Source organism: Lepisma saccharinum, chromosome 21 (assembly GCF_977018435.1).
Source record: "Lepisma saccharinum chromosome 21, izLepSacc3.1, whole genome shotgun sequence".
NCBI classification, from domain to species: Eukaryota; Metazoa; Arthropoda; class Insecta; order Zygentoma; family Lepismatidae; genus Lepisma; species Lepisma saccharinum.
Window position 1 is genome coordinate 5,260,348 of NC_139249.1, and position 144,179 is coordinate 5,404,526.

General features: G+C 38.7%; 2 protein-coding genes across 5 annotated transcripts; one reads left to right on the forward strand and one right to left on the reverse strand.

Annotated features, from left to right (window-relative positions):
* The first annotated feature begins 2,172 nt into the window (after window positions 1-2,172).
* On the forward strand, window positions 2,173-29,574 carry mRpL43 (mitochondrial ribosomal protein L43). Of its 2 annotated transcripts, XM_083143082.1 has the most exons (5): window positions 2,173-2,496; window positions 9,579-9,685; window positions 11,420-11,622; window positions 19,242-19,379; window positions 29,193-29,574. In XM_083143082.1, exons 1-4 carry the CDS (start codon window positions 2,360-2,362, stop codon window positions 19,356-19,358), a joined length of 564 nt encoding a protein of 187 aa, XP_082999208.1. In that variant the 5' UTR covers window positions 2,173-2,359; the 3' UTR covers window positions 19,359-19,379; window positions 29,193-29,574. The 2 variants fall into 2 exon arrangements, with proteins under 2 accessions (XP_082999208.1, XP_082999207.1); XM_083143081.1 differs by lacking the exon at window positions 29,193-29,574 and having other exon boundaries at window positions 19,242-19,422.
* Window positions 23,137-119,604, reverse strand: Chi (LIM domain-binding protein 2 Chi). Of its 3 annotated transcripts, none has more exons than XM_083143079.1 (9): window positions 119,170-119,604; window positions 111,125-111,839; window positions 55,797-55,890; window positions 53,840-53,942; window positions 51,365-51,537; window positions 44,833-45,042; window positions 42,320-42,443; window positions 38,001-38,122; window positions 23,137-24,614 (listed from the first exon to the last, which is right to left on the reverse strand). In XM_083143079.1, exons 1-9 carry the CDS (start codon window positions 119,243-119,245, stop codon window positions 24,360-24,362), a joined length of 1,872 nt encoding a protein of 623 aa, XP_082999205.1. In that variant the 5' UTR covers window positions 119,246-119,604; the 3' UTR covers window positions 23,137-24,359. The 3 variants fall into 3 exon arrangements, with proteins under 3 accessions (XP_082999205.1, XP_082999206.1, XP_082999204.1); XM_083143080.1 differs by having other exon boundaries at window positions 42,311-42,443; window positions 55,797-55,872; window positions 119,170-119,603; XM_083143078.1 differs by having other exon boundaries at window positions 42,311-42,443; window positions 119,170-119,603.
* Between the last annotated feature and the right edge of the window lie 24,575 nt (window positions 119,605-144,179).

The window sequence follows — 144,179 nt, forward strand, 5'->3', positions numbered from 1 at the left end:
TCCCCGTTGTTGCCAGTGCAGATTCGCCGGCATACGAAGTAAGAAATGAGCGCTTGTTTTCATCTGTTGTGAAACTATAGTTAAGAACGGTATTTGTTAAAGTTCTACTAAGAAGGAGTGGACTTCTAGAATCCGTCGGATGATCAACTGCAGAGCAGATTATTAAAATATGACGTGTCTTTGTGGCCGCCAGTTGTATAGCGCATACAAGTATCTCATATACACGAACGACGAACGTTTAGATATATTCAATTATTTTGTAAATGGAAAAGTGAGGAAAAAATAATTATATTGATTGATTTGGAGTTTTAAGTCCACTTTATGCACAGTAAGGCTAATCGGGACTGGACCTACAGATTCAAGTGGGATCCGAACCACTATGTGCCTCCACCGGGTATCGAACCCGGGACCTCTTGATTACAAGGGAAAGATAATTCTATAAAACTAGTGATATTATTATATTATAAAGTATGCTTAAGTTAATCTTTGCCAACAAATCTGCAAAAGTAATGACACATAACAAATGCTAGTAAATATATATGTTTTCAACGTCGCCTTTCCGCCTGAGGGATTTAGGGAAAACCTATGATATGGCATGCCACTTTCACTTGCACGAATTTACTTCAAGCAACAAGGGAGTTTTCAGACTGAAGTGACAAGCGATATCTGGATTTCACACAGAAGCATTCGATCTTAAGCAAACCATTCACCAGTCACGCTTGCGTAACTAACGTGTCGGGACAATGCAATGCACGGTATTGATAAAATGGCCCAGTCCGAGCGACAAGCGACACCTGCGATTTGTGGTTCGGAAGGTGTTGTTTATTTTTTAATGTTGGTTTCCAAAAGAGACGTATCGCTGCAGTCTGAAAGCTTCCTTTCGAACCAATTCACCACGAGAAAATCACGTGTTACTTGGACTTGGACTCGACTGTTGTTTTCTCAGTACTGTACATCGTGTCGCCTCGCTCTGCTGTACTCGTAAAAGGTAAAAAAAGGTAAAGTGTTCCCCTGTGCATAGCACCACGCCATGAAGGCGTATAGGGGGTGTGGGTGTAACGCCCCACACTTTCTTGATCCGGTCGTGAGTGGGGGTGATGTGATCAGCATCACGCCCCTGACCGCCTTTACCCCCCAGGGTTTGCCCCAGGTACCCATGTTATTCGACGGTGGGTAGGCGCCGGGGCCGCTTCCACCGTTAGAAAAGTTCCCGGATTTGAACCGGCCGGGGATCGAACCCGGGACCTTGAGCTTGGTAGTCAGACGCGTTACCGACTGAGCCACCGCGGCCACTCGTATGCAAGGTGAATTGTTTCCTTTAGAGTAAAGGGGCTGTTGCTTGTCGCTTCGGTGTGTAATCTCCGTGCCACTTAAAATAAAGTGAATCCTCAGTGATCATGAAATTTTTCGAACAGAAGCGACACGACAAGCTGCACGTGTCGCTCAGATTCCCAATGGCGTGTATTGTGCCCCCTGAAACTTGATTTCCCATGACCGGTAAATGCTTATTTATAGACTAAATGGACCTGTGTCGCTTGTCACTTCGGTACGAACCACTGCTGTCGCGTGTCGCTTCGGTTTGAAACCTCACTAAGAGGCGTGCTTTTCACCACAACACAATACGCAGATAAACGATCAACATGCTTGTAACAAAATGCAAGTCGTACAAATCCTTTCCGGGTACCAATCCTTTCTCGTTCTGCTTGTATCAACAGGTTTCATCTCTCTACGTCCTTCGCAAACCTACGAAGTGATACGTGACTAAATAAATTTGTTCCCGATTGAACTGTGCAACCATATGTTAGACAGCTGACACCCTATTTCCTTGTAAAAGAATCTCCACTTTGCCCTTTCATATCAACGTCCATAGCATCGTAAGCGTAACCGGATGTTCGAGGGGGACCAGACGAGTGCGCATGCTCCGCAGTAGCTCCGCCTTTAACACCGTCTATATTTTTTTCGTGCATCTTGTATGCTTTTAAGGAATCAGTATTTACGTATGCTGATTCAGAGGCTGTTAGTGGTTTGATTGGCGTTTTCTTTCAATTTTTGAACTTTTCACAGTAAAACAAGTACACGAACATGGTGATGGACAATTTGATTTGTAGTTGTTAACTTCGTATGCCTGACCGACCCCAGTGTGTGCATTTTACAGCGCAAAAGTAACCAGCCGATATACTTCGTTAATGGCGGCTACTTGTTAACTGTGGTAACTACATGTTCAACCTATTTCTACTATATGTTGAATGTCGAGCAAACCACCTGTGTTTCAGCTTTAACATAAAGTATACCATAGAATTGATGTGATATTAGCCACTTAAATTGTTGTACGTGTTAATAAGATTTAAGAGAATACAAAATGTCGAATACTCATCTGTTCATGGGCTCAGGATTTCCTAGAGCACCACTTGGAAATGGTTTGGGTAGATACGTTTGTCAGTTGCAACGATTAACGATAAAATTTTGCAAAAGTCAAGGGGATAGTAAAGGAGTAAGGTAAGATAATATGGGTTTTATTTTTAAAACTGTTATAATCATATTTTGTGAAACCCCTCTTGCACTGGAAGTGAATGAACCCCGAACGATAAATCTGTCCCATCTTCGATATTCACGAAATTTATGGTAGATGCAGACACTATGTTCCGTATATCGGAAACACGTTAAAATCTGATATTTTGATACTTTCCAATTGTGTATTGCGGAACATTGTTCAAGGTGCCATTATGATTTTTACACGAAAACAAACACAACTTCTCACATACAGAGTGATTTTTTTTATTCCTTTCTTTGCTTCCTTAACACACAATATGGCTACCACACCTTGACTTACGTTGTGGTTTTGCAGTGTTTCCAACCCTCTTCACCGAAAAATACCTACTATCGTGTTAGTCACCGGTGGAAATTGTACATTATGCACGGGTAGCTGACGGTTAGGCAAGCACAGTGAAAAAAAGGGGGTGGGAAACACTGACGGGCTTACGTCATCAAACGTATGCAGCATGCAGTTCACGTAGCGAAAGCAATGGCAATTGTGCGTCGGTGAGTTATTTCTCATGAAAAATACATGATTTCCCAGTCAAATACAGGTAACATTATAGTATAGGGGTGACGGATTTCTTCAAATTTACAGGAGAAAGTACTTACGGAAATCATTTTCTGTAGCATTGTGGAAGTTCGTGAATGTAGTTTTGATCCATTTTAATGCAAATACATGTTGTTTTCTGCAAAAATCTCTGTCCGACATGCTGTTTCTGCTGCCGCCATTTGCTTTCTGCACGAGAACACAATGTTCCCCGTAGTCAGTGTTTCAAACTTGCCGTGTTTTCACTAGAACATGACGTGTCGAGTATTTTTAATTTTTTTATATTTGTTTTTAATTATGCTTGCTTAACCTAACCTTACGGAAAATGTTTTTTGGGGCTAACGTGAATGGTTTTTGGGGCTAGTGTCAATGGTTTATGGGTCGAACGTCAATGGTTTGCGAGGTATTAGCATAATTTCAAATCCGGGCACGAAAGTAGGTATTTTCCGGTGAACGAGGTTGCAACACTGCATAAATCGACAATGCACATCGTACAACGTGCCCTGCACCAGTACGCTATCACCAACCATAATGTGTTACAGAATCGAAATAACAAGTAACAGTAAGTACTTGTAAATGTAAGAAATAGGCATTATCTTAGTTAGAAATGCATTATATCACCTTAAGAAATGTTCCGCATTCCAAAATAGTACGTTAGCAATGTCAAAAGTGCGAACTATATGATTTATAAGTGTCACCCCCATACTATAATAGTACAAAATAGATTTCACGATGAAAGAAAATATCTCGACGAACATTGGAAAGCTTGCAGAAACTCATTTCCATAAGTAGTTTCTTCCGTAAAAATGAAGTAATGTGTTTCCGATATGCGGAACTGTTACCAAACACTGTTTGCCCCCTTTCTTTCATGAAAATGTAACAAGTTTGCACTTTGATTTTCACGAAATTTGACAACGTTTACTATGAACAAAAACAAAACTGAAAGTAATTTGGTGGTTTAATGGTATTGAAATATACTTGTACAAATTTTCATCGGGAGTGTCATAGGTTGTAACTTACTAGTACTACTAAGTAAGTTCATAAAAATAATTAAGCCCCTGCCCTTGATAATGGTTATCTGAAAAGTACTTGCTTTGCAAGTTGTATATAAACTTCTAGATCAGAAAAACATTATGACAAGTTGAGTTACTCTGAGGTTAAGATGAGACTGACCAGATTCTCCTTTTGGTTCAGCATTTACCATTCTGTTTTCAATTCAACATCTTTTATTTATTTATTTACTTAAAAGTTTCAGATACAGTGCTAAAAAACAATTTTATACTGAAACTGTGCAACAAGAAATCAATAAAACAAGACAATTCAAGATGGCAGAGAGAAGAAATGTTACATGAACATTCTTAGCGATTGTCGGAAACTATCAATATTTACAGGGGGTCCATTCTGAAATCCTACACCCTCAATTTCGGTAGTGATTTTTTTAAATTTGTGCATAGAAATCAGTGTGTTAGACATGTTTAATGTACAGGGTGTACTTGACAAATTGAAATATCACTAGAAACATGCATCAAACCAAAAAATGTTCCATATGAAAGTATGATAGTATTGTGGGGGCAAGTCACCTATGCTACAATGAACCCACCGTGCCACTCCCAGTGGGGTAGGGCAGAGGGCAACCTTGAAATGTTAAAAGGGAACCCATATTTTTTATTACAGGTTCGAATTCAACATCCGTTTTGTCAGACACATTTTGTTCCATTCATGATAGATAGATGGCCCCGTCCTTTCGCCTCATCATCGGGGTGCTTGTTTTGGGTGACTCCCCTTGCTTCTCACCTTCAGGGTGCTAGATGCAATTATTCCATGCAATGCTCGAAATGATGTCCTCGAACTTCAATGCATTTGTTGATCCATTGTTCAAATGATTAAACACATCGCAGAAGGGTGTCTGCATCAATGTGTGTGCAAGCATTTCTTAATCGTTCGATCATGTTTGTACGGGTTGTTGGCACATCTTGATAAACACGTTCCTTCAGATATCCCCACAAAACAAAATCTGGTGACGTAAGGTCTGGTGATCAGGCAGCCCAATGCACTGGACCACCTCTACTGATCCATCGACCATTGTACATGCTGCTTAATTCCTCCTGTGCTATTATTGAATTGTGTGCTAGACAAACGTCATGTTGGAACCACATGTGCGGTCACAGTGCAAGGTTTACGTCGTCAAGCAGTCATAATTCCTCATGCAAGAACGTTCGATATTTGTGCCTGTCAAAAGTACCATCAATAACATAGGGACCAATCAGTTTGTCGTCTATGGTTCCACACCGCATGTTAACCGACCAAGGGTGTTGACGTTCAACTTCACACAACCAATGTGGTTTTTCCACACTCAAATAATGCATATTTTGATGATTAACCTGACCGTAGTTTGTGAAGGTTGACTCATCGGAGAAAGGTACGGTTGCTACGTGTCTGGAAAACGGAATTTTAAGATCATTTGAAATTTACGTGCATTTTGGAGTCTGCAAGAGAAAAAGTTGCAAAATGAAGAAGTGGTTCACTTCCATTTCTTGATTCGGTTCTTGTGATTCCACTCCCAAAAAATATTCTGTTCAGGAACTTGTTTCTTTCCTTCTTATGATTTTCAGTCTTGTTCCTTCGAATGTCTGTAATAAATTTTCACTTTTATAATTCACTAATTTTAGAAAGAATATCAAAGTAAAACATAGCATATTGTAGGTTAGTCGCGTGTTACTCACAAATCCAAAATATAAAAAAGGAAAGTTAAAAATTGTACTTAGGTATGTGAGTATATTGTTGTCCTGTAGAACGATGTTTCAGAGATTGACTATCTCCTTCTTCAGGTTCATAAAAAAACTAGGTACTTGACATAGTACTGCGTCAAAAATGTAATATAAGGATTGTGGTTGAGGGTTGGTTTGGATACATTTAAAATATTATGTTTTTTCTATTAGAAGTTCGTAAAAAGCATGTCGTTCCCTAAGAAAACTTGTACAATAGACCTATTCACAGGTAAAAAGTTAAATATCTAAAAAAACCTGCTTGGGTACGAATTGCCGAACCTGCAATTTTTTTTTTCAAGCAGGTTTTTTAGATTTTTAACTTTTTTTAACTTTTCACCTGTGAATAGGTCTATTGTACAAGTTTTCTTAGGGAACGACATGCTTTTTACGAACTTCTAATAGAAAAAACATAATATTTTAAATGTATCCAAACCAACCCTCAACCACAATCCTCATATTACATTTTTGACGCAGTACTATGTCAAGTACCTAGTTTTTTTATGAACCTGAAGAAGGAGATAGTCAATCTCTGAAACGTCGTTCTACAGGACAACAATATACTCACATACCTAAGTACAATTTTTAACTTTCCTTTTTTATATAAAGTAAAACATGCAGTCCAGATATCTGATTGATAACTAAAGTACATTGACAATATGATCATCGGAGAGGTTGGTGAAGATGAAATTATCGTCTATTATTTTATAGATCTTAGTCTTGTTGGCATTTCCTATAGAATTCCTATATGCAACAAAAATTTCTTCAGATGCTGTGTACTTATAAATGCAAGCAAAAAAGCAGCATTTTCTACAACAGTATAAATCCACGACGAAATGAAAAATTGTGTATGGTTTATGAAGATTATGTTGTTTATGAACTTTTCTGTTGTTTTTATATTGTGGAGATCTGATATGGTGAAATAATGTACCTCTGTTATCTTAGCATGAAGGCTAGATGCACGTGATTGTAGCAGATGCCAATTGTAATTTTACATTACAGGTATTTCTGTGCATTTAGAATGAAATTTGGTTTTAAAAAAATGTGAAAATGGATATTCATAATAATTAATTGAAAAATACAAGGTTCAAAAGCAAAAATCATGATGATAAGCATGTGTGGAAAATTTTCATTTTAGCACTGGATAACCTGGAAATGTCAGGGAATTTAATGATCAAAAAATCGTAGCTACCCTGAAAGTACTTTACGAAAGAACTGATGGTCGACTAGTATTTGTTCACATGCCCATTCACAAAATACCACTCGATTTCGAAAATCATCGCATGAAGTTCCTGATGCATGGACACGTGATGATGAAATTTGTGATGTTTCAATATTCTCCAAACACTATTGCGAGAAATTCCTGACTACGATGATATTACTCGCGTACTCGTCTGGGGATTATGAGCAATAGCTAGGTGCCACAAAATATGTCGGACAAAACCTACATAATTTCGGACGTCGAATTCGAATCTGCAATAAAAAATATGGGTTCCCTTTTAACATTTCAAGATTGCCCCCTGCCCCTTCTCACTGGGAGTGGCGGGGTGGGTTCATTGTAGCGTAGTTGACTTGCCCCCACAATACTATTATACTTTCATATGCAACATTTTTTTGTTTGATGCATATTTCTCGCGATATTTTGATTTGTCAAGTTACATGGGACACCCTGTATAAAAGAGAAATTACATTATGCAAAAAATAAAATTAAGAGTTTACAAATGTTCTAAGCAATTATTAATATATATTGAGTAAGATACAAAAGCATAGATGTATTATATTGTTGCATTCTTGCACAATGCTCAGTACAGCAAAATGTTCTAGTCATAATCTTACGTGAATAAGAACGTTGACCATACAATTTGTTGTACGAGGGTGAATCAAATATGAACGAGCCTTGTGTGGAAAAACAAAATTTATTGAAGGAAACAGAGACATTGCCACATCCTATTTTTCTACATAGTCTTCACCCTTAGTGATACATTTTTCCCAACGTTGTGGTAGGTTCTTGATGTCATTCTCGTAGAATGAAGCTGGGCGGGTAGCCAACCAGTTGCGCACAAAGGTTTCCACCTGATCGTTGGTCGCAAATCGCTCGCCACCAAGTGCTTCTTTGAGGGGTCCGAACAGGTGAAAATCACATGGTGAAAGGTCTGGGCTGTACGGTGGATGCGGAAGCGGTTCCCAGTGCATTTACACCAGTTTCTGCCACGTAACACCTGCTGTATGGGGTCTGGCATTGTTGTGGAGGAACAAGACATGGCGGATGGGACAGACTCGTCGTTTGCATCGATACTGCACCTTAACTTGATCCAGGAGGCCGCAGTAGTAGGGTGCGTTGATGGTCCAATGTTCGTGTAAGAAATCCACCAGTAGGATCCCCCTCCAGTCCCAAAACACCATGGCCAACACCTTCCCCGCAGACAACCGAACTTTGGCCTTCACGCCCTTTCCTCCTCCACTCCATGCTGGCACGCTTGGATGCTGGGGTGTATTGATGCACCCATGTCTCATCACAGGTAACGATGCGATGCAAAAACGCTTCCCCTTCCACGTCAAAATGAGTGTGAAGCTGGCAAGCAATGCGAACTCGGTCATCTTTTTTAGCAACATTCAGCAGCTTGGGAACCCACCATTGAGCTATGATTTTGCGGAAGCCCAAGTGCTTTGTGATGATTGATTGGACACCATAGCTCACACCAAGCTCTGCCGCAATTTGCTTCACAGTGACTCGACGATCCTGTTCGACAAGCTCACGAACACGAGCCATGTTGTCATTCGTCACACTGGTGCGAGGACGACGGGGGTGCACTTCATTTGCAACACGTTCACGGCCTTGCTGGAATTCCTTACACCACACCTTCACTCTTGCCCATGAGACGGTACTATTCCCAAACTGGGCCTGCAGTCTCCGGTAAATTTCGGCCGGTTTGACATTTTCCTGGGTGAGGAACTTGATGATTATGTGTTGCGCAACAGACACTGGCACACTCTGCTCACTCGTCGTGAGAGCTACTCAACGAAGCATGTGACATGCCGACTGTTCTGGTTCCTGACTCACGACAGCCCCACCTACCAGCCGCATATGCCCAATCACACCCTGCTACCCATTCCGATGCTTAGCCAATCAAGGCTCGTTCATATTTGATTCACCCTCGTATTTATTAGATTATGACAATGTTAAAATGAAATTACCTTCTTATGTGTTCAATGTCTGCTCTCCCAAGTTGAAAGAGAGAGATGATGAAGGTTGGCAATTTTTTTTTAACATTTTTTTGTTTTAAACAGTGTTTTAATCAAGAACCAAAAAACCTGTTTAAACAAATAAAATGTTTTAAAACATAATGCCAAGAAGACCTATTTTCTAAAAATAATGGTTAACAAGGAATCTGTTAATCATACAAGGAAGGACTGTTTTCCTAGTTATTGAGTAAATGCTTGACTTAACTTCTTAAAATACCTATTTATGCTAAACAGCCAGGTGTTTTAAACATAGCCCACGGGTATTCATCACGATATGTTTCTTTGTTAATTGCTTATATTTTCAGCTGTTGACCAGATTTCTGTGCACAGTAAACAAAATAACACGGATTGAATTAAAAGACAAAATTACAAAACATGCAAATAACCACAGACTATCAAACATCAAGTACCTATCAAAATGTTTTTTTAAACAAGTTAAAAAACAAAGCTGTGTGTTTTAAGAATTTAATGTGAATTTTATCTTGCAGAGATTTCATAGAACATGAGTTGCTTGATTTTGCCAACAAGAATCCTGGAGTGGTTGTCTATGTAAAACCAAGACGTCATAGAGCTCCTGTTTTTACAGCTGAATATTGTAAGTTTTATACATTTTGCTTGTAGAACATTGGAATTGTATCACTTACCGTAATCTGTCTAATGTGAAACGTAATATAATTCAGATGGTATTTCCTTTATGTCGAACCACGTGACGTGGATGATAACGTACTTGGTCCAAGTTCAGATTGTTTAATTTCAAATTGATCACGGTACATGTTGATTTTTAACATGGTTCGATTTCTATGCATCCATTAACATGTACTTCATCTGTGCATTGATTATTTGGTACAAGTGTTCTGGGGAATTTGTTTGCAAGCATGGATATATATTGCTGCTCCTATTGTGTCACGTGACATGGTTCTTAGCATTAAAGATGACATCTGTAAATGCTTTCGTTATTGGGTTTGATGGTTCAGGTCACTTAGCATTGAAATATCATCCCTAAATGCTTACAACAACTGATCACATGGTTTCTAGATTAATGTACAATGCCCCTTCGAAATATGGCAGTAGTCCATGTCGAAGACAACACTAAACCAGGGTTGGTCCATCCCATTTTTCCCCCGCATGGGTTTTTCAGAAGAAAAAAAGCTACCAAAAAATCCAGTCAAGAAGTGTGTCGGTTATGAAAATATTGTACATTATTGTTTTTAAACACTTGTGGTTAAATAAATTTCATCAGTTTGGGAAAACCTGTAGAAAAAAAAACCACACTGTGTCCTGCATGTGCAGTGCGCACATGAAAACATTGACTCTTGATCTCTGTGTGTAGAATAGTTTTTGTTGTCTTTCACTGTGGTAAGGTTATAGTTTGTAATGGCTCGGAACACTGACAGTCATGTTTAATCAATTTCTGTAGGAAAATGACGTCACTGACAACTCTTCTGTTAAATAAAGTTCCCAAACCAAAATGTTTACACAACGTTTTGTAGTCCTTTTTGTGATAAACAATATTCACCCGGAGACAGCCATTTCACAAACTGCATTTGAATGCTCTCCACTTCGTCTTGCCATGTTTTATACTGGGGATTCCACGTGGGACTGCAATATTAGAGTAATTGGCGAACAAGGACAATGTATATTTTTACAACTGTGGGCACAGGAAAAAATAAACAAAGTTTCTTCTAATGAAACCAACTAGTCTTGATAATGGGTGTTGAAAGACAGGTCAGATGTGAAGTGAACACCTGAGGTGAGTGACACTTCTCGTATGCCTCCCCTTCGAGCTGCCAATTTTATACTCGTATATAATGGTTGTTTTTTTGTTGCTGGATGTCTACATTGTACTTATCCACATTTATGATCATTCCAGTCTGTTTGCACCAGTTTGCAAAATGATTTAAACCTTTCTGCAGCGTGTAACAGTCATACATTGAGCAGATTGAATAATACAGTTTTATATCGTCTGCATCCATTAGGATATTGGTAGAGGCACATGTTTTTGGTAAATATAAAAATAAAATTTCGGTACGAAACTGTCAATTTCGGGTTCAAAAGTGGTAAATAAAATAAAATATCGGTGTTATAGCAGTGAAAAATTGAATGAAAAGTGGTATATAAAAAGACATTTTGATTTAAAAATTGTGAATATAATCCTAATTTTGATTTAAAAACTACACAAAATTAACATTTCACTTCTAGTAACACATTTATGTAGTTATCAGAGTATTAAGTTCATTTCTGTGTAAATAGGTCCATTTTTGCTTCTCCAATATTAACAGCAGAATTAATTAATTACCATTATGTTTCAGAGAGTATTTTATGTTTTCAGTGAATGGCGAGAGGCACGTACTTGGATTGAAAAACTACTCTCAACAGGAGGTTGCAAAGTGGGCAAACTATCTGCGAACACAGTCGGGTACACAGATCGTCCGACTTCGAAAGTTGTGGCACACAGCCCACCCATCGATTCAAGGAGTGTGGACACCATTCACGCACCAAGACCCTGAATTGAATGTCACGAAGTTTCCAAATGTAAGTATCTCTGGAAAAAATGTTGTATACAGGGTGTTTCATATGTCCTGGGATTTCCAAAGTAAGTAGTTCAGGGGCCCAACTCACCCACGGGAATGTGAGCATGTCGGTGAAGAGTAAATGTCGAAGTTTTAACCTACTTGACAATCCTGTAAACTGGCTCCTGCCCCACACATACTTGGTCCACAGTCTCAGGCGATGGCCTTGGCCTACCTGTTTATTCTTCAACACAAACAACCAGTTTCCTCGAATTTTCTACACCATTCTCTTACAGTTTTGTTCACTGGTGGTTCTGCATGATACTTGGTTCAAAAACCATGTTGCACTGTAACAGGTGACTCGGTTTTAGGAAACTGAAGGACACAAAAAGCTTTCCATTCACCTGAAACTGGCATGTTCGCACACTACTGCCTCCTAGTAGAGAAACTGGTAGCTAAGTACCAGTCGTGAAAAAAAACTTGTACATTTGCTACTGCAAGACCAAACTCAAAATCAGGGGGATTTATGAAAACACATTGTATAAATGAATATCATTGTAGCATACTTATCTGTTGAGCTTCTTTTTATTATTATTGGTCTGAAGGTTTGTAGCCATTTTTTAGTATTAATATTGTGCATATTTATTTGTATCAGTTTCTCTTGTTACATCAAAATTATACAAGTTTATATGCACTTATTTTACACTTTATAATTTAGTACTTTTTTTTTTTGTTGGCACATGTTAAAAGTTTTCCTTCACATCTTCTGGCACAGGCATAGATGCTAGAAAATGGACTTTGTTTCTTATCAAACCTCTGTACATTATTCCTCTCTGATCGTCCAATAGAGGACACTATTGTTTCATATAGTGCTCCATTTATAAGTAAAGTTCCCCATGCTGAGGCATATGTGGGGGGTAGGGCTCCACACGTTCTTCTATCTCTGCCATTATGGAGGTGATGTGAGCATCACCCCCCTTTGGCTATCTCTACCCCCTTTCCCTCAGGGTTGCCTATTTAGTGTTCCATTTATAAGTTTCATTTTTGATTGAAGTTTTCAGTCATTCCATTCCTTTTTAATTTTATTTCTCATCCTTGGTAGTCAATCTGTATAGGGCAGAGCAAGTTTTTTTTTTCTCTAAGCATATTGCCTGCTTCACTCGATTATGCAAGAAGTCCCAGATTTGCTACTCGGTGGAGGCATATAATGATTCAGGTCCCACTTTAAACTGTAGGCCCAGTCCCAATTAGCCTTACTATGCATAAAGTGGACTTCATACAAACCTTAAATTAGATTATATCTCTTATTGAGATCCATGTGTGCTTTTATGTAAAAATGGCCATATCCTTTTCTCTCGATTGTAACTTCAGTGCTTGTTTCAATACTAAATACATAGATTCTGTTACATGATGAACCACTGATCTATATCATGCTTTTGTAATACTTGGAGCATCTATTATGATTATAATTTTTTGTGCGTATAATTCCATGTTGTATTGTAGTGCCCTCTGTAAATGGCATGTGTGTCTGCTGAAAATATTGAGGAATCTTTGGTAGTTTAAACTGCTTAGTAAATTCCAGGGAAGGGAAATAAAATTCACAACCCACTCCCAATTGATTTTTAACGCAGTCTGTGTAGACAACATGATTTGGCCATTTGAATTTGCAGTTACAATGCTCACCATGTTTCTCAATAGTATTTCCAATTGATAAATGGTGTATTTCGTAAAAGTGATTGGTAGGGACATGACATTTTAGTTCCCCCCCCCCCATAAATTTTAATGTTACTTTGTGTTGCAATTCGGTATTGTTTTTTGTTGTTTAGGGCAAAATTCGGTGTTATTTTTATATGCATTTTACTGTTCCTTCTATGCTGAAGATTTTCACATTGCTTTAGTTCTGGAAAATTGATACAAAGTTGAGAGAGTAAGGTTTGAACCTGCGACCTCTCGTTCTGGATAGATAATGAAGCCAGCATCTTACCAAGGTTACCAATGAGAAAGTCTTTAAAACACCATGTGGAAGCAACTGCACACTTTCACCACAAATTGTGGACAAGATGCATTTATTGTATGACAGTCAACATAGTGTAATGTCATATTTGGGTATTTTGAGGTATTGAAAAATATTAATATTTGAAATGGGAGTTACATTTCTATAAATTTCAGAACCTATTTTAGGACGAAGATTTCAAAATTTCAATTATTTAACATTTCAGAACAAGTGTAATTTTATTTTTATTTTTGATGTGATTTGTATAATTATTATGCTCTGTGGCAAATGTGGCTGCCAAGATATTTGTATCCATTCTGTGAGATGTTGAAATTGCAAACGTCTTTTTTAACTTGAAATATCAAATATTAATACGATTCAAGATCATTTGTAACGTTTTTGAAAGGAATGTAAAGATATTGAGATTTATGCTTCTTTTCAGTTAAATGGCACAAACTTGAACTTTCCAACCTTACAAAATGTGCCACTTTATGTGAACAGGAGTGTACAAAAGATTTTATTGAAATTGTATATTTCTACTCATATTTTTCATAACCAATGCACAGTATAGAGAGCCTGTTGATTATGGAATTTTGGAACATGATAAAAAATTGTAATATTATTTTACAAAATAGGTGATTTAGCTTCAATAATTATATTTAAATCAGTTTTTTCTTTATTTTGTTGGCTCACATCGCATATTTTTGCGATTTCTAGTCAAAAGTTGCCGAGTTCAGGTACTACAGTGCTCAAAAAAGTTTTGCATATTCAGGGTTTGTGATCATTTTATTTTACTAGATACATGGAATCATATTCAAGAGTACAGGGGAGACATACAAACAGAAAGAAAACACTGCAGTCATGCAGAAGAAACAAAATCACACCACAAGCACAAGATTGAAAATGTGGGATGCGAAACACAAAAGAAAGGCAGTGCAATACCGTGTACCTACAGTTCACAGGCATGCTTGGGATCAACAGATGGGAGTTCAGTACCGTGTACAGCCACCTCGAGCCCGAAGGCATGCTTGAACACGACGGGGCATGCTAAGGATAAGAGCATTCATCTTCTCCTGCTGAGGAAGACTGTCCCACTCTTGAATGGCAGCCTCCCACAATTGCACCTTGTTCACAGGAGGATTTTCACAGATGACAATTGCTCGCTTCAGGTGTCCCCATGCATGTTCCACACAGTTCATGTCTGGAGAATACGCAGGCCACACCATGCGTCGAATACCGTGCATATCAAGGAACTCGTGAACCACTCTGGCTCGATGTGGTCGAGCGTTATCATCCACCAGCGTGAAGCCATCCCCCACAGTTCTAGAGAAAACTGCTACCACGGGTTCGAGAATAGCGTTTCTGTACATCAGACCAGTTAGGTGACCCTGGAGAGGAATTAGGGGCGTACGTCGACCAAACATGATTCCACCCCAAAACATGATGGAGCCCCCCTGCTGCTGGTGACATTCCTGGATGAAGGGCTCGTTCAATCTCTCATCTGATCATCTCCAAAGCCTTATGTTTTGCTTAACGGGTGCAAACTGATGGTGACCTCATCTGTAAAGAGCGTGTGCTCCCACTGTTCCTGACTCCATTCGCTGTGCATTGTTGCCCACCTTACACGGTCTCTCTTGTGGTGTGGTTTCAGAGGAACCCTGGGTATGGGTCTTCTTGACGTCAATCCTTCCTCGTGAAGTCGATTCCGCACTGTCTGATTGGAAACATGCGCTCGTGAAGCCCTCCGCAGATCCTGGCACAAACTGGTAGCAGTTGCAGTGGGTCTACGACGTGCCGAATTCACCACGTACCGATCTTCCCTGCTTGTTGTTTTGCGTGACCGCCCTGTCCTTGGTCGGTCAGCAACTTATTGTGTCTCCCTGAACTTTTTCCACACTCGAGAGATATCACTCTGGCTCACTCCAACAGCGACGTCCACTTAGCGATATCCCTCTTGCAGCAGCATTAGAATTCGAATGCAGTCCGTAGCAGAAATGGTTGCACGAGGCATGTTGCCCTTCGTTTTCCACCCACTCTCTGTGCAGTTTCCAACTCACAAGTGCGGATAAGACAAGGACAATGCTTCCCATCGGGCTGCTTTCAAATCTGCTCAGGAATCATGTGGCAACTACTGTCCTCTATCTGCTGAATATCGAACTCACTTGGTGCATTATGTCCTTTTCTGTCTTGGGCATTGCTCACATAATGAACATTGTATACCTTTTGGGAATATCGTGACTCAAATCGCATGCAATCATAATACCAGGTGGTTATAATTAAAGTGACGGTGTTCAGAGTAGTACAGCACGGGCTGTAATGAGAGTAGCAGACTGAAACTTCGTAGATATGCTAATGAAGCAATGCGCTCGCGATTTATGCAAAAAAAAAAAGTTCCAATTCTCGCCACCAGGGTAAAAATTGGTGCTGTAAGCAATCAAAACTTGGTATAATTACAGGAAAAACACTATAAATCGCAGAAAACAACACTCTTTGTAATAAAATATCGCTACAATTTCACTATTCGAATTACATGAACATTACTAAAGGAAAAAGAAACAAGCGTCACCAACAACAACCAGGGAGCTCACACAATGGTTAGGCAATGTCACCGACTTTGACGTCAGAGTTACGGAAAATTCCACGTTTTGACTGCTTACAGCGCCATTTTTTACCCTGGTGGCGAGAATTGGAACTTTTTTTTTTTTTTTTTTTTCATAATTCTCGAGCGCATTGCTTCATTAGCATATCTACGAAGTTTCAGACTGCTACTCTCATTACAGCCCGTGCTATACCACTCTGAACACCGTCACTTTAATTATAACCACCTGGTATATAAAACTATTTTTGAGCACTGTATTATATTATATATGTTCCAAACAGTTGATTAATATCTTTAACTTTCTTCGAAACACAATTGACAAAACTGATTTAATATATCACAAAATCAAATCTTTGCTTTTAACATTTTGAAACATTTGAACATCACAATTTTTATTTTAAGCTGTTAAGTGATGAGCTGGTAACATTGAACAGGGTTGGTGACGAAGGGAGAAAGGACTTAGAAGCTCTTTATTTCATAGGCAGCTTGTTTAGCCTAAAATTAAAGCTTTATGGCACTTTTTTTTATTGTAAAAGGAATATCAAAGTCATGTGGAAGGACTTCTGAAATGGATGAGTCAATGCCACCATTTTGGATTTTACACAGATAAGTATTAGTGCACAAGAATCTTAGTGAACATATTGTGTTTAATGTTCACAAACAGTACATTTTAGTGCTTTAGTAATTCATCTATTGGAAGATTGATATATTTATTACAAATAAATTTGTTTCAAGTGGATGTTCAAGTTTAAATGTATGAAAACCAGCTTCATCCAGATACTAAGAGGAATAAAGTATTTCTCACATTGAATAATGATTGTACTGAGAATGGAAACTCAAGAAATAAGACTATTAGATCTTTCTCAAGATCTTTCATACAAAATAATTATAACACAGTTTCAATACAAGCACACCAAAATTTAACTATGAATGCTCTTCTTTTGAATAACCCAAGTAACACTGCACTAATACACTCATTGAGCCTTTGGTTAGTCACGCATACATTCTAAAGTGCACATGTCATAATGTTCGACCAATCAGATGTCTTCTTTCCACTGAGTGCATAACATACGATGCAAACCGAGTATAAAATAAGAACCAAAGTTCCTTTCACACCTAACCATAGCATTCTTGGTGAGGAACCGGGTATGTTTTAAGATAGCCCAACATTTTGTTGATTTCATCTTGGACTTACGTTCAGTGTTTCAAACTACTACTGTTTTGATTTTCAGGATGAAAAATCGTATATATTGTCCGAAATTTGTAATTCCATTTATGATTTATTTCATTGTATATTCATTATATTATTGGTTTATAGTAAACTGCTTTAATGAAATGTGCAAAAGTGGAAGTCTTTCACTCCCAAAGTTAGCTGCTATCAGCTGGCGCTAAAGTGATATGTTGCCAAATTTATGAATTTTGGACGACATTTTTTCAGGGCAGTCAAATAAGTTCTGAAGTGTACCTTTAACCTTTTGCTGCTCAAGCGTCTCGATCGAGATACCCAAATGTAACCCTCACGGAACCAAGCGTCTCGATTGAGACGCTGTGTCAAGGTCGTAGTTTTTACATTATAACTTTTCTATTTTTGGCTAGAATTTCGATTTTTCTTTTTTATATTGTTCCTAACACATGTATTTAACAGAAATGTTTTTTTGCATTTTTTTGTCTTCATGAAAATGGAGGGGAAAAGGGACTTCTCTTTTGCGTCTCTTTTCAAGGTCAAATTTTTGCTGACAAATGAAGACCGGCTTTGTTGTTCTAAAGCAATGCTTTTCACTCCCTCCTGCTAAGTGCATTCGAAGGAAGCTTGTTTATCAGTATCCGATGTCAAAATGAAAGTTTTTCGTGAGGGTGCAAGCAGGGGGTGGAGGGGGAAGACTGGTTGTTGAATCTGCATTGTGAGAATGGAATTTCGAAGCGTGCTGAAGGAAACCTTTGTTTCCATTTTTAAAAAAAAGTATTTTCAATGGATTTACCCCCTTTCCCCCTCCATATATACGCCGAATGTGCATAAATTATATATCGTCTGAATCTGTGATTCATTCTGCGTACAATGGTATATCTTTTATATCTCTAGGGCATTTAGTTTCTGAGCTATAGTCATTTCAAGGTACCGCTGCATTTTGAAGCTTGAATCAGTGGCGTGCCGACCATTCCTTTTAGGGGTACCACTCAAGTTACATTGGTCATATGATAATAATGCAAATATTTTTGTGTTCCTTACATGTCAGCGATCATTTCCATGTGCATGTCGACACTGTCATGTACTTTTTTCTTGGGGGGAGGGTGGGGGAACCAAATTTTTTTCCCCCGAAATTTTGGAATTTTGAGAGTTAGCCCCCTCCCCCCCGCCACATATACACCAAATTTGCAAAAAATTCATATAGTCTTAATCTCTGGTTCATTCCGCGTACAACGGTATATCACTCATCTCTCTAGGGCAATTAGCCTCCGATCTACACTCATTTAATTGAAACTGCATTTTGCTCAAAATCTGCTCGGGCAAGAGAGGCTTACATGTGAAAAAGGCCTTGGGCGGCAAAAGGTTAACTTGTAGCAAGCACTGAAAATAAATTATTGTATTTCATGTGCAATGATATACCTTAAAATCACATTTTTCATGCCTACAAAATTACAAAACATCATCATTTTAGCCTAATAACCAATTTTTGTATAACGTTTTCTCAATTTTATCATATTTTGCACTGAAAGTGAACAATGTCTTTTTTTTTCTACTTGGATTCCATGCATGTGCTACTTATTAATATTCACTGCTAATTCACTCATTTACTTTTGGTCTTAAATGAATTATTGCAAAAACCTAGGCACAGATTTGGATGAATAGACGGGACTCAAGTGTGGCCAGCCATAAAAATAAATTGAGCTTGGCATCTCATTGTAATTCATTTCAATTATTTAAAGAATCCTGTCTATGCGTATGGAAAATTTGTTGGTCAAAGTTAGAGTTGTGTGACCGTCTGTATAAAATTATTTGCTACAGTTTGTAATGTAGTCATTGTTCCAACTTTTTTGTTTGTTTTCATAGGAGGAATTGTCACAGGTGATAACAACAGGACCTACCGCCACTGAAATGTTGTTGGAAATGTTCAAACAGCAGCAGGAAACAGAGGAAGTGCCGTTGGAGGATAGACAAGGAGAGTAACTTTCTGTACAGTCATATAGAGTAGGTAAATATTTATCAATAAAATTTGTAGTTTTTATAGTTTTTTTGTTTTAATTGCCTTCTTTCTTCAAGAATGACAAGTGGGTATTCACCCGATTAGTTTTAAGTCCATAATCAATCATCTTAGGGTTGCGGTGGTGGTAGCGTCGTAGCCTTGTAATCCTGGGTTCAATACCCAATGGAGGCACATGGTGGTTTGGATCCAACTTTTAAGCTGCAGGCACAATCCTGATTAGCCTTTCTGTGCATAAAGTGGACAAAACAAAAAAAAATAGGTAGAGTCTGTTCGTTTGGTACACATTCAGATATTCTAGTTGAGGCAATACTTTTAACCTTTAGTGGTCAGTCTCTCTCGTGCCGGTTATTCTCTTTCAAGCCAGGCTTTCCAGGCATGCACTTGTCAAATGTGCTGCAATGTTTAGTAATATTAATAAAGTTGTAGAGAGCTGAAGTTGACTTTATCTTTGTGCGCAATGACAGACATTTCAATGGAAGCGTATTTTATCCATATTCCCTCCCAATAATGAGAAGAAAAATTTTACAGAACTTGTTTGGCAAATCATAATTGCCATCACAAGAAAACCGTAGTGAATGAAATAAATATATATATGTAACACTACAATGCTTCTACAATCATGCGAAGCCATGATTAAAAACAGTTGAAATGCTTCGGGGGGGGGGGGGGGGGGGGTGTATTAAAACATGTATAATGCTCATAAAAAGCAGTGTATCAATCTTGATGGGGTAATTTGGTTGTAGCCAGGGGTAGAAATAAACAGGGTGGCCATGGAACCTGAATTTTTTAAAAATATTTCTGGTTCGCTTATGGAAATTTTTTAATAATAACAAATACAGTATGTGTTCCTTTAATGTTTGTGCATTTTCTTTATCATTAATCTCCCCTTTTCTCCCTCGAAATCAGAATAATAAACATGTCATTACAAATTTTTGTACTACTGTTAGTTGAATTATAAAATCAGCAGCGATATGGTAGTCAGCCATATATTAGAATGCATTGCATAGTTATTCATGCTGTTACCAGTTGAGGCTTCTTAGGAAGTCCACTCTTGTGCAAGAATTAATTACTTTCAATCCAATCTTGTACTAATTAATAAAGATTACATTTCATAGCTTATCTTGTTTGGATTCATGGCTTTCTTAGCCTGTATTTGGCAAAAAATTAAAAATATAAAAATGCTGGCACCTGAATAATTTTTAGTTGTAGCATTGGCCGTATTGAAAATAACAGTCTCCGAAGTTTCACCCACCTCCCTTTAATAATGAAGACAGTGAAATAAAATGTAATTGGAATAAATAAGCTGCCTCGTTCTGATAAACAGCATTCCAAAAATTTGGTTCAGGATTGACACCTTGTAGATGCAAATAAGTTGAAATTTGGAGATAATCACCGACATGTCACTCGTGTGCCCACATTTTAGAAAAAAAAAACAAAAAAAAACAACACAATTTGAGAATTTACAATTCCAAAAAATGCATTCTTTATGAGCTCCCCCCAAAATGTGGAGATGCGAGTGTGGTCATTGCAGATTGGTTTTTGATAATGCTCACCTTCAAATTTCAACATATTTGTATCAATAGGACCGACTGATGCTTCAGCTGAATTTCAAGAATACCATTTCACAGCACAAGATGGGTAATTTATTGTAATTGCAATATCTTTTTTCTCTCTACGGGCTCTTTATTATTGAAGAGAGGTGAGCGAAACTTCGGCAAATTGTTGTATGCTTGTACTACGAGACAGGATGGAAATTTTCATTACTGGCAATAGGGGCCAGGTGGAATATTCCAGAGTACCAAAATTTCGCAAAAATTTGCCTTTATGGGATTTTTCAAAATGTGGGGACGGGACCAACGTATCCTTGAAGTTGTCATGATTGGCTGCAAAATTTTGCATCTGTATGTCCGAAGCCAGATCCAGATTTCAGTAACATTGCAGAAATTTTATTGAAAGAAAAAAAAAACTATTTTGTTTTTGAGTAAGTTACCAAAGTATACACACATAAATGAACAAAAAAAGCAGAACTGAAATATCTTTATTAGATACTACATATTACATTCACTTTGGTCTTTAGTGGTGGCCAGCCACAGGGGCATGCTGATTTGTTTCTAATAAAATTTCCCCTCTGCTAAAAGCTGTCATGGCGTAAGGAAATGGGGGGGGGGGACAATTAATTTTCTCGATATGACAATTAGATCTTGCGCTACAATATTTTTGTACTTTGTGGCAAATTTGGAAAGTACACCTGGAAGATGCTTGTCTGTAGAGACTTAGTCATCGATGGTTTTACGTGGTACCATTTAGCAGGTGATTATGCCATTGCTATGGTGGGGCCTGCCTGATGGCAACGTCTTCACCTTGCTATCAAGAGCTCCTGGATTTTATACCCGGTGGAGGCACATAGTAGTTCAGATACCACTATACACTGTAGGTCCAGTCCCGATTAGCCTATATAATATTAGCATAAAGTGAACTTAGAAAACTCAAATCCAACTGATGATAATTTGTTTAGAAGTTTCACATTTTCAAGGTTTTCCTTTAGATGCTATTGGTTTGTGTTAAAATTTTATTTTGAGACGTTAAATGTTATTAGTATTTTACACACGTTTTCAATATTGAATTGTAATGTATGCATATTCTTGTTATTTTATGTTGCTCCTCTGCCTCTTTTGATTTATTTCAATGATGAGGATGATTTCATGAAATTGATGAAGGGCCATTCACTTAATTTGCTGAGTCACAGAGTTTGCACATTGTGATGCATTGACAGGTTTTCAAAGTATTAGGTTTACCAGATATAACCTCAAACATTTCAATACAGAAATGCACGTTTTCTGCATATACTAGTTTGGCAAGTAGTATCTCTTGAAATTCAATAGGGCTTCTCAATCAATTTGGGTTCTTGGTTTAGATCAACTCTACCATCTACATTGTGGGTGTTGGAACCAGGCACAGATCCACGGGGAGGGTGATAGAGGCAATCCCAACTGCTAGCTTTTTGGATATCTTATGGTGCCTAATATTTTCCAAGACTCGACTGTTCTGGCTTTTATCATTAGGTTTAAGTCTAATTTTTGCTCATGATAGGCCAAACGGAACTGCAGCTACAATTTAAATTTGTATCTGATCACAAGACCACTGCAGAGAATGGTTTTTTTTTAATGTCATATCTGAACATTTAGTTTACCATGACAATGGGAGGAATTATTATAATAACGACATACAATAATAACAATTTATTCCAGCCCTGCTTCCCAATTCATTGGGAAAAAAAACCCTTCTCTAGTTCCCTGTACATATAGCACAGTTCCATGAAGGCACATATAGAGGATGTGGGGGGGGGGGTAGTAGGGCCCCACACATTCTCGATCTCTGCCATTTTGGAGGTGATGTGATCATGTTCACATAATGTGGCACACTTTATAAGGTTGGACAGTTGAAGTATGTGCCATTTTATCTGAAAAGGAGTAGTGTACAATGTTAGGGGATAACAAACATCCATACCAGGAAGGAAAATCAGAACTACAGTCAACAGATTAAACAAAGCAGTGATGCACTGTCCTATCCATTCCAAATGCAGTAACCTGTTAATGAAGGTATTAGTCGGAACTATGAAAGTTACCTACACATCTTTCTTCCCAAACTGCAAGTACCTCTATATAATTGGACAACTTCCACAGAGTTAACACATTAGTCTCTTGAGGTAATATATATTAAACACGCAATAAAACAATGATGTCCTGAACCATGTTGATTCCTTTAATCTGCTTTTAATTCAATTCTGAAGAGATTGAGACATGTCACCTTTGTACAAATGGCCAATAATATAAAAGAATTCCTCAACTCTATTCTACTGTAGTCTGCACCAAATCAGATACATAAAGGTACCTATCTTTTTTTTACTGTTTCCTGGAATGATTTGCATGTTACAACGCACAAATCCACCAAGACAGAATGCTTACAGTGATGAATATAAGGAAAAAAAAAATAAATACTGTCACACAATTTTTTCTTTGTTTTCATCTTGTATTGTCACACCTGTAGTGGGAGAGCACACATGCATAAGCTGTACTGGTAATTCATTTCTCCTGCACCTTGGTTCACTTAAACAACACAAGAGATTGCAACTATAGAGCACAAGTTCACAATTAAAAACAAAACAATTTGGACAAACACACACATCTACATACAGAGAGTTGTAAAAATACAGTTAGAAATGAGACCTCGTGAAAAATACTGAAGTCTTGATGTATCATCAAAACCACACCAACGTTGGCCGTCGGTGGTGACTTGTGAAAAACAATGCAACAGAGATTCAGTCACCCATGTCTCTCGCTTTTTTCCCCCACTGGTAAAACATTTCCAAGTTTTAATTTTTATGGAACGCCCATGATAATCTAAAAACTTCACTATACAAAATTTGTTTTCAATCTGCCATCTGGAATAAGAAATTGGAATCAAGTGCCGTGTCATTTGGAAGAAAACTTTTTTACCTCCAACAAAGACATGAATATATTTGTGTAACATTTGTATCTTGGTTCAAAAGTTTATGGTTTTCAATGGGAAACAGACAGTGGAATCTACAGAAATGTCTAATAGAAACAGCTCCCAGGGATTAAACACTCACTAACACAACAGATACAGCATTTCTCATTATAACCCTACCCTACTCCCTCTCACTTCCAAGTATACTCTCACATGTCCGAGCTCACTTAATACCATGTAGAAATACTTATCGTTTTCATGTCTTTTTGTCTTCAGATATAGATTCACTATTTAAGTACATAATACAGGTTTTTCTTTTTTGACAAAACTCACAGAGGTCCTACACAACATCGTTACGTCACAGTCAGATCTGTGTTGTTACGTCGTTATGCCTCTTTCACAACAGCTGACACAATACTGAAGTGAGTCTACTCAAGGGTGCACCTTGAGGCTAGGAATGTTCCCATAAATCTAAACTACTGGCTCACTGCTGGAGACTTCTTTTCCGAGTCCTGACTGGAAGGGGTATTACCTTGTGTAGTGGCCACAGGACGCTCTCCACTACCTGTCCATGAATTGGCACCACTAGTCATGGGCGAATCAGAAAAACTGTTTTCCTCCATGCTGTTTTGTGCATCGTATTGTGTATTCTCCAACCTGGTTATTAGACGTTCATCTTCGTCTCCAAATTCTCCTCCCATGAGTGAAGGCTCACCAACCACCATCACATCCTGCCAAAAGAAAGACAAACCAAATTTCAAAGGTTTTCTAAGTCCCTTTATCCTACATATTCAACTTTATGGCTCTTGGAAGTCTCTTATTTCCAAATATTAAGCACCTTCATTCTGTTTTTCTTGCTAGTTAATGGAATTATTGTAGTCAGGGGTGGGTGGGTGTGTGTGTGTGTGTGTATAAAAAATTGGTGTAGGAGACAGTACTTACCACAATTGAAGAAAAGGCTGATATTTCGAGGCTATAGCCTTATGATCACATGTAGGTAGAAAGAATGGAAGTAAACAGAAGCATAGAGGCAAAGAATACTGATGCCAGCATCTGCACAGTGGTGCCAGAAACAAGTGATAGAACACGGGTTTTCTGAACACATCCTTTCACCAGTGTTTACTGCAGGGTGGATGGTGGGTGGGTTACGGTTCGGGAGGGAATGGAGAAATATTTATTGGGGGGCTATTGTGGCATGCATGCCTGATATGTAGGCGCTTTCCCATCACCTGCAGGTGGAGGCACTCTTTCTTATTCTATCCCTTATATATACAGGGTGTCATTTTAATGGCACCCACGGAAACAAACAACTTTTCTCAGTAACATTTTTCTCTGTGCGTCGTTTCAGCGCTACAGTTGTTCAAAAAAGCCCGTTTTGCCGCCTGAATGCTGGCAACCACACACAACATTTGATTGCATTTATGACGTCATATCCCATCATGAAGTGATGTGTTCCAGGTTTGCCAGGAACAGTAAAACAAAACAAGAAAACACGTTCTGTAACCTAACAGGAAATAACAAACGATACGAAAAATGGTAGAAACAAATTAGAATTCAAGTGGAAGTGGTAATATTGAATTTTGTCTCAGCTTGCATGTCAAATATTTGCAAATCCAGTTACGAAATTGGCATCTACAATTTAATCTATCCACTTCATCGTTCTGATACTAGTTGTCTGTGACACACTGAACAAATGACAAAATAGAAATGAAATAACTCAAAATTTCAAAGGTAAGCAACACATAATATAATGTATATTCAGAGCATTATGAGGCAAGAGAGAAATATGATTGAAAATACAGGGATATAAGTAGTAGTAATACAAGCTCTGCGACGACTGTGTTTATCTATGCACCGGATACACATATAATAGTTTGCAACTGTAAACAGGGCAGTATATTCTCTACTGATTCATAATTAGATTGTTACTGTGGTTGTATGTGTTTTAGCCGTAATGTAACAACGTGAACCTCGGATACTTCTGTTATCAGCACAAAAGTACCACAAGGCATCTGGACACAACCATGTAGATATCAACCTTGCAACGAGATTTGCAAATATTTGACATGTAGGCTGAGACAAAATCCAATACTGACACTTCATTTTGAATACGTTTTTTTTACCATTTCTCATATCGATGGTTCACTTCCCCCTTCCCCTGAGGCGACTGCTGATTTTCTGGCTGGTAGGCTATGATGTTCGGTCTTCTGGATGCATTTCTCGCTTCATCTTACAGGTAATAATGTGGTTGGTAGTTTGTCATTTTTCACAAAATTTGTGTGTTCCTTGCAACCCTGCCGTGCGCTGTTTCGCCGCAGGAAATGACGTCATAGATACGATTAAATGGGTTGCCGGCATCCAGGCGGCAAAACTGTGTCTTTTGAACGGCTGTAGTGTCGAATCGACGCACCAACGAGAAAAGTGTTACTAAGAAAAGTTGTTTGTTTTGATGTCCTCTATATGAATCTGTGGTCCGTGGGTGCCATTAAAATGACACCCTGTATATCGTGAGGTAAAAGCCACGATATGCCTCCTATTTTTTTGTGGTGGTGTAAAGACATTTTAGATTTTGAGCAACCATCTTCAGACTTTCCCCCTTCTCCATTCCAAGTTTCAAACTTCTATCACCAGGGGTTGCTAAACTAGAGCGAGGAAAATGGCAGCATGTAACCATACCATGTTGGTGCACCTGAAACTGTGTGTGGTGACAAAGTTTCTAACTGCAGAAAATGTGTCTCCCAATTGACATCCATCAGAGAATGAAGGCTTTTTATGGCAATGAAAGTGTAACATCAGTACTGTATGGTGTTGGGCTGTTCATGCTCACAATGAAAACCCCCCGAGGAACTCTCGTGTGTGACAAAGAACGTCTTGAGAGTTAAAGAGTTCTCAGCAGGGGTTTTCGTTGTGAGCATGAACAGCCCAACATCATACAGTCCTGACGTTACACATTCATTGGCATATATAGCCTTCATTCTCTGATGAATGTCACACAGTCACAAAAAAAAATAGGAGGCATTACTTTTCAGCGTGCCCTCGTACATTGCATGTTCAGTATGGGTACCATCTGCTTGCATACATGCTTCAATTCGAAACTCACAGTTGTGTAACATGTCTGCTATTGGGGTAGGGTTTGGGAGATGGCAGCTGTGATCCTAGTAAAACTCCAGGGGTGTTAGGTCTAACTGAGGTGGATATTCACTTATGTAACCTGACTTTTGCCTCACCCTGTATTTCGAGATTTCATACATGGGGGTTAAGCATATCTATCCTCAAGAAGATTTTTGTTTGGTGCAGGTAGTGTATCAAGTACATTTTTTTCAAGTAGCTCCCTAATGGCCCTCATGATGCTAAGTCAACACCGAAAGTTTGGATATCCCGCTGGGAACTGGAATTAGGACCAAACACGCCAAAGGCAAGAATGCTACCCTTCAGTTACACAGGAGTACTATGCTACAACATTGGTTACTGGTTGTTACAGCGTCTCCGAAAGGTCTGGCACCATCGACCAAATGAGGCCCTGTACTATAGCTAATGGTCATTATGAAAGCATACGGAATGCAGTTTTGCATCAGTGTTTAATGCACCTTACTACCCACTCCTCAAATTATTTTCTATGTATTGATATCCATTACATATGATATTTAAGAAACACAATCTGCATGTTATGACTAGTGCTTTTTGAAAAATTAGCGAGAAATAAAATAATTTGTAGCCTGGTTTTATAAAGTACTCTTCAAAATACGCAGTGTCTAAGGCAAGATCACTTACAGTCACCTGGTTACAAGTACTAACTGAAGGGGTGAATGAACCTTTGGAAATAAGAGTTCTTATAATCTTATGGTACAGAAATGTGCTTTTTAATGTAGCATATGTCTAATCAAAAATGTAATTTCAGTAACTCGTGTACTCTACTTCAAAATTTTATCATGCACGAAAGAAAAAATATTTTTAAAACACTTGCACATACAAGTATAAAATTATTCTTTGAATGTTAGTGACAATGGTTTCACATTAGCATTAGCCTTTAACTATACTTATTGTAACACTATTCTTCTGAGAGGGCACCTCTTCTCTTGTCTTCAGGTGAACAAATCTCTATTTTGCTAATGCTTGGGATCAAACCTAGGACAGACCTGTCTCCACACCAACAAAAAGAAATTTGTTCATCTGAAGACGAGAGAAGAGGTGCTCTCTCAAAATGTAGTATTAGAATAGGTATAGTTAAAAACACTAGAAAATGGATAATGTCTAGGACTGAAATGATCCCATACCAATGCTCATTTCTTATCAATTCTCACCAATCCTGATGCTTGAAAATTTTAATGAAGGAAAGTTGTTCAAAATATTGATTAACATTAGTGTGTAAGTATTGCATTCCGATTATAAATATCAAAGTATCAGTTGTGCTTCAAAATATTCAAGAATTGCACTAGAATGATGATAAAACTTCCTATGTAATCACAAAATACAATTTTTCCACATACTATTAGTGCACTATAGGGATGTGACGAAGCTGAAAATGTACCGATGCCGATATTTAACCGATTCCGAAACATAAGATTATTAAACAGAAATGGGATGTTATTTTCAGCATGACAAAAATAAATTATCTATGTACATTTCTATTGCATATAATATGTATATACATATATATTCTCAAGAGATGCGAATGTACATTTGCATCTACAAAATGTTATGTGAACCTTTAAGAAGAACATGGATTCTTAAGAGATTAAACATTAGTACACAAGCAGTTCTTTGAAATGCAAAATGAATTCCTGTTCTGCAAGATTCAACTTCAGAAACACGAGATTTGGAAGCACTTCAGGAAGTAACCTACTTCTTCTCTTATCTCAAATCTGTTCAGCAACACTGAACACTCAATCACTGAATACTGATGCAGCAGGTATGCCCAAGTATTTTCTCAGGACTTGCTTCAGGTTTGAATATTCATTTTTGAATTTCCAATACAACAGCAGATCCTGGTTCAGCAATGTACTGTTTTATTTCCGATTTATAGTTAGGTTGATCCTCTGAATGAGTTTGCAATAATTTTATTACAAAAACTCTACAATAATGACGAATCATAACCAAATTTTCAATAAATCTTACAAAACTAGAATATGAAACTTATTAGAAGCTAAAAACTCTAGTATAATCTGTACCGGTTTAAATATCGGATTTTTGCTGATTCCTATACCGATGCCGATGTGTCAATTTCGGCCGATTTTCATACATCTGTAATCGGCTTCGGCACATCCCTAGTGCACAATAAATGGAAACTTCAAATTTTGCATAATTTTCAGGATAATTAGTCTCCAAAAGTGCTGTGTGGCCTGCAGCAGGGCTCACGCCAAGTCTCGACAAGAAGAACCTACTCACCAACACCTTATACTGGGGAAACAGTAAACCAAGATCCACTGAACAATAACAACAAAGTAAAAAATGCTATGCTGTAATTCCAATGAGGCAGGCATGTTTCCTATGCAGTGCAATCCATTCAATAACAACGTTCATCAAACACTTGATAATATTCACATTGGGAAGCACAATTACCTCTGCTCGGCTCCGTTCGCTACAGGTTAAACAGAATTTCAATATTTGTTACATTATAAGTTTGACTGCTATATGCATCCCTGTACAAAACTGCAACTAGAGTAAGTAGTGAAGAAATAGTGCTTGCTGCTTATACAGGATTTTATAAAACTGGTGCTCTTACTGCCTCATTGGAATTCCAGTAATACAACTTACATCCAAGTATCAGGTTAGCTCCAAGTCTGATAGTATAGATCCACCAAGCTTTCTCAAACCTCTGAAAATATGCAAACTACAGGCTTCCCTGTAACTTTCACTAGCGACACTGCTCCCATGCCTGGGTTTCAGATGAGTTGGTGGATCAATACATGGTAACACTTTTGCTAACCTTACCTACATTGATCAAATACAATAGCACCAGAAGACACAGACACACAAAAAAAATTGAAGCTGAAGTTCAATTCTTAACCAAATGTGTGGCACAGGAATTATTTTACAGTTCATCTAAACACAATGTTATCAATAGAATGCCAAACTGTTTTCACCTTTCCGCGGGCATCCATGTTTATATTCTTAACACTGCAATGGTCGGAATGTAAGTACTTCCATTTCTTATCATAATTCTTGATGAATTAAGTGAACTTGGCAAGATGAGTAGTCTTTGTTATATTAAGATGTGGCATGATCATAAGATCAAAATGGCAACAATGAAACTCATTTTGAACAAAAATTAGAAACATTACATATTGAAAACATGAAGCTACAACCCAAAGAAAAATATGAATAAAAAATGAAATATTTTATGTTAATTTAGTTTGCAAGGAAAAATAAAAGTATTGTGTACATGCCCAGTTTGCATCATCATGAAGAGACAGTGGAGAAAATGTTTTAAATAACCTGATCTGTCAGCTACTGAGTGGCCTTGGTAATGAGTATTCAGTTTGTTCAGTTGTGATGTTGACCCATCGTCTTAGAAGGTAGTATACACATGAACCTCCAACATAGAAAAGCATTTGATTCTAGGAAGTGAAGAACTTCTCAGTGCATAAGACAGGCATTCCAGGAAAGTCAATGTCAAGTCTTGTACGAGGGTGATTCAAAAAGTAAGGTAACAAGAGCTCTCCTGGACAAACTATTCCACAGGCAAATATACTGATACACACTTTACTTTTCAACAGTCACCATGTTTGTCCAAAGGCACCAATGCCGGCATAGAAGAAATCTGCGTTAAGTCCCTGAAGTCGCATCATGATGGCTTCCTGAACTTCCATATCGCCTACCACCCAGGTCCGAAGAGATGGAAATCACTGGGTGCTAGGTTGTCTCCAGTGTCACATGATGCACCCATGTTTCTTCAGTCCTTGTAACAATACGGTGCAGGAATGGCACTCCTTCATGAAACCGCATCAAGTGCATGAGACACAATCCCATCCAAGTGGCTTTGTGGCCTTCTGCAAGTTGCCTTGGCATCCAACGTAAACACGTCTTTCGGTAGCCCAGTTGCTTATGAACGATCTTGTGCACACTGCCCACTGAGATGTTGAGTTCCTTAGCAATATCGTTAAGTCAAATGCGACTATCATCCTGAATTAGACCTTCAATACAGCACAAATGCTCATATGAGGTGGACGTGCTTGGCTGACTGGATGGTTCATCTTGCACATCTGTCCTGCTGTTATCGAACTCAGTGCACCAAACCCACACCTGTTTCTGTGACATTACATTAGCACCGTACACAACCAGTTGATGATTGATTTCTGTTGGTGAGGTGCCCTTCAGATGCAAAAACCTGATCACACTGCACTTTCATGCTTACCATGTTTCTGTGAGCACAGCCATCTTCCAACTGATATTGTGAGGGTCTGACGTAACATATGCGCCATCTAAGGTTGTGTGATAAAGCTGTGCTTTTCTGCTGCAAACCTGGTGGGACATTTGAAGAACAAGAGGGCTATGATAGCTGTGAGAGCTCTTGTTACCTTACTTTTTCAATAACCCTCGTATTTGTCCCTAATATCCACAAGGCCTCATATGTTCTGCGAGTTCCAACTTTCCATCTTATACTTTGATGAAGTCACCAGTTGTTTTGTAATTTTATTCTGGTGATTGCAACTGTATTGGTATGATCATCTGATGACATGTCATTTCAGTGTGAATTTTTCCTAAAGGTGTATAAAATTCAAATGCTTCATGTACTGAAACCAATGACTTGAATAGCATGACCGTAGATATGCTGAAAACCATTATTAAACATTGTCTCGATATTCGTTATGTCATCAAGAGTGCCCAATGTTGAAATTTAATGAATTAATTGTGAGACAAAGACTTTGCAAGTTTTTTAATGTTTGGATACCTTCCACCTAGTGATTTTACAAATTAAATCCAGAAAAAAATATTTTAACTTCCTGTTTTGAATAAAAATATATGGAACAATAAAACTTTCACCTTTTAATGCAATGTACTATACACAAATAGTACCATGTAAAGCATAATTGCAGTTTTAAAAGTATATTACATATCCAATTGTAAAAACTATCCAGAAAGTAATTTTTAAGATGTACCCCACTCAATTGAAATTAGTCCCAAATACTAACCACGTGTAAATTTGTTTACATGTAGGACACAGAAAATTAAAGGTTAAGAAGAATTTTCAGGAGATTCTAATGTTTTGTTTTATTGCTATTTTTAGGGAGCATTTACACTGAAGTGACATGTTACAGACAACACATGAACCCTGAAAATGGAACAACCAAATGCAGAGATGGAAGGTTCATTTTTCAAGACACAATAGGCAAAAAAGCTCCTTTATGGTTTCAACTTCATTATATGTTGCACATAAATGAAAAGAACCACATACTTGCACACACACACACACACAAATATATGTAATACCACGAAGACACTAACATATACTTAATAGGTAATAACCACAAACGAAACCAAATATTTTTCTGTCAACCGAAGGAATATTCTACTGCTACATTGCAAGACAAGAACTGTTTGAAATGTCTGACAATGCTCGTACTAAAGGAATTTTTATGAAGAAATGCATCAAAAACAAAAATGAGCAAACTCCAAACTTGGTTACATTTTCTTTACAAATATTTCTCTCCAGATTATGAGACTCATGCACTAAGGTGGTCATTACAAAACGTCACCCCTAACACAACAGATTATTTTATTTACCAAGTCAAATGCAAGCAAAGAACTGTTAATATCAAAAAATTCACAAGCACGAATGCCATGCAAGATTCTCTGTATCACACATAACTCAAAAAGTTGATGTTAATGCAATGATGGCAAAAGCTTAGACAAAACGTGAAGACACACCTAAAGAAGAGCAACCAACAGCTTCCTAACAGACCACAATGCATCTGCAGAGCGAGACCTCCCCACAGCACTACAAGCAAACCTTCAGCCGCAGGGGTTCCTGATCAATGAGAACACACACATTCAATGAGGTGCCTGTAAGTGAGCTAAGCATGTTCTCTTACCCTGAACACGCACTACTTACTCTAGCTGCCTCCCTGATGCAACAAGTACTGTTTCACCATGAAGTACTAAGCAGATAACTTTCTCCTCCTTTTCAATGCTGTTGCATACAATTCACATTGAGCACACGAATAATTTACTTGCCGGGGTAAAATACACTGAAGTGCCAAAAGTCATGGGATACCTACCTAATAACGAGTGGGACCCCTCAATTACAGCGAAGTGCAGCAATTCGACATGGGAAGGACGCAACAAGTTGCTGGTAGTCTGCTGGAGGGCACGAATAGTCCGTTCGATGACATCCCACATGTGCTTGATAGGGTTCATGTCCGGTGATCTAGGAGGCCAATTCATGCGTTGGAATTTGCCAGAAATGTTCCTCAAACCAGTCGCGCACCATTGCAGCCCAGTGACATGGTGCATTGTCATCCTCGAAAATCCCATTGTTGGTAGTGTACATGAAGTCCATAAAGGGTTGGAGATGGTCATCAAGCAGCTGAACATAGTGATGAGCGTTCATTTTCTAGTTCACGAGGACCAGAGGACCAAAACCATGCCAAGTAAACACGCCTGACACCATGACGGAGCCACCACCAGCTTGCACATTGCCTTGTTGACAACTTGGGTCCATGGCCTCATGGGGTCTGCGCCACACCCGGACCCTACCATCTGCACGTACCAATTGGAAACATGACTCATCTGACCACGCTACACGTTGCCAATTCCCTAAGGCCCAATGCACGTGTTCCAGAGCAAATGTGCATCGCTGTCGCCAATGAATAGCGGTTAGTAGCGGCACACGTGTCAGTCTTTGGCTGTGATATCCCATGGAGACCAAATTGCGTTGAACTGACCTCTGAGACACGTTCCTAGGATGTCCTGCATCGATTCCTGCTGTCAGATCATGCACTGTTGCTTGTCTGTTTGCCCAGACGAGTCTGCCCAAACGTCACCGGTCGCGATCATTTATCACTCGTAGGCACAAACTGCATTATCCCTGATGGGTCGTAATGCCTCCAATGCGGTACTCACGGTCCACCCTTGATACTGTGGAGTGAGAAAAGTTCAGTGTCCGGATGACTTCCGAAATAGCATGCCCCATTCGTCTAGCACCAACTATCATCCCACGCTCAAACACCAATAATTCCAGTCGGGTTGCCATCACCACGGTACATGACGTTTCACTGCACTCACAGAAGTCTACCTGACAACACTGCAACTGCTTCGCGATGTTCGACTGGTTTGCCTCAATGTTCCCTCCCGCTATCCCATGACTTTTGGATTTCAGTGTATATCCATAGTCTACCGTGCCCGGTACACTACTAAACATTGCAATATCAACCCTTAAATCTAACCGTACCAGTGGAGCCAAATGGTCTGTTGAGCCACATCAGAAATATATACAGGTGATCAGATATGTGTATATACAACCGTATTTACTCATGTATAATGCGCACTTTCTTCCACAATTTTTGCCCCCAAAACGTGTGGTGCATATTATGCACAGAATAATTTTTTTAATGTTTACGGAACCCTATTATGTTATATATCATTGGAAAGCTTGAATTCTGCAGTTTCTGAATATGGCAACAATATTCCATTCAAGATGGTGATACTTATTTGTAATGCAGTCGAAATAAGCTCATTACAAAATGAAGGAACATTCCGACTTTTATGGTACATTGCATGAAAAAAAAAAAAAACGATAAAGAGAAAAAGGAAATAATTAAAAAGTATTACTGCCCAACTAATATGACACATTTGGAGTGTGTAAATGCATTAATGGATGAAATCTTGTGCTGCTAACTGTTAGTTTGAGTATCCTGAATGTGTCTCCTATAAATGGTTTGTTAGTCATAGAAAAAGTATATATATTTTGAAGTTTTAAAGAGGAAATGAGCAAAACTACTTATAAAAGGTTAAAGGCCATGTGCCACAATTTTTCACTTTGCAATGTAATGTTCTCCTCTTGGTCCACATAGCAACAGGTGACTCATTGAATAGGAATGATGTAATTCACTGTTGATGTGCATACCAACAGCTTTACGACCTACAACTAAGAAAGACATTTCTTGAAGCTGGATTGTACTGTGCATTATATACGAGATATAATTGTTTGTCACTTTTCCCTATCAAAAACCAGGGTGCGCATTATACACACGTAAATACGGTATACACAGTGTGATCAGAAAGATCTTTACAATTTCATAATCCATGACTCTTCATTTCATTTAAGCAAAAATGGCAACAAAGGTGGAAAAATAATTGAATTCTGCAAGACAAATCCCATCGATGTAGTGTGTGGGAGGTTTTGAACACATTTCCACCCATTGTCTGTGACCATTACCACAAATCAGTTTTTTCCCTCTTTCTATTCAGGCACAACATGACGACTTTTTGATCTCGCCACCGAAGTTTCTTGGTTTGAGTCCTAGCCTGAGTATTCTACATGGGCATACTTTCATGAAATCATCCCTCATCCTCATTGGGGCGATTAGCCAAGGGTGACAGAAAAGAGATGTAAAATAAAAGATGCAAATACAAGAGCCATGATGTTGTTAAAGTGCAAAGATCTTTTAGAATAGCCCTGTATGAATGTGCATTACCTTTGCTGAGATTAGCACAAGGATATTCAGCCACTGTTTAGTGCATCAGACAAATGGACACATTCTACCTGGCAAAATACAGCTAGATGCATGCAACAGGGTATGATTGTTTTCTTACCTATTGATACAAAGATAAGATCTAATAAAACACAATACATGTAGATTTATACCAAGCCTCACATTAAATGTCAAGATTTTTTAAAAAGGTAAGGTGCCACACATTTTTGCGAGCTTATTTTGGTAGCATCTGCTCCCGTTGATAGAACGTTTACTGTGCAAACCTGTTACATTTGCGAATGCAATCTATGAAAATGTCCTATGTGCATGGAAAAGGGCAGTCAAAATAAGAAACCCCAAGAATAAGCTCTAGATGTACAGGAAAAAAATATGCATAGCATCTTACATAACTGTTACCACGACTCAGAACAGCTTCCTAGATAATATCTGCATAAGCCAAAGATCACATGGTTATTGTGCCAATGGAATACTCAGCCCGTAAAGACTTTACCCACCTGCTGGATATTTCATGACATGCTTCAATGGTTCATTCACCTTCTTAATTTAATGCATGTAACCAGTTGCCTTTATGCATGTAAATACTTCAAATGCTTTGAATATGTTTTTAAATAGAATAGAAAGGAGGCATGCTAGGTTTGTGGATAAAATATAACTTTCAATTCAGTGCTATCATTTAGAGAAAAGTTATGAATTCAGCAGCCACTTTTTACCATGCTATAAAAATGGAAATAAGGGTAAGACCAGAAGGAAAGAAGTGAGAAATACAAAGAATAGCAGTGAATTGCAGGATGGAACAACCCGTTGAGGGCCAAGGTCTGCCGAATGGCTCTTTGTTGCATGATACATGATTCCGTTGCCCTGTTTTCTAGACCAAAGTCGTTTAGTCTTTGGAATAGCTCCCCAACCGCCCTTATGATGTTAGCTAGCATTTTGGAACTTCACTGAGGATCAAACCCAGAACAGCATATACTTATAGTGAGTGCATGCTAACTATTTGGATATGCATGAACTGTTACAAATTTAGCAATTTGTCTTGAAAGAAGTTAAAAATATCTTTAACTTACTGTCTACAAAACCTGATCTCATTTACTGATGTCCTTGTAGCAAATGAAATTGATACGTATTTAACTAAGACTCCTTGGAAACAAAGTTACGAGCCAGCCCACAATAGGTGTGTTAAGTAGTTCCACATAGCAGTGAGCATGTGAACTACAGTGCAAGCGAGGAAACTGTTTGAGTTCCTGTTTCGACTGGTGTCAGTTTTATTGTGGTAAGTGCGATACTCTTCTTGTAATAAATTATCCTAATCCTGAAGAACATTGTGAAACACCCTGTATAAAATCAAGTATGTTGGACGGGGGTGTGGAAAGAGGATGCTCCGATCAGCAAATGCTGAGTGAGCCAGGGATAAACAAAACATCAAAACACAAGTCCCTGGCAGGTATGTTGACCATTACATCTCATCCCAGTCTGTACCTACAGGCAACCATCCTCTGGTCTTCCGGCTGGCTCTTGTGCCTACACTTCAGCAAGTTTTTTTTAAATTTTTTTTTAATGTAATTTACAAGGCAATGTAAAACAACATCAAAACACCCTCAATATTTTCACTATCCCTAAAGTGTCAAACAAAATTCAATGTGTGATGGTGTAAATAGCTTATGGCACATAGAGGATATACTATAGCTTTTTAGTAAGTTATAATTTGTTCAGTGTTGCATGCTGAGATGAGTCCCAACACTAGCGATGCTTGAACATTGTAACAATTGAAAGTTGTTCAGAATATCAAATTCCAATGCATTTACACCACATCAATTGACTGGTCTTGCTTGGAACGTGGAAATAGCTGTTATTTATTCACAAAATCCAATTTTTCACACAACACTAGGGCAAAATTAATGAAAATTTGAATTTTTTAATAATTTCCAAGATGATTAATACGACTGTGGCTGGCATTCCTGCAGACCCCAGGAGATACCTGGACTCCGGAACAGTATCAGCTTATACCAGTACATCGGCATCGGTTACGATTCAATTTCATTTTTATAATTTAATATCGCTTCTCTGTCACTTTTGGCTAATCACGATTAGGGTGATGAGTGATGATATTGATAGACACACTCAACAAAGAACATCCATGACCAGGTTAAGATTCAAACCCAAGACCACTGGCGTCATAGCGCACTGTGCAAACAACCCTGCCACAGAGGTCGGCTTGCATCAGTTACGAGCTCAGATCTCGTCTCAATTGTATTCTTGCATTGATATACCAGTAGTAGTGTACAAGGTAAACAGTAAGCGCTCTTTTGAGAAGTCTCCTATCCTTCACATGTTTCAAAACACCTACCTGTTATAAATTATATGGACACTGAAGTGAATGTAAACCACATCATTAAATAGGAAGACTTATCACTTGCAATACTAATTCATAAGCAGTAGTTTGAAAGTGACGGCACCATTACTTACTTGGGATGCTAGCGAGAAGTTAGGTCCAGGAGATCGCTTCTTGTTCGGGGCGGGAGGTGTGCTGTTTGCACCTGATTGTGAGCCTTTCCTTTTCCGTCGCTTGTTCTGGGGCCGGTTTGTCTCTGGACAACAAGAAAGGTATGACAATAACACAATAAACATTCCCACTTGGGTAAATTAACTTTCTCAATTACTCTGCAGTGAATTAAGGACTACTTCAAACAACATACTTTAACTTTGAAATCTTGCTGCACAATGATATGTCAACATTTTTACATTCTACTCTTCAGTCCATTTCTTTATTCATGAAACATGAAAAATTCAAAAACTCTACCCTTACACAGCTAATTTAATTGGATCTTCATGTACAGCTTTTTATTCAATTATTAGCTATCCTTGATTTGAGCAAAATTCATTAATGTAAAACTTGCATTCTAGTTCTTTAATAGCATAATGCAGGTTAAAACTCAAGCTTTACTCAGATAACCACAAGAATATTTCTTCACATAAATGTTTGAAGTATTTCAATACATGACGAAAAATAACAAGGTGTCAGTTCGATCTCAATCTTTGTGTGTGCACACCTTAATTTTTTAATATATATGTATATTCTACAATTTAAAACTTATGTCCAATCAATTCTGGATATTGCGTATTCAAGTATCACGTCTATAAACCAAAAAGTGTGCCTATTTTCTCCATTTACATTTTGTTTGAACCAGTCATTTCTTTCTTGTTGAGAACCTACTCAAGATTTACAACACATACTTTCTCCACCCCCCACGCTCCCCCTGCAATCCATACTGTAGGCTTCAAAATAAAAAAAAAAGCTTAGCAACATTAAGTGAGCAGTGGTAGCTCAGTCATTAGGGTGTCTGACTATCATGCGAGAGACCCAGGGTTAGATTCCCAGCGGAGAACCATATTTTTTTCCCACCTGTTCAAGTAGCTCTGGCACCCACCCAGCATCATATAAAGTGGGAACCTGGAGAAAAAACTGGGGGGTAAAGGCAGCCATGGGCTTGGTGCTGATCACATCACCCTCAACTTCGGCCGTGATCAAGAAACTCCACATCCCCTATACGCCTTCATTGCATGGTGCAAAGCACAGGGGAGCACTTTAGTATTTTTTTTTGTACCTTATGCTACCTCGTTAATGCTAGTAAAACTATTCCAAAAAATGTATGCATGTTTATTTAAAATATCAAAATTTCCTATCTTTCTTTAATTGCTATGTTCCTAGCTTTAAAAGGTCCGTTCATAATGCCCTTTTGAGCAAGCCGATAAGGATGTAAAACTGTGACTCATAGGGATGAAGGATTGCTGAGGAAAGTTTGGTATTCGCTAATTTTAGCAAAGGAAATGTGCCTCTTTGTTCTTTCCTTCCTCTTGAATTAGTGTATTTCCAGTTATTTTTTTAATGCGATTCATATTGTAGTGCCAGAGTGACAATAAATAATGTCTCACTGTGCTGTAAGCACTTCAATATCTCAAGAAAACAAAAAATTCTGATATTGTTTACCGCATATTTCCATCCGATGAGAAGTTCTGAAAGAGCAAATGCTATTGAAAAGACAAATTTCAGGTTGTTATTTTTCCGAATTTGTAGGAATTACACCAAAGAGCAGCCTGAAGAATGGCGCCATTCCTACAATGTTATCCGTTACACTAGCTTAGTGATGATAACAGTGTTCTTGCAAGACGTGTCAAGTTGGGATTGCAAAACGCATTTTTTTAAAAAATAAATAAATAAAATATATATATATATATATATACCCCTTCTGGACTCAACCTAGCCAACCAATAACACTTTCCCCTCTTCCCCGAAACCACCCACCTTATGCAGTAAACACTGGTGAAAGTACCTTACATTTGTTTCCTATCTTCTAACTTTTTCTGACAACATTGTACCAACGCTACAGTTAGTATTCTGTGGTCTTATACTTCGTGAATATGTGCACCGCTTTCTTCTCTGATGACAATGTGACCGAGGTCACGAAATATCAACGTATTCTTTTCCTGTGGTGTTTACTGTCTCCTTCGTCATTTGTATTTATCCACCCTTCTGGCACCTTTTCTCATACACACACACACAGAGTATATGATCTGACTACCATGCGAGAGACTCTGGTTCGATCCCTGGAAGGGGACAACCAGAATTTTTTCTAACTGTTCAAGCGGCTCCGGCACCTAGGGACATGGTGCTGATCACATCACCCCCTTGTGATTACTTACGGAGTATATGATTGTGAAATGAGGAAGACTATACTTAAAATACAGCACATTGAGAGCTTTGTTAATAAATTTGACCTGAAAAATTGAAAATGGTCATAAACCTCTATCCCCAAAATTCGGATTAAGCCTCCAAAATTCAGATAGTAAAATCTCCAAATCGAGATTTTAAACTTTTTGGAATCTGGATATTTTTTCGGCCATCCTTAGTGTGAAGGCAAGATGTGCTAGGAAAAATGTTCTCATTAAGTGTGTATGTCACCTCGAGAACAAAAATCTTGATCAGTCTTTATCATTTGTTGTTCAATACAAAATGAAAAAATCGTAAAAACAAAACAACAGAAAGTACTTCATGTTTTGTCAAGCAAGAACGTTCTTTTTATGGAATTCGATATTTGAACCACAGGATCCAAAAAATTAAAGGACAAATACCATGAAACAATTTTTCCAGCACTAACGTGATTAAATTTGTGTTTTTGCTCACTTATAATGTTTTCTATGCACTACCACATTCATGTATTCTGTGCAAGTTGTGTTGCGATGCTCTTCAATATGTGTTTTTTTCTCTTAAAAATAAGAGCATTGCATGCTTTACAGCGCTGGAAAAGACACCTGGGAGAAGTTTCATCCTGATGACATCACAGAAACCCTACCGGTGTTGTAAACATAGGGGCTGGAAAAAAGGGGAGTTATGAAGAGTAAACTAGCGGTCCACGGACCTAGGTATATTGCACTGAAAATAATTATATTCATTGATCTATTTAAATTCCTGCTGAACTTCACTTAATAGTCAAGCTTGTAGTTAGGAAATGTTCAAATTATTTATCATTGGTTTTTTTTGGGGCACTTTTGCTATTTTATGCTTTCTTTAGGGTAATAAAAACATAACGTTTTCAAAACCAGCATTTATATAATGCTAGGCTCATTCCGGAATTCCTGGGAAAGGGATGTATGTTGCTGTGGGAGGGAGGGTTGTGGATTTTCTTCTTGTGCTCTTACCCTTCTGTGTGCTGCTGACCGATGCCGACACTGCAGTCACTTGTTTTTATTGCAAATGACAGAATAATGGACAGCAGGACATGTACAGAGCTGCAAAATGAGCATTAAACATATATATATCTATATTTGTGTATATTTTACGTCGTTTTTCTCCCTCCCCAGGTTAATCCAAACGATAAGAATGTTATTTACATTTGTATTTATTTTGCATTTCCTTGTGGAAGCTGTATGCTATACGCACTATATACATTTTATTTTACACTCTCTGGCAGGGACATTTATAATAATACACCAATTTTTTTTTTTTTTTTTGGAGTATATGCCTTCTGTACTTCAACAATGTTTGCAACATTTAAAAAAACAACTACTTCTTTTTGCATCTTCTAAGGGTAGAAAGAAGTTCACATAAAATGTTATATGAGAATAATTTGGAGTATTTGATATAGTTAATACTAATGTGATGTGATGAGCTTTGTGCCTCAGTAACTAGCCTTTATTGTTTTACTGGAATTAAACAAGTATCGGCATCGGCAAATGGTGGTATCGGCTCAGCCCTAATCTTAAGCCATAAGTACCAAACGGGGACTCATCCGTCGCTACAGGTAATATAATTTTAAAGATGACTCTGAGAACATACAGGAACTCTGTAATGTTGGAAATGGACTGTTCAAACTTTATTAAAATGTGGTTATTTTTATACTCTTTTTAATTTCTTCACATTATTGAAGTTTATATGCAATTTTTGGAGTAAACTGAAGAAAGCATGTTTTGGTTTGTACCGGTACAATTTTTACTTTCCAAGATATTAAATTTTATTCAGAACAGTACATAATTTCAAAATTCACACTGAAAAGGCCTGCTAGGCTAATACTGTGTAAAACAGACTGGATGTCCAATCTACCACACACAGAAGCAAACATCTTCAATGATCCAGAATTGAAAGAACATAACCACCGACTGTGATTACTGTGCAAACAAGAGATATGTGCACGTGACTACTAATAGCACAGTACTATGAACGTCCCAGCATGCAATACAACTAGAGCCCATGCCCAAAAGAACCAGCCAAGAAAATCTACCTCTCTTACCCGGTGGGGCAACCATCCTCTGCCACTTCTGGAACAAGGTAGTCTTCAGGCAGTCTCTGGGGCTTAGAGCGTACGCCTTGTGCCTCGACATCAGCTCCTGCATTGGTTCCAATATTACACACAGCTGCAATGGGAGACTCAGGTCAAACTATTTGATGCTTCTGTGATTTGTCTTATGATTACAACTAGGTGAGCCGATGTCTCTTTGAACTAACACTTATACAGGGTGGCTACTGTAGGACTGATAAAATCCAAGTGTAATTCCTGTGTAATAAAGCACTGCCAAATTCTTTGAGTTTCAAGATCATAACTAATGGTTTTCAGGGTGAATTTTCCAAAAAATTCAAGGCGCGCACGCACGCACGCGCGCGCGCGCGCACACACACACACACACACACACACACACACACACACACACACACACACACACACACACACACACACACACACACACACACACACACACACACACACACACACACACACACACACACACACACACACACACACACACACACACACACACACACACACACACACACACACACACACACACACACACACACACACACACACACACACACACACACACACACACACACACACACACACACACACACACACACACACACACACACACACACACACACACACACACACACACACACACACACACACACACACACACACACACACACACACACACACACACACACACACACACACACACACACACACACACACACACACACAAATATATTGTAACAATATAAACGGTCTGTGTGATTCCCATGTATCCAGAAATTCTAATTCGATTTAATTAAACGGTATATTTAAAACATTTAACTTGACGCCTGTAGTTTACATTTGCCATTTCACATACTCAGACTCGAAATACATCTAGAATATTCTAATCTGCGAAAAATTGTTTATTGTGTGAGAATTTCAAACTCAAACCTACCTAATATTCTTGAATATATCTTATCTTGCAATAATCTTCCATCTGTCAGAATGCTCTACAAAGGACACTAACAAAGTCAACAGATCGAAAGAATTCTGTTTTATTTTCACACAGCATTCTTTTTCTTCCTCAATAAAAATAAAAACTAAACTGTAAAAAACTTGCCTCAGGGCATTTATAAATACGTATAAATTCAATAGGATTTGGATTAATAAAAGTTGGAATATTTCATATGTACGGAGAAAAATTCAAGCGGAATTCACACATAATTCCCAGTAGTAGCCACTCGTCAAACCAATGCTTCAAAATTGTAACAATTTAAAAAGTTTACATCGGAATATAAAAATATATATGTAATCATTAGAGCCACATATTTACAGTGTGTCTGCCAAAATAACAAATCGAAAATTCTTGACCTTTTCTTTTTTCTTAACCTTCATTTATGGGACCCCTACTTAGGTAAAGTTGGAAATCAAGCCAAAAACGCAGAAAAGTGAAGTACAATAATGTAAATCAGTCAGTCATAGCAATAGCATAAATTCTTGACCACAAGAATAATTTTTTGACTTTTTATAGACTTCTTTACCTTTTGTTGACTTTTATCACTTTCTTCACTAGTAGACAAAATAAATAAAAATAATAATAAGATTTTGGTACAAGAACTAAGCACATTTCAGGATAAAAATTGGTATAGTGGTATATAACATGGCATTTTGGTAAAAAAAAATTGCCAAAATTTGATTTGAAAACTTTACTTATTACACAAAATTTTTCCTTCCTAATAGCATGTTTATGTAGTTAACAGTGTGTGTAGTTTTCTTGCTGTATGGAGGAGTCCAGTCATTCTTTCTTATTATTTTTTTACAGCAGAAATAAATTAATTTTCTGTGCTTTTGCGTAATCACTGGATACTTCAGACTCCAGAAAGTGTCACATCTATAAATACACTCAATTTTTCAGGTTTGAGAATTATTTCGCATCATTTTGTGACAAAACGTGTTAGGAAAACACACCTCTTGAGAAATGAACATTACAGGGTGTTATTTCACATTCCGTGTTTCCGGAATTATACTTCTAATAGCACATTTATAGTATAGTTATCAGAGTATAAAGTTTATTCCTGTGTAAAGGAGTCTATTTCTGCTCTCAAATATTTACAGTAGAATTAAACAATTTTCTGTGATTTGCATAACTCGCATGATAATTCAGACCTGTGAAGGTGTCACGGTAAATAAACCCTAAATTTTGTGTTTAAGAGTTTATTTCACATCATTTCATGACAAAATATGCTAGCAAAATGCACCTCACACCTTTCAAAATCATTAAAAATTAACACTCCAATGTGTTATTTCACATTTTGTGTTTTCGCCAGAAACAAAATACGCATGCCTCTACCCATTACATTTGACCACGTGGCAACTATTGCCACCTACATCTAATTGTGGCAGCTAATTCAAATAGCAATTGAGGAGCGTTTTATGTCACCAAGTGACAAGCTACAAGTTGATTAACTCTGATGAATGCAGCATTATTTAATCAGAGCGATACTTACCCTGAGGTAGTTGAGGGTGGAATTTGTGATGCCCTGACGAGTGATGTTCTTGGCCAGTTGCTCCAGCATCGCTGGGTCCTGCTGAGAGTGCATGGCCACTACTGATCGTGGAATAAGCTCTCTATGCGTCCGCACAGCAAAATGCCACGACTTTATTCTCATCAAGTCATCAAAAGTGAATTCCAAAATAAGACGACCCTCTGTACAAACCTGGAAAATGAAGAAAACAGAAATATATTTTAATAACCAACCACTTAAAAACATGAACAGAGCAAATTTCTGAATAAAAGTATCATATTTTTCAATACTTGATTATTTAATTAGACTGATACTGCATAAAACCCACAAGGTTAATTTCACACCACTACTTTCTTTTGTGCAATGTACTTGTAGTAACCAAAAGCATAGTAAACTTTGTTTTAAGTCCATTTGATATGCAGGCAGACTAATTGGGACTGGGCTTCTATTTCAATATGAAATTATAACACCATTAAGCCTTGTTTCCATGATTATGAAAAACTAAATATGCTGACCAAGGCAGTAATTTATTTTATTAAAAACATAAACTAAACGTATCGTTTCAACCTTCTAGCAAGGTCTTCTTCAGACTCTGTATCAAGTACTTGATACAGAGTCTGAAGAAGACCTTGCTAGAAGGTTGAAACGTTACGTTTAGTTTATGTTTTTAATAAAATAAATTACTGCCTTGGTCAGCATATTTAGTTTTTCAATATGAAGAAATGTAAATGTGACCCTACAAGGAATTTAACATACACTGGATGCTCACATTTTGGAAGGAAACCGACATTCCAGTTTTACTGCAGTTGTGAAGTCGTATGTAGCAATGAAGGATGTTTTTACTTATGTCTTCTTATTTTGCCTAACATTTCTGCCACTTTTGGGCTGAATGGTGAGGAGAGATGAGACCTATGCCTAGACTGGGTCCAGAACCTTGAGTCCTGGGGTCTTGACTCTGCCACTAAACATGTATTTCTTCCTGTTAGCAGCAGCTTTTAGGTTCAACATGAATTGCAGAACTAATGGTTAACTCTTTCCTGTGAAGGCAGGTCACTAAAATTGAGAACATGACGATGTGTGAGAGCTCGACAATATATTCTGTTTCTTATTTCGGTTATTTAATTCTGCTTTTCCATCTATTGGGTGAATTGCAAATATGACAATGCGTACCATACCCTGTTCGATTAAGAAATATTGACCCTGGCAGACCTTGTCAGCTCCTGCTCAGAAATGTATTGGGTAAGACTTTCACAGGAAATGGTAAGAACACTGGCCTTTGGCAAGAGGTGACGAGAGGCCAAGCGAGGGTTTAAATAGGTGTGCATGAGAGCGACATGGGGTCTTTTAATCTGGAATCATCGGAGAAGCAGGAGCTACTGGTCTTATTTCTGAACCGAACAGGGTAAGCTAATCTACACCCATTCTGCCATTCGCATTGCTCACTTCAGTCTAAAACGAATCATGAGTCTATTTTAATGATAAGTTAGATATTTGTACCTGCCCGTTCAGGGCTGTCTCTACTATCAATAGTACTAATCGGGAGGGGCAAGTTACATCCCTATTTAAGATCCCCGCGTTCAGGTTGGATCAGGTTGGAACGCTACGAATGGGTCAAATGCAATATCTCCATTCCTAACCAGGGTTTGAATCTGAGACCTCTGGCTTTTCAGTATCTTACACTAACCATTCTGCCACGGAGACCATGGAAATATATTCAATGAAGAAAGTGATGTTATGTCTGAAAATGACAATATTGTATGTTGGATAATGTTGTTTTTAGTCAGATATAAACCACATTTTGCATATACAGCATGTTCGGCTTATATGTATAATAAAATAAAATTTTATAACGTAAAAAGTATTAGTGCTAATGAGAAACGGTTGGCACCATTGAAAAGAGCAATGTTGGAAATTTTAAATCCACTCATGCGCATGTGCAACATGGAGATACGTCGCGCACCAATGTGCATGCGCAGAAAAGTCACGCCACGCTGTGAAGAGTGAGTCACAATGTGGACGGCTCAGCAAAAGGTTTTCTGTGTGTTGTCGCTTGTGGAATGTAAATCTGTGGTGCATGTGCAGCACCTTTTTCATCGTGAGTACAACCTTCCACCGAGGCCAGCTGCTCTAAGTAACCTGTCAATTATGAAATGGGACAAACAACTTAGAGAGCCTGGAAGTCTGCTGTCAAAAGCAGGTAAGCATGCCAAGCGTAAAGTGTCAGAGGAGAAGGTACATTCGAGAGGTGTGTTCCAAAGAAATCCACACAAATCCATCAGACAAGCTAGTGTACAACTAAACATCCCACCAACAACTGTGCATACCATGCTTCACAAAAGATTGCACCTACGGGCATACAAGATGCAACTCCATCAGAAGATTTTGCTGAATGACAGAAAAGTCAAAAGTTTGATATTGACATGTTAGAAAAGATTGACACTGACAATGCATTTCTCGAATGTGTGTTTTTCAGATAAGGCAATATCTGGTAAGGTGAATAGGCACAACTGCCGCATCAGGGGGTAAGAAAATCCCTGGGTCGTCATTGAGTACAAGAAGAATTCACCTAAATGGAATGTTTGGTGTGGGGTTCTCCATAACAAAATCATTGGCCCTTTCTTTTTCTCTGAGCCCACGATCAATGGCAACACTTACCTTGATATGTTACAATTGTATGCTGTGCCTCAACTCCCTCACAGAACAATTTTCCAGCAAGATGGTGCTCCCCCCCCCCATTATGCCAGAGAAGTTCGCAATTTTTTGAAAGCAGTTTCCTGCTGGATAGATCGGAACAGGATCAACTTTCTTCTGTGGCCTCCCAGGTCCCCAGACCTCACTCCACTTGACTTTTATCTGTGGGGATTTGGTAAGGACCAAGTGTACTGTACACTGGTGTGCGATGTTGCAGAATTACGTAACAGAATTTGTGCTGCAGTGAACAATGTAACACCTACAATGCTTCAAAACACATGGCGGGAGATGGAATACCAACTAGATATTTGTCGTGCCACAAATGGGAGCCATGTTGAGGTTTATGGACAAAACTTTAAAATAAAAAAATCCCATCTGGATAATGAGTTTCATAAATAAATATCTATAAATAAAGAATTTATGGCAATTTCTTTTATTATACATATAAGCCGAACATCCTGTATAGTACCACAAAACAATTCAGCACCTTGCGTGAGTATCCATGTTTCAATTGGAAGTTAAAAAGTGATAACAAAGGCTCAGCCAACAAAGATTCCAATGATACCAATTTATGCTAACACTAAAACATGAACATTTTAGTACATATACAATTCTTTGAGTCTGAAAAATGATTGTTGTTTTTTTGTTGCTTTAAGTCCACTTTAAGCACAGAAGGCTAATCGGGACTGGACCTACAGTTCAAAGTGGGATCCGAACCACTATGTGCCTCCACCGGGTATCAAACCTGGGACCCAGTCTGAAAAATTAATATTAAATAACAACATTACCATGTAAATCTTACATGGCACTGTTTGGTTCCTTACCCCCCGGTCTGCATACGCAGTTTTAGTGTGATATTATAATGTGAAAAAATTGTGGTCAGGGAAAAATATGCACATATTCAGCAAATTGTAGGTGTCTCCCTCCTTATTACATAACAATGTTGAATTACAGGTCACGCTTAATAAAGAATGAACCAACTTCTGATTAACTATGTATGGTGGAATATATTAGTCATCAATACACACGAAAACTTTGAAAAGTGTCACTACCATCACAAAGATTCAAATTCCACTCGGGCAATACTCATACCAACTTTTTTGCCATACATCGGGCAGCATGTCCAATCTACGTTGTCAATGACAGCAGCACTGTGCTGTTGCAACTGAGAAATATTTGGCAGGAGTAGCACATATAAAGCACCCTTCACTTCAGCAATTGTTAACCCTTCATTTACCACATTGCCAATTTAAGTGTTATTGCAGAACCCATGGACTTAATACTTTCAAGTCCTAAAGTGCATCAAATGATTATTTGAAGCCCCTGATCACGGTCGTTTTATTACAATTATACAATACAATTTACTACAATTCTCATACTTGTATATTGTAGGTAAGGTAAAGTTCCCCATGCATATAGCACCGGGTAGGGCCAAACACATTATCAATCTATGCCATTTTGGAGGTGATGTAATCAGCACCATGCTCTAGCTGCTTTTACCCCTCCCCCCTTGTACCCATTGATTTGAAACTGGGCGAGTCCCAGAGCCACTTTATGCGGGGACAAGGTTAGATCACCCACCCTCGGAATTGGAACCCGGGTCTCCTGCATAGCAGTAAACACACCCTACTCACTAGACCACTCCAGCTTCCAAATTTGTATATTATAATAATATTAATAATAATACTAGAGGGCCTAATGTTACTTTAATGAGGTGCGTTATGACCAATCAACGACTGCGCATACATGCCCACACACAAATCCACAGACCCAACCTAAGTGCAAGGGCCATTAGGTTAATATCACAAGAGACTTGTGAGAGCTATTTCCAAAAGGCTTATACTTTCCCCTAATTAGCATCATGTGTAATGCTTAAAAACCATTTGCTACACCCATGGGCTGGATAGAAATGCTTTATTTATTAAAAAGTAACAATTTTCAGGTAGACAGTAGCCATCTTGAATAGAAAAAAACATGTGCTCCAAATCATATATTTGCTAAATCCCTTATTTTTTATTAAATATAAAAGATAACATAGCATTTGTGCATAGGTAAAATAATGCCTAATTTATGAAAAGTAAACTCATTTATAATTATCTGGCATAAATAAGCCAGAAAAGGTGAAAAAAAACAACCTTTGTTTACATTTTTTCAACCACCTGATAACTCTGCCATCTGGTGGAAGGAATTGGAACCTCCACAGACACGGAAAAGCCACATGTGACCTCAGCTAGCCAATGAGAGGCTTCCAAGGCTGGGACGTCACACAGGAGGCAGTCAGGTGTCCTATTATGTTTTGAGCTTAGCGGTCAAGCTCACTTGTGTCTGTTAGCTGCCCGGGACCATGTCAGGTGTTGTGTTGCTGGCCAAAACCAGTATGTTAAGGCTCGGCTGGACCTTTGGCACCCGAATGGGCGAATTTTTTAAAAAAAATTCCTCTCCATACGAAAAACCGCTGTGATATTCCAAAATATGAAAAATTACATCAGCTTAGAATTCCTTCTAGAGCATTGACGTGAATTTTTGTGTAGTTTTCTTTCACTGTTGTCTAGATATTGTCAATAGCTTAGTGATTACGTAAGTCTATAAAACTATTGATAATATCTAGTCAATAATGAAAGAAAACTACACGAAAATTCACGTCAAAGCTGTAGAAGCAATTCTAAGCTGATGTAATTTTTCATATTTTGGAATATCACAGCTGTTTTTCGTATGGAGAGGATTTTTTTTAAAAAATTCGCCCATTCGGGTGCCAAAGGTCCAGCCGAGCCTTAATGGCTGCGTGGGCCGTGAACAATGGACTTACACTGGAAATAGGCATCCAAGGCCCATATAAGTTAAATATGGACCTATCACACACGATATGGTAGCCAAGACCTCTTTTAAGGTTCTGAGTAAGGTTCGCCAATGTGCCGAAATCCATGTCCGATACCCAAAGTGGGAAATCCAGACCACATGAAGGAGTCATAGGAACATCCATGAACAATCCACGAGCATCCATGGTTATATGCAGCAATACTTCCACGAAAAGCCTGGAAAGTGCGTCCATCACAAAGTCATTATTACCTCAAGAAAGCAGGAATTACCCATTCTTTTGTCTTGTATGCCCCATAAATTGCCAGGTGTCGGGATGTGGCTTCTTGTTGTGAAAAAGTGTGTGGCCCCCAGGTATGAAACGTATTGTGTGAATTTGGCTGCTCTGTAAGTATCAAGTCTTTTGTATATTTATTTTTGTGTTTCTTTTTTATTCTTGGTTGATTTAGTATACTCCAACAAACCTTCCCTGTAGAGGTCTCGCTGAATCTCAGAGTAGAATCATAATCTTAATAGCAATATATACTTAACATTCATTACACCCCTTACAAGCTTCATTATATTATAATGAACTATGCTTTGTTTTACGACTTGTGACATGTTGTTATCAAATGAATCAATATCTTTGATAGATTTGAAAAGTCTTCTTGTAAGTGAACGAAGCGATTCGAAAAGAGACTTTACCATCTGAAATGCAGATTTCACATTGAGAGTTTTATGTTATAAACAATCTCTATTATCAATTAAAAGGTTTAAAAAAAACACTGTCACCCTAATATGCCGTGGAACATCTAGTTTCAAAATTTAATTATTTAATAACTGATACAGTGGAACTCCCATTTTACATTTTATCCCATTACACATTCAATCTTGTTGGTCCCAACATAGCAAAATTTTTCGTAATCTTATATTTTCCCTCATTTTAAGTTTTTTTAACTTGGTCCCCAGAAAAATGTAAAATTGAGGTTCCACTGTAGTTTAATTTCCTAAATGGCTTTCAAAAACTAACCTTTGTAAACATGGGCTTTCCATGATGCGTTACCATAATACATTGATCACAGTCTAAGGTTATACTTGTGTTATGGAAGGATTCTTTGGGATGTTTCAAATTATAGTAAAGCTCTGCCACTCCGCCCTCAAATATACTTCGGAAATAGCGAGGAATAAGCGTTCTTCCTATTGCTGCAATAAAACATAAGGATGATGATAACATACAAATCAAGCAATGTCATATCATTCAATTTAATCAAAAACACATGTTCTTAAAAGAGAACCAGTCAAAGAGATGAAAAATTACTACAAGTAATTTAACATTTATCACCAATAAAATCATAAGAAATATCTCCTTATATTCTTGGTTCGAGAAAGATCTGGGAAATAAAAATTAAATATATATTTATAAAATAAAAACCATTACAATATGAATTATTTTGATATTCTGTAATTGCCATAGAAACATTGGCAACTGACATGATAAACAATAATTTCAAGCAAGCGAGATAAAATGTCCACGATAAAAAGGAAAAAAAAATACTGGTCAATTTAACTATAGCCTCTTGATAAAAGTGAAACTGGGATGTCAATAAAAAAATCAATCTGGCATCCAACATACCCATAGCCAGTCAAGAGACACTTTTTTATTTAACACAAAATGTGTTTTTTTTTAAGAAGATAAGGCTATGTTTTCATTATTGATTTAATATGTTTTCATTCTGCACTAAAAAAAAAAGTTCCATTTAATGTTAAAAATGGTGAATAACTCGGTAGGAAGCAGGGGACAAAACTGCTTCAAATCGTGAAATTCAAATTTATCATTGGAAAGTGCTCATACGAGGGTCACTATTTATATTTTGAGCCTAACAATAAAAAAACAGGAATTTGGCATTGAAAACTGCTTTATTGTTTTTCGAAGTATTCTCCTTTATGGTCAATACACTTTTGCATTCGTTCGAATCATTTGTCAAAGCAGTTTTTCCAATCTTCTTGAGACACCTCCATAATATGGTTTTTGAACGCATCAACGGCGTCTTCCGCCCACGAAAATCGTTGTCCACGCAATTTATTCTTGACATTCGGGAACAAGAAGAAGTCATTGGGTGCCAAATCAGGACTGTATGGCGGATGACCCATCAATTCGATTTTTTGACTGTTCATAAAGTCGGTTGTTAGACGAGATGTGTGACAGCTGGCATTGTCTTGATGAAGAATGATCCGACGGCGTTTGTTTGTTTTCCGTATTTGACTGAAGACCTCTGGCAAACAAATTGTTGTGTACCATTCAGAGTTGACCGTTCTACGTTCCTCTAAAGGCACAGTTGCCACATGACCAGTTTTCCCGAAAAAACAGGCGACCATTTGTTTCGATGTGCTTCGAGCGCGAACAACTTTTGTTGGATTGGGTTCATCTTGAAACACCCATACAGTCGACTGCTGTTTACGTTCGGGCTCATATGCATATATCCATTATTCGTCACCTGTTACAATCTTATATACGTCTTTTGAAGCACCACGATTGTATTTATTGATCATTTGTTTGCACCAATTGACGCGAGCGTCTTTTTGAGTTTTTGTCAAATTGTGTGGGATCCAACGAGAACATACCTTTCTCACAGCTAAATGATCATGTAATATTTTATATATGCTGGTGGAACTAATGCCTACGGTTGCCTCAATCTCACAGTATGTCACATGACGATCTTGCAGTATTAGGTTTTGCACAGCACCAATGTTTTCTTGAACAACTGATTTTGGACGACCTTCGCGAATCTCGTCAGTGAGCGAATGGCGGCCACGAATAAATTCGTTATACCAGCGTTTCACAGTGGCAAAGGATGGGGCTTCATCGCCAAATGTGAAAGTAAGTTGATCGATGCACTCTTGTCTTGATAATCCACGTCGAAAATTGTAAAACATCAACGCACGAAAATGTTCACGAGTTAATTCCATTTTATTGCTGTCGCGCAATCTCCAAGGCAACATAAACAACACAAATCAAGCTATTGACAAAACATTTGAAGTACGTTATGGTCAATAATGCCAGATGATTCCGTGCAAACGTCAAATCGTGCCCAACTTCAATCAGTGTTGCCAAGGCTCAAAATATAAATAGTGGCCCTCGTATATAAACCCTCCCCAAAATCACAAATTGCATTCACAAATACAAACAATACCAACTACCCCTTTAGTTCTTACTTTGTTAATTATTTACTATGCTTTCTGACTGATAAGCATATAATTAAACTACATAAAAATTATCCTTGGAACTTTTTAATTATGAAACAAACATTTATGCATGTAGAAGCAACTAACACCTTGAGGCAAAATGCAATGAAGGGACAGAAAACGAACAAATGAATGAAGTGATTCAATCCAAATAATCATTACCATTCTACAAAGAATGGAACTTCATTACCACAAACACTACTACATACATTAATAACTCATCCTTATTCTCAATGAAAGAAAATACTAATGAAAGTCTTACTGTATCTCTTTGGCCCATCTTCGAGGCAGAAAGTAAGTGTCAATGTCGCATCATCTTCAAAAAACTCTGTGGCAAACGCATCCCACCAAAGATTATCACTTTCCTGATAAAAATTATTAAAAAAGTATATTAACAATATACCTGCATGTGCAAACAAATGTAAAAAAGACAACGTTTTACAAAATTAACACACTACAAATAAGTAAATTGTTCTTAACTGAAAGTCAAAATTGACATCATAAATTTTCATTATTACTCATTAATTGTATTAAATCTTGCTGAAATTATTTACAAAGCATAATTGTAGCATTTGGGTTAACATTTAGGAATTGTCATGCAATGTCTGAAGTTCTAAATTTGAAGCTCCTACTCAGATACAAGCAAGCTTCAACATCAAGCTTCAGGAATTATTTATAATGACGGGTGAAAAATGTTCAAATCATGTTTACAAAGCATGAAAAATTAATGCATAAATGTGGCATTGTAAAAAACACTGTTAATAATTTGTTCACCCTGTACCATTGTAATTATTTGTTGTGGAAAATAGCAGCAATAATATGATACTTTTAGAAGGGTACTATGTCAAACAGAGCATTTTATAATTTATATAATCATTTAAACTGATTCTGTCACTTTGTTTGCCAATGAACTACTACACTGTACTCAAATATGCCATACCGTCACGTGAGAACCAGATGGATGTAACTCCAATTTATCAAATTTAGAGAAGAGAGAAAATAATGTATTCTTAGGAATATATCTGACACCAAACAGAGCCCTTCAGAGGGTACATTGAACATAACCAAAAACGACTCTTTTGGAGTAAAGTTTCTCTGGTTCTCATACAGCGATATGCTCCGATTACATGTAATATTCTGAAAATTGAAAACAGGTTCAAAGAATTATTACTACGACTAATATAATCATGTTCATTGAACTAGTTCATCCACCTCTGAATGGAAATTGACATCCTTCATTTCAAATAAAAAAAATGTGTTTAATAGAAAAAATTATTGTAAAATGCACAAGCCAGATCAGAACGTCATGCCTTCATATTTACTAAATGGATCCACGAGTTTTCACAATTCAAAAAATATGATTTCAATATGAGGTTACAAAACAACTACTTCATTACTAAAATTTCCTGCCTACTTTCATATATTTCTTGAGCAAGATGTGTGTAAAAGTTATGAACAAAATAAAATAACTATGAATTTCACTATATTAAATGCAAGTAATATACATGTAGAAAAAGAAATACAGATGTGTCAGATTTTTGTGGTATAGGGTTTTCCAATAAGAACAATATGATTTTACAATGAAATAAAATCAAATAATTTCAGATACAACCAAACTTTTAATATTATTTTGAAGCATAGTTTATTATTATTACATTATGTTTTGAATAACACATCATTGAAGTGTCCACCTCGACTTCGTGCACAAGAGTGAATTCAATGACTTTGTGCAATAACTCAGGCCTAATGTCATGAATGCAGCGTTCGATGTTCAATCTTAATGAATCAAGGGTTCGTGGTCTGTTTGCATGGACTACAGATTTCAAATAACCCCACAAAAAGCAATCTAAAGGAGTTAAATCATAACTTCTTGGATGCAGAGTTGCATTTCTTGAATAGTTTATTATTGCTTTATAATTATCATTGTACTATTCAATTTTTAAAGTCTTGAAGCTTTCCTGGTGATGGATGAATAAATTCCCTCACGCTATCGACCAGGTCAATCCTACATTCAATTTTCAATTCAATGTTTGTCATTCTTTGAACACCCCTACAAAAATTTCTGGTGATGCCCACGAACAGACATAATTATTATTTCTTGAAATATAACATTTTACATTTAATTATGCTTTGGAATATCACAATTCCTTCTCCAGTTCCGCACATACATAAAGGCAGCAATGCAACAACAACCAGATTCAAAACAAGACTACTCTTACCTCTGTCCTTTGTTGTAGCCTCTTATTAAGCTCATAAATGCGATAGTCTGGCTGTCCAAAGTATGGAGTATGGCGCCTGGGAACAGGAAGAGATCTACCAAATAAATATGGAAATCACATACAAGGGTATTTGAAATTTCTAATACAAAACATTTACATACAAAAGAGAAAATTTTCACATCACTGACATACATTTAGAACAGAGAGTACAGTATACAATGTTCCTTAACACAAGAATTTCAACGTTATTTATATAAACAGTAGGCTGAATTGTGGTGACTTTAGAAACATTTTGTTTATCTACAATCTACTTTTTAGTTTTTGAATATATTCTTGAACATAAATATTGAATAAATAAAATAAACACAATAACTCAAGCTGTCCCCCTTGGCAGAGTGGTTAGCACATCGTGCTATGACGCCAGAGGTCATGGGTTCGAATCCTGGCATGGGCATGGATGTTTGTGAGTGTCCATTCATCAATTTTATCATATCATTGCTCATCCCAATCTTAGCAAATTAGCCAAAAATGGCACAAGAAGCGAAGTAAAATAAAACAAATCAATCAATCAATCACAATAACTCAAACCTGAATCTCTGATATAATTACATGAGGTGAGGTATCGGACCAGGTCTGGTTTTACCTATTTTTCTAGATGTAAATAATGAAGCATGGCTCAGTATGCTACACACCTGTTTGAGTCCTAGTCAAACTATCAATTGCTCAATATCTCTGATAAATTATATTCTTGCATTTTACTTTTGTGGGCGTGTGTTAATTTAAAATATGAGGTGCACCTTACAGATTTTTCTTTACAAAATCACAGAGAAATCAGTGGCGTATTCTCCCATGTTATCTGGTATACTGCTCATAAACCAAATTTCTTATTATATACAGAAATTGACAGAAAATTTGAAGTTGTCGGACTTCTGCTTTTGTTTTGCTTGCATGCCTTCATTGATGTTTTATTTCTATTATATCCAATTAATACATAAAAAATAAGTATAGCTTCGGTAAACCAGGGCACATTTTGAGAATACGCCACTGGGGGGAATTTGGAATCATTAGGTATAACCTTATGAAGTTCAGAATGTAACATGTAATATTTATTATGGCACATAGACTATCATGTGAAGGGCTTGGGGGAAAAACATGGTAAGTGACATTTTGGTCTTTATTGAGTTACAAAGTAAAAAGAACCTTCTTCAATTTTCACATGTAATTGAGATATTATGCAATTTACATTGAACTTATTGAACCCTTCTGAAATTGCTAAACACAACACAAAAACAAATTACCTACAGCAGTGGCGTACGCAAGGGGGGGGGGGTTACCGGGTTTAAACCCCCCCCTTGAGCTCTTGAAATATTATGGAAAATGCTGTAGAAAAAAATAAAAATGGCTAATTTATCACAGTCAAAGATCTGCGACAGTAATAATAATAATAATAATAATAATTTGGATTATTATTCCCATGCAGCATGAAGAAAAACACAACATTCCAAACACAATCTAAGCGGCCGCAAAGTTCAATTTTGCAATTTTCTTTTGCAAAAAGTCGCGCAGTGACTCTTGCGAGAATTGTGAAAATTCCTTGCTTCGTCCTTATTGCAAACGTTCTTCCCGGTACTGATTTCACATCCCCTTGTGAACTCTCAAGTGATGCTGAGTCTACATCCACATCATTAAATAATGTCGAAGAAGTCTTTTGTGAATCACCTAGAAGGGATAAATGTGTTGGAATGTCTATAAACTTACTTTACAACGAAAACATAGACTCAGTGGAATTTAGCAACATGTATTCTCGCGCTTCATCATCACCCTGGGTGAGTTCCATAGGTAAAGGTAATGTAAATTCCCCCGTGTATATAGCACCGTGCCATGAAGTCACACATAGTGGTGTGGTGGGCCCCAAAGATTCTTGATCTCGAACTATTTTGCAGGTGATGTGATCAGCACCATGCTCCGGCAGCCTTCATCCCCCAAGGTTGCTCTCAGATACCCATAGGCTGGGTGCGGAGACAAGGCTGGATAAATTCCAACCAATTCCGGGAATCGAACCCGGATATCCCACGAAGTTGTCAGACTAGACCAGCGCGGCTCCTTGAATGAGTTTCATATTTCGATTATTTCAATAAATTTAATATATTTGCTTGTTTTTATGGATTTTCTTCACACTTAAAATGTCTCACTTATCATATACAAATAACCGTTGACTAGACAATTATTTTGAAACAAAAGAATTGTAATTTTGTTCTATTTCTTTCATAAATAGCAGCTGCATTAGTAGTAATTAAACTAATTAATTAATTATAAGAATTATTAATTAATTTATTATTATTATTATTAATTAAAGTATAATAAAACAATGGTAATGTGAATTTGTAGAAAGTTTTCGAGATAACACCCCCCTTGATGAAATCCTGCGTACGCTACTGACCTACAGTATAGTTACTAATAACATTTCTGTTTATGCAACTCGACAATGACCAAAATGTCACTTATTATGTTTTACCCCCAAGCGCTTCATATATTATTCACCAATTGCTCTAGAGAAAATGTTTTTACCCTATCAAACCAGATGCTGCATTTTCTTCTTTGCACCTGGTTTGATTCAGGTGCGAAAAATATATATTATTCACCAAAGACAAGAAAGATCTTATACTACATCATGTAGTATAAGATCATTAGGAATGGAAAATTATTTTTTCTCTGACTTAAATATAGAAATGTGAGAGGGAAATACTTTAATGTGTTTAAGTATTCAGTCTGAACTATCACAAAAGGTGTTTTACCACTGTTACATAATTAAATCACTCTATAAAATATCTACTTTAAAAAGATTCAATAAATTTTTTGATGAATGTGCAAAGCGTATTAAGTGGAAAGCCATACAAACAAAGTTCTTTATTTTGCAAGAAAGATAAACAAATTCCCCTTCTAAGTCATGCTGTGATTTTAAGACAATGTTGTAGCTTGGTACATACCGAGATATTTGTGCATAAATTAAACAACTTTTTCTTTGCTAACACACTTTGCACATCCATCTGAGAATTACAACTATAAATATAAAACATACAACCACCATGCACTAGCCTCAATTTTGCATAAAAATGAAATAAACAAGAATTCAAGTTTGAGCTTGTCAAAAACTTGGGCTACCACAGAGTTTGATTTTCATGTAAACAAACAATCTTCAACTTAGAACAACACAGTAAAGACTAGACCAGACAAATGTTGGGTAAGTGGACTCACACAGGGATGTTTGGTTGAATGATCATGTAGTTTTATAATTTTTCAAATGGAACTGTACACATTGATGTGAAATGCAAGACAATATTTCTAGTGTTACATAAAGAACTGAGGGAGATAGAATACACCATGCTCATTTGTTTCAAGATAGGGTTTAAGTACTGAAAGAGCATCATCATTCAGATGCATGCACAAGCAATCCTCAAACCATTAGAAAAATCCTACAATGATGACTTCAATAAAACAAAGAGTGGAATATTGCGTTCATTGGTAGCTGTGCAGGAATCTTGTACGTAGTACATGTGATAAGGTTATATGATATAGCACTAATATAGCACATGCAACAAGGTCATACAATTCAACGTAGCAGTTGTATGAAGTTGTGGAATCTCATATTATGAACTGCACAAGTATGACCAATACATTCATGAGCAAAGCAACTTCTGAACCAACATTCAGGAAAGGGGTTATATCTCAGAAATCATGTGGTTTTTGTTTACATGAACTTCGTTCTTACAGTGAATGGAGAACAGAACACTGCACTTTAGTGATGAGTACAGTGGATTATTATAATTCTGCCTTAGAGGTCACTAAACAATTTTGTTAGACTTCACTGCTTACATATACTGCTGGTAGGGATTACCCAGACTTAACAATTAATGTACACAAATGCAATGAAGCAACACTAATCAGAACTACATGTTAATGGTTGACTGGATTTGGCATTTGAGGCAAATACATTTTTCAAAGATGTTTCAATTTAAATACCTAGTATTTCTCATGAAGGGGGTGGGAGAAAGTCTGCTGTAAAAATTCACAAATGAACTGACAACTAATTGCCTGGACTTTTTTTATCTATTTATAGAATGGAGAAATGCTGGTAATGTCTGCAACTGAACAAAATATAGAATACCAATTTTCTTTAAGTTGTCTTTGGACGATTTCTAAATCATTGTTATTTTTTATTTACAAAATCCCAAGTGCCATTCTACTTAGTTCATGGTAACAAGATCCAAAGCTTGTATGTAAATCCACTCAATGTCCCAAGTGTGTCATCACAACAAACTGACAACCTTTTCCTCTACATCACTTAAGATACAAAAACAAACACATGCCCCTCCCCCAAAAATATTTATACATTTTATTTACAGTCAGTGTGGATGTATGGCAACTGACAACTTTCTTATCCTTTAATAATTTCTGAAAAATGCCTTTGCATGAGCTGTCACATTATACATCAAATAATTATTTTGGGGACAAATCGGTGGCATGTGTCAATCTCTAGCTGGGCATGAAAACAGTAAACAGTGCGCCCCCTCACCAGGTGATGTGTCAAAGTCAGACCATGCAAAACCGGTTTGGATGACATAACCGAGACACAAAGTAAACAATTATTGTGTTCACCTGTAATAAGGAGTTCCGAACGGTGAGCAGTAGAACGGGTCATTGTGCACGTGGGTCATCATGGGACACATGGCTGGGCCGGGGGGCCCAGGGGGCGGTGGGTCGGCTCCCAGGCTGCGGCTTCGTACTGGCATAGATGCGGCGGCCTTCCAAGTTCCTACGCCACCGAGGAACGGTACGGGCTCCAGGGCACACGCCACACAACAACCTTCGTACGCACACACACGGACTACCGGCAGGCTGAGATCACTCGGCCTGCCTCATGGAATCCCTGTCACGATAGTTTATTCTGCTATAGCCGAAATATCGCCACCGACACCATTACACGTGAACCGTCCACACGCTCGCTTGTCACGGCCTACCTCGATGGCTCGGGGAAGCGAACACATCTCGGCCGTTAGCCTCTCACCAGGGTCCAAGGTCACGGAATCGAGTTTAGTACACAAAATGCCGAGCCAAGTCAATTCACGCAAGAAGGCGCTCGACCGCTGCTTACACGGGACGCGACTCGATAAATATATCTGTCTTACAATGAACAAGAACGTATCAAACTTTTTCCTGCGTTCACTTCGGAACTTGCCAGATATTGATCAGTGATCTATTAGGTGCGCCCTGCGAGAGGCTACGTACAGTCTCGTTGAGGGACGAAGAGGAGAGCGGCGGGCATCTCCAGTACGGTGAGTTGGACCGAACTAGTGCATTGCATCGAACCAACCCACTCATAAACACTGCAGCCACAACAAAAAAATATTTTAAGAGTAAAAAAAATTACGAAAATGTACTATCCTTCTTCCACTTAAAAAGAAAAGTCCCAACTTTTCAACATTCTCCTCAAGTTCGTCGCGGAAAAGAAAAATAAAAAGTGCGAATCGAGGGAGGGAAAAAAGAAAAAACGCTCTCCTCGGAATTTTTTAAATTTTTGCCAAGAAGTCGTCATCAAATACATGATCCGCCAACATATTGAGGAATGTGCGATCATGAAAACACATCACTCGCCAGCTTGTTCGTCCATGTTCCAAAATTAGTACGCAGCATTGTAATTCAAATCGATTCTGAACCGAAGGATAGCTTCCCTCCGCACGCTCACGAACGAACAACTTGCTACGAAACGGAAAGTTGACGACTACACAACGCGATGATATTGGAAAAAGGAAGTGTGTCTAGTAACAAATCGTTTCGTGATTGTCGGATGGCATGAAAACATTTTTCCCAACGTATTCAGACACTTGTCGAAGTTTTTACAACTACTGTCAGTAACATGCCCGAAGAAATATCCACTTTAAAATTTTGCATAAATTTGTTCGGATTTGCCCAAAATTACATAGGATTGTATTTAACATATAATTAGTAATAGTAACAAACTTTGAAAATTAGTACCGGTATTATGTAGCAAAAGCGCGTTTCGGTTAACTGACAAGTCAATTTTTCCTTTTTATTTGTTCCTAATTTCCTCTTCTCAGGATTTTCATTTAGGTCATTTCACGTAGCTTTTCCTGGTGAATTAATCGCGACGTTACCAATAAAAATGAATGAATATTCTGGATTCGAAACCAGAATCTGAACAAGTTTTGTTTACAATCAGTGGCGTGCCCAAGGAGGCCCGGAATTTCTAAAAATTATTTCAAATGCAGGACAAGATGGCAAAATATCGAATTCACTGCTAATAAGGAAAAATAAATCCAGGGCACTTTCCTCCTTACAATAGCATCACAGGTTATAGCCATACTTATATTATGGATGTGAAAACTGCGTTAGTAATTGCAGCAGAATTTTTTCACTTCAGTATATTATCGTGTTTTTCCAGGGCTAGCATTTCTTTCCGACAAATATCTAAAACCTCCACTGTACAAAAAATATGTCACTCAAGCAAAGTTTACAAAGAATTGTTTGCGTGTTTCTTCAGATACAATTACACAAATTGCTCACAAGCCCATAATTACATTAACTATTATAACGAAAAACAAAGCGTTCCGTTGTTTCAGCAGTTCATGGCTTTGGTTTGCGAGCAATTACAAAACAAGGTATTAACAAATTGCAGCCCGGAAGTTCAAAGCCTCAGTTTTATTTTACATCGTGAACATCTACAATGCAATAATGTACTGGAATAAACCACGGGACTGAAATAGAATTTGCAAATCGTTCAGTGTCATGGCTTTATACAACTGTAGGATTAAGCATGGTGCAGAATGATACTGTGGCGCTTTTGAACATTATTTCGCCAGTACAAATAGACAACTGCAATAAAATTCTAACTCCATTAGTTAGTAATACAGGGAACTTTTGGTATAACACGGCAGTCTATTCTTTATAAGAGATTTCTTATTCACGAAATCCCTGCACATGTGATAATTTTTTATTGTTCACGATTCGCGGCCTTGAAGACTTAAGATAAGGTATCTTACGAACTGCATATGATCTATAATATTCAGATTCATTTCTGAAAGCATAGCTGTACCAGAGAGAGGAAAAACTCTTAAACAGTGGTTCCATGAGTACAAAAAGGGTCTCCAGAAAATAAATTAAAGCTTTGAATAATTTAATACTATAAAGTGGCACAAACTGTCAGGGAAACACATTCTAAATGGGGCTATTTTATTACTGATTCTGCAAGATGTATTTTTATTTCACCTTTTTTTCTTTTTACGTAGAATGAACATAGGACAATCGATTTATGGCAAAATTTTAAATCTGCCCTTAGAATGAAATGTTTTGGATTTGACTTTTCTAACGTTGCTTTCGTCGATAGTTCATATTATACTGTGTTAAAGCTGGTTCTTCCTCTCCTTTAATTCACCGTCAGCGAACGAAAGTACACGGATGAAGCTCAACAATATTGAAAAACAAGGGAAGTTGCGGAGGCGCAAGCGAACTACTACCTCCCTCCACCGAGCGAGAGATCTCCACTGCACAAATGTTGCCAACCCCCTGAATTAACATTGCTCGGCAAACTTCCATTTAAGGAGAAAGCTCACTTCGATACCTTTGATTTACGAACGAGCATTTCCTTCGTGGCCCTGTAAGATAAGCGATGACCGCTTACATTCCATTTATTCTTTAATTCAGGGATCGCCCACAAAGGAACCGCCAGGGGTGGCGAATTACGAGGCACTTGGTACGAAAAATGTGTGTGTGTGTGTGTGGGGGGGGGGGGTGACTGTCCTGGCGGTCGGACAGGCCCCGTTTCTCGTATGCTTCTCATATCAAATCTACGTCAATAGCTAAAGCATATGCAAAACTGTTATCTGGAAGGAATGTTATGGCTGCACGCTGCCCAATCGAAGGTCCCGAGTTCGAATCTAGGCAAGATATGGACGCTCAGTGGCGGATTGCAGATATTCTCGCGTGTTGGGTTGTTTTTTTGTTATCGCCTTTAATATTCGTGTGTGTTCATGAAATGATTGATTGAGTTTAATTTACTTCGCTTTTTTTGCTACTTTTGGCTAATCGCGGCATATGTGTTCATGAAGGAGGGGAGGGTGACCGCTCTATCGTAAGATACGGTGGTGAGGATATTATCATTTATTAACCTGGCTGGTAGACCGAGAACACCTGTTTGAATTACGTCTTAAAAATAGTATATTTTTTGCATAAATATTAACATGCACCCCATTTAATCAGGGATGTCGTTAGGGGGGCATTACCCCTCCCTAAATATTCGCATGCGCAAAATTCCCCGTGACTTCGATAAACGATAAATTTACATAATATTATAAAAAAAATGTTTACAAAACTTGAATGTAGATCAGAATCGATTTCATCTCTTTTTTAGGTATTGTAGTTACAGGAATATACAAAAGTAAAAGAGATACAAATCTGCCCCCTTCCCTCGAAATACAAAAGCCTGAACTGGATAGTCAAAATATGAATGCTGTGACACAAATCGACTAAAATTTATCTCTGGTATCCATGTCTAAACATGTTCCTGTGGCATGCAAATTTTCAAAATTACTGTCGCTTGGGTTAGTTTTTAAGTCCACTTTATGCACAGGACAAATCCGGACTGGACCTACAGTTTAAAGTGGGATTCGAACCTCAATGTGTCTCCACCGGATATCGAACCCGATAACTCTTCATTGCAAGGCAACGACGTTACCAGTCCGCCATCGGTCGGCGTTCGCCACATTGCCGCCACTCCAATCGAAAAACACGGGCTACATCCCACAACTCCACAAAGTCAGTCACATTTATTTCGGATTTTGGAGGACTCTTGCATAGGGGCATGGTTAGTACAGACCCCTTCGCGTAAGCGGTCTCGAGTTCAATCACCAGTACGGACTAGGGTTGGACGATATCGGAAATTTGATATCACGATATACCGTCAAGAAAATATCGTCACAGACGATACGATACGTATCGTGATATCGGCGATATATCGTCTCCACGACATCGCCCAACAAATTCCAATATAACCCCAGCACCAGGGACCTTTGAGCAAAGCCAATATCTTATTTTTAATTACTCAAATGTGGCTATTTGTTTGCTTCATCGGGACTGGAGCTACAGTTTAAAGTGAGATCCGAACCACTATGTGCCTCCGCCAGGTGCGTGGCTATTTGTTTTAAAAAGAGTTTGATTTATTGTTGACAATTAATTGAAGTTACTGCTGCACAACATAATAAGTAGGGGAGACCGGGGTAATTAGAACAGGAAACAGCCTGTAGGAGGTCCACTGTAAATTACTCAGAAAGTTACTGATGGATTTTTTAAAAATTTCTACCATTCAAATGGACATCTTTTCATTTTTTTGAAAAAAAAATAATGACCATACCTGCATTGCAAATACTCGTCCAAAAAAAAATTGTCATGACACCATAAAATTGTTCCAATTACCCCATTTGGGGTTAATGGAACATAAGTTAGAAATTTCAACTGAATAGCTTTAGATTGCTGTTGGGGTAATACGAACATCATATATAAATGTCCCATTTACCCTGCAAATTTGAACACAATAGCTCTACTTCTTCTGGAGTTATCAATGCTTGTTTAAATAAAATCCCAAGTTAACGTCTTTTTTTCATAAAGTTCAATTTCCCAGCTGTGAAGCAAATATGTGTGAATGAAAATCAGTGTTCTATGATTTATTTGAAAGGTTACAGGCCATTCTACAATGTAGTAAAGAAAAAACTTCTAATAGTTACATGTACAATCTAGTATACCCAAGAGAAATCAAGCAAATTACGCAATGTTCTAATAACCCATTTGCAGAAATTTTTGGGGTAATAAGAACTTTGCTTATAAAAACCAGGCAAATTGCCCATAGACAACCAAACTCACATGAAATGATGTGTGCCCTTATGTTTTATTATAGGGGTGAAGAAAATTTTGCAAGGGTTCTTTCATTCACATCCAGTATATGCAGACGCAGAGAAACACCAAGCATGCGTCACATCATTTTTGCAGGTGTATAATAAAAGTCAAATAAAACTTACTTTTGTGTAGTTATTCCAATAACAAATTTTCTGCATGTAGGTTTAGTGTAGGTACATAGGTATGAAATGTTATTACACCAGTCTTTTCGTTTTAAATTATTCTACATTAACATGTTCCAATAACCCCATGTTCTAATTACCCCGGTCTCCCCTATATTGCAAAATTATGTACCAATTTAAGCTAAAAAAGAGATTACTGTTATTTTGATACCATTATGTAGGTATTAAACAAACACATACTGGTACCTACAATAAACGCGTTCCTTAATAGTAACACTTAAAGAATTTTAAAAATAAGACTATTAATTTTCGTCATCAAACCCGTACAAATATAATATCGTCATGTTTTTCATTGGCTTGAGCCGCCCCTACCCAGTATCGTGAGGACATTAGAAAATAAAAAAAAATGCACCATCGATGGTACTTGATGTTTTGACCATACATATCCAGACCCTGAACCTTAAATGACTGTTGGGGTCATTGATTTGAGTTAGGTTTAATCTTTTGGAAATTGTATCTTACGAACACACATCATTTACAGCGGGTAAATTCTTCTTTCCCTCACTTAAGACTGGTGTTTTTATTGAAAAGGAACTTTCCACTGATGTCCCTGAGAAAGACGCTCTAGAGCTTATCCAGCATCACACCAATATGTACCTTGGTTGGCCATATCAAAAGTTTTACAATAAAATGAAATTCCAGGTTCACTCACGGTGGAAATGGTTTCCGGGTTGTTGGGATACAATGGTTGAAGGGCATTAAAGAGATTTCAGTTGCATTTCAAACGCTTATCACGTATATCGACAGCTGAATCAGGACAGTTGATCATGCATTAATACAGGGTGTTCCACAAAATAATCGGACTTTTATGGTTCGTAACTCGCTACATTTTCCTTCTTTTCGAGATGTAACCGATTTGAAATAATGACGAGTTCTAGATTTGTTGAAAGATGCTTTACCATAAAGTGATACAGGGGGTGTGCGAGAATGTAATAAATGTAAAAGTAGTTTACAAAATAGTTCCAAAGAGATGCACTAACGCACTATATAGATAGAACTACTTTCAAAATAAGTGTATATGACAATACAGCATTCAAAAAGATTGAAAACTAAATCGAAATAGGAAAAAATGAACTGCTGGAAGCTTTAGGCCGGTCTGAAAAAATTGCTTCGACAAAGTGTCTTTTCAAGACAATAATTGAGCATTTATCGCATTTTTGAAGCGTGTCACTTGATTGGATGGTTTTGTTCTAAAGCTCACTTTATGCACAGGTAGGCTAATCGGGACCGGGCCTACAGTTTAAATTGGGTTCCGAACCACTACATGCCTCCATCTGGTATCGAACCCGGGACCACTTGATTACAAGGCGACGACGTTACCACTACGCCACCACGGAGGCCCGCATGTCGCTTGATACAATGATTTGCGAGAAGTCAGGATGGAGCCCCTCCCCCAACAATAATGCGGCGTGAACCTAACGTGACGAAAATCTGTTGACCAAATGTCACCCTATTTCATTTTCTTTTTATGAGCACACGTCAAGATGACGCTTATAAAAAAACAACAGAAAAAGCATTGAATTGAAAGAGTGAGCACCAAAACAACATTATTAGTGATGTGCCATTCCGTTGGCCAATTATCAACACTCAGAATGGTAATCAGTTCGAACACCTGCGTAATCTACATTTGTCTTTAATTCAGATCATAGAAATTAGATCATAGAAACTGTCTTTATAATTGAGCGGCTCGGGAGTCAAATTTGACAACCCACACTCCGTTCAAAATTGAATTAACTTCGGATTCAGTTGCAGCATAGTCTAAAGTTGCTATACGATAGTGAACAGTAGCCGCTGAAAGCCAGAAACACACGGAGACATCTGTGTAACCCATAAGCCACAATGTAATAGACGAACTTTCACTTGCGTTTTTCTCGGTGTCATACTTTTGTGGGTTATCAAGTTTTACTCCTGAGCCGCTCAATTATTAAAAGCGTATCAACGTTATATTGGGACAGTAACAGCAAATATAGGGATTTTCAATAGGATGGGTACTTGAGCTTCACACTGGACAAAATGCTCATTAAAAAAAAACGCGTTGTATATTCCATGATATTCTTGAAACTTGTCAAACCTAATGAGTATTTATTTTCTATTCTGTCCATTTAAGTTCTGCCGATCATGGGCATCGCGACGACAGGAATGAGATTGTGATTGTATATTCCTCTTATTTTACGACGCTTTTGTGGCTAATCGCGATGGTGAAGGGAACCCCATTTCAAGGCCAGGACTCCAACCTGCAGCCCTAGCGTATTCACGAGTCGTCTGCTCAACGCGATCAACCACCTTGGTGGCGGATTAGAGGATGAATAGATATAGTATAGACCTATTCTCTAACGCAGAACCATCTGGAATACACATAATATACACGTGAGAGAATGAAGAGGCATTTAGGGGACGAGACACGGTTTTTGATAGTTCGCGGGGTCCACAAAAATGCAGCGCAACACTTTCGCGGTCTAATTATCATGGAAGTTTTGTAATGAAGTTTCCATTGATTTTACATCAATAGCATATGGAAAACTTTACGTTGTGATTACGTACCAGGTATTTCTATATTTTGATGCAAGTTTTGAATATTTTAAAGCAAAACTCTGGTAAACTGATGCTTATGGAGTGGCATACGCACCCACTATAATATTAATCAATATTTTGAACTTTTAACTCTTGCAATTTTTAAGCATCGGTATCGGTAGGAATCGGTAAGAGTATTTATTATAGGTTCAATCGGCTCTGCCCTAGTTCCTAGAGTACTTAAAAAGCAACACTTAAAATAAGCGCCCAATTAAAACTTAGGGATGGTCACAAAATTCGGAATTCAAATAATGCAACGGTTAATCCGAAAAATCGGATATCAGATTTGTCACTAGTTTCAAGCCACGAGTGAAAATTGCGTGTCGCATGAAACTTAGGTTCAAAAATTAGTTCCTTCTTTCCATGTAAATGCTACTACGAATATTAAGTGAAATTTATTTCTGTCATTAGCCGTAACAAATAACAAGCTTTCTGCTCTTCTTTAACTTGAAACAAAACGATGCCAATTTGCGGGCAGGAAGGGGGTTTCGGTGGATCAGTTTGACTCCCCCCCAACACCCATGACAGATAGTGATGGGAATATAATGTGTGGGGGAACTAATATTGTTTGGATCAAGTAAAAACAATGAGAATATCAAAGCACGTTTGTATTAGAAGATGAGGCCTACCCAAATCTTTGACAGTTATCCAATTGTCTCGTGCAATCACTGGTGTACTTCCTTAAACGTGTTTTACCTTTCTTTCAACCCTATAAGCAGTGGCGTGCACAGGATTTTCGAAACGGGGGGGGGGGTACGTGTACTTTTCTTTAGTAATCAGACCTAATTTTGCAATATTTTCCTGTAATTAAAGCGAGCAACTCCTTGCGTCCACACAATCCCGACACTCACAGAAAATAGAGTAGGAAGTAGTTGAAACCGGCCCTATCTTCAGTATACACTGTGGCGTGAGCAGGGAAAGGGCCTAGAATTCATAATAAAAATAACGTCAAAGGCAGGAAAAGATGGCAAAATGATGGCTGACTGCTAAAATAAAGTATACGTAATTCCCCCCCCCCCCTTGACACGCCACTGAGTATGCAACGGTACAGATCTAACATTCCACTCCCTCCTAACGCAAACAATGCAAGAATTAAAGTTATTGCGTTTCGAGAATCGGTTGAGGGAGAGGGGCGGGGGTTACACACCTTTCCGCTTACGCGGCGAAATGGGAATGGGGAAAAAAATCTTGCTCAACCAACGCTTTCACTTCATTATGTCGACTTTTCCCAACGCTTTCTCGATATTCCGTCTGCGCCTAGTGACTGCACGCACCGGCTAGCAACACTGACGCTAGGGACAAAGCGACGTTGCCGCTTCACATGCACAACAACAGGGTTTGCGTTACGACGGCAACGCCGCTTGTTCCGAGATCGTAGAACTACGTTTGACTTCGACAGATAGGGGAATGCTAAAATAATGCACCTGTAAGGTGAAGTGCTGGTCGGCTTACCCCTCTTCCCACGGTGAAAGGTGGTTAAAAGAATGCGAGACTCGACGGTACACCTTGCAAAAGCTATGATGAAATTCTGAATTTCAATTATTTGCTTCACAGGTAATTTCTTTATAGATTATTTAAAGCCAGAAAGCCTCTTTTTACGGAGCACCGAGGACATGAATTTATAAAATAAATCGCTGAGCCATGGCTGTGAGCTTCCTTCGATACGTTCGGATTGAGTTTTGTTGCCTATAAACCCGGTTTCGATACTAACATGTGCATTTTCTCCCGCTTTACAACACATTTGAACAGGGGAAAAAAATCAGCCGCGATATTAAATTGACATCAAGAATTTCGAACACCGACCCGACCAAGAACTAACTCTATTGGGCGATATGATAACTAAACAAAACACACGGCCTCATATGCTAGATGCTTCAGATTCCGATCGGAGCAGGCATAGATGTGATCAATATCTTGACCGTATGACACCCGCCCGATCACTGACGCACAAGTCATACTTAAGTATATTTTGCAATGATGTCCATTTCGCTATGAAGATCCCCAGAACTGATGGTGAAGTGTAGCACTTTCGGCGGATATATTATTTTATCCGATTCGCCAATAAAATAGCTTAAAATGAAGATAAGACTTGAAAATAATTACTTCACACGTAAAAGACCCACCAATACAGCAGCATCAAAGTTACTGAAATTGAAGTTGTTGGTCCACAACGGTGTTCATATTAGGCCTCCTTCACACTAGGATAAACTGCGAATTCGGGATTCGATTGTTTTACCTCGCTTTTCTGCCACTTTTGGCCAATTGTGAAGATGGGGATGAATGGTGATAAACGAAGTATATGAAAGGACAATCCCAAACGAATATAGAAGAGACAACAGAAGTCTCATAGAGGATAGGCCATGGGTAAAGACCAGGGACTGCGAACCGAATTTGCACTCGAACTGAAACATGCTCCAGTTCGACTTATAGTTCGCACCCGAACCTGAACTGAAGTGTTTCGCTACATTCCGGTGCACCATAACTCTCCGTGTTCTTTCAGTTACAGTTCAGTTCCGGAATGAAACCTCATTGTGAACACTTTTGGTTCGCACCCGAACCTGAACTGAAATGTTTCGCTACATTCCGGTGCACCATAATCCTCTATGTAGTTTCAGTTCCGAAATGAATCCTCGTTGTGAACATTTCGGTTCGCACCTGAACTGAAATGTTTCGCTACACTCTCGTGCACCATAACAATCCCGTGTACTTTCAATTTAAGTTCTGTTTCGGAATAAAACAAAAATAGTGAACAATTTTGGTATTTTGGGGGGTGCCAGATCCGAAAATTTGGAAATAGATAAGATCCGAAATGCCATTAAGGCAATGTTTCTCACTTTTTGCCTGAGAGTCCCCCTTGACATAACTGAATATTTCTGTGTACCCGTTATTAGGGCCGTTATTTAAAGATTATATATAGATATATTGAAATAACTGTCATTTTGATACCTTATATGTATATACATAGTTGGGTCATTCCATGTCAAATGATTTGACTCAAATCAACACAATTTCTCAAAAAGTGAAAAATTTTACAAGGTTGAAAAAAAAATCTCAAAATAAGTTTATACCATCATCTAATAGCAGCCAGAATCTTGTTTTGGAATCATGAGATATAAGAGGTATAATGTAATTAGATTGCTTTATTTATTATGATTGTATGTACAATTTGTATCGATTTAAGTTAATTTTCTTAGTAGAAGATACGTAACTTTTTCAACTGAACCAACTGCGGTAAAAGTGGCGCGGCGGATTCATATAAACTTTTAGTTTTCATTCCACAGATAATTACAAAAAAAAAATACAATTGTCAGTACAATGTGAGATACAGTTCTTAAATGAAGAAAATGTAAAAGTTACTCAGTATTTTTCTCGATCTCAAGTTACTCAGTATTTCTCTCGATCTCAAACTTCGCAAAACACGCCCAGATCCTTAACATTTGGATCTGGAAACGGTTTAAGTTCGAGAACTGAAACTTAACTGAAAACTTTCATTCCGGGCCGAACTAGAAGTAAAGCTTCAGATCATTCCAGTTACGGTTCGGATAGATATATTCCGGTTTCATTCCAGTTTCAGTTCGAGAACTGAAAGTGAACCGCAATGTTTCATTCCGGGCCGAACTGAAACTGAAAGTAGGTTTCAACTGCAGTCCCTGGTAAAGACGTCAGAGCCTCGTTAGTGTGCAAATTGCAGTCATGTGTGTAGTGTGTACTACGTGGAAGGGTGTCTCGAGAACGGTTCGCCCTCTGCACCCCTGCATTCGAATCATAGTGCCGTGAGCTAGATCTTTGTGCTTGAATTTTTGCGTTGTCTGCGTAAAAGAGTGGGCAATGGAAAGTTTATTGGCTTCGTTTACGAACGTAAACCATTGTGAGGCAGGCACATCAATCAAGAACTAACATTGATTGATTTGGTTTACTTTACATCGCTTCTCTGCCACTTTTGGCTAATGGCGAAGATGAAGATGAGCGATCACATGATGAAATTGATGGAAAGAGACTCACAAGGAACATCCATCCCCAGGCCAGGGTTCGAACTCGGGACCCCCGGCGTCGTAGCGCGGTGTGATAACCACTCTGCCACGGAGGTCGGCGTGAAATAACACAATCTGAAGCCAGGAAACTGTGGCTCATAATTTCAAAGCAATTTTTTGTTATTAAAATACGCCTTTCTTAAAGTAGTAGTTCTGGTGATTTGAAGAGATGCAAGGCGTCGGGTCGGACCCATTTCAAAATTGATTCAACACAAACACGCCGCAATAAACGTATGTATCAAGGAAAATGAACACACTTTGTTGCACCTTTTTGATGCTTCAGCATCTTTATCCTTCCTTTCATGTTTCGTGGACTGTACATAGATGTACCTTAATGGGTGTAAATGCATATATTTATCATTCATTCCGACCTCCCCGATGGCGCAGTGGTAACGTCGTCGCCTTGTAATCAAGGGATCCCTGTGGAGATACATTAATTGCACAGTGGTTCGTATCCTCCTTTAAACTGTAAGGTCCAGTCCCTGTCCATAAAAGTGGATTTAAAACAAAAACTCAAGCTTATCGTTCATCCTAGCCGTTGTGATTAATCAGAAAGGTAGAAAAGCGGCGGTTGTTCCCGCAGGCATCGAAACCTTCGAAAATCTCTTCACCTTCTCCAAAAACGTTAACATGTAACACGTGGCCCTCCCCCAGACGACTAGGAAAGGTGAAACACGCACAAATGACAATCAGGCTACATCTCCGGTCACTGTCTGCTTAACAACAGGAAAAAGTCACAGGACGTTATGCCAAGGGTCAAGGTACAAAGTGACACTACGGACATTCGTTTCGTATATTACAAAGTGAAACACACCACCCTTTCTAGTGGTCGGAAAGGGGAGGGGGTGCGCGTGTCACTTGTTTTTTACTTCTTGCAATTATCGCCATCGATTTTTAATTTACGCAGTACAGTACGGCACTGTAGATGAAGCACGTGCAAACATGGCATTTTCACATACCATTGAGGTGAAAAGGCAGGAAACAATTTGCTCAGCTTGGGAATCGAACCTGAGTCTTCCGCGTGGCAATTAAGACGCCCTACTGGCTAGACCATCGCGACACTACGAAGATATGATAGACAAATTTGCAAACATGATTATCTAGTACTTGGCGAGTTCAAAATATGTCTTATTATTAGGGAAAGTATTTTAAGGTGCAAAATTATGGTCGGTAAAGGGAAAAAAAGGTTCTGAAAATGTTTTAAAAAAATGTGCTGATAAAATGCCTTTATTCAATGCTCTCTTTTTCTGCGCCTTCTGTATATAAAGCGCGCGGACCGCATAGAGAACGGTCCGAATAGGTTTTGTTGAAGTTTATGTTTTCTCTCGCGGGTTTTGCTACATTATCTTGGGAACTATTGAGGCTGCAATGACTATATTATATCATTTTATAGCTCCCGTTCTGCTCTATATAATGAGACTATAGGATTTTATGTAGCTGCTCAAAAAGAGTGAAAACTCATATTTTTCTGTCCATTTTTTAAAAACAAAACATGAAAGGAAGGATAAAGGTGCTGAAGCATCAAAAAGGTGCAACAAAGTGTGTTCATTTTCCTTGATTTAATGTCCTAAAATACATATCTCAAACGATCGGTATGAAAACAGCTATATTTGTGGAAAGGTGCTGCACCTTAAAATCCCTTCCCTACTTATCATCATCATTATTAATGTAGTAAGTTGGTGGTACAGTATGTTCATTTCGAAATAAGGGGCGACAAAATTTTCTTCTGCCTAGGGCACATGTAGCTAAACACTTTCCAGTTCTTTATGACAAGGTCTATATATTAGATTACACCGCATGAAGCAGAGAATTCCATGTGAAGGACGATGTACGTCGGCGTCTTCGTGAGTAAACAATTGGCTTTTTGTCTTGACTCCCTCCTTACGCAAATTCATGTCACGCAATCACGATTGGACACCAACAAATCCATTTGGTGGCATCGATCAGCTCTTGGACAATGGACAAATCGATGCCTGCTGAAAATTATCTACGGGCGCTGAAGGCTGTGCTGTGAGGGAACCTGTCACATTTGTACATGCAATGGCGTAGTCCAATGTCGAATATATTCACAAGTCATTTCACAGTGAAAGTTGTTTTACTGTTTAAAAAAATCCAATTTGTATCCTTTAAGATACGAATTTTCGGGGGGGGGGGGGCAGAGCGGGAATGCTTACCGCGTGTTGAAATTTTGAAACCGAGGGAAAATCTATGCTAAACATGGCATGCTGAACTGTTGAGCGCAACAAGAAATTGCTAAACAGGATAAGAACCCGAAAAAGTTCCATTGCTGGGTCCGACATGATAATTATCACTAGCATTGGCGTACGTAGGGGAGAGCTGGTGAGGCTACAGACCTTCGTAAAATTTTGAGAAAATCAATTTTCAAATGAAAGAAAGAAAACACACTTTGATTTACTTATTTCGCTTTTCTGCCATTATTGGTTAATCGCGACGATCAGGACGAGTGATATGATGAAATTGATGAAGGGGAACTCGTAAATAACACCCATGCCGATATCGGAAATTTGATATCGCGATATATCGTCAAGAAAATATCGTCACAGTCGATACGATACGATATGTTTTCGGTATCGTGATTTAGGCGATATATCGTCTCCACGAAATATATCGCCAAGTAATTATCGTGACGACATATCGCCAAATATCGTGACGATTTATCACTGACACGATATATCTCCAACACGATATATATCGCCAAATATCGTGACGATTTAACACTAACACTATATATATAGCTAAAATATCGTGACGATTTATCACTAACACGATATATATAGCTAAAATATCGTGACGATTTATCACTAACACGATATATATAGCTAAAATATCGTGATTTATCACTAACACGATATATATAGCTAAAATATCGTGACGATTTATCACTAACACGATATATATAGCTAAAATATAGTGATTTATCACTAACACGATATATATAGCTAAAATATCATAACATATCGCAGACACGATATATATCGCCAAATATCATGACGACATATCGCAGACACGATATATATCGCCAAATATCGTGACGACATATCGCAGACACGATATATATAGCTAAAATATCGTGACGATTTATCACTAACACGATATGTATAGCTAAAATATCGTGACGATTTATCACTAACGATATGTATAGCTAAAATATCGTGACGACATATCGCTGACACGATATATATATATATATAGCTAAAATATCGTGACGATATATTTTCAACACAATATATATCGCCAAATATCGAGACGATATATCGCCGACACGATATATATATAGCTAAAATATCGTTACGATATATAATCTAGTTGATATCGCCCAACACTAATGCCCAGGCCGGGACTCCTGGCGTCGTAGAGCGCTGTGATAACCACTCCGCCACGGAGGTCGGCGCAGGAGATAAATCAGTTGTGAATGCAAACTCCCCTTAAAATGACACCCGACTGCCATTTTTGATTCATTTAAAACAAAGGTTAAAAAATGGTAATTACAAAATATTTTAGAACGTATCCCGACCTCCCCTTCCCCCAGAAAACCACTACCTAATATCTGAGGGGCACCACTGGTCTTGGGGGAAGGGCTGGCTGACACCCCAGATCCATTGTCTAGTGCTTTCTACTTTTACTTATTCTGACACAGTACAAAACACTAGACAATTGATCATGTCCATTCAATATTACATTTTAATATACGAGGGGTGTCCCATAAGTAGTCAGCCTGATAGGGTTCCCATAGTTCAATCTGAAAATAATTTTGGGATTTGAAATAGCAATTCTTTGTAAGTGTATAAGAAAAGCGGTGTCTAGTTCTAACCATCCTATTCGTCTTTGCATGAGCTAGAAGTGTGCTAAGTGCGTAACGTCAGAAAAATGACGAGAGAAGAGATACGAGCAGTGATCAAGTATCTGTTGTAAAAGAGGTTGAGTCCCAAGGAAATCCATGAGGATATGGTGACAACATTAGGAGAGGATGCTCCATCCTCTGCCACAGTGAAAAGATGGGTAGCCGAATTTAAGTGGGGGAGAGTGAGTGTGGAAGATGGCCCTCGCCCAGGCAGGTTAGTAGAGATGGTGACAAAATGTATAGAAAGTGCACAAGATTATTCTTGCAGACACGTGTGACTGTGCGATATATTGCAGAGGAACCGAAGATGTCCAAATCAACAGTGGAGCGCATTGTGCATGACCAGTTGGGGATGAAGAAGGTTTCTGCGCATTGGGTTCCAAAATTTCTAACAAGTATACAAAAGTTGACAAGACGCATGATCTCAGAACGAAATCCTGAGCTGCTCCTGGCTGATCCAGACGGATTTGTTGAACGACTTGTGACTGTTGACGAAACCTGGGCTCATCACTATGTACCGGAGCCAAAACAGGCATTAAAACAGGGGAAACACCCCGGCTCCCCCACCCCAAAGAAGGCGAAGTCCGCTCCCTCTGCTGGGAAAGTGATGACGACAGTCTTCTGCAGGGTGGCTACAAACAAGCACAAATGAAATTCCCTGACTTTTCCAGGTTTTCCAGGACAAAATTTACATTTTTCCCTGACAATTACAAACTAAACTAAATCGATGTTTTTGCAAATACAAATAATAAACTCACACAGATCCACGTATGGTTTTGTTAAGTACCAATATTATCTTCTATGAAATAGACTTAACTTCTCTATTCTCTATGATTTTAATTCAAACTGCAAAATAGTGAATTTGGAAAACTATTACAATTCACAAGCTAGGGAAGGAGTACGGAATTTTGTCATACGCAGTAAGATTAAAATAAAATACTTGATTATTTTTAAAGTTACGACTCAATGAGATAAGAGTGAAGAGTGAATGATTAAGAAATACAATTTGTAATTTATCAGTCTCCTTATACATTCTCGGTATTATATGTTGATATTTCCACTGAGGTTTGGAACCCTCTGCTTGCAAGAACCATGAGTGCGGACTCATTTTTTAATGCATCAAGCTACTTCTCTCTTCTCTGTAAAGCAAACAACTTAACTCTTGCATATAAGTGAAACAATTGAATCGAACAAAATAAAGTGTCATATTTCCTTACATTATCAATGGGATTTCTGCTTCAGTACAGTATATCCAAGTGAAGTACTGTGAAACTAACAACATGCAGTTATACCATTAATGCTGACGAAAAGGGTACGTAGGTATTAGAAATTAAACGCAAAGAATTTATAGAATTGCATTGTATAGGTAGGTACCTGATTTAGCTAACCACACATTAAAACTGGAACACTCTAATAATAAAAGCTTCTGAAAGTTCATATACGAGGGGCATCCTGAGAAAAGCTCCAATGGTGCTTATACGCAGCAATAGTGGTCGGAGAGCGACACACACACACATGCAGGCAGGAAGAAGTGGCGTGTAGCTGTAATCTGGTACAGTTGCAATGCAGCAGTTTTAGGACAATTCTAGGTTAAAGATTGCAGCTCTCATACAGTCTCCCACCGACTGCGATGTAGCCTACATTGCACGCTCAGAATTTGGCACAGAGCCACCAGCAAACATGTGAGGTGTGCAGACCGGATGTCGTGAGTGATAGTATGGTCAGACGATGGTGCAGACAATTCACGGAAGGCCAATCGAATGTGCACAACCCCATACAGCATCACTTCAGGTGAGAGATCTTGGACCACTCCCTGTGCAGCCCTGGCCTTGAATGTACCGACTTTCATCTCTTTGTTTCACGTAAGAGGTTTCTGGCATGGCAAGGATTTGACAGCTTCACTGTGTTAGAGATAGTTCCAGTCTGTGCTGTCAGACGCATATATCATGGGCATACAAAATTTAGTGCCATGCTACGACAAATGCCAGAACAACGGTGGTGATTATGCCGAAAATTAGGTTAAGACTCACTGTTACTAATGCAATAAATTACTACTGATATTCTTGTTTTATTTATGCCTAATCGGTAGGGACCTTGATATTTTGTTACTTTTATTCAAATTGGTGTATTTTCTTATTTTTTTATTTTTTACTATACGGTATTATTTTCCCAAAAAATCTCTAATTTTAAGGTAAGGATTTGAGATAATGGAATTTTTCCCGTATATACTGAAGGGTGCATAATGACCATAAATGGCGACGCACCCAAAAAATTAAAATCAACCAATCTCACGTGACAGATACCGATATATTATGGCACCAAAAATTGGCATTATCTTTTTTTGACTTGTTAGTGTTAAGTTTCCCAAAATTCGCGTTTTTGTTTTAAAACATTTATCTGCCAAATATACCGAAACTTAATACTCCATTGTGCTTTTAAACTATTATTTTAAATTGTAGGTCACATGGTCTACGTATTTTCGTGACAGTTTGATATGTTGGAACAGATTTTTGAGGAAGTAAAAGTAAAGTGCTCCCCTGCACTTTTCCACGAAGGTGTAGAGGGGTTTAGAGTTAGGGCCCCACACTTTCTTGATCACGGCTGAATGTGGGGGTGATGTGATCAGCACCACGGTCCTGGCTACCTATATCCCTCAAAGTTTCCTCAAGGTACCAGCTTCATATGATGCTGGGTGGGCGGCGGAGCAGTTTGAATAGGTGGAAAACATCCCGGTTCTCCACCGCAGGGAATCGACCCCAGGTCTCTCGCATAGTAGCCCGACGCCCTAATGACTGAGCTCCATTATTATTCGCTCGACAAATGCCGATGGTGCGCACTTAGCTTGGTAATTCAAAACATATCTTGTGCGACAATACGAAGATGTGGCTCCCGTGTGACGGTAGATACGCACTCCATCTCCTGTTAGAACCCAGCCACTTTGCTGTGTGATGCAAATGGTTTTGATAGAAGTTAAAAAAATCGTAGGAAATACATGATTTAAGGTGGCTGTCAGAATTATTCCATGTACGCATAACTCTATAGTTTACTCTCGCGTAAAATGTTGGAACACTTGCATGTTCTGGGAAACTTGCATGTTCTATGTACACAAACATGGCCTAGAAAAGACAAGAATGTTGGATTTCATGGAATTTTTCGTTGTTTTAAAAACGCCAACAATTCGCATTTTATGCCAAATTCGCATTATTTCGATAATTCGAACGGGCGAAAAATGTGTCCAGACATGACTGCACATTCCTAAACATAACTTCGCAGCAATTACCATTTTTCATGGTTTTCGCGTTTGCGAAAAATCACTGTCCCTACTAATCGGAAATTACTTTCTGGCCACCCCTCGTATAAATCAGTAGATGGAAAGTGAAAATTTAGCAGGGCTGGCAGAGAAAAGTCAATTCTTGAAGAAAGTGATTTGCTTTTATGATTGAATGATTCTAGTAAATATGATATTAAAATATTTACGTATTTATTATTAGTATTTTATTCCATAATATTGTACATTAACCTTACTCAGTGAGAGATTAATGACCATCTCTCACGAGTTTAAACAGACAGGACAGAGAGTGGCGTTAATTTCATTGCAATACTAGTGTTGCAGTAAATTTGAGGTTGGGTGCACTTCCCAATTTTTATAACGTTCACCAATGCAGATTTATGTTTCACTTTTTCATGATAGTATTCAATATATATCCCGTTTGGTTGGATTCTTCTTGATATCTAAGAATAGTGCAATGTCATTGTAAACGAATATTATATCTAAGAATAGTGCAATGTCATTGTAAACGTATGTTAGCTTGTGCGAAACCAGTAATACGTCAGAATGATGAAAGAAAACCTTCGTAAGATACATTAAATAAGGTGAAGTGAGCCAGAAAAGTAATAAAATTCCAGCAGTATATTTGCAGTCTAAAGGTCTTCTTGCGATTTTTGTTGGATGTTGCAGTCCATGCAATTTCTGTCGCATGTTGTAGTAAGATACTTTGTCGGGTGGCGACATTCGACAAAAATCGTATGTATCAATGGAACCCATTTGTTTCCATGTTCCTTCAGTTTGCCCAACAAAATGCCTTACTACGACGTCCGACAACTATCGGATGGCGCCACCATCTCTTATCCCTTCCATCTGTTGACGACAAGTCCCCTTACTACTCCCATACAGACAAGAAAAAATGATAATTCAATGCATTTGCCACGTAATATTTAGAGGCTTAACCTTTACTCCCCCGATGATACCATATGGTATCATCAGAGTAAGGTCGTACTGGCCCGATGATACCATATGGTATCATGGTGCTGATTACGAAATGATTGTGCTTTTTGGACCTTCATACTCTTATGTTTGGGTGGAAACTCTGACACAGGTCTGGAGCAAGCCTGGGAAATTTATATTGATGACCAACCTCTCTCCCTCTCCGCAACATATCCATGCCACATTTCCGAACAGAGATTCACATTTTGGCTCATTATTCAACTTCTATGGCACCCAGGAACATGACACAAGTTTCAATCTCTTTGGAAACCTCCATTCCCTGAAGAGAATACTAAAGTTTGCGCCTTCTACCCAAAATAGCGGGAGAAGAGGGGGGAAAACTCCCGATTTTTATGATTTTTTAATTGAAATTAAGTGGTCGCGCCCCCAAACCCCCTTCCTCGGTTCGGAGTTCTGAATTGTACATGGTGAATGCTATGATGTTTTAGCTGCAAAACAAAACTTATTCGAAGTAGATTGCTTCCATAGTGTCAGAGTTATAACAATTTTCCTTCAAAAATGCAAATTACCTATTTTTCGAAAAAATAAATAATAATAATAATCACATTTTGGCTTATTATTCTACTTGTATGGCAACCAAGAACATGAAACATGTTTCATTCTCTTGCGAAATGTCCATTCTTTGAAAAGAATACTTAAGTTCGCGGCATCTCCCCAAAATAGCGAGGGAAGAAAGGGCAAACTCCAGATTTTTATGCTTTTTCCATTGAAATTCGGGGATCGTGCCCCCAAGCCCCCTTCCTCGGTCCAGCGTTCTGAATTGTACGCGGTTGCATGCTCTGATGTTCTAGCTGCAAAACAAAACTTATCCGAAGTAGATTGCTCCCATAGTGCCAGAGTTATAACAATTTTCTGAGCAATATGCAAATTACCTATTTTTCGTAAAAAAATAATAATAATAATAATAATAATAATCACATTTTGGCTTATTATTCAACTTGTATGGCACCCAAGAACATGAAACATGTTTCATTCTCTTGAGAAATGTCCATTCTTTGAAAAGAATACTAAAGTTCGCGCCTTCTCCCCAAAATAGCGGGAGAAGAGGGGGGAAACACCAGATTTTTATGTTTTTTCCATTGAAATTCGATGGACGTGCCCCCCAGCCCCCTTCCTCGGTCCGGTGTTCTGATTGAACACGGTTGCATGCGCTGATGTTTTAACTGCAAAATAAAACTTATCCAAAGTAGATTGCTCCTATAGTACCAGAGTTATAACAATTTTCCTCCAAAGAGTGTTTGAATTTAAAATTCCCGCCGAGAAGCCGGAGCGAGAGAAATTTCTTTCTCTCTCTCTCTCTCTCTCCTCCTGCCATCACTGGTTTCTGGCGCCGTGGTTGTGTTGCACATAAAAGGGGCCTAAAAGTTGAGGCCGAAACCTACGAACGAGATTTCCTGTTCTCGTGCAGAGTTCCATAACGGTATCTTTAAATAAATAAATAGAATTAAAAAAAAGTCAATAAAGATGAAATTCCCTGACATTTCCCTGACTTTTTTTGACACCTCAAATTCCCTGACTTTTCCCGGTTTTCCAGGTTTTCCAGGTCTGTCGCCACCCTGCTTCTGGGACTCTAAGGGTGTCTTGTTGGTTGATCATCTCCGAAAGAGAAACACCATGACCGGAGAGGATTATGCTTCTCTCGTGAGGCAATTACGGGGTGTTATGAAGACTAAGCGACGGGAAAAGCTCTCTAAAGGGGTGATTCTGCATCAGGACAATGCACGTGTTTACACACAGCTTGTTGCGATAGCAACCATCCGTGATTGTGGGTTCGAATTGTTGGAACATCCCCCTTATTCACCCGATCTTGCTCCATCACTTTCATCTCTTCCCTAACCTGAAAAAGCTTTAGGGGGTGTGCATTATCAGTGTGATGACGATGTCATCAGTGCTGTGGGTGACTATTTTGCAAGCCTCGAGGAAAGCTTTTATGAGACCGGGATAAAAGCACTGCAGAAGCGTTGGCAAAAGTGTGTGGACCTGCAGGGAGACTACATAGAGAAATAGGTTGCTGTTGTGGTCCCATCCTGTTCCCATCTAGGTTAGGCTCGCTACTTAAGGGACACCCCTCCTATTAAGCTTGTGTTATAGTTTGTTTACAAGTTATCAGGTGGGTACCAAATTTGGTCCCAGCAAACACTGTTATGATCTGATAAGATTCTGGTGGTAAACAATGATTCATAGGCAAGGGTTTGGGGAGAGGAGAGGCACTTGAAGGAGCATGCGGAGGATGGAAGAATTTCTCAGCTCAAGGACATCAGAAAGAATCCCTTCTAAGGGTTTTGAGAAGTAAGCCAGAAAAATTCCTAAATCCAAAAATGCAGTGTATGCAAGGTAAATATATGCTAATAAGCTTCAATTTAAAAAAAAAAGAGCTTGCTCTGAAATGACATCTTAAATACACCACTATTTATTGTTTTCACATATGGGGAAAAACATGAACAGGTGTTTTCTTATCTAAACGTTGGGATCCTTCCATATCGGTGGAAGAAAAATTAAGCACTGGCCAACAGAATCACACTATGACAAAGGTTCCCAAACTTTTTCCTTTCATGGCGTCCTTAGTGTTTCAAGATTTTTCTGCGATGCCCAAGTCAGAATGTAGGCAACACTTGCAACTCTTAGTTACTGTGGTTAGCCTAGGGAGCCATTGTGCACACTTTGGGAATAACTGCACTATCTTTTGCATGCTTTGGGAACAACTGTACTATCAGAATGAATTTCTTGTCTAAATGGCATTGCAAATGAATCTCATATTATTATGTAATCTTCACTGGCCATTAGTATTTAGTTACATACAATTTCTATGCATCCAGCAAGCTCATCTTTGGGAGAGTTACTGTCTATCATGTCTCCCATGTACCTTCTACAGTGAACCTGTCCAAAAAGCACATCACAAAACTGGGCCTTATTCTGAGCAATGAGAGTTCTCAACTGTCATTGAACATTTGTTACTTTTGTAGGTGGACAGAAAGATTGTATGCTGGCCTGTGAACCAATCAAGGAAGGTTTGTTACCATGGAGACAATTTGCTTTTGTTTTGTAGTGCATTACCACACCTAACAGTTTCTATGGTTTAGCAATAAGGAGTGGGTAACTTAATGGACTCAGGTCTTCCCAACCTTCTTGGTACAATTGCGAACTGATAGCAGATATTGATTGGTCGAAGGGTGGTTCATAAGCAAGGATAAAGCAACGAAGTTACCACACTGTGGCCACCCTTAGGGTCCTGCTTCGTTTGGAGTCATAAAGACCACCACTGTTCTTTCATCGCATGGACTGTATATTCCAATCCAGAAGGCATTCAGCATTTTCGCCATCATACACTCTCATCATGAATCATATGTGAGTCCCTGTGTGAACTATATTCGCGAGGCCCTGATATTATGAAAATTTCAAATATGTACACCTTCAGTGCCTCATAAAAATCTGCACTACAACCAACGTAATTATTACCCATGCCTTCCGATGGCATAGTGGTAATTTCATTACCTTATAATCAAAGCTTGCGGGAACGATACTAGTAATGGTTCGAATCTCATTTTAAATTATAGGTCCAATCCCAATTAGCCTATGTGTACATGAAATGAATTTAAGATGCCACCTCCCTTCCTTTGAGCACAAAGACTTCCCTTCAACCACCTACGAAACTTGGCAGCATGCAAGGGACATCACGAGAAACAGCTTTTCTCAACCTTTGGCTAGTTCAGGTCTTGTTTCGGTGTTACCATCTCTCGAGAAACAATAATTTACCCTGTGTGTATGTAGTCATGCATTGCAGATACATTCTTGCCACTGACATTTTTTTCTGTCAGATAACATGCTAAAGACGTTAGTACTCTGTGGGAGCGAGACCATGCTAGTAGAGAAGCTGATAAGATGAAACCCCTGATTTTAATTCTCTCGCTCAATTCATTCATTGTTGCTTATCATATTTTATACCCTTGCATTAGAGACTCGGAAATATTCATATTCTGATGGCAATCCTTTACTATTTATCCATTGCATAATAAAGTTTTTGTCATTTTCCGGCAGAAAGAAAATGCTAGTTGCAACCTTGAATGTGATGTATAAAAAAGAAACATTGCACATTTGAACCTAGCACCTTCTACTTGACATACCATTGCCAGTGTTGGACCAATAAAGTTCTTGTTGATTCAAGAAGTGAAAAATAGTTGCTGGTAACTGAAGAGCCAATTATTTTAAAAATGGGACATGAAACCAGGATATCTCCACTTTTTAAAATAAAAAGTGTCTTCCCTATATGTATAGCAATATTTAAACTATTATTTTAAATTTTGCAAGGAAGCCTTTGAATGCAAAATGGAAACAGTTTATCTTACTGTATTTAGTGTACAGATCTATCGAGTGCTTTATCTAAGAGATAAGAAATGCAAGGTTGATTTGAGTGTACAGAGGGTTGCTAAACAATGACACTAATCTGCAGTTGTTTATAAAAAATTTAGTTGTCACCACCATGTTGGTATACCAAAGGCTAGGAGAATACACATTTACAAGAAACACGGGTGCTTCAAGTTAAAATGGGGCTACACAAGGAGTTAATGGCCCAATGCTGTACAATATTAATTGTTGAGAAGCTTCTAACAATCACAATTTTGTAAACCAACCCAGCGAGAACGAGGATCTATACAGGAATATGGAATGTGCTGTCATGGTAGAGAAGTGGATTTCTAAAGAACCTTATCAGTACAGTACATACAATATAATGTTGACATTTAGGCACCAGGAGAGATAAAGTCTGGGACACAGTCTACCAACCTTCCTCTTTCCTACCCCCAGCATGTATCTTATGGTTTAGGAACAATCAACAAAGCAGGGCTTCTTGGTAATTCCATTCTTCAAACAGGGTGGAAGGTGATGTTACAAGCATCCCCTTGTTTTAAGCAAAGTAGGGGGAGAGGGTGGGAAACTTTAATCAACTTCCGCTGGGAACCAACTGTGGTGGCACAGGCATTTTAAGAAATAAAAGTCCTGTTGTTGAAGATGGCTTCGTAAATGCCTATTTGAAAAGGAAAAATTACAGCTGCAGTGAAATGTAGCATTTTTGTTGAAAAAAAAGTGGTAGATTCAAGCTTGTAGCTATGGCAATGTGTGTGTGTTCTAAGAACCAGGGGGAATTCCCAATCTCCAGGTGGTCATGTGCCCATAGAAGAGAAAAGCAGAAGTAATAAAGTTAACTTCTATGAATAATTGGAAACAGATATGACCGATGAGCTAAACATGGTCTCAAAAATAACTAGGTGAATTTTTAACACAAAAGTAGGAAAGGAAACTTGGTTACGAACAGCAGCTAAAAAACATTCTTGATAAGAAAAAATAGACCCATTGGTAAGCTTTGTGATTTACCAATCTATGATTGCATACAAAGAACACAGATAGAGGTATACATATCAGAATATGATAAATTCATTAATAACAATCAGCTGGTAAATCTGCGGAGCTAGCTCAGTCCTTAGGGCTTCTGACTACCATGCAAGAGACCCAGGGGAGGAGGGGGACCGCAATTTTTTCCGCCTCTTCAAGCGGCTCAGGCACCCACCCAGCATCCCAAAAAGTGGTACCTGGAGGAAACTTTAGGGGGTAAAGGCAGCCAGGGGTGTGGTGCTGATCCCATCACCCCTCCCCAAGAAACTTCGGTCATGATCAAGAAAGTGTGGAGCCCTAACTCCACAGACCCCTATACACCTTCATGGCCTGGTGCAAAGCAAAAGCACTTCACTTTTAGAGGTCAATCTGCTGGATGTCCAGACCCAGTTACAGAAACAAAAGCATGTATATATCTGCACTGGTAATAAATATGTAGTTTAGTCCCGCACTGTGGCTGTGCAGTCTAAGGTGCAAGCTTTGGGCTCTGGCTACAGGATGTAGGTTTGAGTCTCCTGGGGGAAGCGAAACAACTTTTCTCCTGAGATAATGGTCTGTGTATGGGACCGGTGGGCACCACCATCGTGAGGAAATGGGGAAGCTACGAATTAGTAGCGTCACCTGGTCATAGAAAACCCACAACAACGATTGAGGGTTCATCGTGCTGACCACACTTCACCCCATAACTGGTAGGATGAGCTCCCACCTCGGCAGTTGAGAGTGAGGCCGGCAGTCTGCGGCCTTCAAGGACTGTTGCACCATGGGTCATTTATTTAAATATGTAGTTTAAGATGAGGAATGACTTTGTAGATAAATTTATAGAGATGAGTGAAGGAACAGGGGAATAAAACTGGAACAAATCTGAAATCCATGTAGACAAAAGAGAAAAAGAAAGACCGCACCAAAAAAAAGTAAGGCAGGCACAAGACAGTTTTATGAACTGAACAAAATGAATGTCACTTGGAAGCCTTGTGTTTATATTTTACTGTATTAAACAATAACCTTCTCTCTTTATAGTAAACTGATTACAACAGCACCGTAAGCAAATTTCACTGGGAAGCAAAACAGACTGATCAAGTACCCCTTCTTGCAATTAATATCTGCAAAGGACAAATCATGCGAACATGTTACAAACACTAAGGAAGAATTCACACCGAAGTGACAGACGTATTGCTTGGAAAAGAGCCAATTGGCAGCAATGTTTCACACCGTAGTGGTATGGCAGGCTGCACAAGCCTGCATTCGATTGGAAAATTTCTCAAGCAACATGTGTCGCCTGTCCCTTCCGTATTAATTCTCCCTAAGTGACAAAAGCCCTCTGATGACACCATTAAATTCTGGGTTGTCAAATTTAGACTTGACATTTCAGCAAACATAATGAACAATGCCTTGGGAGGTCTCCAATGTTGAATGAATTGTGAACAGAAGAAATTCTGCTTAAAAATACAGCCGAGATCTTTAACAGTCTGTGTAATAACACAGTCTGTGTAATTATGCACAAATACCATGATATGAGAAAACTCTCAACCAAATGGATGCAGATTAAAAGCATGCAAGGGTTGAACTTCCAAAGCAGTTCTGTGGCACTGTTAGTGAGATGTATACATTTTGTTTACTTAAATAATAACCCGTGGCACAACAACCTGTGAGGGACAGGGCCTACCTACGGACTGTGGGCCTCATTCCCACCTGGCGAGGAGGGCAATTATCCAACCAGTTGCAGGTGGTCAGCATGACGAACCCCCAGTCTTTCTTGAAGGTTTTCATGACCGGATTGCGCTACTCATTCGTAGCTCCCCAATTTCCTCACTATGGTGATTGGCCACCAGTACCATACACAGGCCGAAATCTCAGGAGAAAAGTTGTTACGCTTCTCGCAGGAGACTCGAACATGCATGTACCCCGTAGCTGGAGCCCAAAGTATGACGTCTTAAACCACACAGCCATGGTGCAGGACTTTTAACTGTTAATGAAGCAAGAGAACAGTTTCATGAGCTGAGGTGTAGTGTTTCACTTTGGCATCCCGGAAAAGTTCAAGGTGCTAAAGTCAGCTGGTCTCCCTTCAGGACAATTAGATACCACCCAGAATAACTATCACAATGAAGAAATTGACTGAATTGAGGTACATCATAATGGATTAATCTGCTTATTCACCTGATCTGACACCATTTAATTATAATTACTACCTGTTCCCAAATTTGAAAAAGCATTTGAAAGAGAGCCACTTTAGCAGGATTTGGGATGCCAGGCCAGTTATAGGTTCACGCTATCTGGCTCAATCACATTTTTTTTCTTCAAAGATTGCTGCACAGGTTTCAGAAGTGTGTTATCTTGAGGATGAAGTGTGTTGAATATTAAAAACATTGGCATATCCAATTTTTTGCTATAAGTTGAAGACTTATATGCACCCCTTGTACTATGCACGCTGAAGATTATGTAAATGGACTGACTTTTCTCTATTTCTAAGTTTATTGAAGTTGTATTGTATGAGGTACGTGTAAAAAAAAAAAGGGCCGATAATTTTTTACTTGGGACTGGCAACACTTAGTTGCGTGTGCACAGAAGTTGAAATGGCTGCTGTAATAGAAAATCCCACCAAATGCAAGGTGAGGTCGATGATTAGACTTCTCAATGCAATAGGACCGAGCGCAGCTCACATTTATCGGGATTTGTGAGCCATTTATGGACCAACAGTAATGAGTGAAGGAAAGGTAAGACAATGATGCCGTGCTTTTCGGGAAGGATGTTCAAATGTTCATGAAGACGAGCAGAGCGGCAGGCCGTGTGTTCAGACGGATGACCTTGTGCAACGTGTTGATGAGAAAGTGCGACCAAATCACCGTTACTGATCTAGGCAAGGAGGTTCCTGAAGTGTCTGATAAAACATTGCACCGAATTGTAACAGACAATTTGGGTTATCACAAACTGTGTGCGAGGTGGGTGTTAAAAATGTTGACAAACACTCACAAAGATGAAATAATGAAATCAGCAGGTAATTCTTTGGCCCGCTGGGAGAAGGATGGGGATGACTTGTTTTCTCACATAGTGACTGGAGACGAATCCTGGATATCGTACGTCACTGGTGAGTCAAAGCAGCAATCCATGCAATGGTGTCAATCTGGTTCGCCGGAAACGAAAAAATTCAACACCATCTGTAACGGTCGGATTGACCATTACTGGTTTTGGTATATTGTAATAATTAATTGCTAGCCAGCTACAAGGTGTAGGGTTTAGTAATATGTTTCCATAAGTGTACTTTTATGTTATTATTGCATGTAAGTGTATATTATTGGATTGTGCTTTGCTGGATGTTAGATTCCCCTGTTTTTTACCTCCCCGGTTGGGGGAGCTAGCTGTCTTACAAAGGACCGTTGGCAGTGGAATTTTCCAACGCTACGGGGTCCACGTCCACGGACGTTTACCCCGACTATAAAAAGAGCCAGTGGGCTTTAGCAAAAAAACAGTGTTTCCCCATTGATCGACGAAAGAGGAACGTCTCCTCAAGTTTAGTCCACTTATGGTGGCTAGACTGGATATAACAATGTAGCATCTGGTTATGCCAGCCCCTGTTGCTGTCCCAAGTCCCCTTTTAGAAAAAGCTTTGATTATGTGGATATTTCCGTATTTGATTAATTGATGCCCAAAAGAAGGAGTGAAGGCGTAAGGAAACGCATTTGTAACGGAATATCATTTAAGCTGAGGATAGGCCCACCGAGATAGTTTTGCTAACTCGGTGGTAAGGGAAGTGCCGATGGTTATGCCATAGGTGCGCAAGTTTATTGATTTAGAGATTTGGTAATTTTGGTCTATGCAAGACACTCATGGAAACGCTCTGTAAAATATGTATATATATAACTACGTATAATAAACCAATATATCCTACGAGAATGTCGTAATTTCAAGAACTACGGTACTGTCCATTTAACCAGTTGTATATTCACTTGCTGTATATGAGTAAACGAACCAGGGACATACAAATATAAATTGTTATGTGAAACCCCCCTTTTGTAATTCCGGCGCAAATATAATCTGCTCGCTTGGCACCCAGGGTGAGGTGAAAGGAGAGATTGAGGGATGAAAGTAGGAAGTAATCCAGAGGGCCGGATAGAAACGAGGGATAGGGGGGCCGACGACTTTCAAATATGGGGGCTCTATTGTCCAGGATATATCTTGTTGTATAAATTGTCGTCAGGTCTATAAGTTTGAAAGATAGACGGACTGACGGACGGATAGATTTTTTAATTTTTACAACGAAGATCGTACAGAAGTGAATGTTATTACGTAGTGGAAAAAATAAAGTAGAAAAAATGGCAGTACAAATTGATAGAGTTTTGCTTGGACAGCTATTGGGTAATCAGGATATAAGCGATAAATCTCAGGAGGAAATTATTAGGGAATTAAATAATCTTGCTTTATCGCGCACTGAACAGCAGACTGCTAAGGAAGAGGAGAAAAAAGTTCAGAAAATTCTTGATAAGTCAAATTTACCGATTCCAGTCTTCACAGGGAGCGATGACAAGATTTCGCCGCATGATTATTTGCAGGAGTTGCGGAATTATAAAGATGTCATGGGCATTTCGGAGAAGTCATTGTTTGACAAGATTCTTCCGTTTTCGCTAAGGAGGGCTGCAGGGGATTGGTTTAGATTTTTACGCCCGTTTGAAGATTTCAAGAGCTTTGAAAATGCTTTCTTAGAAGAATATTATTCTGTAGATTATAAGAATGAGATCGACCGTTTGATTCTGAATCGCTTCCAAATGAGCGAAGAATCTCTGGTTTTGTTTATTCGTCGAATGAGGAAACTGTTTTCTATGAGGCAAAAAGAGACAGACGAATGTGAAGTAATAGAACATATTCTATCTCATGCACACCCTAGTTTCCGAAGGCATTTGTATGGAATGCAATTTCATACTTTGAAGGAACTGGAATCTGAAGCAGCCATTGTTCAGAGGAGGCTGTATTCAGAAAGGCTTTATTTTTCACCGCTCGCCGGTGAGACGGAATTATCTTTTTCTGAAGTTTGCAACACTGAAGAGGACACCCCGCGAAGAACAGGAGTAAAACATTTGGCTTTGTCCGCGAGGACAAGGGAGGGGGGAACCGAGAGTGACCAGCTACCCTTATGCTCTCTCAATCCAGGTTTAGGAAAAAGGATCAAGGGCTGTAAAACAACAAGGGGCAATGGCGGTGATGCCACCGTAGGGCACAAGAGACCCTCTTTTGATGCAACTTTTGGGCAAGCGGGGGCCAATAAAAATTCTGCAAAGTTAATTTGTTGGGGCTGCCATTGTGAGGGCCATAAACTTCAGGAATGTCAACAGACCAATAAAAGGAGCCAACCTTCAGGAAAGGGGGGTCAGCAGCGCCCCCAAATAAACATTCTGTCGCCTGCCGGGAGAAAACGCAGAAACAAAGGCCGTTTTTTGAATGGAGAAGGCTGTTTTCAGCAAGACCTCGAACCTCTCATTCAATGTAAGATTAACAACAAACGCTTTGTATTATTTGCAGATACGGGAGCTTCAGCTTCTACGCTAAGTTTGGAGACAGCCAAGTTGTTAGAGAGGGATGGAAATAAATTCATGAAGACGAGAAAATGGAACATTTCGTTAGCTGTGGGTAGCGTTACATCAGTTGGGGAGATGTATGCTACTGTTTGTATTAATAACATGAAATTTAAGCATAAATTTATCATCCTTGAGAATTGTTTCCGTGACATAATCGTTGGAAGGGACTTTTTAAGGCAGAGTGGGATAATTTTGCACATTGAGGAGAACGGTTGGTCGTTCAAGGATAGCGACGTGATTTACACGTTCTCGAAGCGTGCATGTAAACGAGAATTCGCTGTTACAGTTATGCAGAGACATAACGTGGTACAGGAAAGGAAAAACTCGTCAGATCACTCGAGCCTGGATGGATGCAACACACATGCACAAGAGAATAGCGGGAAGTCTACGAATGAGGATACGGGCCAATTAGTGGATTCCCAAGGACTCGAAGTTCAGAAGACTGCAAACGCTGGTGCATTATGCTCTCTGAAAATCTCGAAAGAGGTGAAGAGAAAACGGAGGAACGGAATGAAAAGGGAATGCAAATTTCCTCGAAAAAATTCCATTTCTACGAACGAGAAGAACCATTCATTATCATTGTTGCCTTTTGCTTTAGAGGACAACGAAAGTGATGAATTACTGGTTTCTGAGAGGCTACAAAAAACTTCATCGCTTGTTTCAGAGCAAATGAGAGACAGTTTGTTATCTCATATAATGAAGCAACTGAAGGGAAAGCATTTCTCTGGGAGTAGGAAGTATAAGGAGAAAGTTGCTAAGATGGCCAATCAGTCGTTTTTGGATGAGGAGGGAGTTTTGTGCAGGAGGATAGACTGCAAGCAAGATCCTAAGGGAACAGCCAAGATATGGGTCCCGTTGAGTTTGAAATCTCAAATATTGACGTCACATCACGATTCTGAATTTGCAGGACACAATGGGAAGCAGAAAACTTTGTCGAAAATCAAGGAGAAATATTCGTGGCTTGGAATGACACGAGATATCGCTTGCTACGTCAGAAGTTGCGTTCCCTGTACTGTTTCCAGCAAAAGGAAGACAGAAGAAGTGAGACCGAAATATAAGAAAACGAGCCCAGCCTTACTTCAGGTGTTCCCGGATGAAGAGAACCAGATCAAACGTAAGACATGTAAATTTCGCATTGGAGACAAGGTGTGGCTGAAAGAGCACACTATATCTGGCAGATTGCGTGGCGTTAATGGTGAACTTGAAACGGAACACTCAGGTCCATGTTTGATGTCTGGAAGGATTAAAGAAGATACTTTCAGGGCAAGGAATGGGAAGGATTGTCCGATTGTGGAAGGTGAACCAGGCCAGTTGTCCAGCCATAAACCACCAGCTTTTGCTGTGAGGTGGAGGGACAGAAAACGGTCGAGGGGAGCCACGCGACAAGCTCCTAATGAGGGTTCGGGAGACTACGTCTAACCAGCGATCTCAGCTGCCATAATAGGCGCCAACCGCCGATCTTCTTTTATTTGTTATTTTTAATTTAGTTTCCATTTGTATATAACTTACCCCATTTTCTTCATTTTCACAACACTGTTTATTTATTTGCGTGTCTCCAAGTTGTAAACAGAAAGACACATTGCGAATTTAGGTTCGAGAGTCGAACCAGGACTCGGTTGAGAGTCGAACCAAGGACTCGGTTGAGAGTCGAACCAAGGACTCGGTTGAGAGTCGAACCAAGGACTCGGTTGAGAGTCGAACCAGGACTCGGTTGAGAGTCGAACCAGGACTCTGTTGAGAGTCGAACCAAGACTCGGTCAGGAGTCGAAGCCAAGGACTCGGTCAGAGTAGAACCAAGGGACTCAGTTGGGAGTCAAACCAGGGACTCGGTGGGGAGTCAAACCAGGGACTCGGTGGGGAGTCAAACCAGGTACCAGAGAAAACCAACTTCAAAGAAGATGCTGCCAGGAAAATTTCATCCTAGAGAGGATACTTCAGTGGCGGACTTCACAAGGAAGAGGAAGCTTGGCGAATCTGCGAACGTTGTGGACAATGTGATAAAGTGAATGAACTAGTGACTATTTCATTTTCAGATACTCTGAGAACAGTTTAATACTTTAGTGGGTATTGAGTAATTGTGTTGGATGATTTTGCAAATATGGTAATCTTGTTTTGAGTGTATTGTTTTTTCTTGTTTCTCTTGAAGGGGGGAACTATGTAACGGTCGGATTGACCATTACTGGTTTTGGTATATTGTAATAATTAATTGCTGGCCAGCTACAAGGTGTAGGGTTTAGTAATATGTTTCCATAAGCGTACTTTTATGTTATTATTGCATGTAAGTGTATATTATTGGATTGTGCTTTGCTGGATGTTAGATTCCCCTGTTTTTTACCTCCCCGGTTGGGGGAGCTAGCTGTCTTACAAAGGACCGTTGGCAGTGGAATTTTCCAACGCTACGGGGTCCACGTCCACGGACGTTTACCCCGACTATAAAAAGAGCCAGTGGGCTTTAGCAAAAAAACAGTGTTTCCCCATTGATCGACGAAAGAGGAACGTCTCCTCAAGTTTAGTCCACTTATGGTGGCTAGACTGGATATAACAATGTAGCATCTGGTTATGCCAGCCCCTGTTGCTGTCCCAAGTCCCCTTTTAGAAAAAGCTTTGATTATGTGGATATTTCCGTATTTGATTAATTGATGCCCAAAAGAAGGAGTGAAGGCGTAAGGAAACGCATTTGTAACGGAATATCATTTAAGCTGAGGATAGGCCCACCGAGATAGTTTTGCTAACTCGGTGGTAAGGGAAGTGCCGATGGTTATGCCATAGGTGCGCAAGTTTATTGATTTAGAGATTTGGTAATTTTGGTCTATGCAAGACACTCATGGAAACGCTCTGTAAAATATGTATATATATAACTACGTATAATAAACCAATATATCCTACGAGAATGTCGTAATTTCAAGAACTACGGTACTGTCCATTTAACCAGTTGTATATTCACTTGCTGTATATGAGTAAACGAACCAGGGACATACAAATATAAATTGTTATGTGAAACCCCCCTTTTGTAATTCCGGCGCAAATATAATCTGCTCGCTTGGCACCCAGGGTGAGGTGAAAGGAGAGATTGAGGGATGAAAGTAGGAAGTAATCCAGAGGGCCGGATAGAAACGAGGGATAGGGGGGCCGACGACTTTCACACATCACATCGCAAAATCATTGCAACCGTGTTTTGGGATGAAAAAGGTGTCATCCTCGTGGAATTCCTGGAACTGGGATGAACCCTCACAGCAGATGTGCATTGCCAAACACTGTCTAATCTGCGATGTGCCATCCAAAACCGGCGAAGAGGAATGTTACGGTCTGGAATTCTGCTTATTCATGACAACGCCCGCCCACACACAGCTGACCGAACTGTTGCGACAATTCAAAAATTCCAGGAATGTCTTAATCACCCACCACACAGTCCCGATCTTGCCCCAAGTGATTACTTTCTGTTCGTTCACCTCAAAAAGTGGCTTGCTTCGCAACATTTTGATGATAGTGAAGTTCTCAAGACATCAGTTCTCGACTGGCTGAGATCCAATGTGGCAGATTTCTACGAAGAGGGTCTACGTAAACTTGTTCCACGGTACCAAAAATGCTTGGAGCGTCATGGTGACTATGTAGAAAAATAGCAAGGGTATGCTCTTGTATAGCATCAAAATAAAAATTTTTTTGCTTGATTTTATTCTCTGTAATAACCAATCGGCCCTATTTTTTGACATGCCCCTCATAAGTTCTACTCATTAAGAGGATGATACTACCTTCCTATGCCCCTTATTCTGTCTGTAGGGAAACCTAAAGAGAAAGGCATTGGAAAACTTTAAACATTATTTTCTCCTTTATAAACACGATGCAATTTTAGGCACCATAGAATTTACATATAATGATTGTGGCACCCAGAAACATATTATTGTATTGAAAGCCTAAAAATCTGTTCACAAGAACAAAATATATACTTAAGAGCAAAATCTGGGATCTGCTTATATCAACCAGATGATAAGGTGAAGTGAGGTGAAACAGAATATCTGTAGTATATGGGAAATTACTATGGTTTAAGGAAACTGATATCAGATGATCAACCTGATGTAAACTTTATTTCTATCTGTGTATTTCTTATTTTGCAATGCTTTTCTGCCATTTTTGAACAACTGCAATGATGAGGATGAAAGATTATTAGACGAAAATGATGAAAAGGCTGACATAAAGTTAACCATAAAAAAAGAAAATATGTTTACCTTATAAATGTTGATACAATAAATATTGCCATTGTAATAGTGAAAGTTGGCCTATGACCAGACAAGAATATGTGAAAGCTATTCAATTGATTTCATTTATTTGTGTTCGCTTTTCTACCACTTTTGGCTAATCACAAAGATGAGAATGAATGGTGATCATAGGTGCCGACTCCATGGGGCTTGGGGGGACTCGAGACCCCTAATGTTAACAATGTGGGGGCAGAGCCCCTCAAATAATTTTCATGAAGAGGATCTAATGTATTATTTTGCTTCTCTTGTAAAGTTTATTCTGAATTGTGCCACATGAACTTAACTCTAAATACACATTTGAAATGTTCTAGACCATCAACTTTGGGGGGCTATGACCAGAGACAGCAAAACACATGACTTATTACTATATACTAAGTATGTAATTATGAGTATTGTTAAAATTTTTACTAAAAAGAGTTTCAAAAGATGATGTGCATGAACTAGGGTAGTGGATGGGATGTTCGGGGCTTCAGCCTACGAATTGCTCTCACATGACATTCAGAACAAGATCATTAATATGTTAGGGAGATCTGTTTTCCGCTCCATGGTAACAGATATTAAAAGTCGGGAATATTTTGCTATTATGCTTGACAAAACTTGTGACATATCCATCCGTGAAGAATTAATATTCTGCATTTGAACTGTGAATAAAGATTTTGATATTTTTGAGGAATTCATGGGCTTTTATGAGATTCCGAACACCGAGGCCAAAACTTAAAAAAGGCAGTGAGTGAGTCATTCATTCATTTAATTTAGTTCAGTGATCAGAGGGGCCCCCCCACCCCCCAATAATCTTGACAAGTCAGCGCCCCTGATGGTGATAGATGAAACTGATGAAAGGACAAACACATACGGACAGTACACAAGACAAGCCCCACTGAGAATTATACTGCCTGTGGATCAAGATGCAAGAGCTTCTTTGGTTTGTAAAATGCAGTTGAGGGGGTACTACGTGGAAGAAAAGTTGCCACTTGTGTGCCTTAAGAAGTAACCATTCCATAAAGCAATTTGAAAGATCCTGATAAGTACATCTATTAGCGAAAAATACCTATGGAGGTCACACTATATGCATGGACTTAATGCAATTCACAATGAACCAAACACCATAGCAGAAATCTAAGTAGGATGGATTACATGGCTGAGGCTTTATTTGCAATAGACAATTAGAATTCGCGCAGAAAAGCCTGAAGGGACAAGAAGAGCAGGCAGACCTACATCAAAAAGGTCATCATTATGGAAAGAGGCATGAGGATAATGAGAATATGGAATTGGAAAAAGAAAACTGTACAGGACCCAATGGATAAAAACCAAAAAGACCAACCTCCACCACAGACTGCAGTCCAAGTTAGAAAATGGAAATTCCACAGTTCACATTTTCTTGCTGGCTCAGTAGATGAGCATGTTAAATTGCAAACTAAATTTCCTGGGTTCGAGTGCTAACCTGGGCATTGGTGTTGTTTATGAGTGTTCATCAATTTAATCCAATCACTTTATGAGTGTTCATCAATTTAATCCAATCACTTTATGAGTGTTCATCAATTTAATCCAATCACTCATCTTTATCATTGTGATTAACCAAAAGTGGCAGACGAGCAATGCTAAATAACAAAAATATAACATACCAGAAAGTGACAAAATAGGTCTGGTACTTAGAATGAATGCATGACTATTCTATGTGATAAAACAATAAACTAAAACTGAGTGCCCATGGTGATTCAAGAAGTTTACAGTTTTTCGTTTTTTGTCTTGCAGTATTTATTTAGACACAAATGCTAAAATGCACGATTAATTCAAACATATAATATGAAAGTAGATATTAAATTATCTCTAATAAGCCATGCTTCAAAATAAATGCATATACTTTCTTGAAGCCCTTAATGTAATTTAGATTGTTATGATTTCATGTTTTACACATAAATTGATTTGGATGAGAGTAGCAATTTGATTGAAGTTCTGATAATGAAAACTAACATTTGTATGTTCGCAGAAAGTACCCGCAGGGTAAAAATAATGACAAATTGAAGTACTGCAATTAAGGAATGTCGCAATAGGTATGATGATCTGATTGGCAAATGCAAGTAACAGGCTTGCAGTCAATTTCACCTATCTGACAGAATCATGAGTATGTAGCCAAAGTTCAACCTTGCCAGCGGCAGGCATGAAAGGTCAAGTTAGGCATGGTTGTACCGTAGACATGAATATGTTGTTTCTTTGTAAATTAAACTTCATGTTTATGTAAGAGGAATTAACGATTGTCAAAAAAGAAGAAGGTTTGAGAGTCACTAGCTCGTAAGGTTTGTCTACAAGTTTGCACAGTTTATAGTGAATATTAATACCGTAATAGTTCATTTGATATTATTCCAGGAATATAAAATTTAACTAAATGTGGTGAGAGCAATACAATCCTGCCAGGTTACAAGAATTTTGTTGCGAGTAAATTTTATGTACACTTGGCAACACATTAATTGCCCAACGTGAAAGAAATTGTTTTGGCAACATAGCACCTTAAGAGCCAACAGAGAGTATCATATCCAACTTTGAAACAGGTCTTCCTACTAAATCAATGTGCTTCTGTAAAAGTTTTGATTCTCCCACACTCCATGAAGTTAGAATCTATAAAACCAGTAATAACATACACTACACCAGCCTGTAATGGTTCTGCGGTAAAAATGAAAAGAGGTGATTCAAGTAGACATCAATGTCCTAAATCCGAAAATAACAACAATATTTGTGTATCACGTCCAGTTGTTGCACAATGTACGTTTATCCTTTTATATAGATACATTATATGCGCAGCGTAGTAATACTACCGCATGTTGCCACATTAGCTGAATATGAACAAACATCTTGAATGAAACAAAAATGAAATGAGAAATACATTAGATATGATGCACAATGGCACTGTTGAAACATCTGTGGGTGCTACATGTTCAATGGGAAGATATGGAAAATAGATTTTTTCATGAAGAAACTAAACTTCTTGTCTTTCAATGTGAAGGTAGGTGATAAGTATAAATCTGTTGCTCCACATAGGGCATGTAACACTTGTGTCGAGGAACTACATTATTGTTATGAAGGATAACGGAAGGCAATGCCTTTCGAAATACCTGAGGTGTGGTGCTAAGAGAAAAATCATCATAAAGAATGTTATTTTGTTTGTCCCAAGTTACTGGTTAGAACCAAAAAGGAAAGGAATTAAATACCCTGATCTGCCATCAGCTAAGCTTTCTATTCTGCATGAACCTGACTTGCCAGTACATAAACAACCAGAAGTGACAATTGATTTTAAAGCAGTTCCTCATATAATGAAATGTATCCCGAAACAGAATAGTTAGACACTTCACCAAAACTATTTACCCAACTTGAGTTGAATGATTTGGTACGCGATAGAGCTCACTAAAGAAAAGAGTCAATTACTTGCCTAAAGACTACATGAGAAGAATCTTTAGGCTCCTGAGGTTACATTTTCTTGGTACAGAAATCGTGACAAACATTTTTGGAAATACTACACATAAGAAGGTCAACTGGTATTTTGTGCCGATATCCCTAATCTTGTGCAACAATTAGGAGAGGAAGCATATGATCCCAGTTCCTGGTGTCTTTTTATCGACTCCTGCAAACGAAGCCTTAAAGCCATTTTGCTATACAATGGCAATAAATTAGCACCCATTTCTCTTGCACTTTCTACATAACTAGCGGAGTCATGTGAAACGCTGAAGTTAGTTCTGGACAAAATAAAGTACCAGGGGAATTAGTGGCAAATATGCGGTGACCTTAAAGTCATTAGCTTATTACTGGGACAACAGGGAGGATACACAAAATTTCCTGTTTTATGTGTGAGTGGGATAGTAGGGCCTGAGACAAACATTGGAATACTGTACATTGACCTGAAAGAGAGGAACTAACACCGGAGTACAGAAATGTTACAAAAGCGAGTCTAGTAGTTCGCCAGAAAAGTCTCCTTCCCCAATTACACGTAAATAAATGGAATTATGAAACAGTTTCTAAGACACTAGACAAAACTGGCCCATGTTTCCAATACTTGTGCATGAAATTTCCTTCAGCTATAAGTTCACAGGCTAAAGTCAGAGAAGGTGTATTTGATGGGACTACAAATTCGTAAGCTGATGATTGATGATGCAACAAGACAAAATTGGAGAAAATGCATGGGAAGCATTCAAAGAAGTTGCAAGGAAATTTATTGGTAATGTGAAGGACCCACTGTACAAAGATATTGTGAGAAATGTTGGACAAAATCAAAGTTCTTGGTTGTAATAAGAGGTTCGTTATTCCCTGATTTTAACTTAGAATATATAATTTATTTTATGTATTTAAGCACATATATTACATAATAAATGTAACTATATTTTATTTTATATACTATATTATTATAATTTATTGTATTTATCTTAAATTTGCAATTTCCACACTATTTCTAGATGGAGGGAGGGTTGCTGTTATAGATAAATTGATATAATTATGAAATAACATATTGTGAAATACGCTGACGTGATACAACAAAACAGAATACATTTTCGAAATGAGCATATCACAATTAGTAAAAGTCACTTATTGAGGTTCATACCGCAGAAAAAAAAAGTTTTCATTTGCAGGCTAGTGCTATCAAACAGAACTTTGAATTTTTTCAGGGTAGACAAATAAGGTGTTGCAAAGTGCATACACAGTATCAAAATACATAGAAATGTTTAAAATAAACTTTGAAATTGGTTAATATTTATTATATTATGGAGTGTATGTTTTCGTGAAGGACTTTATAATTTCACTGGATGCTTGTGTGCAAACTTGTATTGACATGAGTCTAATAGATTTGATGTTTTGTTATACTTGGAATCAGTGGTGACTTTTGTCTATTTGCACAGTCACATATGCAATTTTCTTCCATGCTTCACCAGCATTTCTGCCTGCAGTTGGTCTCTTGAATCGACTGAGGCTTGCACTTTTTGAAGTGACCTTCCCTTCTCACTGTTTTCAGCAGGTTAGTAGAGGAAGCACATAAGCTGTTCTGGCTTCAAATGAGTGGGCTTTCCAGGGGCTTTGGTTCACACACACAAAAAAAAAATCGTGAGCGAATACCTCCGGCCATGGACTGACATTCCTCTTTCATCATGTAGTGTTACCACTGCATTCCACTTGAGACCATTTGAGAAAGCAACTCACACATAATTGCAAATTGAGGAAGGTCTTTCTTAGAAAAGGAAAATTTAGATAGTAATTTTCCCATCTCAGTCTATTACGAGCATGACAAAAGCATTAAAAAGCTGTGTGTGCTTCGTGACTTGCCTCGAACATGGCAGGGATGGACACTGGCATTAAAGAGGAAGGAAGAAGCGAAAACAACTGACAGCGAAACCAGTGTTGTAAACAACATTTTGTATTGTAACCTTTGCTTAGTATAAAGAAAGTTAGAATATATATAGCCTGCTAGTTTTCGATCAACATGTTTCCTTGCTGTGTGAGAAAAAAGAACAATTGTAAAAAAGCTACAGTTGCATCTTTTGCAGTGAACAGTGGAAAAAGAGCAAAGAAATTTTATTTTTTCATACTGGTTTGGATACATGCATACTGGTTGTGTGTAGTAATGTGGCATTCATAAATGGCATATTGGAGGGGCTAATATTTCACAATTTTTGGTGTTGATTGAAGTATACCTGTGTAATGAACATGGGAAAAATGGCGACCTTGGTACTAATTTCCACTCAGATGATTTATGGGCCTGGTGGGATGCCATAGTGAGAACTGATTCTTCTTGGATAAGAAATAGAACCCCCATATATGAATCCAATGCACTCGTCTTTGTGATGAAGAATGGTGCTGCAACAGATGTAAGGCCATTGAAGACACCATATCAAACAACAAAAAAACAACTGTACATTGATACAGCTGCTGGAAATAAAAATGCCACAGTCAAAGAGACTTGCAAAATGTCAGTCATTAATAATGATGCAGGAATTGGCATCGTTAGGTGCTCTGTATCGTATTTGTTACTTGGAAGTTCAATGAAAATTTTAATAATTAGAGTTTAACTCTGGATATTTGTCATAGAACAGTAGATTCAATTTCTTATTCTGTGCATATGACAATCTGTAACTTACATATGTCACTGATCTGAGATAATTCTTTGTAAACTTGTTGGCCAGAACTAGCAGCATTTCATTATAATTTTGAGGATCCTCATAATAATGACTAAACCAAATGCATTAAAGATGGAAATAATTGAGATGTAAGCTGGAAAGTTTATGTGATATTAAACTTACATTGTCTGAAGGGGCACCATTGGAGAAAGATAGTACACATTATTAAAACATGGCAATTACACAAAATACTAGCAATATTATTGTTCCTTACAAAGCATTGTAGATTATCGGTATAGCTAGTGTACGATGAAAATTTGATAGCATGTGTAGTCTTATTTTATTGAATTTGTTGTACTTGGTACTTTGTGAATGTGATCACCAGAGGTATATCTCTATATTATGAGTGATTTTGTCAGGTCATCAAATGATGCATTATCTGCAGGTCACGAAAAGACCAGATAATATTGATGGAAAAAATCACCAGGGGTACTTCAAATTTGCAACAAATAGTTTCGTTCTTTTTTTTATTAAATCATGAAATACCACTCTGTTATCCCCTCATTGCCTTTGAACTGTGTCATAACAACTTAGACTGTCAATACAATTATGTACTGCAACGTGCATTTAATGCATACTACAATTTTGGGTGTTGGTTTGGCAGGAAGTAACAGCCAGTCAAAAGCCAGTTACTCAGCACTGGGAGTTAAGATTAGAAACCTTCACGTGTGAAGGGTGAAACGCAGGTGGCAGTGGCTTAGCATATCACTCAAAGCCATGATATGACAATAATGTCAACATATAATTGTTGAGTTTGTAGGTACAGCTCTAAGTTGAGTATCAAATGTAATAAAAGTTGACATTTTGTTATATATTGTGGATGTATTCATTAATTACAAAGCCAGAATTATTGTTATTCTTTCTAGGTTGATTGGTCTAACAAGTGATCTTGTTGCATCCATGTACATGTTTTGCAAGAAAGAAGCTGGAAAGTTGCATATTAGAGAATGCATCAGTGAAGAGATGATGTAAAAAATCCATATATTTGTAAAATCATGTATTTGGTTGATTACTTTAAGAGAGTATTTTGTAAGATCAATATCTTGATGCTTTGTATACACTAACAAGTGTAATTCTGTTTGTACAACATAGAATCCAGAATGGTGTGTTTTCTTTATTACACAATATTACAGTGGACATGTGTGGAGTTGGAAGATTGAAAAGAAAATAGTCTGTGGGTAAGAACATCTTAAAATGTATATAAATGATTAATTCTGGTACGAACCCACTGAATTTTGGTGTATATTTGCTAGAAATTGATACATTTAGTGAAGTCTTTGTAAATAGTTAACAGTTATAGAAAGGGAAAGTCTCCTGCGTGTGGACTATCATAGGGAGAAAAAGGCTGAAATGTGAGATGAAGGTTGGATGTAGATTTATGGCATGGTATTGAGTCAGTTGCTTACAAGCCATTAGGAAGCTACATAAGTTGTTTTATTAGTAGAGAATAGTTAGATAAATATTAGTGGTTCCTTGTCCTTGAGTGGTTTTGAACTGCAAAACTGTATTTGTGTTGTTTTGTGTTATGAATGTAGGTGAGCAACTGAGAACATGAAGAGAATGCATGGCTAAGAAGTTGCACATCTGATCAGAACCAATAGTAAAAAACAAAGCTATATTTTATGGAATAAGAATCCGAATGGAAATCCACTTTATTGACAACTTATTTGAACAGTGTACACTGGTGATATCACATTGAATTTTAATTAAAGGGATTTTTTGGACCACTTTTCTCTCACCTGCGGCTAACTGTGATGATGAAGATAAATGATGATTAGATGTAACTCGCAAAGAGATAATCACAAAGGAGACCCATGTCCAAACTTGGATTTGAATGTGGGAACTTCAGTGACAACGTCTTGACAAGTGCTTGACCACCCAGAGGGTGCATTAAAGACAATCTTACCACAGTACTTCATGCTCAGAAGCAGTAGCGGATGCTGCCTATTTGCAAATTCGGACGTGCACACCCAAATAAATGTGCAATGCAATTAATTTTTATTAAATTTATTCATTGAACTTCATTTCTTCAAAACCTCAAATGTTCCCGGGCGACATCACGTTCCATTTACTTCCTTACATCAGTGTATCTCGTGCATCGAATGAGGTTCCCATGAACTTAATTGCGAAGTGAAAACCTCGGTGGCGATCATTGCAAATTGAGGGATTATTTCACACCAAACATGCTTCGTCAACAAAAATATTGTTAAAATAATATTTTATTTTGCATGGGTGAAATTGTGTAAATATGTAACCTGTAACAAGGAGAGCGAAATGAGTTTGGTAATGATGCATACATGCATCATGGCATGGGAGAGCAAGTACATGGATGTATAGAAATGTCAAGCTAAAATTCTATATTTCATGCATGTAATTTCATTTCGAAGTAATTTACTCTCTGTGATCAGAAGTATCCGGACACCCACCTGAAAATGAAGTACAAGTTTGGGCAACCCTCCATCGGGAACACTGGCAGTCAATACAGTGTCGGCCCACACTTAGCCTTGATGACAGCCTTCACTCTCCCAGGCATACTTTCAATCAGGTGGTGGAAGGTTTCCTGGGGAATGGCAGCCCATTCATCGCAGAGCACCGAAATGAGTAGAGGTATCGATGTGGGTCGGTGTGGTCTAGCACGAAGTCGGCATTCCAAAACATCCCAGAGATGTTCTATGGGATTCAAATCACGACTGCACAGGCCAGTCCATTAGTGGGACATTGTCGTCAAACCACTTCCCCACAAGCCCTGCAGTATGGATGGGTGCTCGGTCGTGTTGAAAGACACAATGGTTACCCCCGAACTGGTCTTCGACGGAAAGCAGCATGGAAGCGGTTAAAATGTCAACGTAAGCTTGTGCTGTGACATTGCTACGTAAAGCAAAAAAGGGGCCAAGCCCCTCCAGGAAAAGCATGACCACACTGAACCCAACCACCCCCGAATTTCACTGTCAACACTATACAGGCTGATAGATGTTGTTCCCTAGGCATTCGCCAAACCCACACCATTACCATCAGATCGCCACATTGTGTACCATGATTCATCAGTCCACACAGAGGTTTTCCACTGTTCTATGGTCCAGTTTTGACACTCCTTGCACCATGCAACCCGGCGTTTGGCATTTGCCTATCTGATGTTAGGCTTATGGGCAGGTGCTCGGCCATGCAAACCAAGTTGCCGCACCTCGCACCAAACATTCATGGTGCTTGGAGTAGATCCTGATGCAGATCGGAATTCCTGTGTGATGGTGGCGATGGATAATTGACTATTACGCTGTACAACCCTCTTCAACACTTGATGGTCTCTGAAGGTCAACATGTCTCTTCACGTTTCCACTTCATTATAACATCGGAAACAGTGGAATGTTTAGTAGGAGACTGGAAATCTCGCATACAGACTTCTTACACAAGTGGTATCCAACCACATGACCACGTTGAAAGTCCACGAGTTCCTCAGACCGTCCCATACTGCTGTCTCACACTGTCTGGAAACTACTGAGATCACAGTACTGTGTCGCCATCTATGATAAACACACGTTTCGCACGGTGTGTCCAGATACTTTACAGGAACAAAATCATGTCAAACTGGAGTGTTGATGGTAATGCTATTATGGGGGAAATATACCTCGTTTGCCCCCACCCAAAATATCCTGCTTGACCCTCCCTGAAAAATCCTGCGGACATCCATGAGTATACACCATGTTTGTTCAACACTTGAACCTTGAACATAAATTGCTATACAGCACCAAGTGCATCTTCCAAAGTTTTATAACACTAGGTTATAAGTTTATAATATTTCTTCAACTTGACTGATTTAGTTCAAATGCAACAAAAAATCTAATTTTAATGCAACTGACGTAATCTAACATCGGAGAGCCACCAGGCTCTCCCCAACCATGCAATGTAATCTCAAACTGGGAATCGTGGTTAAGACAGATCTGAAAATACTGGCAGAATTAAGATCTCTCATTCACAACACAGAACTTGTACGATTTATATTACACACAGTTGTAGCTAGGGAAGGAGGGAGCATGCGCCGAGATAAAGAGGGCACTGAAAAAAAAAAAAAAAAAAGTTTGTAAGAGTGAACATTGTGGGAATCTGTGAAATTAAAGGATTCACACTCTGTTTAATTAATAATATGTATTATCAGTTTGCAAAGAAATAGTTGTAGAAATTTTCTTGCTTGCTTCGCTACCAGTGCAGTGCAACCATTTACATATTTAAGATTCATATCAAATCTATTCTTATTGAGTGATCACTGATCTCTGTATTCTGTAAAAATTATACTCAATATATATAATAGTAATGCATTGTAAAATACTTAATAAATAAATAAATAAATGTCAAATGTACATTGGGGACATTTTAAAATATTTTTATTCCAGTGTGTTGAAAGGGACAGATAAAATTAATATTTTCTGTGGATGGCTTACAGGTGAGAGTACCCATTTGCACACAAATATTAGAGAAAATAAATTAAGAAAATAAGATTTTCCCGAAACATGGGATGGGGGTCTGAATTTACTGAAGAGGGCAGATAGATATCTCTAACTAGGGATCTGAAATACATTTCTGATAATACATACACATAATAACTATGCATTGATCAACTTGGAAAATAGGCTTATGTAGACACAAAACTATTGTGAATATCTCGACAACATCGAAAGCAAACCACCTGTAGATTTACGTGAATGTTCTAGGATGACTTCTAGGCAGATGTAATTTTTCATAATTTGAAACATCACAGTGGTTTTTCGAAAGGAGAGGAACTGGCATTGGCCGAAGGTCCAGAAGAGCATCAGGAGGACACAGTTAACAATGCTGGTATGCAACTGCTTGGTATATCTTTCAGTGTTCTGATTCTCCTCTTGTAAAGCACTCTTTAGTTAATTGCTCCTTCCCATACCTGACTGTCCAGTTGGCAAATCTAGGGTTCCAATTTGGGATGCTCAGTAGCTAATCACAACTACATATTACAAATGAAATAGCTGTTCTGTTACAAGTAGACAGTTGCATCCGAATAGAACCAGTCTCAGCAGAACTATATGAACTATAAGAACTTATATATGTTTGTGTCTTGATATGTGAAAAGTTGCTGCAAGGTTGGCTTATCTCACGGTTTAGTGTAATTTAGAAGTTGAATGAAAATAGTAAAAAACGAACAAAATGTAATAAAGACTGGAATGTGGAAAACCCTTTAGGAATGCAAATTAAAAAAAAGTGGTCTAACATAATTTTCTGATATTTCGTATATAAATTGTCGTAAAGCAATTCATTAAGTTCAAATCTGTTATCCAGGTTATCAATACTAACAAAATGAGGAAAATATCATTATGAAGTGACACAAATGGACCCTCAGAAAAAAGAATCAATTCAATTATGTACATACCATAGAACTGTAATTTGGATTAGTCTCAGAAAATAAAGTGTGTCCTCAGAATGTTAAAAAATATATTTCCATAAAGACTCTGTGTTTCCAGAATGAAATAACCCTACCATATTTACGCGTGTACAATGCGCACCCTGGTTCTTAACCGAGAAAAGCAAGAAACAAATATATCTCGTACATAATGTGCAGCACAATTCAGCTTCAAGAAATGGCTTCCTTAGCTGTAGGTTGTAAAGCAAATTATATCATACCTATTCATACCCTGTTGCAATGTAGACCAATAGGATAATACGTTTGTGTGTACAATGAGTCACCAACCTATGCCACCTCCCCCTCTCTCCCTCCACTGTGTTTAGCTTCCCAAAGCTTTCACCTCTGCAACTACCTTCTTTATTCTGTAGTGGAAGATTGATTTGTTGTTTTAAGTCCACTTTATGCTCAGTAAGGCTAATCGGGACTGGACCTACAGTTTAAAGTGGGATCCGAACCACCATGTGCCTCCACCGGGAATCGAACCCGGGACCCCTTGATTACAAGGCAACGACGCTATTACTGTGCCATCGGGGAGGCCCTGTAGTGGAAGAAACGGATCAAAATTATGTTATGGATTTGAAGCACTAAGGAAGTTATTTGCTATTATTTCTTGCCCGACAAATTCTGCTGATACACATCCTGGGCAACAGGAAGTACATTCTTGAACTGCCAGAATTGTACAGTGCTGCATTTCTCAGTGTAGCAAAACATTCCGTTACAAAGTAAAAAATAACGGAAAATGGCCATTTCACTTTTATAGTGTTTTCTTCGAAAATTATTATTACTGAAAAAAATCCAACCTAGTAATTTGTATTTGTGCCTGTTGATATGCACCTGTTACACACAGTGACATAGTGAAAACATGTGGGGTTTTATTGTTGGCTATCCAAATTATTCCGTGCATAATACACACCACAGTTTTTGGGGGCGAAAATTCTGTAAAAAAGTGTTCATTATACATGAGTAAATACGGTTATTTATATTAAAAGTTTGCTAATATTCTTCAGCAGTTACTTCAACAAAACCAAATTTCATCATGAAAATTCAATTTTGTGGGTTTCAATTCCAGATATAGGCACGACTCTATCATAGATTGATCGATTCAAGTTAAAATTGTGGGAGTGTCAGCACTTAGGTTATCTGAACCTGTCACATTATATGGGGTCCAGCCGTTTACCGTAGCTAAAATTCAACTAAAGTATCCTTACATAGTTGAAGCTGAAGATGTAAAGGGGCACTTAACACGTAAATGGATAAAACACAATCCTACATACTATTATATTGGCCGTAGGTCCAGGCATTTGCCTCAAAGACTTGGAATAACTTGGTAGAGAACCACGTGCTCGTCACGGAACACTTCTCTCTACACTCATTTTCGAGTGAGTTATTCAATATTTTTACTGCCCCTACAGTGGTGTACTGTCGGTGGCGAGTGTGACCATTCCCAGATGACCTGTGACAAACTGGACGTAATGGAGACAACTTGATCATAGAAGCCAGTACAAAGAAAAAATAACAAAAACCGAATTTCATTTCCACAGTTTCAATTCAATAACTGGATTCAGTTTTGATACGAGCAGGCCGTTTCCAAGAGTCAATTTCACATATTTTAAATTTAGTGATAACAGCAATACAATCAGATTCAATTTATGAAGCAAAAAAAAATCTTAAAAGTGGACACATAATTGCTGGAGCAACATACATTTAAAGTAGTTGGTTAGCATACCAGATTTCAAACAAATGACAGGTCTGTCTTGGATTCAAGCCTCACCACCGGCAAAATGAAATTTGTTTGCCTGAGGACAAGAGAAGTGCTCTCTCTAAATGTAGTGTTAGAACATTTAAAAATATATACGCAACAGGCACTGAATAAGACCAATGTATGCTATTAAACATGTTACCCTATAGTTTCTACATGACACGTACATTACGCGTAAAATATGTATAAAACATAAAGTACGTACAATCTAGAATCAAACATAAAAAATAAAAGAAAACATGATTTTTTATGGTTTTGTTATGTAAGGCTGTTGGCACTGGTAGAAAAAAAAAGGCTTTAAAAAAACTTTCCTTCCGAATTCGTATGTGATCTTATATTGGAATTTTACAAACTGCATTTTTACATTCACATCACAATTAGCCTATGCAAGTGTATAATATGCATGAAAGAGGAATTCAAAGCTGTTACTAAAACCTTGAAATCCAATCCAAATAAATCGTCATTAATCGATATGTTATAAAGACAAGTACTAGTGCAAGATGTACATATCAATAGGTTTCTCATTTTTTTTAAATATGTAAAATAACAGTTCTATTTTAAAAAACCTGTTAGTGAGGGGGAGGGCGTGAGGTGGCTATATAAACAATCTTAAGAAAATAATGATTGTGTGGTGAAATATATAAGAAAATTAAAGTTTAATTCCCGGAGCCAATAATTCACGCATAATTCCTGGTGAGTACCCACCCTGGTAAAAAAACGTAAATTATCTTGCCAACCCTGGTTGTAGGTAATAAAGTGAAGTAAACAAGTTGATGGAATTAACCAAAGAAAGATATCAAAATGTTTATTTCTCAATTTTTCATTAATTAACCTTTCCTTTTTGTATTATTCCTCCATTACTGTTCAATACTATGTTGAATTTACAAGGGAAAAAACTGTAATCTCAAACTTTCCATTTAGTTCTTCATCACAAGAAGTTCTTTAAAAATTATGTTTGTTGGTTGATTTAGTGTTTAAGACTACTTTATGCACAGTAAGGCTAAAAGGGACTGGACCTACAGTTTAAAGTGGGATCCGAACCAATATGTGCTTCCGCCAGGTATTGATTACAAGGCAACGATGCAACCACTGCACTATTAAGGAGGCTCTTTAAAATTATGTGTCTAGCCAACACAACGTAAATGTTAGTGTTAGGTAATAACCAAATGTATTAGCTCTCCACTGCTTCTTAGCATTCTATTCTTAAATATCTCAGTATTTCCAATGCCTCATGAGATATGGGTGAAAATGGAAACCATGATAAAAAATGTTTATACTGACATCTACACAGTATAATTGAAATAAGATTCTCATTTCCAATTTAGTGCACACTGATATTTCTTTTCATAACACATCAAATCCTGTTGTAAGTAGATATTTGCTTCTTTTGTGATGGTTCCCAAGATTAAATCTGTTAAAATGACCCTCCCCTTTTTACCCAACCCAATCCTGGCATGTGAAAAGTTCCTTACTTGACAATGTTTCAACAACAATGACGATGATGATGACCCCAATAGAGGAATGCAGAAAAGCATCTTGAGTTTCGCCAATGAGGATGGAATGCAAAAATGGGTATCCTGTTATGATAATTTTCTCTCTATGTATCAACACTGAAAAATTGTGCAAGAAATAGCACTTCTCACGAAAACAAAGTTGTTTCAGAAAACAAATTATTATTTTTTTAATAGCCAATACTATTTACTTTCCGAATATGCAGAACTGTGTACATCAGAGGAAGTGTTGTCATTCTAAATTTAGGTGAAAATCACATAGGTCAGGGATAATTTGGTGATAAAACTGAATGAAATGACATAAAATGAGGAAAGGGGATATGAGTATACAAGGTAAAATACATCATCACAATAGACACTCATTGTACACATGCTAGATACTTACCCCTGATCAAGTCTATCCACAGGATGCCCAGGAATCTGTCCTGGCATGATAGCGTGAACGGCTCCAGGCATCGGGCCTGGTATGTGAGGGCCTGGCGGTCCTCCTGCAGGGTGTCCAAAAGGTGAGCTGCCTGGGATTCCAAACGACGGACCAGTAAAGGGTTGCCCCGACGAAGTGAAGTGCGGCGGGTGACCTCCGCCCCCTGGGAATGAAGGCCCTGTAGTAGGAGTGCTGCCGACGAAGAGAGGCCCCGAAGAGCCGGGTCTGTTGAACTGTGGCCCGCTCACCGATGGAGAACTGTAAGGGACAGACGTGGGCCCGTTGTACAGAGGACCCGAGGAAGGAGGAAGAAAACCTGAGGAACTTACGACGGGGGGCCCGCTGAAGGAGTTAGGCCCCGATCCGGGACCAGGAGTGGAAGAACCGGAAGGAGCCGGGGAAGGAGTGTACTGAGGAGGACACGTGGGAGTACCAGCACCTGCAGGAGGCCCTGAGTATGGTTGGCTAGAAGGAGAATTGCCTGCTGGTCCCTGGAAGGGGGAAGGACCAGAGAAAGAAGGGGGCCCTGAAAAGTTCTGAGGTCCTTGGCTAGATGGCGACGAGAAGTTGCTTGAGCCTGGGGGTTCCGAGCCCGACGGGGGTCCCTTCCAGGTGCCGGCCGGGTCCTCCAGGGTGGTAGGCAGCGTGGGTCCCGGGACTACACGACGATTACAGCCTGAAAACATTGAAATAATTAGATTAAGTTGGAAACTTATCATATATTTCTCTATATATAATAAATTGATTGCCTAACTCTATAATTAGTACATTTTTTAACAATTCCTTGAGAATACTGATAATTATATTACACACTAAACTTCATGGTGTATGAATATTAACTTTACAAGCATTGATTAAAATATATAAATTTTACAAAATGAAACTGAAAAAAGAAACATATTGATATATAGAGGGTGATTCTTATAGAACCGGCCTGATGAATTTGTTAATAATGCTGCAGGTGATGCATGCATCAGATCACAATTACGACATAACAATCCATGGGCTGTGCTGAATTGAATGGTGTGCAGTAGATCTGACAGGTGGCAGCACATATGCTGCAAGGTTAAAGGAAACATAGTGATGCACGTACGAACGTGTTTGCAGGGTCCAGGCATCAGGCCTACCAGCCCGAACTTTTTCTTGTGGGGTTAACTGAAGGACAGGGTGTATGCAAACGGCGTTATGTTACAAACTGTAAAGGACAACATTTCGGCTGAAATCAGGAACATTACCGGAGGAACACTGCAGTGAGTTACGGCGAATATGCAAACATGGCCTTCTTGAAAATGGCAACATTTTCAACACATGTTCTGATCACAATGAACAATCAACAGCACACTCCAAAGTATGCCATGTATAAATTACGTTAATATCTGTACGGTATATTTCATATTACAGCTCATTTTGTCGGGTCGGTTCTATAAGAATCACTCTGTATTATTGAAGACTACTACAAGACTATAAAATAAGTTTTAAGGTTTTCCTGGTGACGAATGATGAACAGATTCTCCCGGGACATCAACCAAGTGAATTCTTGAAAGGTTTCCAAGCTTTCAAGAGTTAACATCACTCTCATCTTCAGGGTAGAACGCCATGCTCATCTTATATTCTGAAAATGAGAGTGACGTTAACTCTCGAAAGCTTAGAAACCTTGCCAGAACTCAAACTGGTTTGATAGCCCAAGATAATCTGTTCATCCCACTATTACATGCATTTTCTATTTCATTTCCTAACAGTGTTCACATGAGCACACACCACTAACAACCATTTATATATAAATTATAACAGGTAAAAAACTTGAAAATACATCTTGTTACTAGGTTAGTAAGCTTCATTGTCTATGGGGTAATCAAGCTGTGAAGAGAATACTCTAATTATAAGAAACTCAATCTATGTGGAGTTATTTGCATCATCAAACAGTGACAACAGGTAACTTATAAGAGTATCAAGTAGAACCTCATTTGTCATGTATCAACTTTGGACGGTACAAAAAGGGGGATATGTTAGCTATTTTAGGATCTTGAGTTACTTTGAACTCAGATTTAAGCTATTAAAAAATGACCAATAAAGTTACATATATTTAAATGTGAACTTGAATTTTTCATAAATGACAAAAGTGTCAAGGTACTTGAATAATTCAATACAACTGGGTGCTTAGTGGTTGGTTTTAACTAGTGAGGTTAAGAAAAAAAAAAAAAAAGCAATGAATGCTATTGTATATATACATATATATAATCTACAGAAAAGTGCTAATTGTATAAGAATTCCACTCAAATTGACCTAATAAACTTCAACTGCAATAATTTTATGTCTGTCAGATAGATTGTTCTGCAATGGGCAATAACAAAGTAACTGGATTGAGAGAAAATAAGTTTCATTTTCCGCGCAGCTTTCTTTTCTTTTCCTTATTCGATAAAAATAAAAAAAATAAACTGAAAAACTTGCCTCAGGGCATTTATAAACATATATAAATTCAATGGGATTTAGATTAATGACAGTTGCAAATTTTCACGTCTACGGAAAAAAAATCACGTAGAATTCACACATAATTCCCGCAGCCAATAATTCACGCATAATTCCCGGTGAATAGTCACCCTGTATTATATATAATTAATACATAATAAATATATACAAATAAGAATTTTTGCCGTAAAGCAGGTCAAATTTTCAGAATATACCACTGGAAGAGAATGCCTGTGGTCAACTTGCGAACAAAAGTGGACAATCATTTGTTTACTCCTCTCAGTTTCCATAATTGAAAATATTCCCCTTTGCTTGTGTCCAAGTGGATACATGTTGCCATCTTTATAACTTATCTCCTTTACTTGGTTGTCAAAAATTCATTATGTGTGTGTGATCTTGCTGTGGACGTTTTTTCCCCTTCATGGAGATACAAACATCTGGCACCGAATAAAGGTGATGATAATGATGATGTGTTGAGGGCTGCACATTTTAGCAACACAGAAAGCAATTGACAGTTCATCTGTAAACCCTTTGCTCCCTTAGGGTTGAAAATACGACAGCAAAGCCATAGGATTTTCTTTTTTTGTAAGGTGTCATCTCCCTCTCTCGCTATTATTGTAGATGAGCTGAGGATTTTCTACTGTTTTGCTGGTTTTGTGTGTACATCAGGGTTGCTATGATTTTCTGATTATAAAATTCCCAGACATTTACAGTCCAAAAATGAAATTTTTCCAGACATGTTTATTATCATGATTTTTGCTATTGAACTTGTGTGTTTCAATTAAAATATAATCTGTTAATTATTATCAATATTCACTTTCACGACCTTTTTTTAGCAATTTTTATTCTGTTCACACAAGAACTCGTTAAAATTCAAAGAGTAAAATTACAATCTGAATCAAACGAATTGGGTGCTACAATCCCGTGCATCTAGCCTTCAGGCTAAGGTAACAGAGGTACATTACTTCACCATTAACAGATCTCCACAATATAAAAACAACAGAAAAAAGTTAAAACCACACACAATATTTCACTTTCTGGCGGATTTATAGTGTTGTAGAAAATGCTGCTTTTTTGCTTCCATTTATAAGCACACAGCATATGGAGAATTTTTTGTTGAATTCTATACGAAATAAAACAATAACCTCATCTTCACCAACCTTTCCGATAATTATGATCATATTGTCAATGTACTTTAGTTATCAATCAGATATTTGGACTACAAGTTCTACTTTGATACTCTTTTTATATCTAGTATTATAAAAGTGGAAATTTATTACATAAATTCGAAGGAACCATAATTTTGCACAAGACTGAGAACAAAAGAAACAAGTTTCTCAACTGAATCTTTTTTGGGAGTGGAATCACAAGAACCAAATCCAGAATTGGAAGTGAACTGTTCATTTTGCAACTTTTTCTCTTGCAGACTCCAAAATGCACGTAAATTCACATTTTCCCGATATTTCCCTGGGAAGCCAAATTCACTGACATTTCCCTGTTTTCCAGATGTGTAGCAACCCTGGTACATGCATGATATAAAGTAGGACTAAGCTGATACCGATACTCTGACTGATTTCAACCGATTCCAATACTTGGATAATTTCAGTTTAAAATAACAAAGGCTAGTTACTGAGTCATAACTCATCACATCACATTCAACTGATGACATTAAAGAGCTCCCAAATGATTCTCGTGTAGCATTAAAGCACTTTAAACCCTTCACACCCTTTGTACATGATCATGTACATCACTTCTATTATTTTTTTATGCGTGATGGCGAATGTTTCAGCATTTGATTCTGTTTCCGCATAATTTTGTACATTTCGTCTGCAGAGAAATCGCTAAGCTACTGCCACCTGGTATCACCGACACAAAATATAGAGTAAATAGCAATGAAGGTGGGAATAGCTGACGACATTGAAGGTAAGTATCCTACATTTTGTTTCACTGCGAGGTAGATTTAATTAGATCATGTACATGCCAAAAAAGTACGGATATGTTTTCAGAAAAAATAAATGTTTTTGTAACCGGAACACCTCTTATAGCTATATTTCAGCAATTTTTTTTCATTAAAAAAAAAATCAGGTCTGAAGGGGTTAAAATATCATGTGACATTTTACATGAACTTCTTTCCAAAACAAAGAAGAAGAAATTTTTGAAACGCTGCAAGCCTTTTCCAAAGTGTTGAAGTTACACCGAAAAATCAGTGGATTATAAGTTTCCCTGCTTCAATTTCATATAAACAACATTCTTGTCATTTGGATTAATGTGGCAAGGGAGAAAAATTACTTTAAAAATATAGAGTCGCTGCAGTGTCTATATCGGCCAGCAGTCACACAAAAGACTTACACAGAAGGGTATAGCACAAGAAGAAATCCCACAACCCTCCCTTCCACAACGACATTCATCCCTTTTCTAAGGAATCAGCCTAGAATGAAAATAATGCAGGTTTTGAAAACATCCACGTTCTTACCCTATGAGTTTGAGAGCAAGAAATGGCAATGAAAGGTTTCTTATATTTTCACATAGCATTGACCATCAGGCAGTTACATGCTTACGTCACATTTGGGTGCAGCACTATAAATTTAGTCCTGCCTTTGATCTTGTCATCTGCTTCCCAGGAGGGTGCAGCATTTCTCGGAAATCTACATGGAATTCACAGGACTCCAACCTGTTACAAGGAAGGCAGAACGAACCTGTGAAAAGGACAAATCTTGACAAAAGAGTTGTTTTTCTTGGCTGTTCATCTAGCCATTCAAGATCGTTGGTACCGGCTCAGTCCTACTATAAAACATATCTTTACGGCACTACCCAGTTAATGTCTGCTTGGAAGCAGAACTTTAGCACCAATGGTGATAGAATTTGCAGTGAATCATCACCTTACTACTGCCAACTCCCTATATTCCAACCACCACTGCATGGGCACAATAAGACACGGCAAAGGTGTTGTAGGATGTCCAAAACTAAATTAAAGTACCTAGTGCTGTTAACAGTTAACATGGCAGCTGGTAAAGTTGTGTTTCCATGAGAAACGAACCTTGCATAGGTAGGGTGCGAAATCACTGCAGATTGGTGGGGGGAAAGAAGCACGCACGCACGCACGCACACACACACACACACATATATATATGCCATTATATGTATATTAAATTAAATATGTACCAATTAATAAATACTCAAGTTATATTATAAAATATATAATATATTAAATCAATTTTCTTTCATTCAAAATTTGATTGCAAATTGAAGATTTTAATGCATCTACTACTAATGATATGAACAATGATTTGCTTGACTGAGGAGGGAAGGGGAAAAATTAAGACTTTAAGAAGATAATAGTTTCCTATTGTAATATAATTAAGCCTTGTTTCCATATTAAAAACACTAAGTAGCTGACCAAGGCAGTTTATTAAGTTTCCTAGGTAAAATTCCTATTTATAACTGTTTTATTCTTGAATCACTGCTTCCTTTTCTGACTATATATGTGCAGTTATTTATTAATTATAATAATTACAAAAATTACTATCATTAACAAAAAATAATAACCAATTATTGCGTGAGTGTGTCACATATATTTTATCATTCACTAAAACTCACAAAATCCATATTTTTTATTAATGCTTTTTTGTTTGTAGAGGTGTAGTTGTTTTTTAAATATCATAATTACAATAATTACCAACCAATTGTACACTGTCAGCCGTGTGAGTGTACAAAGCAGCTACTGAGAAGGACTTCGAAGAAGTGTAGAATTCTTCAAAATAATTAGGCATGTTATTGAACGGCTAGTTGAAATTGTGGAGAAGAAAAGTATGAACTCTTAATAAAAAAATGGAAGCAAATTTATAATGTAATTTGTAAAATTAAAAGCGAAATATCCCACACATGAAAACATCCTTAGATTTTAAAAATATCTCCGTGCTTGTGGAATGATCATAACCCCCCCATGCACTCCGAAGCTGGGCGAATTGTTTAATTTGCTACTACCTAGCCTGGCTCCCGTTTCAAATCCCCTAATTGCTTCGCCAGTATTTACCTACTCCCATTCTCGTAGTTAATTTAGCGGCTGAAATAATGTGCGACGTAAAAGACTACAATTAAAAAAAGAAAAATCTGGTACCGAATCTGGATACACAGGCTGTCAAATAAGTAAATGGTTATACTCGTCAGATCTTGCACCCCCCCAAAAAAAATAAAAAGAATGAAACATTATTGTTGCATATCTGCAATTGTTAACGTATGAAAATCGGATAAGCTAAAAATGTCGCTTATTACAATATTTTACATTTGACTTGCATCGTCGTATAAAACAAGCAATCCATAGTATATTTAATGGCGAAACTTGTCAAAGTTTAAGTTCATTTTATGCACAGATAGACTAATCGGAACTAGACCTACATTTTTTAAAAGTGAAATCCGAACTACTATGTACTTCCACCGGATATCGAACAGAGAGCCCTTGTTTTATATATAATGAAAAAAGTGCACATATATGTCATACGTCAAATATTACGGAGCATGCTCTCAATTCGTTCGCCAGACCCCCGTCGCATTTGACACCGCTGGGTTGATAGCGAAGGGCTGTGCACCCACTCCTATCATTCGAAATATATTTGAAACATAAAATCCCTACCAACTCGGTAATATAAAATGTGAACTTACTATTGCATGACTGACAATAAGTAAGGGCAAATGACATGAAGCACTTAATTCCTTCATTCCGATTTTTTTTTTTTTACAACAAATTACTTTATAAATAAGGAACTCAAAATGGATGCCAACCTTTATCCATTTCTATGTAAATTTGAAATAAATGTTACGTAGAATTAATTTTACCGTTTAACTGTATTGGAAACTTTGCGCAAACAAGAATTTTGCCACTTGTTACATTTGACATTATACACGTCATATAATGATTATGAAACACTTGCATTTCAATTTAGCTTCATTACAAAGTTTTCTTTTAAAAACTAATTACATACCTGAAAATTAGTGCAAAATAAGTTTAACCCATCTCTGTTCCTGATATGTATATAATATACACGTCAAAACTTCAAATTACGAACACTATTGTCACGTATTTTCCATTTCTACTGTCAGTATTTGGCACATTACGTCCCTAGAACTGCAATAACATTTCACATATTATCATTAAATTAATTAGTAGTCCGTCCTTTCATATAAAGTACTTCTTTCAAAATATCGCCTCTAAACAGAAACTACGAAACGCCCTCGGTCTTTCACCTGGGTCCGTTCCCGTGACGTCATAAGCAGTTCAGCGTACTCTGAACTGTACGTCACGGTCGTGGCTCGCCAAGTTTCACCTGTTCTCGTTGTAAACATTGAATAACCTTCCCAATCTACACCGGTGAACAAATCACGAATCACTGCCGAACTACGTGGCTACCCTAACGGCTTATTCACGTCGCCAGCACTCCCCCAAACATCGCGATCCCGACCGATCACATGGCCCGAAATGCCGGCTGTCACACACACACAAAAAAGAGACGAAGACGCTTTTGCTTCGATTTGTAAATACTTACTTGCTGTTGCCTTTTGCTGCTCTTCGCCAAGTCGCTGTGAACGCACAGGTTCCGCCGCGGAGCCGTACTCTACCATAAGGAAGTAAAAAAAATGGAGCTCGTAGCGATTCCACCGGAGTAGGCCTACTTAAGCCTCAACTTGGGAAAAAGTTTTCGTCAAGGGGGGAAAAATGTCTTCACATGGCTGCACCACTTTTCACGGCCACCTTTCCCCCGAGGTGTCGGCTGGGTCAGCCGACTTTTTTCTTGGGATTCTTGCGAAAGTTTTCTCGTACTCCAACCGCTGCCATTTTTCCGTAGGAAGCGCCGAGGCCATTGTCTCACGGAGTGATTTTTTCCCGGACGAGCTGCTCCATCGTGGAGAGAGTGTCACCCTAAAAATCAATAAAGTCGTCCCGCAACACTACACGGTTATCATTACTCGCCGGCACAATGTAATTGAACGGCGACGCTTCCCTAAATCTCGGCGGGGGCCACTCAGAGAGCGTCTGCTACTTTTCTTCCTTCCAGCATTTGATTCCCCGAGCAGTCCTCCCCTCAGCTTTCTTCCAGAATATTTTGAAGCGGCATCGCGACAGAAACATTCTGTTTCCATGCGCGTGCTTGCCAAAGGAGCGAAGTAAAACTTGAACCTTAAATTTGATCTTACCTGTATCTAAGAAATGTGTCACAAGTTATACCGATAATTTCACGGCTGATGATATTAAGCCATCCAAAAACCGTGTGATATACCGATAAACACACCATAGGGTTAATCTTGTAAGGTTAATGGCTGAAACTTTAATCACAACAAATAAACATCACATTCCATTTGCTTGTGTGCAAGATTATTAATATCCGCCAATACAGAAGTCGCTGGCCTTTGTTATATCAACAACACACTACGTCGTGGTGGGTGGGAAGTGACGTAATGAAGGGGGAAGGGTTCTTGATTCCCCCGTGGAAAGTCTTGCCAACAATGTTAACTGACGCAACTCGGTAGGATACGCTTGTTCCCGAAGTATGTTGTCCTCCCCTCCCCCCATGATGAGTTCAAAGTTTACCGGGAGGGGAAGTGAACAAAAGGTAACTTGCTTGCCCGAATGTAAGTTGAACGGAAAAGGGAGAAACGGGGTATGTATGGTACTTGATGTCATTACTGATGTGGCCTGATTTCAACGGTGACCTCCAACTTATAATTATTTCTCAACTATTGTTTAAAAAAGTAAGTAAAATTACAAAATTCATAATTTTTAAAACAGATGTAATTTTTCTCAATTCGAAATAGTGGCGTAGGTTTGGAAACAAAATAGCTGTCGATAAACTCAAAACGAGTGTTAAATACCATGCGGGTAAATTAACATCATGCATGTTTACATACAAAACTGAAAATTTAAGTCTGAGCAAAACAGTCATTCAATTTAAAGTTAGGTATAATCAGAAATAATATATTTCAAATTTATCTATACACACTTTGCCGCATTATCGAAAGTAAAAGTCATCGGAAAATTATATAGAGGGCTACTATAAATGATTCATTCGATTTCAAAACACTGTATTTTCCAAAGTATTGCACATGCAGATATGAATGATACATGAAAATAATTGTAAAGTCACCAAGTTTGCGTCGCGACACACCAGTTGGCAGCACGAGTGCAGTGCCTGTACAAAATGGCGACAAACCGAGAAAAGAGTTTGTGTGTGTTGGAATATGGGAGATGATCGTCTGTTATTGCAGTGCAGCGTGCATTCAAAAGAGAGTACAGAAAAGAACCACCATGTAAACAGAGCGTTTTGCGGTGGTACCGGCAGTTTAAGGACACTGGTTGTCTGTGTAAACATAAAGGTACGGGTCGAATACCGTTTGGATGTGTGTCCTGTGACCAGAGGGGCACACATAGAACATTTTGTAGAATGTGAGGAAAAATTGGTGAGTTTGCAGTTATTTTCATGTATCGTGCATATCTGTATGTGGAATACTTTGGAAAATAAAGTATTTTGAAATTGAATGAATCATTTATAGTAGCCCTGTACAAAAAGTAAATAATTTTCATTGTGATATCCACACAGTGCGTGACATGTTGTTAGTAACCATAACCACGGTGTTCCGTTTTAAAATGGTACCAATATACTCCTGGCGAGTTAGATCCTGCGCTCCAGGAGGCCATGGAACTGTCATCGCTGGAAGGTGAATCTCCTCCCCAGAAAAGTGCTCCGTCAGTCATGGGTTAGGATAGGTTGGTTGTTGTATGTGACTGAGTGAGATTTAGCGAGTTAAAAACTTTAGGGTTTCATTTACTCTCTCTGACGATTATGTAAAGAATAAGTTTCGAAATGGAAATATTTGCTACAGATCTTCCTAGCACCCAGTGTATATATATGTACTGATTTATTAAAAAGATAGAATCTATGAGAATGGAATTGTACCGAGATTCGATATTGCGATTCGAAATTAACATTTCGACTTGAAACGCGACTCCATGTAGAGTCACGGACACATCTCGGTGGTAACGTCTCGACTGAAAGATAATGGGGTTGTTCCCAATCGTGCACTGCGTAACTGAATTTTTTTTAATATATATATATATATATATATATATATATATATATATATATATATACATATCACTGTATTATTGCAAAGTAATAAGTGTGAAAATACAAAACACAAAGTAAACTTTACGTATCTGGATCTCCCGTTTAGTGCATTTGATGTTGACGCTGTCGTGGCCTTAGTGGGGAAGTTTAGCTACGCGCCATCACGAGTGCAATTCCTCTCGCTGCCTTCGAGTGAGCACGCGCATCGCCATCAAAAGTTTGGTTAGCTGCGAAACAAACTTATTGTTGAGCGTACCAAACATTGCACGCATTGTTTGAAGGAAGTAACTTTTTCCCTTTTACTTGCAAAAGTTCAACATTTCTTTAGAAAAGAAAAGACAATGTGACTGGTAATAAGCAAAGCATTATTTCAGTACTCTGCATCTTGAAATGGTTTCGTATTGCAAGTTCAAATAAATACAGTCTTTGTTCGAGGGGTTGGAGAATTGCGTATGATACAGTAAAATATTTGATTTATTATATTTTATTTCCCTTTTCTGACACTTTAGACTAATCGGGAAGATGAGGATGAATGGAGATGAGATGGATAAACGGACAACCACAAACGCTCAAGGACAGCACACACGTCTCATAGAGAACTATACTGGCCACGGGTTTAGACGCCAGAGCCTCGTTAGTCTGCAACATGTAGTCCAGAGTGTACTACGTGGAAGGGAGCTTGAAATTTGGCTCTCTTCGGGAAGGGTAACCCCTTACATCGTGTGATACAGTAAATAAGCAAATAGAAAAAATAGCTGTATGATTGGTTGATCAATTGGCTTGTCAAGCGATATTTTCCACAGTAACATGTGGTCTGAGCATTGAGTCCCACTGGTGCCATTTAAAAAAGGGCGCTCCTTAAGTCTTTGGTTTTCTCTAGTTTAGCTATCATCCTCGTCACAATTGAATGGAAAGTTACTGTTTTCAATATAATTTACAATCGTCAATTTTTCAACATTTACAACAAACTAGTGCTATGGGCGAAAAATACATTTCCTAGGTTTCTGATTCATTGAATTAGTTCATTTTACGTCGCTTTTCTGCAACTTTTGTCTCATAGCGACGATGACGATGAGTGATGATATGACAAAACTGATGAAGGGACGCTCACAAAGAACACCCATGCCCAGGCCGGGATAACAACTCGGGACATCTGTCGTCGTAGCGGATTGTGCTAACCATCCCACCGCGGAGGTCGCCTACACCTTGGTAAGAAATACGGGAAATGAATTATAATTGTCAAATCTGTAACTTTTTGTTCACTAAGTCAAGAGTTACTCTTGCTATACAGCTCGCCACATGCGATGGTCTGATGGCGACGTCTTCGATAGCTGTTTCAATACGAGGGACGCGGATTGGCTGTCGCAGTCACGTGGACGTGACTCTCCACTATTTATGAAGGTTCATCGGCCACCCCATCTGATGAGCTGTATAGTACCTGGCTTTCTAGACAGGAATACGCTACATATTCGCAAGTTTAGCTGAAGTCTCGAACGTAGTGCCAGTTCGGCATCTTTGACACAACCCCAGAGGAAGCTGACCGGAACCGTATCTGGTTTCTGCAAAGCGATGTTGTCACTTTTGCCTGCAGTGTTTAGACATCCATTCATTCACTGCCAGGTTATAGTCCCAAGGTCTTTATATTGTATAAAAAAATAGCACAATACGATAACACAACCTAGCCAACTTCTCGTTCAAAAATCTGTAAAGAAACTGAATTAGCAACATATCATTTAGTCCACGTGGACTCGACGAGAGCTGTCATTTCTTGGACGAACGCTACTGGTGGGAAAGGGACGATTTATTGGACTCCACGTGGACCTGACATGTGGTTGTTAGGGGGAAAACTGATCTTTCGGAACTTTCTTTGAAGTAAAGTGAGGTTGGAATCAGGACGTCCCCAACTGGCCTCGTGATGCTTGTCCAACGCAAATATTTTTGTGAGTAATTTTACACCGAAGTGACAAGCTACACCCGACACTGGGAACGAACCAATCAACAGCTCGCACCGCCCTGAAGCCGAACCTGACACGAAGCATCGAGAATTTACGAAGCGTGGCCTAGAAGTACAATACCATGTTGGAAATTGGACTACTCACAAACTATCATGTATAGTCACCTCATCAACTGCGATTCGTAATACAGGATGGAGCAAAATGCCCTGCTCGAAGTGAGGGGGTGGGGTGGTATTCTCCCAGTTTGCAAAATTTTCGCAAAACACCCCCACCCTTCCCAGCTACCGCATTGTCACCATGTTAAACCATAGGAGCATCCTCCAGCCAACCCAAAGGCTCGACCAAACATTCCCTCAGCTAACATTTTCCACCTCAAGCGCTGGCAAAACGTATAGTACACTTACAGTCACTACTTCTACGGCGAAAGAACATCCTATTGACAATTCTAAAATTTGCCATCGGAGCTGGATAAATTTCGGGGGGGGGACCAAACCAAGGGTCTAATAATAATAATGTTTAAATTAAGATAATTATAATTACATCTAATTAAAATGGTATTAATTAAAACATTCAAATTAATTATTATATAATTATTACATGAATAGGTAATAAGACAGCATAACGACATAACAGCACGTATTCATTATCTAACTTACGTATAGTCATGGTCGGCCAGATTTTGAAAAAGAAAGAAAAATGCCGTGGAAAGGAAACTAATGTCACATTGATATAGAATTGAATATTTATTGAATATCAAAAGAGGATGTTATATTCAGTTGACGAAAAGTAAAGCTGCTGGTAATATTTTATGCATATTATTATAAGTAGTAACAAATCTTGCATAAATCTTCTTTGGTACTGTCATTCTAAGTTGTATGATCCCAATATATCTAATCCTTGCCTTCAAATAAGTTCAGCGGCAATAAATAATCCTCGATTAAAAAAAAGTACATTTTCATATTTAATTTTAGTTATTTTATTATTTCATAATTTTCATTATTTAATTTTTGAACTTAGCAAGTCTTTCAGGGGAGTCCGGACCCCCTGAACCCCCTCCCAAATACGTTCTTGATGTGGAACCAGGTAGATCAGACTACTGAAAAAGCATTTTGATAGGCATTACAGGTAGAAAAATGAAGCAAAATAATTATAGTGCACTCATGGTGCCATATATTTTGCTCCACCCTGTATAAATATCCACCTCGGCAGCTGATCAGAGCTGATGGGTTAAGAAAAGGAGGAGGGCCTTTAGGTAAGCACACTTGCCAACTCTGTCATCAATCGCTAAGGATGACGTTTGGTCTAGAAACCGGAACTGACCTAACTTATATTCCGAGAGTACCTTATCAGTCATCATTTGCCGGAAGAAAAGCTTGAGGAATTACTCTAAATACCATAATTGAACAATACTCGCCGCATTAAGCAATGTCTGAGCTGAAGGCAGATAATAAAATGGGGGTAAAAATACAAACATAGAGCGTTTCGCCTTGAAACTTGCACCAAAAAAAGCGTTGCGGTGTTGAATGGCTTGTGTACTGGAAATCATGTTCATTGGTTCCCCAGCCGCGTAAGGGCGATCAAATATATCGCATACTGTACACACTCGCTGAAAGAAAGCACTATCCACGAGCGAATATACTAATAGATCATGTATTCGCGGTTCTTTGTCTTTTCGGTTAATTGATTTTAAATTTATGGCATGTGTGCAAGTGGCATTACATTCTATTTTACAGTCATTCATACTGTATGCACACCGTGGGTTTCTTGCCGGTTCGCTGGCCGAACTTTCGAACTCGCCACACAGAAGTTCAGGATTCGAGATCCCCAGGCCACGGATATTCTTTGGGAGTGCTCCTTTATGAATTTCATCTAACCATCACTGATCATCATCCTGGCTATCAGACAAAAGATGCAGACCAGCGACGTAAAAGTAACAAAATACAATATATTTTTTTTAGTTCTCGAATGTGAATTTGATTGATTTGGTTCATTTTACTTCGCTTTCCTGACACTATTGGCTAATCGCGAAGATGAGGATGAATGATGATATGATGAAACCGTTGAAGGGACACTCTCAAAAAACACCCATGCTCAAGCTGGGATTCGAACCCGGGAACCCTGGCGTCGAGCGCGCTGTGCTAACCACTACGCCTCGGAGGTAGGCGAAAGTGAATAAATGCGATTTCGACTGGCAGTCTTTATAAAAATCTTTCTCTTTCACAGCATCTTAGGCCTTCTTGTGCCTCTTTGCTAGCCGCCAGGCGTGGCCGGTACGCCCCTAAATCTCGAACAGTGTAAACAGTTTATCTTGAGGTGTCTGGGAAACGGACGAGGCTGCATCACGGTAATTGCTCTTGCTTTCTTAAAATTTTAGAAACGACTCAGCCATCAAAACAACAAGACGAGCAATACCCCAAGAACATACTCTTGAAGCGTACCTGTTCCCTCTTAATTTTCATGATATCTGTTGTGGGGGGGAAAACTGCTAACCGAAATTAAAGGCGCAGCAAAAGGGCGAAAAAATTGATTACCAATTTTGTCCTCACTGAGGGGCCGAAGTCTTTTGCATACGTATTTCTGCCTTCACGGAGCCGAACCGAACCTTCCTACTAAAATCACCGCGCAACGTTGTCGCTTTTCTCTTTCGGCTACCTGAACGGTTTCGCTCTCGAGCAGGAGCCGGCGCGGGGCAGAAGAGCGGCAACCGCGCCGCAGAGAGAGACCAGTGACACAGAGTGACGATCACTGGTGTCAACCCCCACGAAAAAACCCTACAACCATCACGAAAAAAAGAGATGAGGACTGAAAAACGAGTGGCCGGCCTTGCACCCGCCGACCGCACGCAGATGCGATCGGCCATTCCGGAGCACAAGCATTCAGTCATGTCCAGCGCAACGCACGTGGGTTTGCGCTTTGCGCGAAGTTACATAATACTTTCCTATCGATTGACTGATTGATTTGGTGTTTTAGGTACACTTTAAGCACAGTAAGGCTAATCGGGACTGGACCTACAGTTTAAAGTGGAATCCAAACCACTATGTGCTTTCACCGGGTATCGAACCCGGGACCCCTAATACTTTCCTATAACCAAGGCCGGCCATAGGTGGGGTGCGTGGCCTATAATTAAAAATTTATCATTTTTATATTTTAGTCTGAAGAACAGGTGTCCTATATAATCATAATAATGTAAACATTATTACTAGGGCCCGGGACATTATGTTATAACATATTTTTCAATTGGCTTCGGATCTATTATTGGGGTGAGATCTTTACATATCTGATGAAAATCAGCCGAAATAGACAAACTTGACAAAGCATATTTTGACATATTTCTATATCATTTCGTAATTCTCTCGCACATAATCGGTTATTTCATTTTTTTCTTCGTAGCTTTAGCACAACGGATAGTTCATATTGTCGATGGCAGGATATGAAAATTACGCAGGAAGAAAGGTGCCGTCTTTTCTTAGTACAAAACAATATAATACCCCACTTTTTTATCCCGCCGACAATTGATAGCCTTGCAAACATTATTGAGACGGAAGTAAAGAAGTTTCGTTCTCATTTCTTTGCCTTTTTCGCTTTTCACAAAAATCAATCAAAGTTAAAAATAACATTAGGTACATTACAGCCCCTACTCTACTCTATCGGGTATGGGAGAAATTCGAGAGTACTATTGTGCATATTTTTGGCTTTACTGAGAATATTTCTACATTTTTCTGACATATTTTACAATTTATATGACATAATTACATACATATTTTACAGTTTTATAGGACGAAGTCCCGGGCCCTAATTATTACATTTAATTTTATACATTTCGTATTATTACCTAAAAGCACAACATGTTGAAGGTTAAAAATGGGAATTACGTCAGGCTAATAAAAGTTTCAAAATTATTGTTTCATTTCAATTCTGATGTACTCGTATATTTAATTACAAAACTGGGCGTGTTCAATATCAAACTGTTACTTTAACTCTAAAAGTGAATATTTAATCATATCCAAAAACATTATTCGGTTTCTTCTTTTACTTTTCATTGGATTTAGACGCTGTAGTGAATTTATACTGATTCATATGCAAGAATATTTTCACATGATTTCATTTACAAGTAAACGAACAATACATATTTTTAATGCAAATATTTGAACACGATTTTCATGTAGTATCTTTGGAATATGATTTCAGTAATTTTGGATATATTTAAGTATGTCAAAATAATCCACGAATGCAGTCTATATCAGATTAGTTACTGTATTTCGAAGCAATCAGTGTCTGATAAACTAGTAAAAAACAGCACCCAATCATTTTTATCTAGCGCGGGACCTCGGGCGAGTGCCCACCCGCTCTGCCTATAACCCTCACCTCAGTACCAGTTTTACTTTTAGTAAAACATCTACTTCCACCATGAAAATAAAATAAAGGGTTAAGCTCAAACAAAAAGTTCAACGAATTTACTAGGACAACCGCGAAGATGCAAGGAGAAATAAAGAAACCGAGAATTTCCACGATACGAGTTTTTAAAAATAATGAGCTACAATTGACACTCATTTGAAGAAAAAACACTTACTAAATTGCATTACCCGTCGAAATTAATTCAAATTAGCATTCGAGAAATATTAACAGATGCAACAAATTGACAGAAAAAGTTAAGCTTTTTAAAAAGCGAACCCAGTAACTGATTAATCCACTCTCCAATTTTTTTCTCGAAGGCAAAATTTGTTGTCACTTTGACACTAAATTTACCTTTCAACCTCTTAAACATATCCCCCCCCCCCCATGGAAATTTCTGGATAAACCCCTGCATATGTAACTACGAGATAAAGAGAAAAAGAAAAAAATGGATACCTTAGTTCAAAGTTAAAACAAAAGTTGAAGGAAATTGACTGGCTTGCCCATAAATTACAAAGAAAGGGAGCCTTTGTACAATGTTGTAACACAGAGTCGTCCCAACCTACGGCCTGCAGGCCACATCCGGTCCACCTCCACAATTTGTGGCTCAACTTAGTCCCTATAAAAAAAAAATTACTTTATTTTTGAGCCATATTTCTTTGGTGTAAATATAATGTAATGTGGCCTGCAACAAATTATTCAAGTAGTGTTATTGGCGCTTCAACTAAAAAGGTTTTGGCATCTCTGTTGTAATCCTTTAAAAAATAAAACAGCAGAGGCAAAACTTGTGGTTTTGTTTTTATATTCCCCATAAAACCTATAGTTTCTAGTTTGTCTTATATTTATAAATTCAGATATTGCGATGTGATAACTTTGATTCAAACAAGTGTGTAACCTTTATTCAACTATTTCGTCGAAAGAAAAAAAAAACATTTTGAAGGAATAAACACGATAACAGAAACAAATGTTAAATACAAGGGATTATCGTTTCGGGAGACATATATTGTTACGAACGCTTCTGGGTGGTAAGGAATCTGCTTGTAATGAAGTGGTCCCGGGTTGGTTACCCGGTGGAGGCACACAGCGGTTCGGATTCCACTTTAAACTGTAGGTAAAGTTCCGATTAGCCGTATCTGATTATAAAGTTGTGAAGAAACATCTCAAAGAAGTGTCCGTGATTGTACAATTAACATCGTCGCTGGTTCTTTGAACGTTCGTTCTATCCCACACCGTCGAACATGCTGCACGACGCCGAGACTGACAAGGTATGGGATCAAGGCGCGATTTCCGTAACAATACGAGAAACCGCAGTTGGCAGCACTGACTACGAGATGCGAAAGTGAGCAAGAGAGAGAGAGAGATACAAAAAAAACTGCCGGCTCCAGCGGCATCGGCACACGCGCGCACAAACAGCGAAACTGGCGATCACCAGGGGGCAACCTGTAATGGGACTCCGTTCGCTATCGATCCACTCTCATTCCACGGTCAATTACATCATCAGGATGATTAGGTGACCATCCCGATTCCGTACCCCGGTGGATGAAGAAAAATCTCTCCTCGAGAACGAAATCTGGATGTTGTTCCGTAGGCCGAAACCTGTAACGCCAAGGTCACCCCCCACCCCCTTAGAGCAAATGTCCCTGGTCAGGGTTCAACTTCCGCGGCGGTTACCTCCTAATGGTAGCATGAATTAACCTCCGGCCTTGGCGTAACTACTCACTCCGCCTGCCACACGCCAAGACGTACGGGAACGCCAAGTGCTCCAACATGTCGAAACGCGGTCTGATTTTTCCGTACCAATTGCTGCAAGATCCATACCTTTAATGCCACATAACACGGATTCCTTTATGCAATCACGAGTTGTGCATAAAACCAGTGCGTAAGGTTCTCATTCGTTTTACCGAATCAAATTACCGTTCCTCCCAGAAATGTTCAAAGAATTTTCCAATCATTCTGTTCTACTTTAATTTATTTATTTTCAAATCATTCTGTCCTACTTTAATTTATTTAAGTGGAAATATAAAAAATGTTCCAGTTGTAAGAAACGCCATATTTTCCTCTTTCTCCTTCACAAACACTTGATTTATGCTATTGAATTTACAAATATGTGAAAACCCCATACTCACTGCAAGCACAGTCAACGAATTTACTACGTAGTACTGTGTAATTTATACAGCACAATTTTCATGCACTCGTGTTAACGTTTTGTAAAATTAATTAGAAAAGTTTTCACAGGGTGTCTACCAAAATTACAAGTCGAAAATTCTTGACTTTTCCTTGTCCCCTCTTTCATATTTGTTAACCTTTATTTATTCGGCATCCACTTAAGTAAAGTAGGGAATTAGCAATTAAGAAAAAAAAATTATTTAATGAAACAACCCTGCGAAAAGGCCGGTTAAGATGAAAACTGAAGCTGTATTTACCAAAAGAATTAGACTTTCTCTCTTAAGGCATTCTGGACTGCATTTGGCAGACTAGCGAGGCTCTGGCGTCTGGACTCACAGCCAGGATAATCTCCTGCTGGGTTCGTGTTTTCCTCCATATATATTTGTTATTATTCCTTCATCTTAGCACCATTCATCCTCATCTTTACGATTAGCCAAAGGGGCAGAAAAGTGAAGTAAAATAAACTAATCAGTCATTGTGGAAGCAAAAATTCTTGACCACAAGTCTACCGTATAGACATTCTATTGATTTCTTTACTTTTTCTTGACTGGTAGACAACCTATTTTACTTTCACTAAGAACACTTAGATGCTGATTACATGAAGTAATAGAAGAGACCAGTTAGATTTAAGATAAAATAGTGCACCTGTGGTCCAATTAAAAGTTAGCCCTTATTAATGTGTTAGAAAATGGTTCTATGCGACTCCGAACAGATATGGAAAAGTTTATTGCAGATAATAGGAAAGGACAGGCAAAAGCCAGCATAAACATTGCAACAGGTCTTGCTATTGTAGAGATTCAAGAAGCAGCTGCAATGTTTGGTGAGAGAGTGGTCAAGTAGACAATTCGCTGATGGAGAGCTTACCAATGAAGGAAGGAGAAATGTTGGGCATGCAGGTGTAGATCCATGGGGAGGGTGATAGGGATGTTCACCCCTCCCAACTGCAAGGTTTTTAGATATATTATTATGCCCAATATTTTTCAAGTCAACTGTTCTGTCTTTTATCATGAATTTTAACAGGGTCGAGATGTTTTTTTTAAAAATTTTGATTAAAATCCAATTCTTGCATATGATAGGCTAATCAGAACTGGACCTACAGTTTGAATTTCGATCCCAACCACTCTGCTAGATGCCTCAAAAGGGTATCGAAACTGAAAATCCAGCAGAGAATTTTTTTTCTTTCTTTTCTTTGCTTATTCATTTCATTCCTCATGTCTGATTGTTTAGTTGACCATGGCAATTGGAGGAATTATGATAATGACATACAATAATAGCCATCTATTCCAGCCCTGGACCCCTATTTTTGCCACTGTGCAGTGTGCCTCTCCGGGACACCTTGATTACAAGGTGACGACGATGAAAACACTGGAAGTGTAGGTTAGAATTGATTCTCGATGAGGTGAACTACCCAACTGAAATTCGTCCCTCCCCAACTGTAACTTCTGAAACCGCGACTGTTGGCATGAATGATGTATGTGAAGTATTCTCCTAATTAAGACATTAGAGAATAATTTCTTCTCCTTTTCCCACCACAATGAGGAAATTATGTGATATGTATGTTGACAGAGAATGTAACTACATCTGCAAGTACATGATTATCCAAAATGCTTGTCACGTCTGAACAGGTTAGAAAACATTTGACATTTATAACCACACCAATTGATGGAGGAAAATCTCAAAGTTTTCTTTCATAATAGTTAGTCCTATATTTACGCATTTGGCTGCTAGGAGGTAGGTTTTACAAGATAGCACTTTTTTGTGCTTGAGTTTCATCATAGCCAGTCATTGGCAAATTAATTTTACTGGTGATACACACAGCTTCAGGAGACAGGCTGCCTGCATAATGGAAAAACCAGAAGCACAAGTGGGCCACCTTAGAGAGAATTTCCAACGGAGTCCTAGAAAATCAAGAGGTAACTCGCAGTGGCAACTCGTGGCTTTTTTCGGAGTGTAGGAAGAGGTTATGGTAAACCGAGGAAGGTTTGAAAAATGTGTTCAATTACATTCACGAGTATTGCTCGTACTATCCATTGCATTTAGAATGTTAGCTGCAGGCCCATGCTCAAGGTATGGCAAGGGGCCCTTGCCCCTCACTTTAGCTATGAAATATTTAAATGTGAACCTATAAAAACGACGAAAATAACATTGAATATATTTCAGATGTTCTTCTCTCTCCCTGTCATCGTGTGGATTGATGATAATAAAAAGTGCTGCTTAAACTTCGAAATTATGCTAAAAGCTTCTAAATCGTGCTAGGTTTTATTATTAATTATTTGTTTTTGTCGGATAATTGTAACTCTGCATCTACTTATCTAGAGTTTTGAACTTGTATTCTTATTTTTAACGGTTATGTAATAGTGTAAGTTTCTCCCCCAAAATTGTTTAATAGTATTTCTTCTATGTATGCATTGCTTGCATTGTAGAATTATTTCTCTTGTAGTTAATGGTTATTACAAGCATAAGAACACAGTTTTTCGTTGTGACGTTTCAGAAGAACACAAATTGTTTTTAGATCACCAAGAACTTTGGAATGTACATTTAATGAATTCAAAATGAGGAAATCTCTACCAGATGTGGAAACCACAGGAATATAGGTATAATATAAGTTGTTCATGTTCAAAGGATTATGTAGGACAAACAGCAAGGCAAATAGCAATAAGATGGCATGAACTCCGCTTTGGACATTATAAATCTAAACCCAAGAGCAGGTTTGTCAGCTCACATCATCGAAGAGAAGTATTTGATTGAAAAGAGAAGGGTTTTAAAAAGATTGACGGGAGACAGAGTTGAATGTCTGGGAAGCTTCGTTCATTGCAGAAGAACACTGGAATAAATTAAATAATGAAAATGGTAACATAGATCCAGTATGGATTTGAATTTGAATTTAAAATTTTGGGAGCGTCAGCACTTAGGCTATTTTGCTCCCGTCACAGTATACGGGGGCCAGCTCCTTATCATTACAAATAACAACTCTAGCGTTGCATAACTAAAAATGTTAAAATGTTCTAACTTCTGTTAAAAGCTGAGGCCGTAAACGAGCACTCAGCACACACAAGGACTACAAACAGGACAACACACACAAAATTATACTGGCCATAGTGCCAGTCGCCAGAGCCTCGTTAGTCTTTAGTCCAGGGTGCACTATGTGGAAGTGAGGTTGACTTTTGGGCGCCTACGTGGAAGGTCACCCCTTACACCCCAGATCCAGTATGGAGTTTTCTTTTTCACAAATGGAGTAAGCCACCATCCTTAACATTTAATGTAACAGAAAACATCAAGAAACTTTGTGAAAACAATGATGAATTTGAATTACCTGATGATATTTGGGATTCATAATTTTTAAATAAGAAATAATGTGATCAAATTTTTTTTATCTGAAATAAAAATAAAACAGACTGCTTATTTTCACAATTAAGTTTGTTACATTACAACAATGTAACATTGACAACATCCATTGTATTCTTTTTGTTTAAAAAATTGTTAACCATTGTTATAACTGTATTTTTAGTCAAACTAAAAATAAATGTCTGATGAAGGGAGCCTGTGTTCTCCTGAAACGTCACAACGAAAAACTGTGTTCTTATGCTTGTAATAATCATAAACTACAAGAGAGATAAAATTGTTTAAAATGGTGCAACAAAAGACATAGCTCCAACGTTTGAGAAAATTGTTTATCACCAACTTTATACTGATTTCATGCCATAAAACCCCCTGACGTACTAAATTGGGCAGGATGAAGGAAAGATAGAGGATGGATTTTGACATGTTTGTAAAAAAGCTTGTCACTGGATTGGCATACTCCCTATCGTTTGAAACATGTACCCTGGTGAAGTAGACACAAGATTTGGACATAATATAATACTTCTTTCCTGAAAACATATTCGAATTAGATTTCTCTCTCCCAGACACTGGCGTTTGCAGATTATGCTAGATTTTACCATTATGCCAATAGCAGGGTGCTAAGTGCCAACAAAGATCAAATTGTGCTTGGTTTTGCTGGGGTTACTATCGCTGATTGAGGAAACTCTAGCTGGTTCCTCGGCCCTCCCCAATCTTCGCAACCCCCCCCCCCCCCCCCACACTGCCTATTCGACTTCTCACCCATCTGGCTGTAGGATGACCGTCAATGTTCCTCAGCGAGCGGCAGCAAAGCATGAGACCATTGTCTTTGGGTGGCTGCTGGAGCGAGCAAGAGCAGTCAACTCTTGACAGTAGCTAACCTAGGCAATTGTACATACATAAATTGTGCTCATAATTTTATAACAGGCATTAAACTCCAAAAAGTAGAGAACTGGTAATAAGTACAAATGAACATTATGAAGTTCCTGACTTCCTACATTGAGGAATCGCCCCTGGGAACTCGGCAAGCCAAACCAATTAAGAATGAAGCCATATTGCTTATGCTGCTTTCAGCTCTAACACCTGAGGATCATGATCGAAAGAAGACTTTCAGAGAAGTGTGTTGTGTCAATAGTAACCGACTCACTTGGGTGGAATTTGAGGGCAAAAAAATGCCATCTCAGAGCTGTGGCATGCCATTTTGTAAAACCTGCCTCCTAACAGCCAAATGCATACCTACAGACCACTGTCTATTACGAAAGAAAACTTTGAGTGTCTCCCATCAAGTGATGGAGTTATAAATGCCAAATGTTTCATGACCGCCTCAGAAAAAAAATATTGAAACCCTGACAATCGATTTGAATAACCCTATATTTCTCATTTGTTAATAAATATAGTCCTCAAGCTGAATTGTTGGCGATGACAACCAACAAGGTAAAATATTTACTTTTATAATATTAATCTCTTCCACTGGCAATAGCATACCCCTACATACTAACTAACTAACTCCCAAGCCTTCTTAAACCCGAAGGTTCATGGCTGCAGCAATACAGGCCTTCCATCTTTCCCTATCTTGAGCAAGTTCTATATACTCTTTTCCCTACATACAAGATTTAGATTTCCTTGTTTTGTTTATTGAGTGGCAGTAGGGTTTGAGTTATAGTTTTACATCTACTTTATGCACAGATAGGCTAATCGGGACTGGACCTACAGGTTACAGTGAGATCCGAAGCACTGTGCAATGTGCCTCCACCGGGAATCAAACCTGAGACCCCTTGATTACAAGGCGATGACATTACCACTATGCCATCAGAGAGGCCCAAGTGGCAGTAAGGGTCTTAGAAATTCAGTAACATTATGTGCTTGTAAGAACCATAAACTACAAAAAAATAATGGTGATTCTGTTGTGCTAAGGAAATCAAACTGTCTTTGGCCCCAAATTACTTCCTGAAATTCAAAGAACAATTTTAATACAATAGAGTTACTGGCTGTCAATGTTGCTGCTTTAGAAAATGTCAGTAGAGGAAGATTGTAGCTCGTGTGAATAGCTGTATTGTTCAAGAGGAATGTATTTTGAAGATCGCAGCATGGGAATAACTATGTAGAAATATATTGAACTTCCTGAAGTCAGACGGATCAAGCCTCTAAAACATACAAATCAAAACAACGACAGTCCAGTCTCACTGAACAGAATCTGACAACCACTAATCACCTACAAAGAAGAGAAAGAAAAAACAAAAGAAAAACCTTAAAGTTTGCCAATCTAAAAGCATAGACAAGATTAAAATTATCTCAGGAGGTGGCATGGTGCGATCTGTGGGTTCAATTTCCTGATGATAGAAGTAACTGTTGCCGAAACCTACATACAGGAGCGACAGTTCTCTAGTTGAAAATCCTTGAGACTTTGCCTGAGGAAGAAGGTTGTAAGATGAGCCTGTGTTTCATTTGTACCAGTTCAGACTCAGTTTTCATACTGCTGCAGTTCCAGTTAAAGATACTGTATACAACAGCGATCTCCAAACCAACAATTGCAAGGTTGCGAGGGATATTTCAGTGGCTACATTAGACTGCATTTAAGGTTCCTCTAGCTTAGTCAATATTTCAAGAAGAAATAATAGCAGCAGTCCTACAATATAGAACCATTCTGAAGCCCTTGCAATCACTTGCGTAACGATAAAAATAACAAACTTTGGGCTACTAATAAGCAAATCTGAAAATACAATATAATTATGCATTGGCCATGTCCGTTCGTCTTTGTCAGTTATAATTATCGGTACCTCAGCAACACCCAGAGCGATAAATATAGATATTGGTCAAATGATAGAGCTGCCCCATAGTAGCTCAACACAACATAACTTGATCATCTGTCTGTCAGTGAGAAGCAACAATCAACAACATTCAATTTAAATGATGTGTTGATATCTGAGAAACTAGTAAATGTGACTATGTAAATTTTTTAAAGTAAATGTGACGATGTAAATATTTTAAATTGAAGTTCCTGTAAACACCAGTGCAACACTAAATAAATTGTTTTGATAGTCATGATCTCTGCCTTTCAAAAAATAATAATTTCATTACATATTAAAGCTTTTACGAACCAAAAAGTTATCATCAAAAATTCAATTCACCCCTGGTAGCTCACCACATATTTTCAAATAAAGGAAGTAGCTCCATGGCGATGAGAGATTGGTGATCTCTGGTATACATCATTTATATTTGCAAGGAGTAAAGGAGTTCCTCACCAAGGAACCAAACCTAGATATAGTGCATTGGTATGTAGCCTTTTTCTACATTCTTTCTGCCTCTTTACGCTAATCATGTTGACGAAGTTGTTGAGTGACTGTGAAATTAATGAGGGACTCATAAAGCATGGCCACGGAGAGACTGATGACAGAGCCTTTGGTGGTAAAATTTTTGAGTCAACCACTTGTTTTAAGTATATACTTAGAGGCAGGATGCGAGGACCCAAACTGCTCCTCCCGCACCGACCATTCCCCGCAGTGAGCTGGAAAGAGAGGTCTGTGCGCTGGATGGTCATAGGACGAGGAGAAAACTTAGCATTATGCTTATGGAAGTATTATTTTACTTGTTCACTTGGGAATATCAAACTTCACATGGCACATTTGAATGGAAAGAGGACAGGTTAAAGATTTGATTGGCAGGCGAACAGAGGCCTGCACAAGACCTGGAGTAGACCCGTTCGCGAGACATCGCTCCTGAAATGCCATGCAACCTGCGCAACATCCTCGCTTGAGCAGCTTGTATGCCCACCTGGCCAGATCGTTCCTGGCAGGCATTGTAGACCCGCCGGGTACCCGCAGTCTTACGATACCTAGTAGGTCTCAGTTCGTTCTTTCCATCAACTGCAGACCCCTCCCTCTGCATGACGTAGTTGCTTCGAGTAGAAACTGCACCGGGCCCACACCGTTCTGCAGTGTTGCCAACTGCAATAGATTTTCACTACTTAAAAAAGGGAACTCAAAGCTTCGTAAGCCACATCACCAATGAAATGAGATTTACGAATGTTGCTACCCCCCCCCCCCCCACACACACACATTGAAATAGGTTTTCCGTGGCTCAGGATCCATAAGTATATGTCGTAAATAACCAATATACGTATATATAGTGATATAGGGCAGGACTGAAACATGTCACGTTCGACGCTGAGGTCGCGAGTCAAACAACACACTGTTCTACTGCGAACACCAGGGCCGTAGCCAGCCAGGGGCATTGCCGTTACCCTCGTTTAAGGGGGGGGCAAGTACTTGGATAAACCTAACAACAACAACAATCACAATAATAGTAATAAAGTAGCATGAAAGGCATTATTATCCTCATAAATCACGCAAAAAGGGGGTAGAAGTCGGTTCTCACGCATTTGTGTTGAAACAGGATTAGAAATATTTTTTTTCAACACGTCAATTACACATTAGCTAATAATGGAAAACAAGCACACAAACTATTTTTGAAAGAAAGAAAGTGCATGATAAATGCATTCCGAATGTACATACATATGGCATGTAAAATTTCCATCTACAATATTTTCTTTTCACATGGAGCGACGTATTACATAATTAATTCATCCAACTCGAAACAAACCAACATTAATAGCAAATAATATCACGGGCCGCCATAGCATTCTCTGTTTTAAAACTTTTCTCACTTAGATCGTTCGGCGCTCAGGGCCGACTCCCGCTACCCCTTTGCTACGGCATTGAACTTGATGAGACTTGTACTTTAATGTTTGACCCCCACCCTGACCCCTCCGCTAGACAATTTCCGTCCAAGGTTGTGAGCAATGCACCCTGCCTCCTCTGGTTGCGCCACTGCGTGCCTGGTTAAGGCACCATGCAATGAAAAACAATTAGTTTTCAGTGAGGAGATTTTTGTTTGCTCGATCATTCATTTAGATAAATGAAACTGTAATATTGTGTGCATTTCCTGGCAATAAGATAAAAACTGCTTACGCTGAACTGAAATCGCTAAGTATATAAATTCTCCTTGGAGAAGAAGCTCCTCCTAGGACTTCGTAGGATTTAGTAGCTACGTAAGTAGGTCCACGTGGTGATGAAACACCTGGAGCGACACGCTGCCGGAGGGCTGTTTCCTTCCAGCAGGTTTTGCAGGCGCCCGGGTCTTGTTGAATGCCCAGGTACCTTGTAAGTGCAGAGCACCTTGAAGACCAAGAACCCGGGTAAAGACGTAAGTCGACTCGTTGCCGTGGACAGGCGAGCAGGTAAACCTGTTATCGCGTGCAAGCGGGCAGTGGGTAGGTAAAAGGCAGGCTATGCTGGCCTCTACAGGCGAAAAAGTCATAACTTTCATTTGATAAACTATAACTTGAAGTTCAAGTTGTTGCAATTTTTTTCTCCATAAGGAATACATGTGATTCTGAAAATTCTTATTCATCATATCTTTCAAACATCATATCTAGATTAACAATCAACTTTAAAAAAAATGCTTCCACTTGCAACATGGGGAGAAATTCATACTTTCTTGTTCCATGTTGTTTCTCTCTTTTTAGCACCAGTGCTCATTCCAATGATATTCACACCTGATGCGAAACTGTCACTCCTCGCCTTAAAACCAGAACATAAAAATTAAATAAAAGAAAATATATTGGACTTACCGAGTAGGCGAGGGAATGTTCGTGGCAAAATCAGCCACTCCTTTCCTCAACCCATGTGTGGTGCTATCTCATCAGTCCTCTCCTGCACAAAAAATAAGAGTTTCTTATTTTAACAATCACATTCCATGCTTCCAACTTCAAGAGTGGAAATGTAATTGTAATGAAAACAAAAAATATATACATAACAGTTTAATAATAATATCTGCCACACATTCTATTACTGTCAAAGGAAATTTTCTACAAACTGAATACAACAGCAGTTAAGATAATACCAATTAAACATGAAACAATTTTTTTGGGCTGCAATTGTAACACTGACATGTTAATTTTCATAATTATTTGGCGATGAACAGTTTTGTAACACCCGTTGCAGTAAATATTTTTATTCATTCTATGGTAGTGGTACTGTAGAAAAATCAAAAGATTCATCGGAGTTCGTAGAAACTGTCCCCTCCCTAATTCCAATAATCTGAATCAAGAGGGACCAGTCACTTTTAAACTTCCGAGACCTTGGGAGTTCTTTTCATACAAGGTAAATACACTGGTCGACAATTGTTAAGGACCAATAGCTTTTGACTACGTGATCAGGGTGCAACAAGTGAACAATATATAAGTACATATATCAGTTAAGGTTTATTGAGAAAAGGTGACGGGATTCCCCACCAACCAAAGAACCAGGACGTCATAAAGCAAAACCAGCATAAGCAAAACAAAGTGAGGAAAGCACATGAATCACAATTTGGCATGTGTAGAGCGAGTCGAGAGGAAATCAGTATGGCATGTTGCCACCGTGGACTGCACACCTGTTCGGCATGCTGTCGATGAGAGCGTTTGTGAGTGCAAGGGGTATATTGTCCCATTCTTCCTGAAGTGCAGTTTTCAGCTTCTGAAGGGTCCGGGGTGGGGGATTCCTTTGTGCAACAAACCTTCCAAGAGCATCCCACGCATGTTCGATCTGTCCTGGTTCCAGTTGCGATGCTGAACACACCAGTGTAATCTGGCACGATAGTGAGCTGGTTTTAATGGCACACACTTAACTGGCTTTCGGGCATACAACCCACCACTATTCAGTCGTCGTGTAATGGTTTTTGGGGACACACAGACACCTGAAGCACCGACAACGTCTTGAGCAATATGGGCTGGAGTGGCAGATAGATTCCTTTTTGCCACCTGGATGATGTACCGATCCTCGCGAGCAGTTGTACACCTTCCACGACCTCCACCATGCATACGCAAAGCTGTTCCTCCGGTACGAGTAGCTTTCTGAAGTCGGGAAATGACACTTTTCGATACCCCCAATAACAGGTGCCACTTCAGTGATGACATTTCGCCCTGACTCCAGCTGACCAACCACTCTGCCCCATTCATAATCACTTAAATGTACTCTTCTCGCCATCATCCTACATGCTTCTTCTGTTGCACACCAGTATTGCACTGCCAACGGCCTCTACCATGTTTGACTGTCTCCCGTGGGTACCACCTCCTACCATAGCACTGCAGTATTTTCCTGATAACGATGCTCCAAGCGCACACGTTCCTTTCTGAATGGGCGCAATAATTCCTTGCTGCCCTCTACTGGTCTCTTTCTGGCAACAAACTGACATGAAGTTGTGTATGAAAAAGATATGGGTCAATATGTTTGTTCCTTAGCAATTGTTGACCAGTGTATACTGATATATACCAGTATACTTTTTACTAACCCCAAATATGAAGTTGAGTGATGATTAGATGAAATTGGCCACATCAGGATTCAAACCTGGAAGCATCAGTGGCGAGTTCAAAAAGTTAATCATGTAACATGTTCGGCCACTAAGCCTACTTTTCAACATAAGAGGTTAGAGAGCACCACTATTCTTTCTCTGCCCATAGTCATATTCAGGACAAAATTCTGTTTATACGAGGGTCGTTCAAGGAAAAAGTTTCCCTATGTTGCAAAAAATGTATTTCTTAAGATACAGACAAAAACCAAGTAGCATGGTCCTTTCTCACTTTTCAACATAATTTCCAAGGAGGCACAAGTATTTGTCCCATCATTTTGAAAACCATCTGCAAAAAATTCAGGGAACGAAGAACCCTTTTCACGGCTGTCTGAACCTCCAAATCAGTGTGAAAACATTGACCCTGCAGCTGAGACTTCAGTGCAGGAAACAAGTGAAAGTCACTCGGGGCCAAGTCAGGAATGTAGGGGGGTAACCTTTCCCATTTGATTTCTCGAAGTTTATCCTGCATTAGTGCTGCCGAATGGGGATGAGCATTAGGGTGGAGTGAAAAAACTTTTATTTTTATTTTTATAAGCTAGACTAGAGAAAATGTGCCATTTGTCCATAGTAAGAATCCTGCAAAATCATATTATTTTCTGTCAACTCTTTGATCGCCCTTCACCTTATTGAAATAATTGGCATTTTAACCCTTTTCTTGACTTTGTAGCCTGATTCAGTTTGATTTCAGCATGGCTTATTAAGTAGCGAATCTAAGCGAGCTACTTATTGAAAAGGTTTTGGCCATCTTAAGCTTACATATACATTGTATGGGGATATCCTGAGGATAACATTAAGTCCCCAGGATATCCCAAGGACATCCTGGGGATAGCGTGTGTTGTATAGTAGGGTGGAGTGAATTTTTTTATTTTTTCATTTTTAGAAGTTAGACTATGGAAAATGTGTCATTTGCCCTATAGCTTACCTATACAACACACGTTATCCCCAGGATGTCCTTGGGACATCATGTTATCCTCAGGATATCCCCATCCCCAGAACTTCCATTTTCAGAGAGATGGCAGTTACAAGAGATATTTGGCGCTCCACGAAACCTACCAACCAATACTCTGCCGACCTACACAGATCTAATGAAGAAATATATTCAACTGCGAACAGACCTGAAGACGGACAATGGAAAATACCCATCATTTTTGGACATATCTCACAAACTGTGTTATGAAGTCGAGGAGATCTGGGAAAGGGCCACTTCCAACAGTAACTCACGCACAAGCGATTGAAAAACTCAGATGGTTCCACGACAATACAACACAATCCTAAAAGTCTACAAAGGGAAAAAGGATCAACCCAACTGCCAACGGACACTCTCGGACTTTCGCGACAGAGGTAACAGTCTGTTTGATCTCAGCAAATGCAAGTGCTTCGACATGGTTTTCAACTGCAAATGCGCAAAAGAATTCAAAGTTCCGGCAAAGGAACGTCATTTCCTTGAAGACCAGAGAGGACTAAAAAAACATGATAATCAGCAGTATAGATCAAGAGGAGACGTCAAAATTGAAGAAGAAAGCTGAAAGAGAGGAAGCCAATCTGGAACGAACGAAGAAGCAGAGGACCGTTGAGAGCAAAGGTCAAGCCGATTCTGCCGGCAGTGCCGAAGATGACACGTACCCGTCGGTCAGAGCCACTGGCGATGAGTACATTCCAGATACAGAATCAGTCAAGACTAAGCCAAAGCAGAATCGCCAATGTAAGACAATGACAATCTCTCGACCTTCACTCGCTAAAGATTGCGATCGGATCCGAGTCTCGGATGGATCGGCTGCTGTATTAGCAACATCAGTTCTGCATGATCTTGGTCTCGTGTCGCCAATCGACCGATCTAAAGTAATCGATCGAAGCAAAATCAGCCTAGAACACAGCAAAACTCGTAAGGAACTCCAGCAGAATGATGACCAGTTTGACCACACTCACACTGGCATATGGCAGTATTCTTTGATGGCCACAAGGATCAAACTTTGACACAAGTTCTCGGCGACGACAACAAGTAACACAGAAAAACCCTCACGGAAGAACACATAAGCATCATCACAGAGCCTGGTTCTTCGTACATAAGCCACACGACTCCGCCATCAGGCTCCAGCAAGGACATAGCTGAGTCAATAGTCGCTAGTTTCAAAGAGAGGAATGCGCAGACAGAGAACATTAAAGTTGTAGGGTGTCACGGCACAAATGTGAACACGAGACACACAGCGGGCGTTATCCTCCGACTGGAAGAAACCTTGGAGCGTCCTCTGCAGTGGCTGGTATGTCTGCTCCATGCCAATGAGCTGCCCCTGCGCCATCTATTCCAGGCACTCGATGGCACGACTACAGGCCCGCACGGATTCTCTGGAGATATCGGAAAGCGGCTAGTGACGTGTAGCGAACAGCCTGCCTCCTCATTTGCACCAGTGCAGCTGACCGAGCAACTGTCCAATGTTGACCCGAACGAGTTGAGCACAGATCAGCGTTATCTACTGGAAATGTACAATAGCATCGGCAAAGGTGAATGTAGCGTCAATCTGGCGATGCGAAACCCAGGTTGCCTGAATCACTCACGATGGATAACGACAGCCAATAGAATCCTCCGATTATATGTAAGCGACATGGAACCGTCAGAGAATCTGAAAAAGCTGGTGATGTTCATCATTCGCGTATATGCTCCAACGTGGTTCGCCGTAAAAGCCCACTGGTCAACCAAAGAAAAAGCTAGGCACCTTCACCAGATGCTCGTCAAGTGACGATACCTCATCCCTAAGCACAAGATCGTTGAATCCGTCATTCATCGCAATGCATACTTCGATCACCGGGAGAATCTGCTCCTGGCCATGATGACGGACCATCGACCACACATACGTGAGTTGGCCCGGCGACGAGTGATGAAGGCCAGAGCTGCAGCAGACCCCAGTGGACAAATACGGAGGTTCAAGGTATCCGCAAAACTCAACTTCGACGCTGTGGAATACTTCGACGCTGTGGAATACTTCGACGTGATCGACTGGGCCATCTGCCCTATCTCGGAGCCTCCCGTAATCAAGGCAATGACAGACACTGAGCTCAGGGATCTCATCACGACGGTGGTGACTCCAACTCTCACCTTCTCAAAATTCTCCAACCAAACACAGGCTGTGGAAAGACACGTGAAGATTGTGACCGAGGTGGCGAAAGCTGTTTGTGGACAGAAATCGCAAGTTGGCT

Bases quoted from the DNA above. Each gene is read 5' to 3' on its own strand.
- mRpL43 (XM_083143082.1), top strand. From the start codon at position 2,360: ATGTCGAATACTCATCTGTTCATGGGCTCAGGATTTCCTAGAGCACCA. The intron at 2,497-9,578 runs GTAAGATAATAT...TTTATCTTGCAG, and splicing joins GGGGATAGTAAAGGAGTAAG to AGATTTCATAGAACATGAGT. The intron at 11,623-19,241 runs GTAAGTATCTCT...TTGTTTTCATAG, and splicing joins ATGTCACGAAGTTTCCAAAT to GAGGAATTGTCACAGGTGAT.
- Chi (XM_083143078.1), bottom strand. From the start codon at position 119,245: ATGGTAGAGTACGGCTCCGCGGCGGAACCTGTGCGTTCACAGCGACTT. The intron at 55,891-111,124 runs GTAAGTATCTAG...TTTATTTGGTAG, and splicing joins GTGGATAGACTTGATCAGGG to ATCTCTTCCTGTTCCCAGGC. The intron at 51,538-53,839 runs GTAAGACTTTCA...GTTTTATTGCAG, and splicing joins AGATGGGCCAAAGAGATACA to CAATAGGAAGAACGCTTATT.